Below are 104244 nucleotides of genomic sequence, written 5' to 3'. Positions count from 1 at the left end.
CCCGAAGCATAGCAAATTGCCCCCCACAACCAGTTAAGCGCATTAAGGGCCTTTCTGACCCCCCCCCAAAAAAAGTTTTTTGAAAAACTTTTTGTTATAAAACGGTTGGGTTTCTGGGAATATCCGGAGCCCCAAACCTGTGAGCGCGCGCGGGGGGGGGGGTGTAGGCACCGTACAAGGCCCACAAGTTACATGTTGCCCTTCAGTGGCTTAAGGGAAACCTACGGGCAGCTACTCGCCGCGGGGAAGCCCAGCGCGCGCTCCACAAAAAGAGCCGGAGTCATTTGCACGCGCACAGGCCTCGGTGCATGTACGCATCCAAGGGCAGGTGCCTGGCATGGGTTGATTGGCTTCTCTCTTTGGTCCGGGGGGGGGGGCTCTATGGCAAGAGACGGAGAAAATGAGGAAGTGGAGGAGGGAGGTGGAGCGGCCGTGAGGAGCGGCGTATCTGGCTGGAGCAGGTGCGAGGCCAGTTTTGCCGGGGGGGGTGGCCTTGCCAGCGCACTACAGGTTGGGGCGAGGCGAGGCGCGGCGGGCGTTCCCGCTTGTCTGAGGAAGCAAGAGAGCCGTCCGTGCCACAGCCAGGCTGCACGGCGGCGGGCGCCGTACTCAGCGCGCCACAAACACCCTCGCTGCCGGCCCCGAAAGCCGCTTTCTCCCGCCGCCGCCGCCGCCTTGGGACCTCGGCGATGTTCTGACTCTCCCGGGTGGCTCAGGAGGCAGGAGCACATGGAGCAGCCCGAGCTGTTGTGGGTGAACCGCAGCTGCGTCGACGGTGAGTGGACACGCGTGTCGCTTCGCCCCGAGCCCCGGCTCGGAGAGGCAGAGGAGGGGAGGGGACCGGGTCCTGGCGGGGGGGTTGGGGGAGGAGAGACTTTTCCGAGCTGCCCTTCCCCGGTTTGGCCCCTAAAGCACAGGTGGGGCGGCACCTCTAAGTCCGACGGTTGAACGTCAGTATTTCCTCTTTCGTGGGGTCCATGTGCGGGAGATCGCGCGCGGCCCCAGGAAGGGAAACCGCACGCGTCCTTTTTTGCTTTGGGAGGCTTGGACAGGGAGGCGGGCGTGACTTCGGAGGACCGATCGGAAAAGTGGGGGGGCTTCCTTTCACAAGCAGTGACAAGAGGCGCGTTATCAATAACGACGAGCAGGGAAAGCCTCCGGCTCGGAACGAAATTATAACGAACCCCTCCTGGAACTAACTGAACAAGTCCGCCGAGAACTTTAGGACAAGCTGCGCTCAAAGCCCCTCGCGGCGTCTCTCGCCGCTCTTCCCCTGCGCCCTTTGGCCTGTATAATAATGTATAGATCCAATACATCCGCGTGGAGGAAGGGCGGCTGAGATGTGGGCGCAGATCGGAACCTGGAAGGCGTCGCATTCTCTCCCCCAACGCGCAGTTGTGCGAGGCGAGCGCGAAGAGAGAAGCGAGGGGAAGGTCGAGATTTTGTAGGCGGGCTGGGTCGTGTCTTGACGGGGCTCTAGAAAGCTCCCGACTGTATGACGAGTCGGTTTTGATGGCAGGGTGGAGCGCGTTGGTTTAAACTGATAAGGTGATGACTATGGTGTGCAAGGAGCAGGCAGGGTGTTTTCGTTTTGGATTTCCACTCCCAGAATCCTCAGATCATGATGTCTGGGGATTTGGGAAGCCCTTAAAGAAAGTGATACAGTGGGGTCTTGACTTAAGAACGGCTTGAGTTAAGAACATTTTGACTTAAGAACCGCTCTCATAGGAAAATATTGACTTGACTTAAGTATTTAGATTTGAGTTAAGAACCCCACTGTACTGTACCTCTGGGCTCCGGGAAGCAAGGTCTATGAGCCCGCCATCACCTCAGCGGGCTGAAGTTTCCCAGGCCTTCCGACAGCAGTGTCCTCCTTCTCTCTTCCTAATTCTTGCTTGGGTCCCCCCCCCCCTCCCGGCCCGTCTTCTAAGTTTATGCGGCAGAAAGCTCTTCAAGGAGGAAAACGGTGGGTTAGCCCCACAGGGCCTTTCCCTAGCTCATTTGAAGAGCTCTGTCCGGGAACGCGCCTCTTTGTGGTAAGGGTAAGGAGGGTTTCTTCCTGCCTGCAGGGTAGAGTTGGCGAAATAAGAGGGTTTTTTGGTGTTTTTTGGTGTCCCTTTGTGAGCTTTCTCCTCCCCCCCCCCGTTTTTCCCCCAGGCAAACCAGTACATCCAAGCAACACAAACAGGAATGTGGGAGGAATGTGGTGTGGGGTCTGTTGATGCCATTGCATGACATAAACAAAGAGGGTAATGTGAGAACTGAGGAACACAGCATGTCAGGAACAGCTTATAATCCCTTTATCAAAAGTCAACAAACAGAAATGTAAAGAAAATTTAAAAAGAGAAAGAAATATATATTTTTTATTTATTTTATTTATTTATTTATTTTATTTATATCCCGCCTATCTGGTCGGTTAAGACCACTCTAGGCAGCAAACAGCATAAAATAGTATAAAATTTTTTAAACAGAAGAAACCTTAGGAGAGGGAGGAAACAATAGGAGAGGGAGAGGAGAGGGCATCAGGAATTGTCTGGAGGGAAGGCCTGCCGAAACATCCATGTTTTTAGTTGATTTTTAAAGATACCCAGCGAGGGTGTCACGCGAATCTCAGGAGGCAGGTTGTTCCAAAGGCGAGGAGCCACCGCCGAGAAGGCCCGATTTCTTGTCTTTACCTTCCGGGCCTCCCTCGGCGTTAGGCTCCTCAGCCTCACCTCCTGGCTCGCGCAAGTGACACGGGTAGAACTTGGTGGGAATAGGCGTTCCGCCAAGTATCGAGGCCCTAAACCGTTTAGGGCTTTGTACGTAAGCATCAGCACTTTGAAGTCGATGCGGAACCGGATGGGCAGCCAATGCAGTGCGGCCAGAGTGGGTGAGATATGTTGGTAATGTACATATATACACGTGTGTGTGTGTGTATGATTATCTGTTTCATTTATCTCTTTCCTCTAAGGAGCTCAAGGCAGTGTATATTGTCCTCATTGTTTCCGTTCTTGTGAGTTAGGTTAGGCAGAGAGAGAGCGGCTGGCCTAAAGCATCTGTGAGCTTCATGGCTGTCTGGAAATCTGAATCTGGGCCTTCTCAACCTAGTCAGGTATTGCAGAAATCAGTCTTCTGAAAACTCATAGATGGAAACTGTTCTTTGTCATGACTTTCCACATGCTGGCAATGAGAAGGCAGAAAAGGAGAGGTTCTCTTTTTCAGGTACACTCTGCATGTGAGCCAAGGATTTTAACTCTGAACCTGATCTTCCAGCGTTCTTGCATGCATGGAGAGCCTATACACAGGCAGGGTCCTCTCCTCACATGTTGAAGACAGCAGTAGAAGGCAGTGTGTCTAGCTGCTTGTCTCTGAGGATATTTAAAACATCCTGTGAAACCTGAATGGTGCTCTAGTCTTAACACTCTAGACACTGACTGTCCACTTGGGTTGGGCAACTGGACCCCCAGTGCTTATGGACTACCATACCCTTAACCTCCTCCCCCCCCCATCAATGTTGGCTAGAGTTGATAGAATTGTAAGCATCCTCAGCTGGTGGTTTCTTTCTTGTGAATAAAAATAAAGGGCTCATGTGTAAAGAGAGATGATTACAAGAGTAAGAAAAGGGTAGATCATCATACCACTCTGAATACACCATCAGAGAGTGAAGTCTTCTGGGCAGAGTTTGTAAGTCTGTGACTGCTCACCTTCTCTGCATGCAGAAAGCCCCAGGTTTGATCTGTGACATCTCCAGGGAAGGCTAGGAAAGGAGACTGCCTGAAGCCATCTCGTGATCTGTCTCGCTAAAGAGAGGTTGGGGAGTGGGGCATTCCTGAGAGAGAGGAGACAAGGGGACTTTGCAGAGGAGAGGCAGGTGAGTGACCAAAAACGGCAGCACCCATCCATTTGTGCTGCTGTGAGGGAAAATTCTGACATGCAAGTGAGAGGGCAAGGTAGCTGCTTCGCCCATGACCAGCCCTGAATCCTTCACCACTTCTTTATCTAGGCAGGGGCACTCGCTCAATCCACTCTCTTGAGAGTGCCCAGAAAGGGACTGATTGAAGGGAAGAGCACTTGCTTGTATATTTCTTGTCAGCCTGCCGTGAAATGTGTCCTGCAAGTGGGAAGGCTCTGTGAGCCAGAGAAATATACTGGCATCTCCTTGTAGGAACCCAGTTCAGCTTTTCCTTCCCTCAGAGGGAAGGGTCGAGTTTTCAACTGTTGGCCAGCCCTCTGCCTGCATATCCTGTACCTTTGGGCAAAGCAGAATGGAAGAATAGCAAGGACTGAGACTAAGCCTGCAAAAAGGAGCTGCTCATTAGAGGAGGAGCCATAATTTCTGCCTGCTTCTGTGCCCACTTCTCACTAAATGGTGAGGTCCTTTCATCAGTTGAGTGAGCATGAGGGTAGGAAGGCCGCTCCTTCTATTAACGTAGTGTTTTACACTCACTGCAAAGAGGTGGCGGGTGAAAAAGCAGGCAATGGCACACGCTCGTGCTTGGCGGGCTTTGGTTTCTGTGTGCTTTGCCTTGGCTGAATCTGGATGGGAGCTTTTGCTGCTGTGCCTTAGGGAGCAAAACATCATAGGCAGCCCTGTTGGGACCTCTAGGAGGGGAATAAGGAGGCAGTTGAACTCTGAAAGGAAGGAGGAGGAAAGTCAGGTGAGTTTTACAGGTTGAGGTTTTCTGCTTGGAGTGTGAAGGCGGCCCAGTCCACTTTGAGAGTTATAGCAGGGGTTGAACCCTCTCACCAGCTAATGTGAAACAGACCTTAGTTCCCTCTCAACCTTTTGCCATTGAATTCCTTAAATCTTGTTCTTGTAGGATCATGAACAATATTTGCTTAGGGCAGAATCTGCTTGCTGCGGTAGACTGCTTTAGGAAAGGAGCTATAGACGTGAAATGATTTTGTTAGTCTTCAAGGTGCAATCGGACTTCTTGTTATTTTCATGTCTGCAGATGAGTATGATATGACTAGAGTTCCAGAAGTGTACTGCTCAGAAAAAGAGGACTGTGTAGCTTCTTTTCCCATACTGCGGGTTCCTCAAATAGAGAGGTTTATAAAAAATGTGTAGATAGGAAATAAGTTCTCTGCGTCAGTGGTCCCCAACCTTTTCTCAACCATGGACCAGTTGGGGGTGTGTGGCATGCCCGCGGGGGGGGGGCAGAGCTCACACGCGCAAATGCACATGTCACGCTTGGGGGGTGCGCATGTGTGCAATGGCACTCGCAGAGAGGTAGGAGATCTGTGTCTGTGGCCCGGTCCTGGATAGGCTGCGGACCGCTGCCAGGTCACAGACTGGGAGTTGGGCACCTCTGCTCTTGGTGAACAAGCTTACAGGTAAAAGTGACAGAAATATATTTTGAACAGTATGGAAGGTGGGAGATGAATCTAGTGACCTTTCCCTGGAATCCCTCTAAAGCCCAAGGCTAGGAGTCTGTGACTGGGGTAACTACCATCCCACGTGACAGCAGAGAAACCAGTAAAATTTCTGAGTTGACCTTAACATAGCCTCAGGCATAAACTCAAAGCAGGTTGCCTGAAGTAGATTTCAACATGCACCAGCCCATTGGAAGGTAATTCCAAGATACTAACTGGGACAGATAGAAAAGGGAGAGGGAGTGTGTGTATGGTGAAGGGAAGACTAGAAGGAAGTTGCAATGGGTTTTCTTTCTGTTATCTATGTGGGAGAAACCATAGCAGGTGGAATGACCGTGGGAGAGTTGGAGCCTCTATTCCAATTAGCTTCCGGGATGAGGAGAGGCAAGGGTGTTGTGTTTCATTAAGACCACCACCCTGACAACATTGTCATTGAGTAGTTTGGCCGACCTGCACACATGGCTATCTGAGACGTTAGTGGGTTTAGGGATCGTTTGCCAATGGTTGCTTTCTGTGGGGAGCTCTCTGTGGATATAGAACTACAAATCTGTCTGTGGTCATGCTGGTTGGGGAATTCAAGAAGTTGTAATCCACACACATTGTCAAAAAAACTCCCACTTTTTCTAAGCTCTGCTGCTAACCTATAGGGAGTATAGCTGATTGAAAATAGGATTTACTAACCTGTAAACATGCCTTGGACTATTCTGTAAATCATGTTATGTGCTGTCAAATTGTTGTTGATTTATGGTGACCCTAATAGGGATTTTGAGGTATGTGAGATGTTCAAGGAGTGGTTTATCATTGCTACAAATATGCCCAGTGAGTTTCTGTGGGTGGGGGTTTGAAACCAAGATTCCTGAGGCCTAGTCTGGCACTCTATCCACTACACCATACTGGTTCTCACGTTGTAAACCATACTTTCTAACTGAATTCCATGTTTACCTGGTTCACTTTTATCTTTAATAATTTTTATGTACACTAACTTGGTAGTTCTAAGGGCTGAGCCTAACATTTATTTATTATTTATTATTTATTTTATTTACAGTATTTTTACCCTGCCTGTCTCCTTGAAAATGACACAAGGCAGCTTACAACAACGAAAGATAATATTAAAGTAGAACTGAAGAGCATAGAACATTGAACTGAACATAGAACTGAATTTTAGAACATAGAACTGAAACGATAGTGGACTGGTGTAGTGAAGTGGTCCAACTTCATACTCTGAGTGGAGAGAGGGAAAGGATATCTCCTGTGTATTGAGATTCATGTAAATAAAAAGAGACAAATGCTGAGGAGAAAAAATGTAAATAAAAAGAGACAAATGCTGAGGAGAAAAAAAAACGTATCCTAGGTCTCCAATTACAGAGGATTTGGGGAGGGGGGATTACATGGTGAGCTATCAAGAAATAGTTCAATGCCATTGCTTCAGGACTCTTCTGTATCTCTTCCCCCATCTTTTTCTGCTGTAAAGGCCTCTGCCCTGTGCCCCCTGTCCTTTCAGGGGGGGTTGAATTTGGAGTGTTCTGCACACAGAAACTGAGCCGACGGGTTGGACTTGACTAGCCTCCATCCTTACTCTTCTCTTTCCTCATTAAGAGATCTTTGCTTTCAAGGATATTGGTATGACTGTCCGCCATTCAGGAAGGAAAAGGCTAGCTTCTGCCTGACATTGGGCCATTGTGCCCGTGATGGAGATAAGAATTCACTTTTTGTTTTCCGGCTGACAAAGACTAGCCTGTATCAGGCAAAGTGCCAGGGCCTCAGCACCACCACACATTTGCATTCCTCCTCTTTGCTCCTTTTCCCCCCAATAGGTGGACTTGTTCTTCTTGTTTTCTTAGGACATCTGGCACGTCCTTCTCATTCTGCATTCAGACTGCTTTGTTTCATGGAATTTGTGCCATTTTCTTCAGATGCAGTGTGGCAAAATTTTGTTTCTTCCTCCCGGGGCTTTTAAATGGTTGTTTTCTTGTGTTGGTTTAATTAAGTTTACACGGCTCCAAAGCAAAGCTTCTTGAGTGATTCACCATAAAATATCAGGCAAAGAAAGAAAGAGAGAGAGAGAGAAGACAAAAACGTTGTGGCACCTAAAACACTTAACTGCTGTATTTCAATGTGAGCTTTCATGGACAAGTCCACTTCCTCAGACATAAGAGTGGGACTACATGGCAAATTTTTATACATCTATAAGTGGCCTCAAAACAAAGTGACTCTTTGTTTCCTGGGCAGAAGTTAAAATAAATTATCACTAAGAAAAAGAAGAAATGAAAAGAAATGAACAAGCAGAGTAAAGAATGAAAGACAAAGGAACTTTAAAAAAAACCACAACTTTGAATGCTTTTTGAAATAGAAAGCTTGAATCTGTGGCATGGGCTTTCTTGCACAAGCTGAAACTCACTTCTTTCCATGCAGGGGACCTCTGCCAGTTTCTCCACCACACTGCATCTCTATGTGGGGTAATTGAATGCATTTCCAGAGGGCCTGCCAACTCCCAGGAATGGCTTGCAGCCCCCCCCCTCTGCTTTCTGGGAGAGTCAAGTGGAATTGTAGTTGGAGGAACAAGCCAGGAAAAAACCCAGAGAAATAACTCCTACCTACACCATGACAGCCACTCAAAACAAACAAACAAAAACTACCAAATGAACTTTTCACATTAATTTCATAGTGAGGGTGCAGTCATAATGAATCTTGCAGACACCTGCTGCACTTCAGAGGGTTGGGGAAGTCCTCGATCATAGTGTATATCTCAGGGCCATTGGAGGCATTGGCAGTTCATTTCTGCAATCATGCCGGTGTTAAAGGCACACACTATTTTCTTCCTGATCAGCCTGCAGATCTATAAAAACAGTTTGCCTCTCAGTTTGTCATCATTTGAGCATCAGTCCTCCACAAAATGGCTCAGTTCTTAGGGTTCTTCAGTTCAGTGTCATTTACGTTGCAGTCTAGATAAAAGCACAGCTTCTCCTTTTTACTGTTTCAGCAAACATCCTGGCTGTAACCTACCTTTGCACTATGTAGGAAGACAAGACATGGAAGGGTCTTGCAGAGTGTAGATGGCATACAAGTCAAATAAATAAATAAATAAATAAATAAATAAATAAATAAATAAATAAATAAATAAATAATAAGGAATGTGGGCTGCTTTGACTCTTAGAAATGTTCACCAAGGCCCCACCTTATTCATATAGGTTTTGTCATTTCTCATATGTTGGATTGTTCTTGGATTAAAGACCAGATATTGAACTTCTGACTGAAAGCATTTGTGGGAGTCAGGAGCTTCTTAAGGAGCCTGCAGTAATCCCCATCTTTCATGTGATGTAACTGGGCTAGTGTGTTCTCTGTACCTAAAGTGTGAGAACCCTGGAGAACCTTCAACTTCTCCACCCACACTAGCTGACATGCCTTTTTAATGGGTGTTATCTAGTTTGATTTGTATCTTTTTTTCCTCATTAAAAATAAATGGCATAAGTCATTGTGTAAGAGGTGAGTGTATATGAACATATCCTTCAATGTTATTACAACATTTTTAATTGCTTTGATGTTGTCTTTTCCTGGTGATCTATCTCGTTTCTTAACCAGTCTGAATTTTATTATCCTGCATTAAAATAATCCCTTTCCTTCAGTGTGAACTGTAGCCTTTAGCTTAAGTAACTCTGCTGTTTTACATTTTCAGTGGTAAAACAGATTTTGGGATAGTCTGTGGGGTTTGAGGAATTAATTTGTCATGTATAATTCCATATCAGTCTGTGGAACATGGTCTGTTTGCAGCTGCAGAAAACAAGGAAGTCGGTTTAATTAGTATTATAATCTCTGATCAGAGATAAAGTTTTTGTGGGTTGACTGAATGACTTATTACGGAAGAAATATTACTAATTCTATCTATGCAAATGAGATGGTTTAAAAACTACTCTCCCTCCACTTTCCAAGGTAGAGAGGATGGCACTAGGGTGGAGGGTAGCCCCCTTTCGCCCCCTTTCTCGCAACATAACTTTTGGAAGCAAATTGCCATAAGTTAAGAAGTCTCTTTACACATTATCTTTCACATATGAGTTGCGCAACATGGTGTGCAACAAATAATGTCTATGAAGATTTCTTAATTTACAGCAATTTGCCTTTAAAGGTTATGCCATTTGCCTAACTGTGCAACAGGATTTCAGCCATAACCTTGTTATTGTAGACGTACCTCTCCAGGATTAAAACAGGAACAAAATTAGGCAAGGGGACAAATTAAAAAAAAAAACGAATTGCGATAGTCATTAAAAACCTGATTCATTAAATATGCATCCCTTCATATTTGTGAGTTCCAGAGACCCCGGCGAATATGAACAGATGAATATTGCCCCATTTTTCTCACCTTGTCTATGAGGGTCCATAGGCAGCCAGCCACCCCCACAGCCTTTCCCCTACCCCCTTTCCCCTCCTTACCTTAGTTGGTGCCGTCATCCAGCACCGCTGCCATCCATCGCTGCCTGCTGCCATGTCCTCTGCAACCAATGGCCTGCTGTAAGGGACACTGGCTGCCCTTTGCAAAGATGGTGGCTACAGCTTTTCTTAGGCAGGGAAGCTGCGGCTGCCATCTTTGCAAAGCGCAGCCTGGATTCCCTTAAGGCAGGCCATAGCGACAAAGACCATTGCAGCAAGCGGTGGTGAGTGGTGGCTGCAAAGGTTGCCATGGCACAGCCCCCCGCAGAAGATGGCGGTGGCATGGACTGCAGCAGCCAAGGTAGGGAGGCAACAGGTAGTGGAGAAAGGGGCAGGCTGTGGGGGTGGGGGATCAGCTTAAAAAGAAACAGTGCCAGACTGATTCATAGTTCATCGGTTCATGGGGAGGAGATTCGTGGTTCATCACGAACCAGGACAAACCACCATTTTGGCAGTTCTTCCCCATCTCTAAACAGAATGTTTTTATCCCCTTAAATCTCTGTGAATAACTTCCAACAGTTTATTCTGGGGCATACTAAATTGTTACTTTGAATAAATAAACATTCGGTGAATAATTCTACTATTACACCATGGATTGAAATGGAAATAAATAGAAAATTAGTTAGGCCTCCTATATATTGATTGACAATAGCATGGAACATATTCCAGACATTTCAAATTTTTAAGAGGGCAAGTGCAGTTGAAGACACATCCTGTATTTTTATGGATTCCAAAAAGACTCCTGTGGTACTGTAATAATGCTTTGGAAAAGGTGGGCTCAAGTGCATGGAAGCATATCCCAGATAAAACTTGTTTTCAGTGTTTAAAAGTCACATGAGACTCTTTGTTTTAGTGAAGATCTGGAATGAGGAACAGAATTGAAATTGTTATGTGTTAAAATATGATAGTGAGATTCTGACTAGTTGGAATATTAGTTAGAATAGAACATTCATTTTAAATAAAATGGTGTTTAACTTTTACTTTTGTAATTGGTTTTAATGGGCTCCTTTTGAGCTTGCTATGTTCTCTAATAGGTCTCTGCCTTTTAACATTTTCATGAGAGAGACAAACCCAGTAGGCTAATCTTTGCCAATTAACTCTCCTCAACGTGTGAAGCTTTTCCCAACAAAGACGAAAGAATCCTACTGAATTTAAGGCACAGGATTGTTTCTGCCAAAAGATGTCAGCCTTAACTGGTTGGTCCTTTCAGGTGCATAAAAAATAAAAGGTGCTTGAAGTGTTGTTGCCTCCTTAGAGCAAAATCAACTAATGTCGTCTACAGGTACCAATTCATTATGAAATAAAAGGCAAGAGTGACAATTGCTAGAATGATTTCTTGTTTCATCATTTAAAACATACTGTCTCTTGGTCTCATGGCTCTGAAGAATTTATTGAATGTTCTCAGAGGATGTAGAAATCAAAATGAAGGGATAAAAAAATTAGAACAAAATAATTAAGTATTTGAAAAGGTGGTTGGTGGGACAGAGGCAAGCCAGTGCTTATAGACTGAATCTTTATTTCCAGTTCTCATCCCTTCCCTTAATTTTTTTTGTCCTTCCAGGTTCATTGTTCACTCTGACTTGCCTGTCTCGTCAGGCTGTCTGCCAGGTTGTGGAGAACATTAGCTCAACCCTCTCACCTCATGAGAACTTCACCTTAAACAGTAACTGGACAGTGCAGATAGAAAACAAATATGGCTTCTATATTGGCTTGGCCTTGGCCATCATGTCCAGCTTCCTTATTGGCAGCAGTGTCATCCTCAAGAAGAAAGGACTGTGTCGGCTTGTGGAGAAAGGAGGCACCAGGGCAGGTATGAGATTATTCTTGCCTAGAGAGGTGGGATTAGAAGATGCTTTCTGAAAGAGCTGAATGTTATACTATGCCGGATAATATACTAAATTAGGCAATGGGGAAAAAATCTCTAATGTGGGAGATGAGGAGCCTGTCCTTTGGGTGTTCTTCCCAAGATTTCCACCATTAGAAAACAGAAGTGGGGGTAACCCATGTCCTTTCCTGCATCTTCTGCAATAATTTACTGCTCTCAAGTGCATTGTTAAAGTATGTATGTTAGGGTGTAATTAACAAGTGTCATTCATTTCAGTTGGCCTGATCTTAAACAAGACTAACGTTGAATTTAACTTTCAGGGCTGGGTCTCCAAGTTCATGTTTTGACTAAAGGTAGATTTCAGATCTGGAAGGGCTGACTAGCCACTGCCTACTTAGTCTTCAACCCTGTATTTCCTAACTGGGTGCTCTTTAACACCTTTAGACTACAACTCCCAACATCCTTAGACAGCATGGGTAATGGGTTTGTTGGCTGTAGATGACGTGGGATGTAGGCAGAGAGAAATATTTGTAGTTCAGGTCAAAATGAAAGAATCCTCCAAATTGAAACAGACTCAGATGTAGTTGCTTTTTCAGGGCTGCAGGGTTGGTCGTTCTGTTTCTTTGCTCTTGATCTGCCCATCTAATCTCTTCATCTAGGGCCTTCAGCCCACATTTGTGGTCCTTGTATCTTGATGCCTCCTTCTTACATTCTGATGAGTTGGGCATGTGTTGTTAGGCAGTGTTTAATATTGCACAACTGTGTATTGCTAATCTTAAATCTCTTCTCTGCTCCATTAAAACCCCTGGAATGGAATCAGAATGTTTAGGTATAGCAGCTGATAATATGTGGACGTGTTTTTTAATTAGTTGTTAAGCCTGTGTTCCTTTTTGCATTTCCAGGGGATGGAGGTCATGGCTACCTAAGAGACTGGCTGTGGTGGGCCGGTTTGCTCACTAGTAAGTATGGTGATTCACACTAGTTTGGATTTGTACCTTGATGAGTAATGTGTACCCTTATTTGTTTCTCTGTGCCCTGAGGGTTGCTCCATATGCTTACAACTACTAATGGAATGTCATTTTCATATAACTGTGTCCTTAACGTAGGGTAGGCCAACCCTACTGTTAGGCAAGGTGAGTCAGCTGCCTCACACAGGGAAGTTTGGGTGTCATGAGGCAGATTAACTCGCTTCACTTTAGATAGTAAAGGCCTTATCTTGGGGAGATAAGGGGTGCCATTTGTTGCTGTGTCTCAGCCAGCAAATGATATGGACTGTAATATCTGAAAGGGTTTTTCCCTGATTACATTGGAAATTTCCTAACACTTAAACTGAAGTGTTTGGAACTTGTCTTTCAACATTGATGTTGTGTAGAGCAACAAGCACATGTTTTTGAAGCTTCCCCACGAGAGCTAGAATGTATGGATCATTCTTTGGAAATATCTTTCAGTATTAAATCATCATTTTCCAAACTGGTATCCTCCCAGTCAGGCTTGCCAGCAAAACCATAACCAGCAATTTTGGAACTAAGGGCTTCATGCGCTGTTGGTTCAGCTGGAGTGATGTGAGAGTGGCGTTTTTGATGACAGGACTGGAGAACGGGAGAAACAGACCTGGGTTTGAGTGCACAATGGCCATATGAATTCCATGCTGCACCCACCTGTTTTCTTTTTCCTTCTGCCTCAGAAGGAGCTGGTAGAGACAGTATGCAGGCTGGAGGTACATGGGTTTGCGCCCTTTCAGCAGCAAGTTTTTGCACTCGCCTCTGAATTTCAGCATCTTATGACACAGTCCTGGTTTCTTTGTCCTCTTGGCTGGTGCCCTTCTAGAGAGCACTGTTTTGTAGAAAACTGGTATAAATGATTTTAACTCTTAGTAATGGTACTTTGTGAGGGGGGGCGGGTAGGGGGGGCTCGTCAGCCATGGAAGGCAGCCCATCTAGGAGAAGGAAAACTCCGATTTCAAACCTCCACTGCCTTGTGGATATATCCACTCATGGAAAAGGCTTCAGGAGTTAACCTCAAGGCAAAATCTGGAGCTGGAGTCCCGAAGGCAGCTCGTGTCGTTCTGCCAACTCCTGCGACATTGCTGGAACCAGTTGTATTGGCTCTTGCCTTTCCATTGTACCATTTCAGCAATGTGGAGAGGGGGGATCTGCTGCTTGGGTAACAGCCTATCCTCCACTGTTACCCAATCAGCCTATCCTCCACACTCCTCGATTCAGAGCATGTTACCATAGTCTCTTGAGACTGAAGGATGCCTATGAGATTGTGAGGGGGATGCTATGGCTGTCCCCAGCAAGCCATGTACCTCAGGCCCATGCTCCTTGACAGACTTCACAGAGCCCCCCAGTGGCAGGGCAGCTGGAGGTTACAGAGGGTGAGTAGTGGTTCCTCAGGTGGGAGTGAGAAGGCAGATAGGCAGCACCTGGAGGGTGGTGTGGAGACTGAAAGGTTGGGAGGACCCAGACGTGGAGGAGGAGGGGAAGGTCTTGTCACCCTCAACTGATTTGGTGGGGGAGATGGGCAGAAGCCTTCAAGGAGCCTCCTCCCATCTTCTTCACCTTGGCAAGGACCAGCCACTGCTGCTGCAGGACCCTGAGTGGATGAATGGTTCCCTTTCTCTGGGCGTAAAGGACTCATGGAAAAAGTGCCAGTGATCATGCAGCCTAAGCCCCTATAACAATGGCACAGTTGCCTGTCCACTGGTCCCACCACAACTTAGAAGTAGTGCTAGCAGAGGAAGCACCACTACAATGAGAGTCTTGTGGCGCAGTGGTTAAACTGCTGTACTGCAGCCAAAACTGTGCTCACGACCTGGGGTTCAATCCCAGGTAGCCGGCTCAAGGTTGACTCAGCCTTCTATCCTTCCGAGGTCGGTAAAATGAGTACCCAGCTCGCTGGGGGGGGGGGGTGGCAATGTGTAGCCTGCATAATTAACTTGTAAACCACCCAGAGAGTGCTTGAAGCACTATGGGGCGGTATATTTCAGTATTACTCATCATTTTTTAAACTGGTATCCTCCTAGTCAGGCTGGCCAGCAACACTTTGTTTTTGCTTTTACAAGCACCTGCAGCAAATCCTCTGCGGGTGAGATGAACCACTGGCCCTTGGGTACCTGTCCAACATTACCAGCTCTCCCTAAGCAGCATTACCTGTTTGGAATCAGTATTGTGAACGAGACTCCATTCCCAGAGTGGAAATGCTGGAGGCCCTGTGACTGGAATGTGGTACATTTTGCAAAGTTGTACAAGACATCTGTCCATCTTGGGCTTGGATTTTTATCTTTAGATCTTTGATTCTCCTTGGTACTTTTCTGTGTGCCCTTATTGGGTCTTACATACACATCCCACTCCAAGATGCTTTTGCTTGTCAGAAGAACCAAGTACACAACACCTCCCTTCTCTGGGCTTTGCCACCCTGAATGGAGACAAGGCTGCCTAGAAATCTCCTAGCAAGAATAATATGTAGTAATTTGCTTGTGTGTTGTTTATCTTTGTCTGTTTGTGCAGTGGGTGGGGGAGAAGCCGCCAACTTTGCTGCTTATGTCTTTGCACCTGCCACAATCGTTACTCCGCTTGGAGCACTGAGTGTGCTAATAAGGTGAGCCTTCATTTTTACTCTGTCCTCCCATATTTATTCTAGATCTGGAAGTCTCCACGTAGTAGGAATGTGACTTGCCATGCAAACAGAAACACGGCTTGATAACATTGTCCTGGAAAACTGATAGCCGAGTATTTGCTTCAGCCTTGTTGTTTTTCAGAAAAGCAGAGCTTGTAATGCCATAATTGGAACCTGAAGCAACTTCTGTTCAGGGTTTTGTTAAAGGGTCTCCCAAGAGGATTTTGCAGCCTCAAGACGCCTCCCCCCCCCACCTTGTGCACCTCTTTCCCAAATGATGTTGGCCAGTAAGATTTGTTTCCACTCTTGGAAGCCTTCAGGAGCAGTGGTTTTCAGCTCAGAGGCCTTGAGCAGGTCCCTACAAAAAAGCCCAAATGTATTGTTTAATGGCTGTTTACAGCCATTTCTGTGCCCAGTCAGGCTTGTGGTGGGTATTAGGGCAAGAATGTTATGCCCACCCTTTATTTAAAGGCGCACCTTTGTTTCTTTTTTCTTTTCCTCCATTCGTACTGCCAGATATTGATAAAACTCTTTTCATTAGAATACATCATTAATAAAATGTGGCATACTGTATTATTGGCATTGATTTGGACCAAATAAGCCTCTCCCCACCCAGGAACACACAGGAATAGTTAAATGACTGGTTTCCTATTTTGACAAAACAGATGCTTTATTTGTATTTGAAACTCTCTCTCTCTGAAATAAAGTTTCTGAAATTCCATGAATCTGTTCCTAATCAGACCCCTTTTGCCCTTCTCTCTTGAGATTATTTTATTCTGAATTTGTAATCATTTATCTCCTACACATAGTGCCATTTTGTCGTCCTATCTGCTTGGAGAGCGGCTGAACCTCCTGGGCAAACTGGGTTGCATGCTAAGCATTCTGGGTAGCACTGTCCTCGTGATTCATGCTCCAGAGGAAGAGGAAGTCACCACTCTGAATGAAATGGCTTCTAAACTGAAAGAGCCAGGTAACCATGAGGCAGCACAGGATCGTTTGCTTGTCGGTTGGTTTGCATTCTCTCCATGGGGAGCCAAGCAGCTCACAATCATCAAAACAATAACAAGACTCACAGTTTTAAACTATCATTTAAAAATCTAAGTCAAAAAAAAGAAAGAAACTTTAGCCAATACCCTGTTTCCCCAAAAATAAGACAGGGTCTTATATTAATTTTTGCTCCAAAAAACACATTAGGGCTTATTTTCAGAGGATGTTTTATTTTTTTCATGTCCAACAATCTACATTTATTCGAATAGTCATATCTTCTGGTTGCTGCACAATGGTGGAGGGCAGGGTTTCACTTAAATGGGGCTTATTTTTGGGATAGGGATTATATTACGAGCATCCCGAAAATCCTACTAGGGCTTATTTTCAGGTTAGGTCTTATTTTCGGGGAAACAGATATTAAAACCAAGATTTTTTTTAAAAAAAATTAAAATCTCTTTCCTAAATACAGCATTCCTGAAACCCTCACTTCTTGCTTAAAAATCTACCTGAAAAGGAAAGTCTTTGCCTGATGACAGAAGGACAGGAAAGGGCACTAAGTGCATTCCAAAGCCTGGGAGCAGCCATTGGGAGGGCCCTCTCTCACATCCCCATCAAACCAGCTTGTGAATGTGGTGGAACTGAGAGAAGAGCCTCCCGAGAAAGTCTTTAAAGCTGGGAAGGCTTGTATGGAATGATATGATCCTTCAAATAGCCTGAACCCAAGCTGCACAGGGCTTTTTAGGTAATAAATAATAGGCAATATTATTAATATCATTGTTGTAATAATAATTGGAAAGATGAGCATTTCATCACTGGAACTTCAATGCGTCTGGGACTTAGTTGCAAATGTGATGGTGGTGGTGAGGTAGCTTTCAGGGTTTGCCATTCTGTTCACCCAACTGACTGCCTTAGTCAACAGGTGAGTCTGGGAGGTGAGGAGCAGCCCGAGCAGTGTATGCCATGCAACCTAATTTGTGTCCTATGTACACTATGCTGTTATAGAGCAGAGTTTTCCAACATTGTAACTCACATCCCCTAATCACTGTGTCAAAGAGAACTTGGATCGCACCATAGTAGAAACAAAAAGCAGATTTTTTTTCAAAGAGGACATTTGAATTTTCAGACTCTTAAAACTGTGCAACATTAGTTTGGTCAAAGGTCACTGATGAAGAATCTATGGCAGGGAGTATCAGTGGAAGATGAAATACCATGCTTGCAGGAGATAATTGAAGGAGAATGAATTTTTAACATTTGTGGAAAAGGCCTGTGCCCTTCTGGGAGGGCCCTCTGTGTCTGTCCAGTGGTATTTGTCTGTGTAGAGCACTGCCACCGGCGCTGAAGACAGAGTCAACTGCCAGTTTGATCAGATTTTGTATCTGGAACAAAAGAGATACCACAATTTCCTCTGCTTTAGGCAGCAATATATCTTGCACCACCTTTGATGGCTATCAGAATTTGCTTTCACAAGATGGGGGCTGTTGTGGTACTGTATTTGTACCCATGCTTCAGTGCTCTTAGATGGAAGGTCTGTACACTCGTGCTGCTCTTTTGTGGGAGACCGTGTTCCTCTGAAACCCTATCAAGCCCCATCTCCAAGTTTCTGTCTAAACCTAGAATTTAAATCAGATTTTTGGGATCTAGGCTGCACTTGATGTCAAGGGAAAATATTCCATTTATAGAAATCTTTTTGTAGTGCTTTTGTTGTAAATCTTTTGTTCTTGCCCTTTGTCCGTATGTTCCTGTTTTGTGTGCCGTAGTCTTCTTGGCAACCTAAAACCACCAAAGATTTTTTTAAAATAGTGTACTACTGCACTAGTGCCTTAACAAACTCATTCATTACTAACAGCATGCCAATAAAAAGTGTGTTCTGTTCTATACAGCTACCACCACACAGAAAACTGCCTTATACTAAGTCAGACTCTTAGTCAATCCCACAATTAAGTGTTGTCAGCACTGAATAACAGTGCCTCCCCAGAGTTTTAGCTAGGATTCCTTCCTGTCTAAAGATCCCAGGCATTGAACCTGGCATTTGCAGCCTAAAGAACAGATGTTTTGCCATAGAGACATGTTGTCTACTCCCCAATGTGAACTAACTCTCCCCTCTTGTTTTACATCTTCCAGGTTTCCTTGTCTATGCTAGCATTCTATTGGTGATCTGCCTGGTTCTGATCTTCTTTGTAGCACCACGTTACGGCCAGACGAATATCCTTGTCTACCTCACCATCTGCTCTCTGATTGGGGCTTTTTCCGTGTCTTCAGTCAAAGGGCTGGGCATTGCCATCAAGGGCTTTTTCACTCATCAGCCTGTTCTGCAGGACCCACTGACTTGGATCCTTGTTCTCACATTATTGGCCTCTCTCACTACACAAGTCAACTACCTCAATAAGGCTCTGGACATTTTCAGTACCTCCATGGTTTTCCCCATCTACTATGTGCTGTTCACCACCATTGTCATCACAACATCTGTCATCCTCTTTAAAGAGTGGGTCACCATGTCTGTAGTGGACATTATTGGGACAATATGTGGATTCCTTACCATTATTTTAGGAGTGTTTTTACTCAACGCCTTCAAAGATATGGACATCAGCTTGAGGACCCTGCCACAAACACTTCAGAACTGTGACGAGGCTCCAGTGGTTAAGGATGACAAGAACATCCTGATAGAGCTGGATGGTCCAGGTGCCAAGGATGATAGCAAGCCAAAAGTATTTATGATCTACAGTTGAAACTTAAAATAAACCCTGGAGCCACAGGGACTGGGACTAAAACATTAAGGGATCTATATCTGTGACCAAGACTATGCATGATATGAAATGTTTCCTTGTGCTTCAGAAAATGGAAACCAGCTTCAACACAATGAGCTGCCTTCCTTCCAGTTTCTATACAGTGATTCCTTCTTTCCATCCTTGGAACAACAAAGCACATTTTGTACTCTATATTAAATTGCCATGGCTGTCATGAGTACCCGTCTCAAACAGCTCTACCTTGATGATTTGAAGAAATTTGGTTCCAACTCGTTGGTTTTCCCGTTACTTCCAAATCTTAATTTAAGGTGGTCTTCTGCTAACGGCATGAAGAAAGACTATGTCTGAGTATTGTTAGCCCAAGAAGATTATGAACATGTGAAGTTCATGAAATCTGAAGCATCAAAGAATGCCAATGTGCATTTTTTCCAACCCAGAGTACATAATTATTAAATGAAAGTGCTGTGGAGAATATTTCTTTTTCTAAGGAACATTGAGGGTGTTGTTTTTCTACAAAATATACTGCTTTTATAGCGTAAGAGTTAAAAACTGTGGGCAGTAGAGAATTCAGCCATTTGATTGACTCACGTGTATTACTGAATGATAAGATCCAGAAAATGCTATGACACATGTGTATTCTGCATGTATATGTCAAGCTTTTGTATCTTTTGCGGCTTCCCATAAGGTAAAACAGCTACCCTAGCATTATTGATGATGCTACATTCTTTGATACAGTAGTAGTCATATTTCCATTTCAGTTAATATCAAGAGATGATGTGATCCAATTTTCTTGTTCCATAATGTGTATGGAATAGTCACAAAATGGTGAAAGACATTCCATGGCCATTCATAAATCTCATGAGACAAAGGGCTAGTTGTGATTGTGTTGGTCTTTTATAGGATTATCAATCTAATCCCAAGGCATTAGACAGCCATTCATTACTGATAGTCCCGGCTATGCTGGCTAGCAGATTCTAGCAGCTGTAGTCTTGAAAGAAAACTTTTCCAAGCATTGTAGGAAATTTGCCATATTCCCAGTTCTTGACATTCCTGAGAGATGGGGCATAATAGAACTGTCTTCAGTATTATATTTAAAAACAAAATGAAAGTAACAGACAAAAATGGAGTGGCACCTTAAAGACTAACTTTTGTATGTTTTAATGTGAGATTTTGTGGGCAATTCCATTTCATCAGACAAGTTTATTTTGTTTTTACTTCTTATAATGCTTGCACAAACTAACATGGCTACCGGTTGCTGTGGGTTTTTCGGGCTCTTTGGCCGTGTTCTGAAGGTTGTTCTTCCTGACGTTTCGCCAGTCTCTGTGGCCGGCATCTTCAGAGGACTGGAGTAGGAACCCTGTCCATGCTGTGTTGGTGTTTGTTGTTCCATAACCCTTGTTCCATCACCCTTGTTATGGAACAAGAAAATAGGATCACATGGCTACCCTTTCTTCTGCCTTCGTTATGTGTGTAGGTGCTGATGCCAGCTGCTTTTCAGCAGATTATAAACCTGTGTACGTGGGGTAAATACTTAGTTTATAAGCATAAGTGCTACCTGCTGAGAAGCCTTGGACTGCATACAAGTTGCCGCCATGCAGCTCCTTCCCCTGAAAGATAGCACCAACCCTTATGAAGCAGGAGCTGACACCAAAGTACAGGTGTCCCACAATGTGGAGGGGTTTTTTTTGGTTCCAATGGTACTGGAGGAATATCCCAGGCTTTCTGAACACCAGTGTGCCCCCCATCACTGTGTCCATTAAGTAACAGAACAACCATGCTATCCCATGATGGTTTCTTTGGAGACCATGTTATGCCACATTTTAAAGGTGAGGTTAAACCTAAAATATAAGACTTTATTTCTTATTGAGAAGATATGTAAGTTGGGACCATATGTGTTTGCATACACCTCCCGTAAGTCAAGGATGAGAAATAATGTTTCCTAATGTGTATGACCTGTTAATTCTACCAAGATGTATAGTCAAGTTGAATACCTTTCTGTACAGATTGGATTCCGGTTATGATCACAGCAGTGTAAACTGGGACCAAGAGTATCAAAATCTAGAATTTATGGTGTGATGACAATTGAATGCATCAGGATTTGCCTCCCAGGATTACCTCTAGATTCCCAAATGATTGTCACCCTTTCTCAGTCAGCTAAATACTTTTCTCTTAGCCTACACAACCAAGAAATCATAAAATGTCTGTACCATTATCTTATATAATAAAATTGATTGTGGGAATCCCCGACTCCTTCCAAACACAGAGACTGTTGAAATAAGCAGGAGGTGTTCCATTTCTGTGTCTTGTTTATATATGCCTCCTCGTTCAGAAGCCTATTTTTCACATTCACGCTCCCCACCTCCCATTGCCCGTTAAAATTTACAAAACCACTACATGTTCAGATCCTGTGTTCTACTACTCTGAACCAACAGAACATAGATTTCAGGTGCAGTCATGCAGGTTATTGGAAATTTATTTTTATTCTATTTGTTTGCTGTTGTAGGATTTACCCCAATGCATATTCTATAGTAGCTGCACATGGGTCTTTAAAAGGAAGTTTGACAGGGGCTGGCCCTGATAACCTTTGGTTAGCTGGAACAGGCACAAAGAAGTCATGCATGCGAAGAGGAAGCAAAACAAGTTTAGTTCTATTCCTGGCTTCCCATTGGCTTTTTAATTTTGCCACTAAGTGATACAAAGAGTTGTCCGTTTCTGAGAGTTTCTCTTCTTGTTTCAAGCTGTAGGTTTTAAAAAAAGAGAAAGAAGCCCATATTGTTAGGATACCGTGTTGAATATGTAGGTGACCCTCAAGTTTACTTTGTCTTATGTCATGTCACTGCAATGAACCACTTCCTCTTCCGTAATTGCAATTCTGTGCTAGCATTCTTCTGCTCTGCACTCACTCTTTTTGCTTCATTTCCATGACAAAAGTCACAACTCTGATGTTTCCTGGTATTTATGCTTCAGAGTTATTGTGACATGTGTTTTACGGTAGCATGAAAAAATGATGTGTTTCTAAACTGAAAGTCTTAGGGGATAAATACAGCATTTGACACTTGATATTTTAGTCTAATGGTCTAATAGTAAAAGCTTTTATTCTCTGCTGGCAAACCACTGAGGTACAACAGCGGCCTGCCATCTTGAGGAGCCATTTCTGTCAAGACTATGCACAGCATCTGCCTCGACACAAAGGAGCTACAGAGACTGGTGCAGCCAAATATAAAGCAGGGGGGGAACTTGGAGTGGTGATTGGGTCAGATGGAACCAGCCTGGCCCTGTTCTGACCTTAACAGTGAGTGCACTTCAACCCTAGCAATCACAAACATATCCTTTGCTCTGCTGCATGTTATTTGCAGGGAGATAAAATATTGGTGGGAAGGTTGACAAGGGGATCTTAGGGAGTTGTAAAGTAGTAAGTTGGAAGTGGTAGCATGGATGGTTTGTGGACTCAATGGGGGGGCACTCATTTCAGGATGAGCCTTCCCCATCTGGTCCAGGAGGTATCACTAGACAGTAGCAGTTAGAAAACATAGCTTTGATGTGCCTGCTGTCTTCTGTAGCTCATGGAGACTATTTCATTGGCTAAGACAGGAGAAGATGAATCTAAGATGTGACCAAATAGATCTTACAAAGCACGTTATGTTTCCAAGCTCAGTTGAGAGAGCAGTGACTACACATCTGTGGCATATGTCTGTGCCTCCTTGTTACCTGTTTTTAAAAACTCCTTTTAAAGGCTTTAAAAACTCCTAGGATCCTTGTTACTGTATCCAACAATGAAACAAGAACAGTGAAACTTTGTAAATAATGTTGATGGAGTGACAGGAATTTGTTGCTCTGGTTTGATTTGGCATTTTGATACTGTTCGTGTATACTTGGAGAAGGAGAATACAAATCTTTGTATAGAAACTCTTAAACGTGATTTGTTCTGTGTTCCTCTTTTGATTGCTGTGCATAACGTATACTATCAGTCTCTCACCTGCAACACCTTCCCCCCCCCAAAAAAGAGCAGTACTCTCTTCTAGCAGTGGGAAATAAATGATTGGGATTAGTTTGCTCCAGAGATTTTGGGGGAAGAAATTTGCAATGATCCCTTGTATTTCACTCATGAGGATTACCTGCTTAACAAATTGCTCAGCCTACAATTAGTAGGAACACCAACTCCCAACAAAGATTTGTTAAGTGAATACAGCAATAATAACCACAAATTTTATTAAATATAACTAGGCAAAAGGCACAACAAACAGCATTATTCAAGTATTTGCATAGATGCACAGAGATTGTACTGTAAACCTGTGAGACATAAAATGGTAGCACATGGTGCCTAGGCTCTCCCAAAATAATAAAAATCAAAATCAGTCAGTGCAATCCTATGCTTTTTTTTTCCTTTGAAGGGAAGTCCCAAGTTATTCAGTGGATTTCACTCCTAAGCAAATGTGCATAGATTTGCAGCCTAATTTAATGTTTTTCTCCCAATGCATTCTTTCTACATACACAGGAATAAACACACTTAATTTAAGGTTGTCAATTCTTAGTTGTCCCAGAAGATCTATATGGAGAGGAAATTCTACCAGTCTGAGTTCCCTCCAAGGTCCAGCAGTGCTGGGACAACCATCCTTCTCTTTCATCTCTTGCCATACACAAGGTCCCTTTAGTTCCACATCATACCAGATGGGGTAAAAGAATATTCAGCCATATTTCTGCTGCAGGGCAGAGGGGGAAGTAAATTATATATATATTTTTTTTTTCATTGTGGAATTTTTAAGAAAGTCCCTTTTGAGACTTGGCAATCCTGTAATCCAGCTCTAAATATTCTCTTTGGGACTGTACACCATTGTTCTTTGGTATATTCTGATATGGCCTAAACCTGGGTTTTCATGAAACCAGTGGAGGCAAGGCTCATCAATGACACATTAAAACAAAATCTGTTGCATCTTCCCCTGTCACAGTTCTGAGTCACTGATTACTGATCCCATTACCCTAACAGCACCTGAGTCTTCAGGACATAGATCATCTTCAGAGTTTACTGTGCATTCTTGTTTCAGACATTTTCTGTTTCAAAGTAAGTGGCAGCTAACGTGCACACACAACCTTTCCTTCCGAATATTTTCAATTAAAAAAGGATAGAAAACTCTTTGATAATCGTATCTCAAACGACTATTTGGCTTGGTTTTAAAACTAGCACTGAAATGTGGTAAGGAAGGAATGAGCACAACCTGAGAATCAGGATCAGGAGGGGAAATGGTCATAGATGCTCAAAAGAAATCATAAGAATCATACTGTAACACAGGTACAAAGTTAAGACACCCTTTCACAATTGCAAAGTTATTGAACCAAGAGCTCCTGATCTACAGGTTGGAACATATTTCTGAAACCATGGTCTTTGTTTCCCAGATGGTCTCTTTATACTACTGTTGGGTCCCCTCTTGAAATAAGATTACCAAGGCTGACATAAAAGCTTGTATAATTTTTAAAAAGTCTATATTGCCTCCAGCCAAACACACTGCCTTTCTATTAATAGCACCTAGATATATTTTTGCTTTTGATTCAAGTCTCCTGTCTGTTCAAGGTGGGAACCAAAATAGTTCCTGTTTTAGCAAAACAATCATGGATTCGGGGGGGGGGGGGGTTTGACAGGACAAACAAATCACTACAAAGTGACTTTAAACCTGAGAAAATACTTGTAAAGCCTCAAATCAGTAACAACCAGGGGCATCCTGTGGTCTGAGTGTGTATGACGGTGGGTGGCTGTGAAATGCTCCCCTTACTAGCTCAGACTTTAGGCTGCCAAAAGTGACAACATTACAGCTCTATGTTGGGAACACCAGACTGATTTAAGTGCAAAACACAGTCTGTGTGATGGTGCTTAGCTGCTTAGTTGCAAGGAAGTTAGAATTCGTTCAGCTGCCCCATGATTAAAGCACCATGAATTAAGGCAAACATTCTGTTGAGCTGACCGAAATTCATCTCCCCCTGATAAGGTAGATGAATTAAAACATGCACTCTAGAAAGTCAGCTCAAGCCCTATGCATTCCTGCTGGGTTTGAGCTGACTTTCTGTGTGCAAAAGAACACTAGTAAAAGGATAACAACATAGTGTTCCTCCTTATATTGGGATTATGGTGTTTGCTTCTAGTGCCTTGTCTGAGGTTTTATGCTGTCCAGTATCCTGTTGAATATTTATGCATGCAGAACTGCAACTGTGCAATACTGCAGAAGTCTAACCAAGTGCAGCTCCAGATTCAACCATATTAGCCACAATACTGATCACTGAAACTTAACCAGTTGGTATTAATTCTAGGTTATGGCTAAGGTACACCAGCTATCAACCATTGCCAAGTATAAAATTGCAACAATGAAGAGCAGGATGCAAAGGTGCAGTTACCCTGAGACAAATTATTGAGTAAACTTCCTGAATGACTGTGCCCAATCCAAATGAAAGACAAATACAAAAATACCTAACTTAAGTGTCTGGATTATATAAACAAAATAATGTGTGGCAGAACTTATAGTTAAATGCAATCAATTATGACTCCTTCATAGTGCCTTGCTAATATTTGGCTGATTGGTATGTTTTGTTTGGCAGTTCATTTTAAAGATCATTTAAACTGGCACAGATCGAAAACTAAAATGACAAGGAGCCCATATGATTCATCTGCTCTCCTGTTTCTTACATGAAAAATATTTGCATGTGGATATAATTTCCATGTATGGGGGAAAATGCATGTGCTTTAAGTATGTGGTCACAAAAATCTCATATGGATCAGGCTGGGTGCTCACACTGAATGTAATGGTGGTTTATGAACTACATCCTACACTGGGGGGGAGAAAATTTGGTCCTCCAGATGTTTTGGATGAAAACACTCATAATTCCTTACCACTGTCCACTCTAGCTGGATCATCTGACATGTGATGTCCAAAACATCTAGAGGCCCATATGTTCACCTGATTGGATATCAGAGCAGAAAAAAGTCAACATGTGTATAAGGAACACATGATGATCATATACATTTGTGACAGAGAGGTCTCCTTCATTCCATTGTTGCTGACCTCATCATTTGCCAGACAGGACATGGCAGAAGTCTAGTCTAAACAGAAGCAAACAGCAATGGCTGAAATGGCAGAGGAAGGGGCAGCTGGACACCAACACAGGGGGCTCAAGAAATGGCAGGTCCTTGGAGGTTAAGGCAAATTGCATGTCACCACACAAAATCTCTCCAGCCTTCAGTACAGCTGGACAAAAACCTGTTGTTAAGACAGCAAATGCTAGCAGAGCAGAGTAGATGTCATAGAAGTATGGGAAATGAATGAAGAGTTCTTTTACATCACTGATGCTTTCAGATCCCGAAAGCCACCATCAGGAACGTTTTGGGCGAAAGACGTTGATGTGACATGTAGAAGAACAAAAGGTTTCACAAGAGGTCAAAGACAAGTTGTAAGCACTGAACTCTGGATAATTCCTTAATAAAGGGTGAGGGAAACCTCTCTTCCAGTCATATGGCAAAATTCATCAAGATTGAAAAACCTTTTCTTATAGCGCAAAGTGGAGAAGATACCATGAGCCCTAAGGTAACAGCAGGGGCGCCACAATAGCAATCTTTTTACAACTCTGTGATTCTGGTAAAAGTACACAGGTGTTGTGGGAAATGAGAAGAATGTGCTGGCTCACAATGAAATGTTGGTTAAAATCAGTTTTGTTGTTTGTTGAGATAATACTGGGAGAGAACTGAGACCTCTCCCTCTCTCATTTCAGCACACTGTATTGCACTATAATATGTACAGTAATTGCCTTTTTAAAAGGGGGAAAAAAGGCAAACTAGGTCACTTTAACTCTGATGTGTACTGATTTCCAGCAAAACTGCAGCTACCTGTGCCACAAATGGTAGATACGCTTGCTAAAACCAGCCCTGGTATCAGCCTCAGTGAGCTATATGAGATGGGATACAGTAATTTGAGAATTGTACATGGCCCACATGTCATCTTACTGGAGACAAAACCCATGGGAAGTCCCAGGTCGAACAAGAAGGAAACTGGTGTGGATTTAAAAATTGTAAAATGAAGCTCATCTTCTAAATTTCAGGGTGTTCACTGCTCCAGCATTCTTGATGATTGCATTCTGGAATAAGAAAAAAGCAAAAGATGTATTGAACCTGGGTGGGACAATAGATCAGAATAATATCTTTTAAAAGCAGACACATTTATAAGCCAAGATCCTATTGTCCTTTTACACCAGCAAAACACAAATGCCATAAATCCCTTTGTTAAAATGCCACAAGTTAAGATGTCGATGCAGACATCTTCTTTTCAAGCCAAGACTCGGGAAATGCCTACACTGACTTTTCAAGTTGCACCAATTCCCTGCGGAGACTTAGACCAATTGCTTTGAGCTGATGGGCTTAACTAGCAGGATTTTGACCACAGGCTCTTGTAACTATTTTCAGTTTACGTAATAATTGAAAAACCTTTTCTTATGGCGCAAAGTGGAGAAGATCCCATGAGCCCTGAGGTAACAGCAGGGGCACCGGGCCTTCTCAGCAGTGGCCCCTCGCCTTTGGAACAGTCTGCCCCCAGAGATCTGTCTGGCTCCCTTGCTGGGTGTTTTCAAGAGCAAACTTAAGACCTGGCTCTTTAAGCAGGCTTTCCCTCCTGTCATCACTTGAATATTTTTTCCCATCTTGAGCAATATTACTACTGTCGTTTTGTATTTTATGATATTGTTTTATTTTATCTATTATTGTTAGCCGCCTAGAGTAGACTTTGGTCTAGATGGGCAGTGTATAAATTTAATAAATAAATAAATAAATAAGATATAACATGACCTCAAAGTGAGAGTGCCAAGGATCTCAGTATAACATACTTTATATTCTTTTGAAAGGTTCTGGGTAACTCATAAGCCATCTTCAGTCAACTATGGAGTTCATGAAAACAAGGTATACATACTATGTATTCGCGAAGGCTTTCACGGCCGGATTCTAAAGTGGTTGTATAGACCAGATGGACATGGTATAAATCAAATAAATAAATAAATAAATAAATAATTGATTGATTGATTGATTAAATGGTTGTTGTGGGTTTTTCGGGCTCTTTGGCCCTGTTCTGAAGGTTGTTCTTTCTAACGTTTCTCCAGAGACTGGTGAAACATTAGGAAGAACAACCTTCAGAACACGGCCAAAGAGCCCAAAAAACCCACAACAACTATACATACTATCTCTTGACTGTAATATTAAAAATACCAGGAAACAATAATTTCTAGCAGACTTATACTACAGTTGCAAAATGATATTTCATATTCCATTTATCTCTGAGCTATTCTAAGGTCTCTGTGAACTGTCCAAAGAGTTATATTATTGGATGCTCACAAATCAATGGCTGAATTTATTTATTTATTCTCAGCGCTTCCCTGGGCTGTGGAACTTCCTGCCACAGGAGCTCACCAGGTCTTCTCATCCTTGTGCATGCAGGAAAACTTTCTCTCTTTTTTTGGTAAAAGACAGACTTTTGGCAACTGACTGACTGAGGAAGAAAAACCCAATGCTGGGTCGTACTTTTTGGGCTGTGTTTTTTAAAGGATTTTATAATTGTTGATTCTGTGCTGATGTAATACAATAAGTAATTTAATAGTGTTTTTATACTGTGACTTTATGGCTGAATTCCTGTTGAGCCTCTTGGCATGCACAACAGAAATGATGTTATCAGCCATGGCAAATCACTGCTGGTTAAAAGCTTCCTTGCACTATTTCAGGGGACACATGCCCATCACATTGTCTACGAATAATGTTTTGCTTCATGCTTCTCTAACCCACATATCATCTTATACATCTATGTCTCACCTCAGTCAGGATCTGATGCCCTCTGACACTTCTTGCAGTACCTTGGGGTGCTGCTCCTGCTGTATCATTTATCTTGGGCAGTGCAGTCCTGGCGCTTGTAGGGATTGGATTAGCAGGAAGAGCTTTCTGAGGGGGTCGTGGCCTGGAGAAATCCTAAGGCAAGATTAACAGGGCTCTTCTTAGGTTCCAAACCCAAATATGTAAACATGACAGTGATCCAGTCACAGAAGAAGGCAGTGCCACACAGCCATTATAAAGTGAACAGCAGGAGATTCCAGAATGGAAATAAGTCTCTGTGATCCCTTAGGCCAGTGGTTCCCAACTTTGGGTAACCCAATAATTCTTGGATTGCAGTTCCCAGAAACCTCCCCTACTAGTTGTACTGGCCAGGGTTTCTGGGAATTGCACTCCAAGAATACCTGAGTTACCAAGGTTGAGAACCACCACTTTAGACAATTCTTTCCTCTTACCCCAGTGTCTGTCTCATATTAATTTACTAGGTTGATGCATTTGGAGGGAAGAGCAGCAAATGAAATCTATCCCAACCACAAAAACAAGGTACATTGTGCCCAAAGGTAAACAAGACATTTTAGCACCTATGGGGAAAAAGTTGCAAGGCAACTCTCTCCATGGGCAACAGGAGAAATGCAGCAACAACAAGCTCAACAATGAATTTGCCCTCCTTTCATGTTGCCCTAAATCTGCCACCTGAGGTGGCCGCCTCACTCCACCTGACAGTAGGGCTGGCCCTGCAGACTAAGTTGCTTCACATGCTGAGTGTGAGGACCAAAGGAGATGATCATTCTGGGTTATATTCTAGTTCAGAAACTTGGGAGTAAAGTCAGGGTTCAAAGGGGAATGCAGTGACACGTGGCACTTTAAACATGAGATTTTGGTCAGGGACTGTTTGGCAGGGCCTAGGAGCCTAGAGTGAGGCACAGAAGTAAGAAGATGGCTGGGAAGAGGAGAGTGGTCTTTGCAACTGTTTTATCAGAATCGGTGTGGATTCATCTCCTCTGTATACTGCAACAGGGCAGAAGCCACCCGTATTTAAGTATGAAAACTAACGCAAGGCCTCCCCCTGCAGGGAAAACAATGTCTGTACAGAGTGTCCTTGCACTAGGGCAGAGGGAGCAGTACACCAACACAGTCCGCTGAACAGTTCAGTACTCACGTAACTGACCGGCAGAGGACAAGAATGACCAGTGCTGCAGGTATTCTTTATATGCCAGTTTTAGCATTCAGGTAAAACAGGTATGGATATAGCTAAATGTTAAAACAGCCATATCCATACTGAAGTTACATCAGTGCCCACTGACTGTTTTACTAGCGGTGTTGCCCAGGTTTGAGGCACCTGGAAGTCATACAACCACTCAGTTCTCTACAAGTGACCAAAGCAATTGCAACTCTGACAAGGGTTTTCTGGTGAGGTACGCATTCTCACCTGTGGCACAATGCCTTTGGGAGCTGGAGGTGCTGGCCGGTTTGGTGGAGTCCGCTTTGGGATGCCCTTCACCTCGCTCTGATGCTGCAGGAGAGGTGGTTTCCTTGTATAGTTATTTGGGAGGGCGGGTGGGTGGACATGGAGTTTGATCTCCGGAGGTGGCTCGTAGTAATGCACTTCAGAAACAGGAGGGATCTGTGGTAATGCCAATAGCAGAGATGAAAACAGCATAAGGTTACTGGTGATTATTTCTCAGACTGCTGCTCTGTTTTCTACGGTTTAGAGAGCTCTTTCTTACAAACTTCAGGGGACCAAATACAAGGGCTGGCATGGGTTGGATATGGTTTTAAATAAGAACAAATGGCTCGTAGTTGTAGATATTTCCATACCCTCCTCCCCAGAGTAGCCAATGCAGTACTGGAGCCTTGGGGGGGGGAGGGCACGCTATCAGATATATATGCTATCTATGAGATGAATAAAGAAAACAGATCCTAGATCCAACCCAAAAGGCTAAATCCAGTTTTAAGTCCCAGCTAGAGCAAACCTGTGACCGATCAGTAGAGGCCAGGCCCTTCTGAGTATGGAGGACAGAGGGAATTGCAGTCTTGCTGCCCTTTAGGTTTTACAGAGGGCACCTCCCAAAGAACTATGACTCTCAGAAAGCACCACACTGGCTTTCTATTATAAACAAAATTAAGAACACAAAGCAAAAGCTGGAGAATCTGATGCAATGCCAGAGATAAGGCCCCCTCTTGGGAGGAGAAGCAAATTCTAGGGTTCTATAAGATTTGTGCTTATGGGCTGAAACTCTCAGAATTCTTCGTGGGGAAATTTTTGGAGAATTCTGGGAGGTTGGAGAAACATGGAGATACCTTCTCCTATCAAACAACTGCAGTGAGAGAAAGGACCTTCAAAAAAACAACAACAACAAACACACACCCAGATGTCTTCCAAACAATCTTTTATGTCCTATGTTTTAACAACATGAGAGGAGAAACCTCTATGTTCTATCTGTGGACCACATACTATAATGCCAAGGGATTATCAGTATGGATCAGAATCAGATAAGAGTTAAAGAGAAGGAAAAGATCAGGCATTATTCCATAGCACTGCAATTACAACCTGTCCTATGTACCTTTCTCTGGTCCTGAGGGGTTTTCAGTTTGAAGGCTGGATTGGCATGGCCATTTGCAGCATTCTGAATGGGAGGAGGAGCACTGTTTCAGAAGAAAAGAAAACTAGAATCTATTTCTATTTCATAAGTTATTTCTATGACTGTGACTGCTTATCCATATATCCATTTAACAGTTCCTATTACACTTAAGGGGTCCCATACAAACAAGCCTAAAGAGTGTAAACTAGACATGAACTAGAAAGGAATATGTCATGTGGGTGAGCAAGAGGGATACAAGAGATCAACACAGTGGCTACATGAGCTGCAATAATCCAGACTCTCATATAGGTATTGATTACTCCAGATACATCTAGATTAGAGATGGGCATGAATCAGAAAATTGGTGATTCATTTTGATTTGTGATTCATCAATATCAATAAATCACAAATTACAAATTTATGTTTTTTTCCTAATGGATTGATTCATCAATTCTTTTTCTCTCTCTTTAAAACCTTATAAAATGCTCCCCAAAGCACCTAGAGAAACCAAAATGACAACCTCTTCCAAAACCCAATCTTCACCAAGCCTGGAGGGCTTGTAGAGGAGAGTCAGGGGAAATGTCTTTTCAACTTTGGTGTCTCTAAGTGCTTGGTGGGCGGGAGAGAATTTTATATTCCCACAAATCAAAAATTGCTAAAATGCATTGATTCGTATTTGCTGGGGGCACCGATTCATACAAATATGAATCAACAGATTAGTGATTTTTGATTAATTTTGTTTTTTTCCTCCCAATATATAAATGCCCATAGTTATGGATGCAAGAAAGGAATTATCAGTGCTTCGGTACCATCCTGCCCTTTGTGTAAGAAATATGAGTAGCATGTAAGTGTGTGGAGGGGCAGCTACAGGCATCTAGTCTCATGACTGTGGAAAATGAAAATTTATGTGAGTGTTATGTGCCCTCAAATCAGAACCAGCTTACAGTGACCCTTATAGGACATTCAAGATACGTCAAATATTTAAAGAATGGTTTTATCACTTCCACCACCCAGTGAGTTTCCATGGTTGACCAAAGATCCAAACGCAGCTCCTAGCCCATCACTGTATCCACTACATCACACATAGGTTACCACTATATTATAAATATTCACCTGTACGGTTGGGTTTTATTTGATGTAATTATGGACTGCTTTAATGGAACAAGCCTGGCTCTCCATTTATAGCAGCAAAAAGCCACTACAGTTACGATCAATATCAAGATAGAAATCAAGACTCCTATGATGATTGGAACAGGACCTGACAAGAAAAACAAAAGAAAAAAAAAGCTCACATCTTCCTTTAATATCTTTCTTTTTCATCCAGGGTAAACAGATGCAAGAAACCAGAAAACAGGATTTCTGGATTTTTGACAGTAAGAGCCATTTGCCATGTCATCTGGGGTGAGAAAAATTCACCGGCCAAACGCTCTCTTCCATCTGGCTACCCTAATGCCCTGCCCCAGCTACCTCCCTCCATTCAGTTTTCATTTCCAGAAAGAAACATGAGTCACACCCACTTTCTGAAGGCATGGGGCCACTGTCCAGGCTTCCTCCATTCCCAGGTTTATTGCAAAATGGAGGTGCCCATCCACTGAAACAATGGCAGTTCTGGTTGTTGTTGCAAACCTATGAAGAGAACAATTCTGGACTTTAACATCAGTCTTTCCTAGTTGGTACAAACTCCATAACCATTCCTACCCCCCCCCATCCATTGCCAACCTCCCCCCCACCAAACACACAAACACCCAGAATAGCAAGCAGCACCCATGAGCATCTGTTGGGACACAAGACTTGTAAAAATCTAGATCTATTTGTAGAATGTCCCCATGGATAATCAGTGCAGTGTTTCGAAATTCTTCTCATTTCTGCCATTCATGTTCCAAAGGATACATTTCCACCCTTCAGAAGTCTCTTGGGGTGTGTGGACATTCCTGAAGTGGATCTGAGAGGATTCCCACTATTTTTAAACTCTCTGCCGATACTCTCTGCCATGTCGTCTAGCCATGACAGATGCGAATAGCATCTTTTCAAGAGAGCAGGACCATAGCTTAAGGAAACCCAGAGCATCTGACACTTGGCATTTGCCGTCTACATCACAAAATCCTCTTTTTCTATAACTAATTCATCTGTGAATGCTGCAATTCAAAATTCAGTTGAATCACAGACTACATAGGGAGTTATAGTAAACTTTAATTAAATCTTTCCCCAAAGCTACCTGCTCCAGTATTGCATGTTGTGACAAGATAGCTTGGCAACTGAATAGGTCTAACACATGTATTCAGAAAGACCAAATTTTTAAAATGAAAAACAGTTCCATATGAATAGCAAAGTAAACCCCAAATTAATCATGCTTCATGTTTTGTTTTCCCTTTAACCTGCTAAGACCTCATTGTTAAATATTAAAGATACAACATATCATCATACTGACATGGCCAATCTTTGGGCTAACATCAAGAACATTCCATATAAGATACAAAAAAAGGCCCGGCTAAATCTTTCATTTACTACATGCAAAAGTGTGCACCTCATTCATACAGGATCAAAAATAATAAAGGGAGCTTTTAGAATCTAATTCATGTATAAGTTTTACATTCACCCTAAAAGCAATTTAAGAAAAACAGTTTGTAATTCTTATTTGTGAAACACTCTCACTAAGAGTGGTTTTAACCGACCAGATAGGCGGGATATAAAATAAATAAATAAATAAATAAATAAATAAAACTTGATGCAATCGGACTGGAAGATATTTGTAGGCTGAGGAGATATTTGTAGGCTGCAGGAGAAAATCATTTTGGTTGGTTGAGGGGCAATTTTCTGCCCTCAGTATCTTAGGGAGGCACAGCAGACCATCAAAAATGCCACAAAAACTGAAATTGGAAATGACTTGATGTCCACTGTGAGCTTCAAATACTGACTAAATGTCCACTGTGAGCTTTAAATATATATACTTGCTTTTTTCTGCACTGTTGGTCAAATTGCCCCTCAACCAACCAAAATGATCTTCTCCTGCAGCTTACAAATATCTCCTCAGCCTACAAATATTTATATATTTATATAGATATAATAATATATATAGATATATGTATTCCTGTATACAGTAATTTTATATATATATTCAGGATTTAAAACAGTACAGGGGGCCCTGCAACCCATTCAAAAAAGCTACTCCTGAGGGTCCGCAGAAGCTGAAATTCACCTCTTCTTTTCCCAGAAAAAGAGGCCTCTGGGTGAGAGCTAAAGGTGCAGAAACAGACTTGGTGGGTTACATGTAGCCCCAGGGTGCATTTTGCCCGCTGCCCTGTTCTAAATAGACAGTCTTTCTCCTGAGCATTAACTTTTACAGGTGCAGTTTATTCATGTTTAATGAGTACAAGGAAGGAAGGAAGGAAGGAAGGAAGGAAGGAAGGAAGGAAGGAAGGAAGGAAGGAAGGAAGGAAGGAAGGAAGGAAGGAAAGGCAGGCAGGCAGGCAGGCAGGCAGGCAGGCAGGCTGTCAAACTGTCAAGGAATAAATATAAAAATTTAAATAATTATAAAAATATCAAGTGCTATCAATTTAATAGCATTTTAATCATCATGGCTCCGTTCTAGAGGATTCAGGGATGAATTGTCACCAGAGGCCCTGGATGGTTTTTTCTCCCCATTATTGTTCAGTGGAGTGTATTAGCACTGTCAGGCAAAGAACTCTTAAGTACATATCTCAGTATTTCATGGGATGGAGGCATGAGATACAGGGATATTATACTGTGTAGTGTACAAAGATACCTACTCCATGGTCATTGCACTTCTTCCCACAGTCTCCAGTATCAAAGAAAGAGGTGTTCTGACAGTGCCCCTCAAAGCAAACCTGTAGGAGGAATGGTATGTTCAGAATTAAGACTGAAGAAACAAGAAATGTTAAGAGTGCTTGGGGGTACCAAAAATGGCCTAAGTAGATAATCGGGTCTGCATGCCTCTTGAAGGGGTGTGACACGTGACCACATTGAAAACAAGCAAAGATAGCTCTCTTCATCATGTCCGTAGGCATAAGATGCATGATTGCAGTAAAAGGCCTGCACTTACATGATTGTCCCCACACTTTGTCCCTGCCATCACAAGTCCTGGGTCCAACATATCCCCTTCATTTTCCTCGTCACGATAGACGTGAGTTCCACGACAGTGGATCTGCCTTCCATTTAAGGTGATTGTTGTATCAATCGCAACAGCGTTGGACTCCAAAGGCTTAGAAGCAGAACTCTGGCACTGGATCTTGCCACACTTAGCATCCCTGGACACAGAAAAAAAGGCACATTCCTCTGAGCATCCTGGCTACAGGTTTGGCTTTTCTCAGACAAAAAAACAGACATTTACCTGCTATGAAATTAGAAGGTTTGTAACCAAGATTAAATCACTGCAGTGAGGTTGATGGGGCTGCCCTCATAGAAGATGCAAGTATGGCAAAATGTGGTGATCCACGTCCTGAGATGGATAAACCTGCTAGGAGCACATTGAACCCTTACCAGCCTTGGCCCCTGAGTATCTCAGAGATTGTAAATTAATTGCCAGGTGAACCTACTTAGGATTGCTGCCTGCATCAAAGTCAACCTGAACAAGATTACACTTTGGCCTCAAGTGATATTAGTGATGGGTTTCCATTAACTTTGTGTCCTGTTCCCATGCCATCATGAGATTATTTTAGATAAAGTCATTTTTTGTTGCTTTCAAGCAACAAAAAATCAATTTTCTCATTAGTAAGCACAGAAGCCTGCTTTGTGTCCTTCTCAGTGAGCAGACGTGCTGTCTGGGAGAAGGTTCTGGTCCAGGCTGCAGATATACCTGTGAGCAGGCAGCTCCTCTTGCCACTTCACAGAGCAGATGGGGTGCAGACTCCCAAATAATTCTGCCTTTCTCCTCAGATGTGAACCACACATCCAAAGGATTATTCTGAGAGGAGAGACCAGGAGAAGGAGCTGATTGTCTTTGCCCTAAGCAGGAATCCTATAGTGCAAATGTATCTGAAAACTGGTCTGAGAAACTGGTGGCCATCCAGATGTTGTTCATTTATGACTTCCACCATGCAGCATCGTTGGCTAAGCCTGCTAGGCCTGAGGGGAACTGGAGTACATCAAAAAGTGGGATGGCCACAGGCTCCCCAGACCTGTTCTGGAGGATTTAATATGAAGCATGTATTACACCATAGTTACCCATTCTATTTAAACAAGAGTTGAACAAAGAGCCCACATTAATTTGTAGGTTTAGGACCTCGATACTTCACGGAACGCCTGCTTCCACCTAGATCTACCCGTGTCACTCGCGCGAGCCAGGAGGTGAGGCTGAGGAGCCTAACGCCGAGGGAGGCCCGGAAGGAAAGGACACGAAACCGGGCCTTCTCGGCGGTGGCTTCTCACCTCTGGAACAACCTTCCTCTGGTGATTCTTGCGACCCCTATGCTGGGCACATTTAAGAGACAACTAAAGACATGGCTTATCTTTTGTTCTATTATTGCATGTGTCACAGTTTGTTTGTTAAATTTTTATGGTTTATTGTATATTCTTTATTGTAAGCCGCCCAGAGTGGTCGACCAGACCAGATGGACAGGATATAAATCAAATAAATAAATAAATAAATAAATCAAATAAATAAATAAAAGTAGTCAGTCACAAGACAAAGTTGCTTAATTTTTCATCCTTTTGTTTGTGAGGACACAAGAGGGATCCCCTCATTCAGACCACAGCTTGGCTCTTTATACCTGGCATTGCAGGTCTTGTATCTGCCGTTGGTATCCTTCCCACAGTTCCCATAGGAATCTCCAGCAGCATTTACTTTCTCAAAGCAGAGGTCGGGGGCTGGCCTAGCTCCTGTATGAAAGAAATGCTGTGTGATTTGTCTCCCCAAAACAAGGCAACTTCCCCAAACCTCCCCACTTAATTTCACACTTGATGCGAACACACAGCTATCCTTGTGTTGGTGAAAAGAACAAGGAGGGGGAAAGGTTCGCCCCTCTGAGATAGCATAGCTCTTCCTCTAACAGAGGCAAGCGTGGCTGCCTGTGACATGGGGTGAACAGCAGAGTAATATATGACACACCTGCAATTTGTGAGGAATTTTTTTTTAAATCATGTAATTTTTTGTAAGGCTTTTTGTTGCCATGGTAGTAAAAAAAGGGTTCACAAAAGCTTTCACAAAACTATAGGGAAGATTAAGAGAGAAGAAAGAAAACAACTCAGAGTTCACAATCTGCTAAAACTGTATGGAATTTAAACTGAATTTTATGCAGTTTAGAAATGTTAAGATACCATAATTGGTGTCTGGATGAAAATTCACAGGGGAAACCAGACTGGCTGAATGAGCAGAATGATATCTCCCACTCAATTCTATTGGCTTACAATTTACCAAAATGGAATTAAGAGCTACAGTTTAGAGTGGTCATATGCAAGAGTAGTGAGTAGCTGTAAAGGCCTTGGTGCCCATGGAATTTCAACATGCACTTCAACATGCCCATGGAATTTCAACATGCCTCTTAGGTGCTCCTCCCAAAATTCTGTCTTCTATCGAACTATTAAAAGTACAAAAACCAGTTACCTTTATTGCAGTGGTTCTCAACCTTGGCCTCCCAGATGTTCTCGGACTAAAACTCTGGCTGTGCTGGCCAGGATAACCTGGAGTTGTAATCCAAGAATGTCTGGGGACCCAAGGTTTGGAACTACTGCTCTATTGTATTTGGTCATAACAGCCATAATCCATGAAGACTGTTGTCCATGTCCTGGCCTATCCCATGCCCAGCTGAATATGAGACCCACAAAATGTGTGTGTGTGTGTTTTAATGGAGATTAAAACTTCCAGAATCCTTTTCCAGGCACTTCTAGACTGACTCCACAGCCTTTGAGAGGAACCCTTCTTACCAGATCCCCAGAGCTGGAGGCACTGCTGTTCATAAGTGAGACACATTCCACTGTAGCAATAGGCTCTCCCATCTGCACATGGAGTGCCGTCCATTTGGTAGAAGTTTGCAGGGCAGAAAGGGGATTTGCCTGTACAGTACTCCGGCAGGTCGCACGGTCTAGCTTGCTCTCGGCAAAGAGTTCCTGGTGAAATCAGCTAAAGAAAGAATTCAAACTATTATCTCAGGGTAGAAGTTAGGTATCTTAGGGGAAAGGGACCAGCTTTTGGCCTACTAATACTGTAGTTACTCCGCCTGCTTATGAATTTATAACAATTTAATTCCATCATGGAACAGTTTCAACATTGTACACTTCTTCTGAAAGACAGACTTTCACTCAAGACAAACAGCAATTTCCATTTCCTTGTTAGTTGTATACTGCTTTGCCCTCAAAATCCAAAGAATGGGAGACTAAGTGTACCTATATATCTCAGTTCAGGGTCAGGTTGTAGCTTTTGCTGCAGTCATGTGGGCAAAAGATAGGCTCCTGACCAGAAGTTTGACCCTTACCTTTTATAATTGCTGTAGTTTATAAAAACTACAAAAAATCCTTAGCTTACAAGTGGGGAAACCATGGACCCACCAATGCTTTGGAACTCCTCCTCCTTCATTATTGGGAATTTCCCTGAAAAAGGATCATTATTATGTAAAAAAAAGGTCTGAAACATATTGCAGCAATAAAGACACTTCTTTTTTGTGATGGTAGATTGTACTTTAGATGGCCTATTCTGAGGTCCCCAGTTTTGCTGGACCCTGCTAACAACCTCCCCCTGATACACTGATGAGTAGACATCACTGGGCTCAATAAATACAGCAGCATGAGCTGATTTCTATACAGTATTTTGTACAGTCTCTGGAATATAGTGCATTGCACAGAATATATCCCAAACAACCCAAAAACTGGGTGGGCAAAAGGTTGAACCACTTGGCCACATACAAGTCTCCACTCATAGTTCTGGGCCCAGGGCTTCAGAATCTGCCTAGCGCCAGGCCACTCCTATTTGATCAAGGAGATCTGAGGTTCCCAAACATGGGTAACACAAGTGTTCTTGGACTGCAACTCACAGAAAACCTGGCTAGCACAGCTGGTGATGAAGGCTTCTGGGAATCGCAATACAAGAACACCCGGGTTGCCCAAGGTTGGGATCCACCGAAGTGAATGAAATGCTGTATACTAAAGCCATTTTCCTCCCAAAATGCCACACAGGAAGGAAAATAATTTGGGTTCAGAAAAATCACAGGGAATCCTCTATTATTCAAATGGAGATAATTCCTCAACGACCATTATTCCATTAGTGATATGGCACACTGCAGGAAATGCTGTGTATGTAGGCTGGTGCACAGCTAACTGTATGCAGATCCTGCCATGTAGAGGAGTAAGAGTTGCATGCCATCCCAAACAACTCAAAAGTTGGGTGTGCAAAAAAGTTGAACCAGTTGGCCACAAGCACAGAGTCACTGAGAGCAGCCATTTTAAGCAACCACCAGACCCCTGGAACTAGTCCTCAGTGAGGGGTTAGAAGAAGTTGACATACCAAGACAATTTTAACTGTATTTTCCTAGGAAAGCTGAGATGTAAACTGAGACACGGACATCTGTATGCAGATATATATATATATATGACCAGCAGATAGATATATATAAACTCTATCCAAGAGCTGAAGCTTGATCAGCCTGCTGGTCATTAAAAGAATTCAGCTGTGCCATATAGAACAGAATACATAACTGTGAGCCCAAATGCAAGGCAGCTTAATCCTCCCACAAGAACTCTTCCTGTGTTCCCAAGCACATGTTTTGTCTTTCTGATGGCTGAGGCACAGCACACAAATGAGAGGACACCAGTCAACTGGCAACACAATCTCACTGGGTGGCTCCAGTCCCAGCCGGGCCAGCTGCCTGCTTTGAAAGATGAGCTTTCCACTTGCAGTTGTTAAGTCCCACAATCCCAGTATAAACCAAAACAGCTGGTGGCAGGGAAGGCGAGAGTGGCTCCCTGGAGTAACAGAAGAGGATAGATGGCTCATGATCAGGGCAGGAAGGTTCCCCCCGCTGTCTGGACCACAAGCAGGCCCTGGTTAGTGGCTCTTTCCTGGTGCTGTTCTGCCACACAGATGTCTGCAGAGTTCACTGCCCAGATTGTCATAAAACATTTCAGCATCAGAAGGATTTTCAAACCGGGCTAAATATGGGCAAAATATAAATATGAAAATGTTCAATGCAAATGGTGCATAGATGTTTCAACAGGCAGGTCTCCTTAGAATAAACACAGAAGTCACTGGCGTGCAATCATTTTCTGACTGTTGCTTCTACATTCTGCAGGCAGAATTTCAAATACAGTGGTGCCTCGCATAACGACAATAATCAGTGCAGCAAAAATCGCTGCAAAGCGATTTTGTTGCTATGCGATATTAAAAAGCCCATAGGAACTCATTGAAACCCCTTCAATGCATTCCTATGGGCTTCAGACTCACCTTTAAGCGAAAATCCTCCATACGGCGACTATTTTCGCTGCCCGGTAAGTGAGGAATCCGTCCCAGAAAACAGTGGGCGGCCATTTTTTTTTACCCAGCGGCCATTTTGGAACCGCCAATCAGCTGTTGGAAAATCATCGCTATGCGATAATTGGTAAGCGAAACAGCAAACCGATCATCGCAAAGCGATTTTTCCCATTTAAAACATCGCAATGCGATCACAAAAGCAATCGCAAAATCTTCGAAATCTATGCAATTTTGTCGTTAAATGGGGTGCCTGTTAAGCAAGGCACCACTGTATTTTAAATAATGTGAGCCAGCATGATATGGAGGGGAGAGTGCGACCTTGTGATATTAGAAATCCCAATCCTAGACCTCACTGAGCCATAAAGTGAGTGAGCTTAGAGAAAAAAGCCATGTGTCCCACTTTCAGCTTGCCAGAGGAAAGCCAGGATAGACACGTAACAATCAGACGTCCTCTGTTTGCAACCAACTGTGCTACACCTGTTTTCTTCACTTCAGCATCACCACCTGTTAACTCCTGGGTTTCTAAAGTGAGGAGTGAATGTGGTTCACAGCACCTATCTTGCATTCAGGTTTCAGACAGAAGAAAAGGATATGCCTGCCCTCCTCTTTAAATTTCAGTTTTTGAGCTACAATATAGAGACAAGCAAGCCTTTCCTTTAATGTGTCAGACCCAGAGCTACGCAAAGCGCTCACCTTGCACAGATGACAGCAGGCTCCATGCGCACACTCAGCACCAGCCTTCAGAGAGCAATTAGCAGCATTACAACAGGGATTATTGCATTCCTGAGAGAGAGAGAGAGAGAGAGAGAGATGGGAGAAAGAAGACAGGCAATGTGTTTACATGGCAGATGTTCTGCACCTGAAAATGCTGAAGACATTTGGCTGTGTTTTTTTCAGGGTGGATTGGAAACCTGTTGTAGCTGCACATGCTCTCAATCTTCATCTCACGTATAACAAAACATCTGAAGTAAGAGCCTACTATACTTTTGAATCTTATCCTAGCCACAACAATGTGCTTGTGTGCTGCCAATTTATCCAGCTGCAGCCTTTCTCCCACTAATTTGACTCAAAATAAGGACAGAGTAATTTGTACAGAGGCATTGGAACGATCTGTTAGAATTGCAAACTACACAACCACTCTGGATCAGTTCTGGCCACTTCATTTCTTGTTCTGTCTGCATTGCGACAGTCTGTGACTACAAGCAATCATAAAAGTGAAGAAAAGGATGAAGGCAAGTCTCAGGAAGGCCAGAGAGCCTGAAGCGCTCTAACGCTATCACTGCTCTATAAGAATCCGAGACACTGGATAGTAGTAAATTGAAGGTCAGGAAAGTTTGGGGTGAAATCCAGCAAAATCATTTAATTAATGAAAGTTACATAAGTATTGACTATCGATTGATTGATTGATTGATTGATTGATTGACTGATTGACTGATTGACTGACTGACTGACTGACTGATTGATTGACTGATTGATTGATTTAAACCTGTATACTATTCAATTAGTGCTAGGCTCTACTCTGGGTAGTTGGCACCCAAGGTAAAATGAACATAAAATAAATCTCAAATAATATACTAAGAAATAAGTGCCACATGTAAACAAGTAAACAACGATTGGCTAATAAATCAAAGAAAACCCAAATAATGGCAAACAGGGAGGATAAAGATGAACAGTCGATGGAACGTTAAGAGAGGATGCTTTCAAAGGCTTTGGTAAACAGCCTTGGTTTTGAGCATCAAAGGCTGCAAGGGAGTGGGCCAGCTGCAGCTCCCCCAGGAACCCATTCCAAAGGGATGAGGCCATGACTGACAAGGCCCTGTTTCAAACAGAAGACTTCCTGGCCTTCCTCAGAGTGGTAACCCAAAGGAGCATGGCCTGAGAGGATCGGGTGATGTGGATAGATGTTTGTAGGGAAAGATGCTCCGACAAGTAGTGAGGTCCCAAACCATAGAGGGCTTTATAGGTAAGAACCCTCGCCTTGAATCTGGCCTAGTGCAACACAGGGCAGCCAGTGCAGGCAGGCCGGCCAGGACCAGGGAAATGTGATCTAACTTATTCACAGTTGTCACCAGCCTGGCTGCTACATTAGGCACCTGTCAAAATGTCTGGGACAGTTTCAAGGAAAAGCCCCACATACAGAGTGTTGTAGTAGTTGACTCTTGAGATCACCAGCACATGCACCAACATCCTCAGCACCCCCTATCCAGGTAGGGTGCAACTGGACAATCATCTTCAGCTAGTTAAAGGCTGACCTGGTCACTGCGACAATATTTTATTTATTCAATTTATATGCCGCCCACACTACCCGGAGGTCTCTGGGCGGCTTACAATATGGGATTCCCATGAATGGTCCGGATCCAGGAATACACCCAGAATACACACTCCGTACCAAAGAGGGAAGGTTACACTATGCAGTCTGGGGAGACAACCCTCTAATCTCTCCAGAGGGTTGTTTCCCCATCCTCTCCTCTCCAGAGGATGGATCTCCTTCATATCCAGGTTGAGCCATTCATTTAGTGAGTCCCACATTACTGGGATTAGAGATTGGATTTAGTCCTCTCACTCAAAACCACACTGGCACTTTCTGAAGTGACAGGCGACACTGAAGAAAAATAAAATAATGTTGCCACTTTCATCCATTTTGGGAGTTTCCCTGGAGAAGTGCCATACCTTGGCTACAGCAGAGCACAGAAGATTCCAGGTGCAGTCCTTGGTAGAGGAAAGGACTGCAACACCAGATGGGCAGGTCCTCTACCTCACATTAGTTAGAAAAGACTAGCTCTCACTACCCCTGTCCCTCCCCCAGCACCTGACAGATGTACTGAACAGCTTGGCCATCTTGACTACAGATGATGGCCATTAAAATCAGACACAACTCGAAATTGCTGAGCTACGTAGGTGGGGCGAGTGGCTAGACAATACTAGACAATACTGGCTAGACAGACATTTTGTCTGACATATTTTATTTATTTAATTTGTATCCTGCTCCCATTAGTGCCAAGGCACTACTCTGGGTCATTGCAACACACACAACATTGTAGAATACAACTTTCTATGTTCCAGGTCTTAGTCTTTCATAACATATATTATACTTGACTCCGTTCCAGATGATACTGGAACAAATCACATCCCATTCTGCAAACTTGGTAGTTTTACTGGCAAGTATATTGAAAAGTCAGCAACTTCTAATGGTCTGGGAGCCACACTTGCCTGTCCTTGGACTTTAGAGGGCAGCACATACTCACATGGCCCTGTGCCCATGTATTTTACTTAGATATATGAGTTATTAAACCAACAAATCCTCCCTGCACCCTTTAGTGGGCAATTGTTGTGGTGTTTTTTTAACTGGGGTGGGGTGGGTGGACCCAGAGGTGCTCAGCAACTCTCAAAAATTTCAAGCCACAGGGGTGCTTTAAAAAAAACAATTTTGGGGTGTGTGGGATGCTGTGAGAGCAAGGATGCCGGAGGGGTGTACACGGCCCATGCCTACTTTAGGAAGCTCCCAGATGGAGCCCGAGGCAAAAAGCAGTTTGGACCTATTTCCATCTGTTCTTCCTTAAGATTTTTTCCCCATATAGGAAAACACAGGCAGGCTACTACTAAAAAAAAATATCCAAACTTTCCACAAAATTCCACCAATTGCACGATAAGAACCTTGTCTGTTCTGTTCTATTCTGGAAAGGAATACCTGCTCTGCCTCCTTGTCTGAGTGGGCAGCTGCTGGAGGAGGTGGAGAAGGGAAGTATGTGCTCCAGCTGCCACTGGACGGTCGCACAAAGTGCAGGAGATGAGCAGCACATGCTGCCAACTGGTGAGCGGGAGTAGGGAATGTGCAGCACCATAGGTGCCACGCCAATGACTTACGATGACCCAGCCTGAAGTGAGTCACGCCCATCTCTACTAGCAACCTCTTTGGCCATAAAATCTATGAAATAACACTTTCCCCCCACCACCACCAGAGATTACCTCCACTTCTCCACAATCACATTCTTCTCCTTCTTCCAGATAACCATTTCCACATCGCTGTCCTCCATATAAGGTCTTGGTATCAGGCATATTATACAGACACATCCCTCCACCAGACTGCAAGTATCGGTCCAGCTCCTTCTTATTGCACCTGTTAAAAACCCGGGGAAATGGATCCCTGCAAAGAAGCAGAACCCCCACTTTATTTGAACAGATTGCCCAGTGGCAAATTGACAATGACCGATGGTGCCCTCAGCTTCCCCTCAGTCTGGTCCAACTTTCATGGCAAACTGATGTCGTCTAAACCTTTCAGACCAGAGATTAAGAGGGTTACTTTCTAGGATTCTGCTCTCAGAATGTTCAAGCCAGCATGGCCAGTGGCTCCGCTTGTTTCAGGGTTCGAGGGGCAATCATTCCAAAAATTTTCCAAACTTTGTCCTGGACAAGTGTGTGGACTGGCACCTATTAAGCTTTTATTCTTATGCCAGGCTGAAAGAAGAGCCAACGGCACTGCAAATTTTTGTTGTTGTTAAAGTGAGATTCCATCCTGTATCCTTGCTCTGCTTGATTTTTTTTTAAAAAAAGTTTAAATTTAAATTTTGTTTTATTTGGTCTTGAGTATTACTTATGTGAGCACTCCTAACCTGTGAGGAAGCCAAAAACAGGTAGATAGAAAAATATACAGGACCTAGAACAAGCTATAATTCGTCCCTCCGAAATTAATGAAAGCGCAACAGTGCAGCTGAGTTTTTAACACCTCTTAGTGAGCACAGTGGGTAGCCAACTCACCCTGTGGCAGCAGCCATGATGCACCCTCCATCTCTTGCACTGGCTGTGCAGCAGCCGGCTGAATCGTGGCTCATGCCGAAGTTATGCCCCATCTCGTGAGCCATCGTGGCTGCAACACCAATGGCATTTTCAGAGTGGTCCTGTGCCAGCACAAAACCACAGGTAAGAGTCTGCATCTTGTGGAGCAACTTGCAAATCGAAATGTATCTTGTTCAGCTCAGAAGGGGGTGGCCAACGTGATGGTGCCTGACATGAAGGTGTGGTTGAGATGCCTGTAAGAATTGTGTGCCTTGCAGTCTGAAGACACCAGAACTTGCTCTGGACGTCTTCTCCTTCCCACTCATCCAGAGACAGCGCTCACAGCACTCCCTGTCCCAAGCTTACAATCAGTCCTATACCTACTTACAGAAGTAAACTCCTTGCATCTTGAGGAGATTACACCCTTGCAAGTACATGTAAGTTTGCCGCTTTAGTGTATCAGTCTTAGAAACCCAGAGTGATCATAGGAATTGGTCAGATGTCATCTGAATTGTGCTTTCAAAAATATTTCAGCCCCAAGGGAGCTAACACATGCTCTAACATCTATAGTGTTGCCTTAGCTTTCCTTAATAATAATTCATATTATCAACAGCACTGGAAAGCTAGGGGGCTCATCTCTCTTGAATGGGCACGCACCTCAGTTCAGAGGTTTGTGGCAGTTCATACACAGGACACTACAGGTGCCGCACATTCCCCTCCCCTGTCTCCCTGGCCAATAACCCCCTCACCAGTCAGAGCACACTCCTCTTCTCCTCTTCAGCTGCTCAAGCAGTCCCCAGCAGGAACATGGGTTTGCCTGTCCTGGTCTGAATGGGCAATCAGCCGAGGAAGCAGGTCACGGAAGTCTGTGCTCCTGCCGGAGCTGGTTGAACAGCTGAAGAGGAGGAAGAGAGGAGCATGCGCTGGCTGGTGAGGGGTGGATTCAGGTGAGGAGGCAGAGGAAGGGAACATGCAGCACCTGTGGTGTCGTGTATATGAACAGGAACAAAATTCCAAACTGAGGTTCTTGCACATCTCTACTCCTGGCAACCCCCGTTTTGATTATTTCTTCGCTGATTAGCTCACAGTTCATTGACCTTGCCTCTAATATAGGTGTGGGAAACTGGGCCCCTTCTGCACCACCTCTCAATGGTTCAGACAACATCAGAGGATATGGCCACACCCCATGGGAACCTCACTCCGATGGTACTTTGGCAGCTGCCTGAGTCCTTAGCTTTTGATTCAGATGGCTCCTGAAGGACCCACTCACAGGTTGAATCAAGTAATATGAAATTAGACTTGTTGAATCCAGGACCTGATCCATCCTTGGCAATGTTGTTGCAGGCTTACAAACAATTTGAAATACTGCTTCCACCTTCATATGGAAATGTTAAATGTATGCATATTATACCTCTGTTTGCATTTGTATTTATTTATTCAGGTCTAGCCCATTCTACATTAACCAATGTCAGGGCAGAGAATAGTCAATATGGCTGCTGCAACATTTTTCCCCTCATCAAAATAGTGTCATTAGCATTATACAATTGGAAAAAAATCACAAAAGACATGTAGTTCCATGTTTATGAAAACTAATCAAACATTCAGTAAAGAACATTCAGGCATTGAATAAGAGGAAACCTCTCTTTATGTATTTAGGCTTGCTACATGACTGGAAACTGAAAAATCAGGCTTCCCAGTCATGCATGAATGTACATTCTTAAAATGTTGTCCTCTTCAGACTGCAGCTCTCCACAGAGAAGAAGGATGGAAGGGGGCAAGATTAAAACATTCTCTGTTACATTTGGTTTAAACATTTTATTCAATGCCATTCAATGTCATAATCACTTCTAGCACCTAATTTTGTTTATTAATTCTGTGTTACACATAGTGCTTTCTTTGCAGTGTTCTAAATCTACTGCAGTAGGACAACTACTGGACAACCTAGAGTTTGGCTGGTTCTGGATGCAACATGAAAAACCAAACAGAACATAACCCAGCAGATGGCACTGAATCCTTTAACTAGAACCCATATTGCAGACTCAGCAATGTCCTGGTGAGTGAGGCACTCTTAATATTTTATTAAGAATTATCTTACCATGTTCACTCCTCCAGACTGATAGATAGAACACATGGCCATCAAAGGTGCTAAACCAATAGTTGTACCATGGAAGGACATTCCACTGAAATATATGAGGAAAAATAATTATACTGCAGGTACAAGTTGTATTAAATAAGGCTGAACATTAAGAGATGAGCACGGACTAGACCTTGTGTGTCCAGCTATGGATACAATAACATTTGAAAAGCAAATCTACAAATAAGGTCTCAGAAGACTGTTTTTTCCAAGCTTCATCTTCCAATGAAAAGAGGCTGGCAGGGCAGGAAAGTTGATAAAACTCCTTTAATTCAAGATATCTTGCTCTTTATTTTAAGTTACAGAAATTGTGGCTCCACAAGGCCCTTGTGTCAGAAACGTCACCTTGTGTGCTGCTCTTCAAAATAGTTACTTTGACACCTATACAAAAGTACCTGTAGGAATGGTGTGGTTTTCCCAGAAAAAAATTCTGGAAATTTTTTCCAGTGGCGTAAATAGTGTGATCTGAATACGCATGTTTATTTGACCTAATATTTACTAAACAAAATATTTTAAAACAAAATGTCTCAACAGCCCATAAATATGTGGGCTGCAATACTTGATTAGAAAAAAATAAAACACACTTAAAAGGAAATCAAAAGCTTTGTGTAGATTTTTAAAAATACAATTAGAATGTTTGTCCTTTCACATTTAATATGTTCGTCTCTAAAATCAATTGTTTAAATTTTAGAGGAAAAGGCACTGAAAAGGGCTATGGTTGTCTAAGTCTAGGTCCCACAGATTTTAACTCTCATTCACTAAAGCCATTGGGTTTCACTGTCACAATAAGCACTTGCACTATTTTGTTTAAGATGAAATTGAGGTAAGTCTGGTTCATTGCGTGAGCCACATTATTTTGGTTTAAGGATTCTTCTTCTGTAGCCAAAAGAAACTTATCACAGTACAGTAGGACAGGATCATATGCATGGGATAAGTAGCGATTTCATATATCCACTATCTCCAAATATTAAATTTTTTAAAACCTAGAAATATCCCTTTGCAAAGTATATTACCAGAATGGTCACTAGAGGGAACCAGAAATGATGTTATATATTGAGTTTCTACATCTGTGCTTTCCGGCATCCACAGGGAGGAGTGGAGCTTAGAATTAATCTCCTGCAGATAGTAACAGTTCTCCTGTGCAAGAAATTCTGAAGAACATTTTATTGTAACAGCCACATGTTGTATCTGTCTTGTTAGTCATGAATTTTATGAAACTGAACTTTTTAAAATGCTTGTTTCCGGGGGAGGGGGGGCAAAATAAGCACTGGAAACCTTTTCTGCAGAAAACGTTTTCTTACACATTATATTGTTCAGTAAAAGAAAGCTCCTGGGGGACAGTTTCATGGCAATGAATCTGAATCTTTAATGGATTGCCTAAATCCATAACAAACTCACATAAATAGGGTAAAATAACAGCTTCTTGTCAGACATTTCCTGCATTGGACTTTCGCTCTGTTAAATTATTAAGAGATGTACATGATGACCAATCCTTTAAGTACTAGACATTCCAGAAAATATGTACAGATGCTTCTGGGAAATATAAATATCTTGGCCAATGGAATACATCACCACTCTGCTCATGGGCTGTGAAAGAAATGTTCAGCGGAACCATGGTAAATAAATATATAACCCGTTCAAACTAAATAATGCAGTGCAACATTCAGATTCATGTCGATATTCATTTTCTTTAAAAATAAGCTGATAGGTTCTGATTTATTACTTCAGCCTCCTCTGCTGAGTCCTCTGAAGCCCAGTGAGTTGCTGTCACACTCAACGAGACCCAAGACTGGCTAAGAGGATAGCTCTAGAAACCTGAGGAAGCCATGTTGCTCTCACTGCAGGGACTTACGTGACCAGCTGGGCATTGTCGTGCTTTTTATGCATTAGGATTCTGCGCCTCCAAGAAAGAAATGACCACAGGGTTGAATGGGGGTTCTCAGAGATGTCACATTTATTGAAGTCATTCCAGACTTCAAGGCCAACCAGAGCAACCCGTATGTTCAGGGATTTGTAAAACTGTGGGGTTGAAAAGAGAGAGAGGGAGGGAGTGAATCAGGTGTCTCTGTTTCCCCACCGGACTGCAGCTCTAATCTGAGTGACCCACCTAGAAAGAATGGGTTGTGCTTGAATATCTTCCTTAAGAAGCCTATGGAACTTTAACTTTCAAGTCACAGAAACTTACCCTTATGTAAAAACAAGAGGAGATGTGTGTACCAAGCACCCATCGGATGTTCTAACAGACACATTTACAATTAAGTCTTTCACATGTCCCCCTACATAGCTGGGACTCACCTTATCTACATAATTAGCCGCCTCCAGTAATTTATTCTTCGTTGCTTGAAGATCGTTATCATGCTTCTGAAACTGAAAGCGGGGGAGGGGGAGAAGCAATTCAGAAGCATTCTGCACAAAATCATTATCATACCTGACATTTTTGAGATGTATTCCTGAAGATTTCTGGTCCAGTTTCCTTCTATGCTGGCCTGAGGGAACTGTCCTTTGTTTGCTAGCCATCTACCATAATATGTGCCTCTGTATTTATCCCTTGAACATTAACTATTTAAGGGTTTCGTTTAATAATGATATCAAACAAATGTTTACTTGTAATTTCTACCTCTCCCTGATCATGCTTAAATGAAACACTGAATTATTCAGATGGCAGACCATAAAGCAGAATAAATTGATCCGAATAATCATATGCCACATTTTCCTTCACCTACTGATTTGAGTATTTCACGATCCCTGTATCTTAAAAGGTAAGAAGTCTGGGCTAGTGTTTAAATTAAGGTGGGCAACTTTCAGAAGCTAGGGGAGTGCACATGATCTCCCTCAGGCCTTGCAGAGTTGTACTTGCTCCTTCACACCTATCTTTTAAAAAAAAGAAAGAAAGAAAAGAAAAAGGTACCCTGTACCATCTAGTGGTGAATTAAAAAAAAATTAAAGCATAGGCAAGGGTTGCTGAGGTCCCAAAACAGGACAAAATTGTCCTTATGCCAAATAGATGGCACAAGGGGTCATTTTAAGTAATTTTTAAAAGTTTGAAAAAAACACAAACAGAAAACAACACCACAAATATTGGGGCGGGAGAGGTCTGAGGTGTCCCAGGTAGCCCCAGAGGCTGCATTTCGGCCCCTGTGTTTCCATGGTAGCCATGGACAACATTTCATACAACCCTGTTGTATGTGACTTAGAGCGTGACCAGAAAAACATGTGTCCTGCTGTTTGTCAGTAGCCCTCGCAGATAATTTTGGTATTTTGTTTAACCATCAGATGATGTTATTGCTACTCGTGGGTCCATTTTGTTCCAATGGTACTTCCTCAAATCCCTCTTCCTTCCTGTGTTTCTTCACAATCTTCGGGCTTGTATTTTTGCACCAGTGAGGTGTTACTACATTTGTTTTGCAGAGATACACCCTCGAGTTTCAAAAGGCAAAAGTTTGTCATAGTTGGACATTCTTCTTACATTTAACATGCTTTGTTTTGTGACTGGTCAATGGGAGAGAAACACAGGTTTAATTTGCAGGCCTAGTAGCTAAGGCAAACGTCTCTGAAGAAATCTCATTTAATGTCTACGTTTTACCCTTAGATTCCATTCAAAGGTTGAGCTGAGGAATCTTTTGCCCTGAATTATTCCCTGAAATCAAATATATACGTGGTTCTTTAAAGAGTACCATCCTTCCATTCTGCATAACATAAAATGGTTCTAACATTATCCTCAACATAGAATGGGAAGATCTTGGCAAATATTTTTGGATTCTCTCTGTGCACACAGCATGTGTTACAGACAATAGTGTTTTCAATTCTTTTATGCTCAGCTGGTTGCATCACCCCACACTCGCCTCGGGGCAATGCATCATGTCCAGATGTTCGCACAGCAACCTCTGTAATGTGCTATTTGGAACATAAACTATATTTATAACAAACAACACATAACTTCTGCTTTGCAGACTCTGCAGTGGTAACATTGCAAATAAATATGGGTCCATGTATTCTCCTTTAATTACATCTTCTACTGCATGTTAATATACTCTTTCCTAACTAAACACACATTGCTTGTTACTGACACCCATGTGTTAATGCAGGTGAGGATGTCACTGGTCATGCTGGTTGAGGCTGATGGGATTTGGGATACTCCAACAGGATGGCCATAGTCCCATACCTTTCTGTTAATTGGGTTTATGTGATTTTTTTTTTTAGTAGACGCTTTTCACTGACATTCTTAAATAAGTTTGTATATTTAATTCATCCAGTAAAACAATAGGTGCAAAAAATCTCAAACTCCTAATAAATATATATATATATTAAATCAGATGCATTTTTTCACATGTGTGCATCTTTTCATTGGCTTAGCCATATGGATATGTACAAGCCTACAGAGGGTACCGATGGTAGGAAAACAGTGATCTCTGAAGCAGAAATACTGGATGTTTGAACATGTCTTCACCCCTCCCATCCCCCCCATGATTTCAGAAGCCAAAAAGCAGTGCTGATCACCTGAGCTGCAGAGCAAAGCAAGTGAGGGTTCTGTCAATTTCAGGGACCACATAATGAGCAGCAGACACCAACTTAGACTAAATTATATAGCCAGTGGACTTGCAGGAATTGCACAGTTTGGCTGTAAAATATCTCTGGCACTTAAGTAGCTAATTCACTGCTTGGCAATAAAGGGATTAGAAATTGTTGGGATGATACCAAACATCTTATGCACATAAAATTCAGACACAAATTTTGTGTGTGTGCGTTGATGGTGATGGGAGTATGCCCTTTACATCAACTGATAATTTACAAGTGAAAAAACAAGTCACATAATGATTCGGAGAGAGGATCAAGTTACCACAAAGAAACTGTATGAGCAGCAGATACATCTTCAGAGAAGAGTGTGCCAGAGGAAAAAAGCCATTAAAATAAAAGATGGATGAATGATCTAATGCTCCTGGGAACTGTTAAATAGACAAGGAACCAACTAGCTCCAGGTCACTGATTAGAACCAAATGCCATGCATATTCCAACAGGATGTTTTGACATCTTTGCTAGTTGCTTACAAGGTCTACGTGAAATAAATAAATGGTCTCGACACAGTTTGCTCTTTTACTGAATGTCTCAGTAGAAGGGGTTGTAGAAAAAAGGAGCTGAAGCTGAACATGACAACTTGGAGAGCCAGGCTGAACATCATTTCTATGATGAATGTTGAAAATGCATAGAAGCACATCCGGTATTATTACTTTCCACAACAATCTACACCTAAACAACATGTTAATTGTTGTAAGCTACCCAGAGACCTTTGGATAGTGTGGGCGGCATATAAGTTAAATAAATAAATAAATAAATAACTGTTACACAAGAAATTCATGAGCAGATCACCTTGAGTTTGATTTTTAGATAAATGCAGCCACAGGCAACTCCAAATTTAATTGGAGTGCAAGAAGTATTAATCCTTTTCCCCCACACTAATCAAAAATCCATTCTTACCTTGATTCTCTTGACTACTCCTCATGGAGAAACTACAGATAGATACATGTACAGGATTCCTTCCTTTTTATATATTATCTCCAGTGGTCTACCAGGCAATAATATATATTAAAAACACCACCACTGATGCTGCCTTTAAGTAAAAACAAATCAAAGAGATGTCCAGTTTTTTACTTCCTGTGTAATTTGTAGCTTGGCTCTGAATTATATGTCTACCTTGCATTTGACTCTGGCCTGGTCTAAAGACATGATTCTCTTACCTCTGCATAATCAGCCACTAATAGAAGTTCCACATATTTTGTAGATTGCTGATCATCCCTCTTTACCTGTGGTAGAAGCACAGAAATGTATGTGCCCAAGTGTTTGAAAAAGCTTTTTAAAAGACAAAATATATTTTATTCCAACCCCCCCCCCGACTTTGTAAAATACAAATAGGCATTGTATAAACAGCTATTTTCAGGGTGTGTTTCCAGTGTTCATCACTGATTATGAATGTTACCAAAGACAGGTGGATGCTAAACCAAATCAAGACTGAACTCTCACTAAAAGCTAAGACAACAACACTGAGGCTGTTATGCTTCTCATGGGAAAGCAAGACTCACTGGGAAATGTGGAAAACAGTAGGAAAAAATGGTTGTTGTGGGTTTTTCAGGCTCTTTGGCCGTGTTCTGAAGGTTATTTTTCCTAACGTTTCGCCAGTCTCTGCAGCCGGCATCTTCAGAGGACATCACTCTGTGTTCTGAGACTGGCGAAACGTTAGGAAAAACAACCTTCAGAACACAGCCAAAGAGCCTGAAAAACCCACAACAACCATTAGATCCCGGCCGTGAAAGCCTTCGTGAATACAGTAGGAAAAAAACCTTATGAGACCCATTAATTAATCTTTCAGTTTGCAAGACCTGAGCAGGACTATTAAGGATGGCAGCTTTTGGAGATCATTAATTAAGCGCGCTGCCCTAAATCAAGGACCATTTGATGGCACAAAATAACAGCAAAAAGAAAGAACGAGACATGAATGTGGCATACCTAATTGATCATTTAAGAGCTCCTGTTTGCACATAGCATTAGCCTACAAATAATCTTTTAATCTTAGAATTTCAGGTCTGTACGTGACCCTATGGATCATCGAGTCCAGCCCCTGTCAGTGAGGCACAATGGAGAACACAACTCCCAGGTGCCAACACCACTGTGCTATCCAGCATTTCGGTCTGTAGTCAAGATGGCTACACATCACCTTCAGCATCAGCATGCCTCTGTAGATCAATTGCTGGGGATCGCAAGAGTGAGGTTCATATTGCCCTAATGTCCTGCCTGTGGGTTTCTCATATACATTTGATGGGTCAGAAAACTGGTGACCAGGAAACGTGGTGATTAATTTGTAGCAAAGGCCACACATTAGCCACAGCAGACCAGCTTTGCTCACTATGGCACCTTCTGGATGTACTAAATAAACCATAACTTCCATCATCATTAATCAACACTGCTTGGCTGTGCTAGCTGGGAATGATGGCAACTGCAGTCAAACACAACTGAAAGGTGTTGAGTTTGGTGGGACTAACACTTGTCTTGTGTAGAATTCAAAACCCCATTTTACCTTCCTGTCAGTCTGACTGTGAGAGCAAATGGTCCTCACATCTGGCCCAATGTTTGGACTTCCTACTTGAATCCAAATTTTATACTTTTGTCTGATGAACATTTCCCATGGAACTCAAAAGCTTGCCTTATTTGCAAACTTTTAGTGATCCTGTAAAGATGTTTACTAACCTAGAATTTTGCTTACAGAAATGAGTAACAGGAAAACATGCTCTAGAAAAGAGATAATGTGGCAGACCTAGAAAACTACAGTCCAAACCATTATGCAATCTGTTGTTTCCCATCCTCAGTCACCCATCCGTAATATAATAAACCAGTGTCCTTTATAGAGCCATTGTATGAATAACGTATGTGGAGCACATGGCATGTTTATGAAAAGGCCCATGTGAACTTCTATTGTTTGGAAGCCTCTCAGAAGAGACTTTTTTTCCAGGATATAATGGCAAAGTAAGAAAGGATTCTGTGTCACCTTGAAAACTCACTCATAATACTTACCCGATGAAAACCTGGCTCAGCTTGCCCTGTCAACTCTGTAAACCAATTCATGACTGTTGACCCTGAATGCTGATTTCCACAGCTACCCCAGGGAAGCTTGAAATGTTCAGACCTGTAGATCAAGTGCTGTCCTTCCCTGTGAGAAAGTGGCTCCAAGATGTAACTGAGATTCTTGCTCAGTATTATAAGGCCTCTGAAAAACAGTATCAGTAAAAGAGAAGTAGTAGAAAGCAACTATTTGTTCTTGAGTATTCCAAAGTTAAAGTTAGTTATCTTCCTATTAATCAATATACAATTCACTTTGCATTCAGTTTGCATGTTATCCTGATTCGGTTCCAACTTTACTTCATGTTCATCAGAGTTTGGAATGTTTTATATTTATATTTGTACTGTAATTGCAGTTATTTTCTACAGCTACCAAAATCCCCCCAGCTGGCATGCTAGGAGTTTGTGGGAATTGTACTTTTAAAAAAAGTTTCCGAGCTGTGTAATGCAGAACAACAGAAGAATTGTCTTTCTCTTGTCAGTCAGACTATGCTGGTGAAATATTGGCCAAAATCATATTAACAATCTACATTTGTGTAAGGGAAACTGAATAAGTCCTGGTGGCAAACTGCTGCTGATTAAAAAGGTACTGGGATTCCCAGTGTGGTGTAGAGCAGTGGTTCTTAACCTTTGTTACTTGGATGCTTTTGAACTGCAACTCCCAGAAACCCCAGTCAGGACAGCTGGTGGTGAAGGCTTCTGGGAGTTGCAGTCCAAAACTCCTGAGTAACCCAAGGTTAAGAACCAGTCGTGTAGAGGATACAGTGGAGGACTAAAACTCTGCTGAACAGAGTTTGAATCCCTGCTCAGCCATTGAAACTGACTGGGGGATTGGAACCAGTAAAACCACTCATTAAATGGCTCACTTGCTTTGAAATCCCTATTAAGGTTGCTATAAATTGACTTCATGGCACAAAACACACGCAATAAGGTACTGGTTGCATTCCTGGGCATGCACCCAATTAAACCACTGGTCTCATGCCCAGGAACACAACCAGTACTTTGTTAATAGTAGCAATTTGCTGCTAAAACCAACAAGATTTCCCACACATCAATATAACTCAGAGAAAGGACTCTGGTCATTGAGTCAGAATCTAAATTATCCCTTAAACCAGTCATTGCCACCTGATGGTCTCAGATGTATTTAGACTACAAGTCCTATCATCCATAGATGGCATGCTAGTTGGGGATTATGGTGAGTATTTTGGAACACACCCCAAGAGTACCAGGTTAAGGAAAGCTGTCAGAACTCCCTAGATTTAAAGTAGCACCTCCTGATTATTCTGCTTGTTGTCATTGTGGGATTTAATCCTCAGACCAGAAAAAGCCCTTGAAAAGGGAAACATTATTTTCTCAGGGTTTTTCTCCACTGAAAGTAGAAAGGCAGCTGTATTTATCTGTGGACCAGCAAAAGCTGTGCACTCAGTTACACACAACAAAGCCCCAAATGCTATGGGCTTAGTCCAATTGTTATATGTTTGTTTGTTTATTTGTTTATTATTTCAGTTTGTTTACTACCCCATAGTGCAGATACTCTCTGGACAGTTCACAACATGTTAAAAGTACATATAAATTACAACAAATACCCACCAATAAATACATAAAATAGATAAGTGTTAGTGCCCACTAAAGCAGACTTATTGAATCAATCACACCTATATAAGTATTAACAAATGTTATTCATTTAAAAGGCTTCCTGTAGTTGATAATAAAAATGGATTTAGCTCTATGTATTTCTGGACCTTGTCTATTATATAGTCATACCTTTGTCTCATTTTTTAAAAAGCTATCCTTCTGCCCTATTGGCACTGAACAAGCGTTTGTTATTTCTGTCCTGCAGGTGCTATGGAAACCGTAGCCATAATTACAGTCAGTTTCTCTTTTCTGTTCTGTTCTTTCTTTTTCTTTCTTTCTTTTGGTGTGGCTTACACACAAGGCTTTCTGCTTGTAGTGATAAAAAAATTAGTACCATGAGACAGCTTAAAATTTAGCAAATCCTTTTAACAGAAAATTTTAGCGCGCTGGGCTAAAGTCTGGATTCTAGGGAAGGAGTACAGTTAGCAGAAAATGGGAAGCAGTAAATGGACTATAATGAATTTGGGCCTTACAGCTGTAAAACTTAGATATATATAAAAATACAAAAGCAATGGAACAGTCAAGAGAAAGAGATGCCAACTGGTGACACACATCTGGCTTTGATTCTCCTCGTAGCTAGCCAACAAGACTATCTGGCTTTGTAGAACAGTTCTTAGGGGACTGAATTTAAGTATAGTATGTTATGCATAGAAACTAAAGGAAAAGGAATGAGCTATGGACGGAACATCATGCTGATCCTTGGAGTGCTTTACAAAGGTAGAAGTCAGGCAAGCTACCCATCTGCTGTGGAAAATGAGTGTGCTATTTCAGTTTAGTCTCTTTTTTGGGCGGCAGTGGGGGGTGGGGAAGACTTTCTAAGCTTCCAGTGTAACACAACTTCAAGCCAACTGAGAGCCATTCTGAAGCTGTGCATTTTTGTTTGGACAGCTGCCCCTCTTTAATCAGGCACTTCTCTGCATTTTCAGTAATAAATAGCAATTCTTATGGGCCTTCAGTTACATGAGAGAGCTCTTTGTAAGATTCCCATCACATTGTTTCCATGTGTGCGCGTATCTACTATCTATTGTGCATATATGTGTGGGGTGCACACACACGCATGCACACATACCACATATATATACACCATGGATACCAGATATGAAATACATAGATACCAAAAATACGATTTCCTCAAAACCAAGGACATATTTGGGCATTCTGAATTTTGACACCACTACATTATTCACATTGCTCTACCTCATAAGGCTTTCAGAGTTTTGACTTGAAAGCAATGCCAGTTACATATTGAAGTTAGAACAAAGGAGGAATTGGGTAAGAAGAGAAGGTTGTTAAAATGGCACAATGTTCAAGGCACAGCAAGTTTGTATCTCACTGCTACAGGAAATGAAGAAACAAAGATTGCAGCTATAAGAGAATGACTTTAGAATCAAATAGTTATATTCACAGGAAGTGCAAAACATAAGCAGAGCCTCGCATATTAGCTTGCCTAACAGGTGTTCAAAAATAATATTCGGTGTTTGAAGACTATTTACTTACTAAACAAACAGAATCTCAACTGAAATCAGGGGTTGTGTGCTCTTATTTGGAGCCTGATACAATCCAATTCTTTTGGTTGTGACTTTGCTTAAATATAAACTGCAGACAGTTTAGGTTGTAAGATTACTAGTTCACACTGGGGTGAGTGACAATGGAGGCTGTCAATTAATTAATAATAGCTGAATTTAACCAAGCGGAAAACTGGTTGTAGTTTATCTGGTTTTTCATCATATCTTCCTGTCACTTTTCAGTCATGAGGGAGTGGTGCATAGCAAAGAGTATGCACACAGAGAGGGGACATATTTACAGTAGAAAGTGAAGCAACACAAGTCCAAGTGAGACGACAGAACTCTTGGAAAAGCTCATATCTCACAGAGAATAGAATAGTTATATGTGAATTGGTATATATAGTATCGTTTGACTGAGTTACATTTTTTTCAAAGTTGGGGAACATTTTCTCTGATGTGTTTGTTATGAGCACATGGTAGACAGCAAAGAGGGATCTCTAGGTGTAGACCCTTTTTCACCTGCTCCTCCTTTCAGGAAGTAGAAATATGTGCAAGGGCTTACCATTTGAATACTTCCAGTTATCCAAAAATACTTAAGATATTACAGCAATGTCAGGGGTATTGGCCAAAGCAGAGAATAACTCTACTATAAATGAAAATTGAGCTTGAGATGGTAACTTTGCATCTAAGGATAAACAACCGGAAAAAGGGGACTTATAAGCAGGTCAGGTTGCACCTGCGATGCTTCCTATTTTGTTTGGGCCACACATATTACATCAGCCATAAATGGCCAGCTTTTACTTTGTTTATATTACTGCACTGTTTCGTGTCTGTTTTTTTTTAAGCAACCGGAGTTCATTGAAGGATTAAGGGAAAAAAGTTTGGCAAAACTGTTTCCTTACTGGACAGAAGCCCAGCTTTCAAATGGCTTTGAATAAAGGTGACCAAAAGGGAAAAAAACGTCCTGTTTATAAAAACACTGTCTTAAATTTATTAGTTTTGGAGGTCAAATTGTCCTCATAGCAAGCAAATGTGTACACGTCTACACAACGGATTCATATCTAACCAGGAATACAGTATTGTAGAATTTCCATCACTGCAGGGGCTAAATAGCTGACAGAAAAGAAAAGAAAAGAAAAATTGTTAAAATAGGTATAAGTGTTAGCGCCAAAAATATGGAAGGAAAATATAGAAACTGTTCTTAGGAAGCAGAAAAGCAAGAATGAATTAAAACTAATTATCCTGAAGCAAGTGAAGATTTCAGTGGTTCAGTGACAGAGAGTCATTGTTTTTCATGCAGAATAGCGCTGAGAAAGACTGCCGTCTGAAATCCCGGAACACCTCTGCCAGTCCATGTAGACAATAGGGGAGGAGTAGATTTTTCTTAGGTTTGTGTTTTGAGTAGAAATTGCCAATTTTACACTCCACCAATCGATATTTGAACAGGAACAAGCTTTCACATTTGCACCGGTCAAGATTTTGTAATACAGTTCAGTGAAGACAAATATATGGGAAAATGTTTATGTTAGAGCAGGGATCAGGGAACTTTTTTACCTTTTACCCCCCCCCCCCCAAAATTTATATATGCCGACATTACCCACTTGATTTGAAAGTAAAGAAATCATACATTATTTGAATTCAAAATCTTATTGAATCTATTCAAAATTACTTTGAAAGCTTCAACTGACTTGAAAACTTCAGGTTTTAGAGAAATGATGTTGCTTCATATTGGATATGAGAGCATCAATATTGGGGCTCTGCTCATCCTCATTACCCCCAGGATTTTCATTTTTACCCCATTTGGGGTAATTTACCCCTGTTCTCTGACCACTGTGTTAGAGGGAAAATATATATGTTATAATATATATATTTTTAAAAAGAGCAGTATAGAATGGAATCTTTGTTATTTTATTGCATGTTATTTCTCCATTACTTTTAAATATTTTGTAAGGTAGCATTATTGAACACATTCATATACTGTATATGTGTTTATGTCACAAATATTCCATTCTATACTGCTCTTTTTAAAAATATATTATGTATATGTATGTATGTATGTATGTATGTATGTATGTATGTATGTATGTATGTATGTATGTATGTATGTATGTATGTATGTATGTATGTATGTATTTATTTATTTATTTATTTATTTATTTATTTATTTATTTATTTATATGCGTGTATATACACATATACATATGTATTTACATATATACATACATACACACACACACACACACACACAAAACTGAAAACTGTATCAAATTAGTATATATGTGCATACCAAAGTGTGTATATAAGGAAAAATATACCCATAATACATATACATTTTCACACCAATTTTTTAAAAATCACTAATGTGTGGAAACAAGATAGCAAAAAACATGAAATAGCAAAAAAAAAAAAGGAAATATGGTAATAAAAAAAATGAAGACTGGAAAAACAAAGAGACAAAAGCAGAACTGAGTTAGACAAATTCCCTCCCTATTAAGTAATACTAAACTACATAGGCCAGTCTTCTAACTCCGTAAAGGCCCGTTCCTATGTTCCTGATTTCTAGGTCTATTGCCAGTGAGCTTATTATGTATGGAACAACACAAATTAATTAGAAAACAAAGAACATAGAATCCTACAATCATGGGGTTGGAAATGGGCCTATAAGGCCATTGAGTCTAAAATCCTGTTCAGTGCTTGGAATCCAAGTCAAAGTATACCTAATAGATGGTTGTCTAAATAACATTAGACATTAATAAGAAAAAGAAAAAGAAGCGCAAAAACGCAATGACCAAACAAACAAACAAATTCACAACATATGACTAACTCGTTTGGGATGTAAAAGTCTAGGTTTCTTTACTGATGCCTCTCACTATGCCCAAGTAGATGGCACATAAGAACTAGCCTGTCATAGTTGCTGAAGGATATAATTAAACTACTAGCCATAATTCTTTCTAGTAATACTGTATTGAACAACAAAGCCGTAAGGATGTTCATGAAAATTCAGATTGATTTCTTTTAAATATATATATATACCCCACCTTCCTCCTCAAGAGGAGGGGGAAAAGTTTGAAATTACGTAAGGAGGAGTTTGCACCTTACCGTAGACCATTGCATGTGCTGAGGGCCACACTTGAGTCTTCCATCCCTCTTACTACACCATGATAAAAGCAGTGATCCTGAGGACAACAAAGCATAGATAATCAAGGGAAGATATTCTGCAGATTCATTAATCCTCTTCCCCTTTGTTTCCTCCCATTATGTTGGAATCAAATCCAATACTATTCAAGAACAACCCAACAAAGCCACTGATCCTACCGTGGCCTTCCTAAGCCTTCAGGAATATGGAATTCTTTCAATAACCTACATTCATCTTAGATTACCAGAGTTTAGAAATAAATAGTTACATATACGTGCTTTCCTGAAAAACCTGGGAGACCTTAATTGAAGCCCCCATTCAGCCATATGTTTTCTAACCAGGGATGGGGAAGAAGTGTTGCTCGGATTTTCTGCCTCAGATTTGTGCACTAAGTACCTGGATGGGTGGGGAGCAAAATTTGCTGCCCAGGCTTGGCAGCAAAATTTCCTGGGACGAGACTACCATGTTCACAATACTAGTGAAAATGACTGTTTCAAAGTTTGAAGCACAAGGACAAAATTCATTGCACAATGAGGTAAGTAAAAACCTTGCTGTTGAGCCCACATGGCTCTGAGTACAAAACTGCCTTCCACATCTTTGACAAAAACACAGCAAGACAGTGGCTGTAATAAGAGAAACATCAATAATCTGTGACTGTAACTGTGTTTTTAGATACAGTAGGTCATTATATACGTTAGTGATCCCCCTGAGCTCTGTCAAAGAAAGATGCAATGCAACTTGACTGAATGAGTAGATGAGTGAATGAATAATGTACTGCAGTCATCTTTCTAGAGAAGCCTTATGCTGAAAGGAGGAGAAGCAGAAGCAGCATGAAGAGAGATGATCTCAGCCTTCACAATCTTTCATTTTCGAAAATCAATATAACTAGCTATGTGCATTTTTATGCCATTTCAGTGAAGTGCCAACCAGTCAAGACATTTCCAGTCAGTTAGCTCATCAAGAACATCCTGCTGAACACAAGCCAACTGGCACACTCCAACTTGGTACGCCACTGAGAGTTTAACAACCATTCAGATCTCTCTTAGTAGAGGGCAAGAGTAGAGCAGGCCATTCAAGGGTATCTCATTTTATAATCTCAGGCATTTGCACAGTAGATCTCTGCCCTTCCCTAGCGAAGCAAAATCCATTCTATTTTGTGCACACATGGACACATGCTTTTAGAGCCTGGGATTTGTTGTGGAAAAACAAAAGCAATGGGTGTGATATGTCATAAGATTGCAGTGGATTTCAAAATTATTCGTGAACATGTGCCATAGTTCCTTATTATATACATAAAAAAAGCAATGTCCAATCACGTTAAACAAAACATCTGTACAATTTGGCTAGGTGAGAACTTCTGAGTGTCTCTTTATATCTTTCAAGGTTAAGAAATGAATTTAATTTTATTTATTCTGTCATTGATTGAGAAACTAAAATAATTTTCAGACAAAAGTCAAATTTTGTTCCTAAGAAGCAATTTCTGGTAGAACCAATTCAGTATCATGGCACTTATCCAGGTTCATGAAGTCTGAAAGCCTATGCCAACATTAAATTTTAGAGGAAAAAGAAATATTAGATTTTTAAGATGTAGCTAATGTCAACAGAGTCATTAGAATCAGCCAACATCTGGAGGCTGCAAGCTGGTGGTCTGATGGGTGTTAGAGTCAACTAAGATCTGTACATAGAGTGTTAAAGTAATTAAGTGGGGTGTAAAAAAAGCCCTGAAAATGTACACTGTATTTTCAAAATGAAGTTTGAGCAGCAGTTTACTTAAAGTTATTGCAAAACAATTAACTAGCTCATCTGAGCCAGGAAGCAAGGTCACTGTACAATAATATTCCTTTGTGAAGGAATTTATTTCATGGCTGACAATTGAGCTGTTCTGATGGAGAGGTTTTGCATTGTTATCATCAGATGCCAATTAAATACCCTGACACAATCATACTTTATTGTGTCTTAAAAATCCATCTTCTCACTAGGCAAGACACTTCCCAAAATGTTTCATTTAAAGAAAACACAGATATACTTGGAGGTCTGTCTGTCTGATTACACATTGAAAAAGAAAAACAAGGGCTGGATATATCCCTGAAGATTCCTTCTGATACGTCACTATCTTAACTTACCCTATTGATCAATTCATTTCAGATCAATTCATTTCAGAAAAATTGTCATCTAAAGCAGGGATGAGCCAGTGCCTCTCCTGATGTTGCTAGACCATAATCACCAAAATCCTATCACAGCCTAGTGCCAGTGTACATGTAATTGTGTAACTCACAGCAGCAAATAGCTGCTAATTAATGAGCCATGGCTTGCAGAACTCAAACAACTTGGCCTACAACTAGGAATGCAAGTGATGATTTGCTAATTAGCTGCAGTTTACCACTATGATTTGCGCAATTACACTTACATACACTGACATAAATCTCCAACAGGATTCTGGCTAACATTCCTGGCCCTGCTATTTGGTGCCGAATGTCAATATAGCCAGGCACTATTTGTGATGTATTCTATAGAATGAATATATCACAAAACTTTTCTTACTTACTTTCTCCAAACCTTTATTGGCATAAATACAGCTGGGATTACTAACAATGAACACAACGGGTTATAACTTTTCTGCTTGAGATTCTTAAATTAACAAAACTTTTCCATATGAGGGACTTCTAACCACAGCCTCTAAAGGGAAAAACAGAGATAATGGTGACCACGGGCAAAGTGCTTGTCCATCAGTGTTCTGCACTGTGGAAGGATTCAGACTTGCAGTCCAGCAAGAATAATACGATGTACCTTTCCCACTTAGAGGTGATTCACATGCTCACTTCATTTTGTGTTATAATAGTCGAAAGAAAGACTGCTTCCTTTATGAAAAGTGTATCAGTCACATACTTTCTGCATGGAGAGGCTGGTTCATGCAGCTGCCACTTCTACATGACCCCCACTAGGTCATGCACTTAGAAACTGCCTCACTGTGGGGTCATAGGTGCCCCTCCCCCCAGAATACTTTCTGGTACCGACTTCCTCCACAGCTTCAGTCACAATGGCCACAATCTGAGTGGTCACTTATACCCATGTATATGCAGTAGGGTGAACTGCAGAGGTAAATTGCCACTGGTTAATGAGTTGCTTTTTGTTATCTGTTGTTGGGCACCAACTCATGTAACTGGGTCATGGCAAGGTTATAAGTGGTGCCTTGTTAACTAATAGCTATGATTTATGGCACTGCACTTATGTATAAGTATCCAGTATAAGTAACCAAGAGGATTCTGCTTGGAAAAGCTACTTTCTCATCTACAACTCACAGAATCCCCCAGTGTCCCTGGCTGGCTTCCTTTGGCCCTCATATTAGATTTTCATTTTTTTCAGTCATCCCAAGGCCTCAAACATTCATTCATACTGGGTCTTATGTGGTACCAGAAGGATTATGTCGGCCGGGGAACAAAAGAGAAACCCCGTGGTACTTACTGTGTTGTTCAAAGTGAAAGTCTGGGGAGTTCCACTTTGGCTATAATGGGTTTCGGTGTAGCTTGGTGCAAAAAGGTGCCTGCCAGCAGCAAGAGGAAACCGGGATGAGAGAAAACGAGAGAGAGAGGATTATATTTTGAACCTTATTTTCTAAAATATCAGGCAAAAAGCAAAAGAAAAAGATCAAAGAAAAAACATTGTGACAACTTAAAAACTAACTGCTATATTTTAATGTGAGTTTTCGTGGACAAGTTCACTTCCTCAGACTGATATGGTAGAACAGACTAACACAACGTTTTCTTCTAAAATTAATATCTAAATTACTATTTGCATGAGAACATCTGGCAATCATATCTCAACTTGCCCTGATACCTTTGAAATAAAATGTTTCTTTTTCTGGAAGTAAAACAGCTAGTTAATTTGTGCAGAATATAGGTTGTGCTCATCTAAGGCTGTACCGACAAAAGTATACCTTTTAGCAGCTTGAAGAAGATTTTACTGAAGGGAGGTATAGTCCTGCCATTAAGCTCTATAGAGGTAATCTCTCAAAGAACTATACCTCCCAGAGAACCCTAGGGCTCCCAGTTAATACTTTTTTATTGAATAAGAAGCTAGATCAGAGCTAGATCATGGAGCCTTTGAGCTCGTAGGCCTTTCTCCTGGTGAATGAAAGGTAGGTGTGTACATACTGTAGGTTTCTGTTGGTGCAGGTCTGTGGACTAGATCTCCCAGAAATCTGTCTGGAGGATTCTTGGGAAATTCTGGGAATTGGAATCTAATAAATTCATAAAAGCCAGCATTGGACATACATATGTGGGTCCTTGTAGGAAGCAGCAGCAGGGCCCTGAACATCACACTTGCTGCAGGCCCCACAATGGCCCTGCAAAGTTGACCGTGTGGTAAAATGAAGGAAGGCACTCTTTCTGCTAGCCTTGGCTCAATATGACTCAGGAGACATTCTAAGGCTAACAGTGTCTCCCCTCTTCGCTCCCTTCATACTTTGTATTGGGGACACCTTAAGTACTTGCTTGCAGCCACAAGTACTCCATCGACAGGCAAAGGAGTCCTACTAAGTTTCAGGGGAAAATCCAAAGGCAGAAGCACTGAATTATTCAAGGTCCTGCTTTCCAAAAGAGAAGGAAAAACACTCTCATTCCTTTTCCTCTTTTCATTTTTCCCATTACTAGTGATCTCCTTCTCACTGGTTTTAATCAGAGCTTGCAGAAATTATTATTTTTTTTTACTGCAAAGCCCAGAATCCCTGAGACAACAATGGATGCAGGAGAATAGGATGAGGCTGAACCCGAACAAGACAGAAGTTCTGAGGGTGGGTGGCCCCGTGGCTGGTGGCTTGGGTGACTCTCTCACGTTTGGGGGGGTGACCCTGGCCGCGAAGAGTGGGGTCCGCAGCCTGGCCATATATTTGGACCCAACGCTCACCATGGAAATGCAGGTGGCGTCGGTAGTCCACACCGCCTTTTTCCACCTCTGGCGGATTGCCCGGCTGCGACCCTACCTTGACACGGGGGTGCTCACTACCTTGGTACATGCGCTCGTAATCTCAAGATTAGACCACTGTAACACGCTTTACGTGGGGCTGCCTTTGAAGCTGATGCGGAAACTTCAGGTGGTGCAGAATGCGGCGGCCAGACTCCTTACTGGAGTGAGAAAATACCAACATCTCTCTCCTACTCTGGCCATGCTGCACTGGCTGCCCATCCGTTTCCGCATTGAATTCAAAGTTCTAATGCTTACTTATAAGGCCCTAAATGGTTTAGGACCTCAATACTTGGCGGAACACCTGCTCCCACCAAGATCTACTTGGATCACCCGCATGAGTCAGGAGGTGAGGCTGAGGAGCCTGACGCCGAGGGAGACCCAGAGGGAAAAGACTCAAAGCTGGGCCTTCTCCACGGTGGCTCCTCTCCTCTGGAACAACCTCCCTCTGGAGATTCGCGAGGCCCCTATGCTGGGCACTTTCAAATCCCAACTGAAAACACAGATGTACATCCAGGCCTTCTCTCCTGTCAACATCTGATTTCTCTTTGCTTTGCTATTTATTATTTATTATATTCTGCACAGTATCTGTTATTGTTGAATGGTAATGTTTCTGTGTTTCCTTAATGTATTTATAATACGCTGTAAGCCGCCCAGAGTGGTAAAATATACCAGATGGGTGGGATATAAATCAAACAAACACACAAACAAACAAACGGTCATACTGTTGTCATCCAAAACACTGTGTTTTTTTTCAAGCATCGGTTTTAAGGAAAGGGAAATTATGCCTCAGTTTTCCCATGCCCAGAAGTAAGTAAAACCAATGGAAGGACAACCATACTCTCTCCCCAATCTGTCCCTGACAAAACACCCTCTATTTATCAATGCCATGAGAGAGGGAAGAGACATACTGTTGATGTTTCCACCACAGAGAGGAGACCGTTGACCAGTTGATATCTCCCTATCAACATAGCACATTTTTCTCTATCCTCGAGGTAAGATCCAAAACATGCTATGACCATTAGGACACTTTTTCAGGGTCCATAGGACTGCAGTCTTATTGGCATTAAAGTGGAAATGTGTTTGGTACATTAAATATGTTGACAAGATTGTTAATGTTAACTTTTGTCCTCATGAAAGCTTTTACCCTCACTGTTCTGCACCCTAGCAAAACTAATTGGGCTTCTCCCTTGTTCACCACTGCTGATACAGGTCATATCTTAAGCTGTAGGCTAAAAATGACAGCAACAAGGAATGGAAGACAAATATCTGTCTCATCTCTTGTTCTGTCATGGTCTAGACAGCATGAATCTTCAACAGCAATTTCAGACCATTTTCACTTTGGTTAACCTCCAGGGAAACGTCACAAGCAATGGACACAGAACAAGTGATCAGCTGTGCTAAGGTGAATGTAAATACAGTTAAACAAACAAACAACAACTAGTATATAATATCTGGAGGAGCACTGTGATTGAAATAGATTAACTCTTCCAGTATGGGTGTTCAGGTGCATAAGTGCAAATATGATTCACAATATGAATGTTGCACAGATGGTTGTTAAGTTGAGTAGTACCTTTGTTTGTAAATTAAGTGACTCCAAGTTCTATTATAATGAGAATTTTCTTTTAACTCCTCTTTCCCTGCTGTTCTTAGTTCTACAATTGCCACCACATTTCTTTTGGACATTTATAAACAAAGCTGAACTAAAGTCTGGTTCTTAAGCCCAGGTTAACAGGAAGAAAACGGAAGTATATTTAAGACATATACTGTATCTGTAGAACAGAGTATAAGAGAATGAATAATCTTTATCTTTGCCAAGAGAATCTGGGAAATGAACCTGTGGGAATGAGAGTTAGGTTTCCATAATGGAATGTTCAGCATCTTCAGTAAACTAGTCTCCAGAATTCTTTGGGGAAACCTATAATGCTTAAACTAGTATTACATGGACATATTTGTAATATAGATAACTCCCAAATGAAAGAGGGAGAAAAAAAGTACTAATCCACACACCCAGGCTAGCTGACATAAGCTAAGTGCTTGAGCATAATGCGAAATCTTTGGCCTTTGTAGACAAGGATTTGTCAAGGGAGAAGTAGAACAAGGTCATTCCAGTGCTGACCATAAAATCATTTTTCTCCCATGTGGTACAGGGATTAATTCCAAGAAATCATCCTTCCTCCACATAATAGATCATCTCTCATACAAACCACCCTTACCTTATCCAAATTCCCTATGTTTTTCTCTCTGTAACACTGAGGTTTTCTATCAGCTCCCTTGAACTTCGTTTTTACTCAAGCATTCTCTGATATTCCTCAATTCTTTGATATCCCTCAATGAATGAGTAGCCACTGAGTTACAGTTTGTGCCTCAGTAAATGCACAATGCCACTGAGGGCAATATATGCTTAATAAATATTGTTTATATATTCCCTTCATTGTTATCTTTCCCTCCATTTCCCTGTATTGTTTCCCACCCTACAATGTCATGCTTCAGACTACAAAGGAAGCAGGATGTAATGGGATTATTTACAGCAAACAAACAAAACTTTTCAATCAACATTTGACTCCATTAACACAAACGTAATACTATGGTAAACTAGAAGAAGTAACAAGTTTTGCAATGGTTAGAAGAAACCTATTAGTTTCCTTTTCCTTATCTTCTTTCTTTCTATGTCTCTCTGCACTACTCTTCTCTCCCCTTGTCTCTGGTCCTTTTTTGAAAGTCCCTCCTGGTCTGTCTTCTCTGTCCCTCTCAATGCTTTTTCAGCATTTCAGTTTACTTACTCTCCCCACCTCCCCTTTATCTAGAAGCAGGAATTTTCTCTCTGTTGTTCTCTCTCCTTGCTAAGTTTGAAGAACTGGGGAGCTGCAAATGGAAGCATTACATGGGGGTACATCGAGGCCCTCCAATGATAACCATATACCAGGCCTCCCTTTGCTTCTAAGGAAGGTTATGGGCATCTGTCACTTAGTGACTAAACATAGTGTTGCAGGCTGCAAGCACATCTAATTAATAAACGAGTATTAAACCTTTTAAACACAAAATGGTGTAGAAAGGGTCTGTTTAGATTCTGTGCCAAGTTTCACATGTTTAAATTTTACCATTTGGAGCTACAGAAGATACAGCAACACAGACACATGTTGTCTGTTATTGTAAACAAGACTGGCTTCAGAAGATGACAAGACTGGTCCCAATAGCTAGAAGAAAGCATATCACTCTCACCATGCTATCATCTCTACTTCGTACAGAGCATCCAAAGACATCAAATGCATCTTGAAAGAATTCTCAGTTTACTCGTATATGCCTTGCCTTGACCTACTGAGTCCACCATTCTCCAGGGCCTGCAATATCCTGACACTTGAACTGAATGCAACAAACAGATATCAACAGGTCTAACCCTTCTTGTATGTGTGCATTGTATTCAATTAATGACATTACTGTTATGGCTGAATTATACACACTTTCATACTATAAATCAGCCACTCTCAACTAGAGATGAGCAAGAATCTTGGTTCAGAGGTCCATGCTGATTCATACGCATGGCACCATATGTGGCGCATGTTCCCTTCCCCTGCCTCCCCAGCTAGATTCTCTACTCACAAGCCCACGGGCTCCTCTTCTCCAGCTGTTTGATCAGTTAAAAGCAGGAGCATGGGCTCCACTGCCCTGCTTCCTTGGTTGTTCGCCCACTCAGACAAGGAGGAAGGACAGGCAAATCCATCCTCCTGCCAGGAATTGGCCAAACAGCTGAGGAGGAGGAGGAGGAGGAGGAGAGAAGCATGTGCTGGCTGGTGAGTGGGTAATTGTCAAGGGAGGTGGAGGAAGAGAACCCACAGTACCTATGATGCCGTGTGTACGAACCAGCATGAACCTACGAACCAAGGTTTGTGCCCATCTCTGTTCTCAACCATTTTTTGGGCTCGGCCATAAACACAAAAAACTGTAAAAGAAATATAGGCTGAATCAGGATTGTATAAGTCTCATGGCGGTATGTGAAAAATTGTTTTCAGTCTGTTGCCCTTTTCAATCAGGCCAGGGGCCCCCAGGGGGGCATATGCCTCTCCATTGAGAATAGCTGATTGTAAACCAACAGCAAACTTTCTAGACTACAAAAGCAAAAAAAGACATGTAGTTGCAATGCATTCCATCAGGTGATGTGTCATTTACAAAAGCAAGAAAAAAGTATGAACATAAAATAAAAAACCCAATGACCTTATTTCACAAATTCCCTTAATTGTTAGGGCACCACATTTACCATTAATACAGTAAATGTTTCTGAATGTGGTTAATGAGTGTGGGCAAGGTGATGATGGCTTTGACTAATTATGGATGCAATCAATGTGTATGATCAGATAAACAACCACCTGAGACAGGGTGAGTCACATATTGTAGTATTTCCCTGGTAACAGAACATGTTCTAATTTCAGCTGGGACTAGAGGCCTGTACTGTATTAGCCTCTAGAATGGCTGTTATTGTGTCAGGAAGTCTCATGATACAGCCCAAAGCTGCATATATTCCTCCGATCCTTAGTTATCGTACTGCATGGAATACTGTTGTTTTTAAATTACCTGGTCTTCCCTTTTGCTGTCTTCTCTGTTTGTCTCTCTGTTTCTTTGCTTTAAGTAGCCCTCTCTAGTCCAGGACTAATTTGTTCAAAATTTATTGCCAAGGCTATGGCATTAAAACAAGGAAGAAAAAATACCTTAATAGCTACAAAACCACTAAAATAAAAACAAAGTAAAAAGAATACTAAAGAAATCCTTGTGGAAGACCTAACATTTTAAATAATGCAAAGTAGAAGTATTTAATGAAATGGAAATCTAACACCACATGACTACCAATACATTTCTGGTGGAAACTGACTAATGGAAGCACAATAGATTTTTTTATATACAAATTTGATAAATTTGAACTTGATAAATGAGAAGGACATGGAGAGCCTCTTTTCTCAGGACAGTGGCTGCTGTTGCCCTATGGCGCTACGGTGGTAGACGGCAGAGCAGCTAGTGCTAAGTGGCACCAAGCTATCAGAAAAGCCAGAGCTAAGAGACATTTGGTGGAAATAAGAGGTCATACATTAGCTATGGTCCCATCTATCTCTAGAGCAGGCATCCTTGCCCTTTTGTTGGCCACAGCCCTTCTAGGAGCTCTTTTCACGTTCCAGTGTCCCCTGTCAAATGAGGATACAACGTGAACATCTTTCAGTCTGTGACCCCCCTTCAAATGTGCCAAGGGCCCCCGGGGGTCCACGTGGCTCCTGTTGAGAATGGCTGCTCTAGAGAACGGGACTAAACTAATACGTTAGATGTGTTAATTAGCTTCTTGAGTGCCAGGATGTTTGGCACTCGAGAAGCTAATTAATAAGCATAATTAACAATGGCTATTCACTTGATGAATGGCCGTTTTTAATTATGGAATCATCACCATTAGGGGTTTTGTTTTGTTTTGTTGGCATTTGATTTCTTTTTGACTTCAGCAAACAATCTCACCTGTCCCCAAACTTTGTGCACTGAGTATATCCCTGAAATTTTGGAGAGGACTGTGTGCATCTGATGGAATGGGCTGCAATTTAGGAAAACTTCTGTCATCATCAATTTGTTAGTCTTTGAAGTGACACTGGTCTGTTTGTTTCAGGGTCAGCAAGACTGCATAGCAAAGGGCTTGCGAGGGAGAAAACATCACATCAACTCCAAAGCACTCCTTTCGAACCTGTTACGTTACCAACTTTCCAAGTGCTAGAGGTAGCCTTTACAGACAAAGGAACCCTTATCACTGTACCTGGAGCTACCTGCTACAATTTCACTAGGGTCTTAAAGACCTGGGTAGTTTCCAGTTAGTCCTTCTCTCTCTCAAGCACACCCAAGCACACTCTCTCAAGCACACCCAGAGTTCACAAAGGAGGTTTTCTCTCCAGTGTTACAGCTCACTTTTGTTTTCAGTATTGTTTACTGCTCAGAATACCTCAGTTGCTAACAAGGAGATAAAACTTCCAGGAAGTTTTAAGAAAGAGAGTTAGTTGAAGCCATCTGTGCATACTGCTGTTTCCCACCCACAGAACTCAGGTCACATTGGTTCTGGTTCACATCCCACATTCTGAGCCAGCAGGGAGTGAGATGTTTATATAACAAGACTAGATGGTCAGTGGCTGTGGACACTCAAGGACTGAGTGGGCTCTAGGAAATGTCCAGGGCCACATTTAGCTATCAGCCAGATTTATCCAGTGCCAATGGGAAGAGTCTCACTCGTAGACAAGTTGCCACTTATATTCCAAGATAAGCTACTTTGTCAGCCACATGTGTTGCTGACAGTGAAGAGACATATACTTAAAGTGATTGTGACACATGGGAGGCATGAACTATTGGGGGCTTTAGTAGACCTCTGTCTTGCCAGGAATAGCCCACACACCCCTCGGGCCAAAGTTGCTCACAGTTATTGTTTGTATACTCTTCACGAATGATTGTAAATCCTCACATTATAAAGGTGTGCTTGTACGCTTTGTTGATTTTCTATTACACCAGAACTTACAGGTTAAACAAAACAACAATTTCTTTTGTTTTTCGATAGCTAAACTGCTGCATTTATGATGTCACATGAAGATTATTAAAACAGATATTGCAAGGAAACCTGCACATTTGGGACCCTCCAGCTCTTGATTATGCACTCGCAATATTACCCATCACTAGCCCTACTTCTCTGAATTTCTCTTCAATGAACCAGATTTACTCTGTGATAAAGAGCAACTCCTTCAAATCCCTCCTAGGGCTGTCTTTTTATCTCTCCCTTCATTAACACAAGAAAATTAGTAAATGATCCTGTTTGTTATCTTGCAGATTTTTTCCCTAACATTACAAATAATTTTATTCCACAGAAGAATGAAATTAAACCATGACTGTTGAATTAGTAAAAGAGTAGTAAAAATCACAATATTTAGCATCAAAGCCATGTTGATAAAGCACCCCTTATTCTCGTCTGAGTACATCAAAATGTCTCTATGCCTGTTGGACCACACCTGAAATGCAAAGATGTTTCAATGTACCGTCATATAACACTCCTAAACCAATAATTTTGGAAAGTCTGTTTCTGCAGCCACAGCCATTTAAAGTGCTGATTGGAGCATTTTGCTGGCTTTTATGTTTTGTTTCTAATCTAATGTTTTATCTGCACTGCTTTGGAAAGGAAACTGTTCCTGTCGATAAGGTAAACTACACATTCGAAGCCATTTTTCAAACTGCTGTGATCACAAAAACCATCTGCCTTTAGCTGGTTCTCCTAAAAGTCTTTCCACCTGATCATGCACCTAAGTATACACCGGAGAAAGAAAACAAGCTCTGTCTATATATGAGAACTGGTTCCAAAGCACAGATATATAGGAAGAACAATTTGGGATGCATACAGTTTGAGCCTCAGCAGGTTTACTCACAGGAAAGTTTACACGGATTAAATGGAATTTATTTTTAAGTACATTAGATGATTTTAGATGATTTTCTTCCACAAAACTGCTTAAAAAAGAAGGAAGAGAGATTTGAATAATAAGTGCAGTAGCTGCAAATAATTTTTTCAATATAAATATTTCCTTTAAGCATTTGAAATGTTCTTAGGTCACCAATAGAAAAACCACAACACAGTCAAAACTGTCTGTATTTCTGGACTAGCGTTTTTGTTGGCACCCAGACAACAAAGGATCCCAAAGTATTAATTCCTAGGGATCTCTCATTAAACTTTGATGAACTGCTCTCAAATCTTTGGCTTTCCAGACATGAGACCATTTAAACCTCATGCTGAAGAGTAAACGTAACACACCGAAAATGAATGTTATACTCTGGATAATGTGTGTTCTTAGAGGTCTTATTTTCTATATTCCATACACATATTTTAAAACAATGAATACATTCAGAAATTTATGTGAGATTCATCATCACCATATGTTTCCTTGAAGAGGAGATAACTTTCGTTTAACAAAAAAGGAGTGGCTTTCCTAGCTTTAGATTATGCCACCAGGCTCTCTTGTTGATATCCATTAACTGAGGAGGTGTCTTGTTGCTGAATACACTGTACTAAATATATTGTTTTGGAATCTTACAATTTGTCACCTCTTTATTAGCGGACAGTGTCAAAGCTAGTTTTACTCCTTCTGCAGTCAGAAATATCTGTTGCATAATAGCATGAGAATTACAATTTGATCCATTTTCTAATACTAAGTTAACCTTATGGCACAACTCAGAATTAAAAATTGGGAAGACATTTTTGTGGAAGGTAATGGAGAGATAGGGAAGAATCGATTACTTTGGATGACTCAAGGCAAACAAATTAACCTATTTCTTCAGATGATTATTAGATACAATTTGCCAAATGCTGCTAAATGGCATTATTTACTATGACAGCAGTTCATGACCTCCAATTTTGAATATACTTACTGAACCAGTGCAAAAAAAAAAAAAAATCCTTAACATTTGTTTACAGCCAGAAGTGCCTACACAATGGAAATGATGTCATTGTCCATGGCAGACTGCCACTTCTCTGGAATGAAGTCATATACACTCCCAAATCACAGAAAGAAGCCTTTAATCAGTAGACATGTGCTGCTGTTATAATTGTGCAGACGGACCCTGCCCAGCAGGATTCCGACCATTATCAATAAATACTAGTTAATACCTATCATATACCAGGTTAGAGGCAAGTATGGAATGAATGATTAGTCTTATTAGGTCTAGTGGAAGATAGCTTTTGCTTCTGTGCCCACTATATCTAATATCTGGCATCCTATTCAACAGAAAATTATATTCTGTGTATACTGCACACCACCAACATATTGAAGTAAATCTGCTACTTGTTAGGATTGCACCTGATGTATCTCAAACATATACTCTGATTGTGTCCACTCACTTTTTTTTCTGCGTGCTTCAGACTTTGCTTTTAGGATTAGAGGAAAACATTTTTTAAAAAAATACATATATTTTTAAAAACTAGTTTGGTGAGAGTTACCTCCAAAGAACCACATAGCTTGAGTTTGTGCATATTTACGAGGAAGTAAATCTCATCACGATCAATGTGGTTTCATTCTTGGGTAAATGTGCAGGATGATAACCTTGAAGAAGGAAATTCCCTTGGCCCAGCAGTGACTCATGACTGAGGCAAGTGACTGTTGATCTTTCTGTATTCCATATAAACATTCATCAGCTCATCCTATCAGCTCCTATCATCCCTATCCCCTCCTATCAAACTATTCTGGATACGGATGCTGGGGATTGTGGTCTATCACCTCCAGAAAGTGCCGAATTGGGAAAGGCCACACCAAACCTTTGCTTTGAATGGATAACATGTGGAGATGGAGCTTGCCTGCTGCCAACAACAATGAGCGTCCTTCCATTGAAGCACAGTTGCTGGCTGAAAGCAGTCTGCTTTTGGCAGTCTTCATTCATCTGCTAGGCTCAGGAGCAGTGTCAGCTCCAAGAAGTGAGCAAGAGCCTGGCTCACAGCCATAATGTACAGATGTCCTAAAGGCTGTGTTTTCCTTCCAGCTCCATTCAGAGGTCTCTTGGCCCTGCTCCACACTCTCAATGATACCATTGTTCCGGACAAAGCCTCCATCTTAATACCATGGGGCTGGATCAGTGAAAGCGCTTGCAGTGAAGGGGGCTTCTATTTCATGGTGTTAAGCTGCATTTAGAGTGGGGAGTGTCAAATAGCTCATGAATGAGGCAGAATAAACCTTAAGTTAAAAAAAGAACACCATTGTGACATAAAATGGCAACATGAGACCAGACAGAAAGGCACACAAACACATATACCATAGATCTGTTGCCGTGTGGCTGTTCTAGAGATTTCATCAGTTCCTGTACCACTGAAAACCCCATGAGAATGGAAAATATATTCAAGTTTTATATCATGTCTACATGACCAGTCTTATCTATTTTAGGGAACTTTGCCATTCTAAGGCACATTAATTCCATTCCTTAAAATTGTAAATATAATGCATTCATTAGGCTCCAATACTTTGGCCATCTCATGAGAAGAGAAGCCTCCCTAGAAAAGACCCTGATGTTGGGAAAATGTGAAGGCAAGAGGAGAAGGGGACGAGAGAGGATGAGATGGTTGGACAAGTGTCATCGAAGCTACCAACATGAATTTGACCCAACTCTGGGAGGCAGTGGAAGACAAGAGGGCCTGGCGTGCTCTGGTCCAGGGGGTCACAAAGAGTTGGACACGACTTAATGACTAAACAACAACAAATAATGCAAGTATAATTGCAGTATAATTAGGGGAACAAAGAGTTGGGCAACACCAGATTAAAGAAACTGATGACTACTACTGGATTTTAGGCATGCCGATACAAACTTCTGTACACTTGAGTCACCTTCCCTCCCTCCAGCACAGTCACCCAATTACACAAGTATCATCAGAGGACCTGTCAGAGCCTCCGAACCTGGAGAATGATCAACTGCAATCTCCTCAGTGAGCCCATGCTTCACAGAAATGGCTCAAGCCCCCAGGACTCTCCACATGCAGGCAAGTCTTACATGGAGTGAAACTAGTATGTCTGGACAGAGATGCATCTTTGGCAGGGTCTGGGACCAGTTTTCTGCCCCTGTGACCCTCCAGCAGATGTATTGAACATGAACACATGTAGAAAAAATCTGAAGAAAAAACCCAAAGTCGTTACCTGTTTCAAAAAAAATGTTGGTTCTCTATTAGTTTAATTTTTAATTTTTGTGTGTGTTAAACATTGACGGAGGTACTGCAGCCAATGTAAATCACTATTCTACTATTATTCCTGAAATCCTCCTGTAATGACAACTCACTTTCATTTTTCTTGAGGAAAACTAGTTTTTTTGTTTTGGGTGGAGGGTCAGGGAAACCTGAAGGTGTCACTGGCAGGGGAAACGGCATTAGAGAGCACATACAGCCCCTGGAGCTACACTTTCATAGAATCATAGAAGTTGGAAGGGGCCTATAAGGCTATTGAGACCAACCCCCTGCTCAGTGTAGGAATACAAATCAAAGACTATCTGCCAGGTGGTTGTCTAAATTTCTCTTGAATGCCTCCAGTGTTGGAGTGCTCACCACCTCTCGAGGTAATTGATTCCATTGTTGTATTGCTCTAACAGTCAGGAAGTTTTTCCTAATATTTAATTGAAATCAGGTTTCCTGTAATTTGAGCCCACTGTTCCAAGGGACTTTTCTCAACCTTGCATTGAAGAGTGCACATATTTGCTTGAATTAACCCATTTATCTTCTAACAATGGGTTTTTCTCAGAGACGAAACAAATCACACTGCAAGTAAGATACGGAGGTGAGGAAAATCACTTGCTATGCAAAATATCTGTGTTTCACCCCTCAAGGGACCATCTCTCGTAAATATGTTCCCAGCATATTGTCCAGTTATTAGAATGACTGGAAATTTAAGTACCTGGGAAAGGAGTGGGGTATGAAGCCAACAAAGATCTCAGAAAATCCAGAGACACAAGCCTGCTTAATTAAAACCTACTCTTAGGGAATGGTATTTAAAGGTCTGTGAAAAACCTGTGTGAGAGCTATAGGGGCCGAGGAACAGATGCTATCTGTTTCCCCAATACCAGACCTAAATATTTTTGATCCCCAAGGTAGAAATCAAATCGCAGCTGCCTTCCTCATCTCCTGTTACCATTCAGACACCAATTCCTGATGTCACCTTTCTCCACCCCATGCCATGGTGTCACCAAAAGTAGGTTTCTTTATGTGGCTGAGTGGCAAACACAAGCTTTTGTTTAAGGGGATTTCTCTCTCTCTCTCTCTCTCTCTCTCTGAAGTGGATTACCTATTTACTTTAATAGACAGCTTTCAATTTGAAACATTAAAAAATAAGAGACACCCGATCTTTGTAGAGATTTGTCAAAAGGAGGTCAATTGCACACTATCAGCAAATTCTTCATTTGAAACCATCAATGTATCCCAAGGTCTTGCCAGGAAATTTTGGGAGGAGAGGAGGAATGTCTTTCCCTATGATGCATGACTGGCTTAGGACTCAAATCCCTCTCCTTCTGCCACTCCCATTTCTTCTGAGCACTGTGCAAATGCCTTCAAATGAGGGATAAATCAAATTTCTTGACCAAATCACCCCAGTAACATGACATTACCCGTTTGTTATGACAGAGAAACAAAACTGTCCCACCCATGTGAGATTGGAAATGTTCCACTCCTGCAAAATAATTAAAGCTTGGTGATGTTTAGCTGGCCTATGAATTTTGGAGGCTGTACATCACACATTCTCCATAATCTCCCTTAGGATAGATAGATGTATGTTTACCCATGTAATCAGAAATAAGATGCTCGCTGGTAGTTCTTGTATGAATAGTATAGGAATAGTTTTTTCCATCTACTTAATCGTATTTGCAAACAATTGTCTTTCCCCACCAAGACAGCTATGTTTCAAGAAAGTTCTGTACTGCTGTCAGAAGTACAAAGCACATTTAGAAAGGGTGAGCCATAAGTACTCTCCTGAAGTGTGCAGGACGTAAGTGATCAAGAGGGGACAATATAACAATACACAACCAATTCTTTTCACATATGGGATGCAAGCAGAGATAGACAGTCTCTTTTAAGTCGAACGAGAGTTCTTGATTTACGTATATAATTTATATCAAGCAATTTCCATCATTTTTAGTCACTGCACTTCTGAACTTTCTCAGGACCATGAGTCTGACCATGAAGTACAGCATCTTTTACACACAGCTAAGTAACTAAGTAACTAAGCTCCACGAACATGTCTCGGTGATCTGGGATTATGGTTTTAGTGTGGTGTCTGCAGAGACATCTCCCTGTAAACCGTCTCACTTTTCACTTAATCTGGGGTGCTTCAGAGGTACTACTTGCAGTTTATTTTGTTACATCTGAACTGCAGCAGTGCCCCACAGTGTGAATGGAGCATATCTGGAAGGTGATATTGGTCTGAAAATACTGTGTCACAATGACTGGAAGCATCCATTTGTACACCCAAGTCCTCAAACTAAAGAGAAAAACTCCAACTTAGGTAATTCATCTTAGATTGTTCTTTTATCACTTGTTCAGTCCTGCTGATTCCAGACATTTTGGTTCTCTTGGGATAGCTCTGAGCTGGAGCACCTGGTTGCAAAGCCAAGCCTGGGGAGTTTGATTCCCCACTGCATCTTCCTGGGAGAACAGCCAACCTGTTTACTTATTACCCTGTTTAAAAGCTGAACATTTCTGAAACATCTTCATGATCTGAAGAAGGGACTGGTAAACCTCCTTCTGAGTACTTTCTATCTAGGAAACTTTTGCAAGGGGTACTGTAAAGCTAGAATTAACTTGTGTGTGTTCTGTGCCATCATGTCAGAAGCAACATACAGCAATCCTAATAGAGCTTTCAAGGTAAGTGAGATATTTAAGGAGCAGTTGTACCAGTTCCCTTCCCCCACTGAGTTTCCATGGCTGAGTGGGGATTCGAACCCTATTCTCCAGAGTCCTAGTCCATCACGTTAACTTGACAGCACACTGTTTACCTCACAACCCTTCTATCTATAGAAAAAAAGGGCACTCTTTAAAATGTTTTCCTGTCAACTGCTTAGAACTGTGCGGTGAGGCAATACAGTCCAGAAAACAGCATATCCTCCTGCAAGGTAAATAAAGAAAAGGCTGGAAGGAAACATCCTTTCTGCATAGGAAATTCTGCAATGTTTAGAGCCAAGGAAGAGATAAATGAGAATCACTAGCTTCCTGGTCTTGCCCTCTGACAATGAAATAGCGATTAAGGAAGATGAGCTAAAATTTCCCAGGAACCAAATCTGTTTTTTCTGATTGTCTGTGTGACCTAGATAGAGGAAAAGTTTGGCTCCTCTTCTGTCATTTGCCTCCGCTAAGCACCTCTGCATGCAGGCAATTAACCAGAGAGTAACCACCCACTGAGAGGAAAACCTTAGCTATCCTCCATAGCTAGAGTTAAAATGGATCCTCACCTCTCTTCCTCCCAAGCATTAGACAAGCGGTGAAAAGGAAACCAGATAAGGCAGCCAATGAGAAACAGGAAGTGACCCAGTACTGTATCTCACTGCTCAGAACCCTGGGGCAGGAGGGATGCAAGGAAACCGTACAGTGCATTTGGCAGCAACACCATTGTGTCTTCCAAGATACAGTCGTTCTAGAATTAGGTCTTTGAACTGGGCTGAGAGCCAGGACATCATCAATTCACTAATTGACTATTGCATGTCTCAGCTGCCATCACAAACCAGTTTCACCCTGGCTGAAATATAAACACTTTTTTTCCATGGACAAAATTGTGGAGAGATACTGCATCCATGTGATGTAAAGCTGTTAGTTCAAATGCTCTGTTTGGCATATACATTTAAGGACAAACAACTGGTTAAATGGGAGAAACATGACTGGATTTCCTCAGATGGGACAGACTGCTTGCTCGCTTGCTTGTTTGTTGGAATTAGGAATAGATAACCATGGAACACTCCTACCACAAACTTTCTTGACTGAAACTAAAAGCAGCAAGAGGCTTTCTGCCACAGGAAAGGGAAAAGCTGGTCAACTTTCATGGATACTCCTTTGTTCCAATTGCTAGCGTCCAATCCTGATGCCAGTTGAGCTGAACAAAAATGTGCAGTGATCCCATAACAGACTGCATGCTATATGTAGTTTGACCCATACTGAATCCATTCAGGGGGTGAGGGATTAGTTGTGTACAATGTATTTTACACCCGACAATACAAGATACCATGGCCTAATGGAGAGGGTAGAGTTAGGACTCGGATCATTTCCTCTCCTTTATGACCAGCAAGGTCACTCCACTATTTGGATCTGAAATTAAGTGAGGGAGGTCCTTGAAAAAGGTGTGAGATGGGGGGGAGGGAGGTTACTAGATAGTTTTTAGACTACCAAAGTAACTCTCCTTTACAAAATGACAGAGCAGCAGAATATCCTTCCCCTCTGTGCAGACCTCCAATATTTCCCCCCTCAAAAGACCTGCTTGCTAAATACAGCCTTGTTTACACTTTAATCACAGCTTTTAAAACTTGCCATTTACAATCAAAGGCGACTTCTGTTTTACGCTCTTTCAAATAAATAAATAAATAAATAAATAAATAAATAAATAAATAAATAAATAAATAAATAAATAAATGCCTAGCTCAGTGGTTTAGGCATCCGGCTGCTAAGCCAGAGGTTGGGAGTTCAATTCCTCTCTGTGCCTCTGGTGTGGCCTTGGGCAAGCTGCAAAATCCCAGGTTGCCCCCAGAAGCAAACTGAGATATATACATATATTTTAAAGGCCAGAATAAAATGAAGGTTGTAAAAAGTATTCTTCTGAGTGTTCTTTACCTGAAAAGCCCTGAAAAGGGTTCCCATAAGTCAGAACTGACTGGATGGCTCATGATGATTATTCTTAGACATCACAGGCTATTCCTGCACTCTGGCCAAGGCTATTCCTTGAGCCTCTGCCCCTATCTTTTGTGATCCATCTGCCTTAGCTTTTCCGTTCTGCAGCTGCAAGGCTTCAGCATCTCAACAACTCATTTCACAAAAATAAGTGGAACTACACCTGGTGTTTGCAAATCTCTTGAGAGATTATATCTAACGGAGCGACCTTTTGTGGAACTGAATGTTGCTTGCACCTTTTTCAATGTGGGCAACCACTACTAGCCAAACAGAACTGAGAGTCAGTTTTAACAAGCTCAACATATCCATAGGCCTGTGTAACTCAAGTAGATTTTGAAATTATGGCAAAATGCAAACAGTGAACTCAACGGAGCTTATTTCAAATGAGATACGGGTAGAACTGTATTAAATGACTATAATCTTATAATCACTTATACAGGGAAAAGTTAAACCTTAAAGATCAAAATGTTCTCAGAAAACTAAGAAATGTTTTTTTCAGCTAATCTCAGGGTGTGCTCACGAGAGGAAATATATTGCAATTTAGACCTCTTGTTGAGCAATCACATGATGCAAACTGAAATGTACTCTAGCCTGGCTTTGATTCATGACCAAGGTGGACATATTTGGTCCAGCAATAAGACTTTTACTTTTCTTGTCTGGGCTGGAGTGATTCCCTGGGAGAGGGAAGGGTCACTTCGAGGGAGATTGCTACTGTTAAAACAACCCTTTCCAGTGCAATCAGGCATGGGCTTTTGCGCCCTAATTTAAACTTTGGTCCTAGTTGTACTCTGAAGCAAGTCTAGGCTATTACTTACTGTGCCTAGGCTAAACTGAAAGAAACCAAAATGTACAGATCTGTCGATTTTGCTTTATTTCAGCATTATAGTCAGAACTCTGCTCACAGTTTGTGTTTGATCCCAGCAGATTCTAGCAGCTAGCTCAAGGTTCACTCAGCCTTCCAACCTTAGGAGGTCAGTAAAATGAGTACCCAGCTGACTGGGGGGAGCCAATGTGTAGTCTATATAACTAAATTGTAAACTGCCCAGGTAGCGCTTTAAGCACTATGGGCGGTATATAAGCAGCACACTTTGCTTGCCCCCCCAACCCTAAAGTTATTCTAGTGGTTTAAGATCACTTTATTAAGGCCACCAAAATTGTTATGCACTTTTTACCTATTTCATCTATTTTTATATACAGCTTCCCTTTATGAATACTTTTTAAACAAGCATGTTTCTCCAATACTATGCATTTTGTACATTATTTTTTTATAAATACATGGCTATGAGTGCTAATTTCCCCTCCATTTTAAACACATTTTTGATGGAACTGCATCACAGCATTTGGAGATGTGTAAATTCTGAAGAATAACTGCATTTTGGAGCACTATTGGTTTGAAAATGAAAGCTACTTATGTTTGAATTTTTTTTAATGCAAACAAATTAATTGCTTCCCCATTACCTGAAGCTCTTCTAACAGCTTAAAGATACCACTCAAAGTTGCTAATATATTGAAAGGAATGCTTTGCCAATGATACGTTTATGACAGTGCTAGGCAAACCTATCTCATGAGTTGTAACCAACCTTAGGTGCTCCTGTCGCCTGACCTTTGTTGATATTGATGCAATTTAAATCACAATATGCTTTGAATTAATCACATTTTCATATAACTGTTAGCCTTTTTCTGCTAACAGACACCAATGTCATTGTGGAGTCTAATCTACTATGAAGAAATCCATATGGTATGCATTTCTAGCTCCCAAATCAATGTTCTTTTAGATCAGTGTTTCCCAACCTGGGGGCCGTGACCCTCAAGGGAGTCACAGTTTTCTGGGGGTAGGGGAGTCACGTTTTGCCATATATAGCCCTTGTTAAATAATTTATTCCTTGACCTTTTAGAGTAGGATATTAAAGGTAGTGTGCATGTGTATGTATGAGTAACAAGCCTTTCGGGGGAGAAAGAAGCCTCTGATTTCTCAGAATTGATGACTTTGTCCAATTAAAAATGCCATTTTATGCAAACATGGTTGTGGTGGATCACAGGTTAATCGGCTATTATAAAATGGGGTCACAACTCAAATAAGGTTAGGAACCACTGTTATAGATTAAATGGGATGCCTCTAAAAGCATAGAAATTTGTGTCCTTACCCTATAGGGCATAATTATAATCATAGAATCATAGAAAAGTGAAGTTGGAAGGGGCCTACAAGGCCATCAAGTCCAACCCCCTGCTCAATGCAGAAATACACAATCAAAGCATATCTGCCAGTTGATTATGTAAGTTTTTCTTGAATGCCTCCAGTGTTGGAGCATTCACCAACTCCCGAGGTAACTGGTTCCACTGTCGTACTGCTCTAACAGTTAGGAAGTTTTTCCTGATATTCAGCCTAAATCTGGCTTCCTTTAACTTGAGCCCGTTGTTGTGTGCCCTGCCCTCTGGGACAATCGAGAACAAATTCTGTGGTTCTCTTCTTTTGTTTACAAACATGTTGAAATCAAGCACTTCCTATGCTTGTTCCAGCAAACCCTGAAACTTTCTGTGCAATACTGTACTTCCTCCTAGGAAATGTGTGTCCCTCTAGCTACTGTTACAGAGGCATAGGTAGATTGCTACAATAACTGTGAATTTAACAAAAGTAAGTACAAGGGTGAAGGCAACTTTCTTATGTATCTCACACAATTACCAGTCCTGTTCATTTTCTCTTGCTTTCTGATAGAAAAGTAGAACGGCTGTGAAAGCTGGCTTGGATGAATACGGGCCTCTCTCAGGAAGTCAACACAATATACGTGTTCTGCTTTGTTCAGAGCAGGGCTTGGATGAAAATAGCACAGCCCCGTTCCCAGGAGGCACCTGGATGTGATGTCATCATGCTCAGAGTTAATCTAGGGCTAATGTTTTGCTCCGAGAATCGGGCTTCTGCCAATTGATAACATCATTAATAGGCTTACCTTCCACTGCAGTTCTGGACCATTAAAAAGGCTGCTGGAAATTTAAGAGCAAATGGGCAGAGGTCATGTTTACAGTGGGATACAGAACCAACGTAACACTGGGGAGCAGATTCAAGACTTTTCTGAGTAAAAGGCTTTGTTTTGTCAGTGACATCTGACCTGACTTTATAACAGGGGTATTCTGAATGCATTTAACATTACTTCACCACTTCCAAAATATGATGATGCATAAATGTCTTTTACTAAAGCAGGGACAACAGTTGGATTCCCTTCAGCTCTCTCTCGGTATTTCTCTTATATTTAGTTCTAGATGCAAAAACTAATTGTAGTCAATTTTTCACTTTGCATCTGTCTTCACAAAATATCTTTCAACCTCCCAAAAAATGTTACCATATTTCTTAGAATGTTGCACAATTAAAAAAAAAACTGGTAGAAAGCACCATTTGCATTATTTAACAGGTTTTCCTACATTCCTAAGAGGCTCTGCAGGAGATTGATTCAGGTGTTATTGTGCAGACATCTTTTCAATCAAGCCAAACAAACAGATCATCTTTGCTGGTACAAAAGAATAAACAAGCTTGTGGCACATGTCTTAATCAGAAACTCCTTGTTTGGAAGACAGGTCCCAAAATACTCTGGTCAGCAGGATCAGGGCCGTGCTGGCTGGGGAATTCTGTGAACTATTGTAGGCCACATGGAGACCACAGGCCACATGTTTCTTACCCATGTATTAAATATAATTATGCACCATCAATTTGATTCCTAGTTACGGCAAACCTTCCCAGGGTATTCTAGGTATATACTCAGAAGTGGTTTACCAATCCCTCCTTCCACTGGAACTCTGCAGATTGCCCAAGGCTACGTAGGTGACAGGGCATGTAACCCATCAATACTCTGGTTGACCTCAGTTGGACCCTCTCCTGGTAGGCACAGTTTGAACTTCTGGTCTCTGGCTCTTTAGCCAGATGTTCTCTGGCACTGACAGAAACAGGAAAAGAGTTTCTCTTACAGTTACGTAAGTACAGAGCAAATGACAGCATTAGCCTTAAGATATGGCTTCTGTTAAACCAATTCATAGTTACACAGTAGTGGATAGAGTGATGGGCTAGGATTTAGGAGACCTGTATTTGACTTCCTGTTTAGCCATGGAAAATTATGCGAGGGGTGGCATTAGGAAAATCACTCAAATATCTTTCCATGAAAGCCCTACTAGGGTCACTAGACATCAGATGCAACTTGATGGTACATAACACATACTTACAGTATTAGCTCATTTGCCATAGGTAACCCAGCAGGACAACATTTGTAGTCCGTCCTCCTTGCCTTCTACAATAATGCTGTAAATGGGAATTTCAATGTCTTGCTCATTAGAGCAGAGAGACATTGTTGCAAGGAACAGCAGAATGCAACTCAAAACATTGCTGTCTTTCCTTTAACTTCTTGGAAGCAAGATATACATCACACCATAGCTTGACGCAATAAAGCTGGATAGCACCTCATACTTTCACCTACACGGGGAAGAACTTTGAAAGAAAGGAAAAAAGGAATGCTGAACCCTTCCAATGTTGCTTGAATCCCCTCCTTCCAGCTTTTTTTACCTCTGCTGGCAAGCACAGAAGCACAGTAGAGAAATAAGATTTAGGAGGAAAAGAAGCTGCTAGTGGCTCAAATGTTATATACAGAGCAGGTTGGAGTCTGTTCCATAGTAACAAGCAGGTGCATGTACGTAGTACGAGAGGTGGACAATGTGTAGCCTTCAAGATATTGTCAGCCTGCAGATCCCACCGTTCTTTGATAGCTAGTGCTGAAGGGAACTGCAGCTCATCAATATCCAGAGGACTGCATCGTTGCTCAATGAGATTCTCTAATCACATACTTTATACATATTCATCTGAACATTCATTCCTCCATGATCATGGAAGGAATCTGGAGCAACCATCTGTGATATGTACTACAGTGGTCTGCAATGCAAACAATAGAAACTGTCATATAACTCTTTGCCAAACAGATTAACAGAATTATGTATTTAAATATCTGTATACCCTTTCTTATCATACAAGATTTCAGAATGAATTACTTACTCATTTTTCGTAATATCCAAGATAAAGTTTCTTCCTTCAGCTGATATACCAACTTCAGCTCTGGGTGGATGCTGCGTGTAATATAAAATTTACCGGTTACACACACAAACATTGGACACACTTGGATGGTCATGCCATAGTTTAATAAACTGAAATATGAATGAGCCTTGTTGGCATGAGTACCTCACTTTGACTTATTCCTTTCCAGGGTGGATTTGATTTAAATAATGATTTAGATTGGATTTAAATCACAAATTAAAATTTGAAAAATCATTTTTAATTATTTAAATTAAAAATGATTTATTAAAATTGTGATTTAAATCAATCTGATTTTAAACCATCATTGATTGTTATCCACCCTGTTCCTTTCCAGCAGCAGGGAGCAGACCAAAAGGCTTCCACTAACCAAAAAAACTGGTTAAGAATCAAGTTCAAAATAAGTCAGCTGCAAACCATGGATTCATATTCTGTCTCATTCCAAACATGTTCATGATGGTTTCTGAGTTCAGATGCAGCAAGAAGCTATAGTTAGTAGACGACTTCCTTGGAAGGCCAGCCCCATGGCATTTTGGTGCCTCAGAAAGAAGAACAAATGGCAACCAGCCCAAGTCAAGAATGAATTTTGTCCAAAGCTCCTCAAATTGCTTTCGTCTAAGAGACAGAAAATCTCCCAAACACTTCTCCTCACCTCTAGATGTAAAAATACAAGAATACATTGACCAACTAACAACTTCTCCCCGGGAATGACATCTAAAATCTGATGGCTGGGGTGCTGCCTCAACTCATCTAACATAACAAATAAATCAGCCACATTTCCTGGTTTGTTTGTTCCTGCCACAAAGGGTAAAGGGAAGTAGTTGTGAGTATGCTAACAAGGTTTGTTCATGGCAGAGTTTATTAGACAGATATATGAACATCTAAACTTGTTTCCTAAGTGGTGGTCTTACCAGCACAAGGCAATAAACATAACATTTTGTAGATTGCACTGGTTTGTAATCTTTTGTCTGCACAGAACCTTCTGCCCTATGCTACGCATGTTTCCTTAGACACTACTCCAGTATAGCTCAGTTCCCTCTTGCAAAAATATACATTGTTTTGCAGGTTTACTGGTTCACAGCACGCTTCCAGATAATGTATAGCTCTGGTTTTCAAATGGCATTGCATGTATCACTGCTGGGATCCAGAAGTAACCTAGATGAGACACATAAGTCTTACTACAAGTTCATGCTTCCTCAGTCTCCTGTGTGCTGTGCCATGCCATCTTAACAATTTAAAACTACCAATGGAATGATTAGCTGGCTGGATAGCTCAGTGAGTTAAGTTTCTGGCTGTAGTGCTAGAGGTTGTGAGTTCAATTCCCCACTGGGCATCCTAGAAGATCCAGCTTGTGTGGCCTTGGGCAAGCTGCACTGCACCAGAATGCCCCCAGAACAGTAAACTACTTCTGAGTGCTCTCTACCTAGAGAACTCTGAAAAGGTTCACTGTAAGTCAGATTTGACTTGGTGGCACATCATCATCATTGGGGTTTTTTTTACTTCTTTATCTTTACTTGTAAGTATACTGCCACGAAAAATGAGTAAGTATACAGTGTTTGTATCCATAAAGGTAAAGGTAAAGGTTCCCCTTGACAATTTTTGTCCAGTCGTGTTCGACTCTAGGGGGCGGTGCTCATCCCCGTTTCCAAGCCATAGAGCCAGTGTTTGTCTGAAGACAATCTTCCGTGGTCACATGGCCAGTGCGACTTAGACACGGAACGCTGTTACCTTCCCACCGAGGTGGTCCCTATTGATCTACTTGCATTTGCATGCTTTCGAACCGCTAGGTTGGCGGGAGCTGGGACAAGCGACGGGAGCTCACTCCGTCACGTGGATTCGATCTTACGACTGCTTGGTCTTCTGACCCTGCAGCACAGGCTTCTGTGGTTTAGCCCGCAGCGCCACCACGTCCATAAAACACAGCATAAATGATAAATATAATACTCAGAATATCTGTAAACACCTAAACATTGTCCTTGAATTACTGTGCTTTTCTTCCTAGCACGGAGTGATCCATACACAGGACCTCAATATAAACTGAAAGAAGCAATAGGAAACACAAAGCAGAATAAAATAAAGCATCCAGAATGATACCCCTTTGAGAAGCCATGGAGGACACTAGAATCCCACACTTTGTACGTGGATGACTTATCTGGTCAATAACTTGTCTTACAATATGCAAATATATGGACACATTGTGGTTACCTAAAACATGTTCTGAACAAGAATAAGAGTTGTCTCACTACAGCAACGGACATTGCCTCAGAAAGGGAAGTTGGCAAATCAATTTTTTAATAGTGTTCCAATTAGTCATCAGCTTATTACTGGCAACAGTTAGCTAATGGACTCATTTAGTGGAAGTCAACATATATAGGCAAGTAACAAGTCATCTTCTCCTTCCTTTGCATATCCTTATTGTTGCAAATATATATTAGACATACAATTTACTATTAATGAAAAAAATTAAATGATTAATTTTAGTTCCTGCTGATTTTTTAAAAGGAAAAATAGTGAAATCTTAGTTCCTAGGAAGCTAAAAATTGCACCAAGATTACACATGAGGTCCCATCCTTAATGTGGTGAACAAACATGTCCCATCTTATAGAGCAGTAGGTCTCCAGATGTTCTAGGACAAATTCCCAGAAGCCTTCACAACTAGCTATGCCAGCCAGGATTTCTGGTAGTTGTAGTCCAAGAATACCCAAGGACCACTATTCTAGAGGATCTCCTAATGTCTGGCTACACTACTTCATTGATGTCCTTGTCTTTTAGATGGCTGTGGTAATATATATGTGGAATATCACTCTCAGATCTACAGCACTTCTTTTCTTCTCTGCTGTAATATTGAGACTTCCTCTCACAGTTTTGATCATTCATTGCTTTTCTGAGAAATTGGGGTTCACAAGAATACAATGATTGAGTCAGCTGGAGCCCAGCCACCAAAGAAGCAGTTTTCCCTTCAGTGCAGACTTGAAAAATGAACCCTCATCTCACTCACCCACCCATTATGGCCAAAACATAAAATACCATGAATCATGAAGGAAAAAATTCTATTTGAATTCTGAGGTTATATTTTCTTCATTTCTGAAACTGTACCATGGTCCACTCTGTGGTTTTCCTGCTCTTCCCTAACTCCCAACGCTTTTTACTATTTTTGTTTAATATCAATATTCAGCCTGAAAAAAGAAAGCATTTGGTTGGCTTGTCATGTGTTACCTGAAACAAAAATATCAAAGGCCTTGTTGGTTTCAAAATACTTGAAGTTTCACTGGTTTCCTTCAGCTGCTATTGCTTCTCTCTGTTTATTCTTCTTACCCTTCTGGCTGCTGGATTTGAATTTATAACCAGACATGACAGGACAGTATTTTTGTTTGTACTGTATAACATTTACACACATATTCTGGACTTGTAACTCTGTCGTTCAAGCTCCACAGTCCAGCAGATCAATGTTCCTGATTATTATGGCGCTTTACCTCTCCTATCAGCTGTTTCTCCTCATTGTATAGGCAACAAGGAATTCAGGAACTGACAGTTCTTGAAAAAGCTTTTTTTATCCAAGAACGCCTGACTCTGTCACTCTCAAATCACAAGTGGTTTTATGCATGCATTCTGCTTGTTCTAGAGAAGCTCAGGCAAGCCTTCCACATGACTCCATAAAATATCACAGGACTATATAACTTCATGCATGTTCTACAATTTAACTTCATTAACACACACACCTGGGCTGAAGGTTCTGATATACCTCGTGAGCCCAGGCAGCAGGTCTGGATGAGCAGCACCCACTCAATAAAGGAAACCACACATGAATGTCAATTGAGATGGATAGAAAAAGGGCCACAACTTTATCAGTTACAGCAGCATAGCTGCATAAGGAAATAGTATCCAGTCATTGGATGACTTGCCTGACAGCCAATGCTGGGAAGCCAAGGATTGCAAACCAAGTTGGACATTTCCCTGGAACAAGAGAGCTAAGAGGACCATCTGCAATCTTTTATGAAGCGGGGGAGTCTGACCTCCCTGAGCTGGGCATGCCACCACTGCTCTTCATGTTGTGATTCTGCCAAGAAGGAACCTCTGTCCTGGGACAGGGGGCCATCTGCCCCCTCCCTCATGCCTCGGATCAATCCCTCCTACATGCAGAGTCTCAAAGATACAGATATAAACCCAGCAAAGTTTGACGGAAAAAGGAGAAATGAGATGCAATAGTAAGTGTATGAACAGTACCCTTCCTCCAAGATGACCATGTAAGCTGGGTGCCTCCCTGCTTGCTCTCCTGTCAAGATGATAATGATTAACATGGAATTTTAAAGCTCCTCGTGTCCCTTGGAGTTGAGCTGGACTCACTTTTAATTGAGAAGACTTCCCAGCAGAGAACTGATATCCTGCAAAGTTGGACATTTAGCTACCCAAGCTTCACACCCATCTGGTGCTTCTGCCACAGAAACACAGACTAACAACTGAATTACCTCCTCTGACTATGCTGCTGAACACTTGTGGCATTTCTTTTCCTGCAGGAAATAACTGTGTAGGGGATTGAGAAACTCTCTGTATTGGCCTCAGGCCTGTAGCAGATGGAAGGCTAACAGTGCTATTGCCTACATCTAACATCTAGTCAGACAATCAGATTCCTGTGAATACACAAACAGCCACTGTACCACAACCAGGTGGGGAGGCCTTACTAAAAGCTGGGTTTCATGCCAAGACAGCTGGCAAACACTTCTGGAAGCGCAGCTGCAGTTATTCCAGCTGTTGCAACCTCAAAATTGAGTTCATGGCAACATTTCTTGATGGATAAGCGGCCAAGAAGAGGGTGTGGATCCTCAAGTAGAGGAAATGGTGTGAAGTGCTCCTAGTTCTGGCTAAACGGCTTACTCCAGAAGTGGGGAATCTTTTGCACTCCAGATATTTCAGACTGCAGCTCCGACAGTCCTTTAACATTGACCACAGTAGCAAGGGATTCTGGGAACTGAAGTCCAAAACATCTGGAATACCAAAAAAAAAAAAAAACCCTACTTCTGGCTACACAATGATTTCAATCCCATTTCAGCTAGGGATAAACTAGATGGTTTGATGAAAATCAAACATGCTCAAACTGAGATTTAATGAGAAATGAGAGATGAGAGCAGCTAAGTGAAGCCCTATTGCATTATGAATACTGTATAAGGATACCACCATCTCCTTCCCATAGGCTCTATATATTTTTTCCTTTTAACTTATTTTCCAAAAACAAGCATAAATAACATCTCCCCTCTCAAACTCTGCCATAGCCAGTCTGAAGAAGAGTCTTGCTGAACATGAAATCTACCTACTCAAAAAAATTTGATGGTCTAATAGAAAAGTTTCTGCATCTTGAACAAGGCCATAAAGCTCTTTTTCTTTTTAGGTTGACTTAATTTCCATAGGCTCCACATATATATAAAGTGGTCCCACCCACCCACCCACCCATCCATCCATCCATCCAATTCGAGAGTGACAATCCCTTCCACACTGAAGACAAATCCAATCTGTCCCCTGTCCAGCTCCCTGGCTTTGCTGCTTTTGTGATTTCCTCTTTGCCTCGGCTTGCTGGGCAAGGGTCGCTTCAAATTGGGAGAGGCCGCGATGCAGTGCCTACCTCCAGGCTGAACGCTCAGATGTCAGGGTTTCTCATCTGTTGAGGTCTATTCCTAAGGCCTTGTATGTATGTATGTATGTATGTATGTATGTATGTATGTATGTATGTATGTATGTATGTATGTATGTATGTATGTATGTATGTATGTATGTATGTATGTATGTATGTATGTATGTATGTATGTATTACACCTGGGAGCTATCATTGTGTTGTTTTCTCATAGGACTGCAGGTAAATTTTAGAGGTACCAAAAAGTAAGTCACATAAGGGATGCTTACAGTCTAATATACAAAATAGCAATTCTTTTTTTAAAAAGTACTTTTGCATATGCAGAATAAATATGTAAGTTTGGGCCCACCTGTGTCACAGCGTAAATATGACAATTCGCTTAAAGTAGCAGGAGAGATATTTGAACAAATATGAGAAACAATTCTTAATGGCTTTAAATCTCCTGAAAGATGCCCACTTTGAAGAGCCACAGAAAATTTTCACACATTATTTTGATTCAGCTTGCATCAGCAAACCAGCAACTAATTATTCCTGCCAATGATCAGATCAAGAGGATAACAGTTCTCTCAAAGGCATTTTGTGTAGGCATCCTTCAGTCTCGAGAGATTATGGTAACGTGCTCTGAATAGAGGTCTTGGAACAGTGTCTAGTGCGGCTGAGAAGGCCAATTTGAGAGTGACAATCCTTTCCACACTGAAGACAAATACAATATGTCCCCTGTCCAGCTCCCTGATTTTGCTGGTGTTGGGTCTGGCTCTTTGCCTTGGCCTGCTGTACAAGTATCTCTAAAAATTGGGAGAGGCCATACTGCACCGCCTGCCTCCAGGCTGAAAGCTCAGATGTCAACATTTCCCATCTGTTGAGGTCTATTTCTAAGGCCTTCAGATCCTGCTTGCAGATATCCTTGTATTGCAGCTGTGGTCTCCCTCTGGGGCGATTTCCCTGCACTAATTCTCCATACGGGGGATCTTTTGGAACCCAGCCATCAGCCATTCTCATGACATGCCCAAGCCAATGTAGACGTTGCTGTTTCAGTAGTGCATACATGCTAAAAATTCCAGCTCATTCTAGGTCTACTCTATTTTGAACTTTGTTGTGCCAGGTGATACAAAAAATGCATTGGAGACAACGCATATGGAAGGTGTTCAGCTTCCTCTCCTGCCATGCAGAAAGGGTCCATGACTCACTACACTACAAGAGTGTACTCAGGATACAGGCTCTATATACCTGAATCTTGGTATGTGTCATCAGCTTCTTAGTAAACCATACTCTCTTTGTGAGTCTAGAGTGAATGAGTAGCTGCTTTGCCAATGTGTTTATCCAGCTTGACATCTAGAGAGAGAATGTCAGAGGTTGTTGAGCCAAGGTACACGAAATCATGAACAACCTCCAGTTCTTGTGTAGAGATGGTAATAGAGGGAAGTGAGTCCATACCCTGGCCCATGACTTGTTTTTTCTTCAGGCTGATTGTTAATCCAAAATCTTGGCAGGCCTTATTAAAACTTCATAAGTTGTTGGAGCTCTTCAGCAGAATGGGCAACAGCAGCTGCATCTTCAGTGAAGAGGAAGTCTCACATGTATTTCAGCTAGACTTTGGTCTTCACTCTCAGTCTAGACAGATTAAAGAGTTTTCCATCTGATCTAGTCCACAGATAGATACCTCCAGGAAGCATATACCTTTTCCCATCACTAAGGTGAAGCCACCTACCTTATTATTGCCAGAACTTCCATCTGCTTTCCATTGAGGTATTATGATTTCATGGTGTATCTGGGAGTGGCTTCCCTCCTTGATCCCTGGGAAAACATAAGCAAACTATTCAAAGTCCCAATACAAACTCAGGAAAGGTCATCAGAGAACCTCTGACCCTTTTAAGTCATCCATCTCTTTCGGTTCCCTGGAGATGTCTCATTGCCAATCAGTAGCATCCTTCACATCAGCTGTCCCCAAACAGGCAGTCTTTCAGATGTTTTCTGTTAAAATTCTCAGTGGTCTCAACCGTTGGTCATGTTGGCAGGGACTGAGCAGGTCTGGCATTGCACAGAAATCCTGACAGGAGCTGGCGATGGAACATGCAATCAACATGCACATTGCAGGCTCCCTGGGTGTAACACCTGGAGCACTTCCACAGGTGTACTTCGAACAGGATTTCTGCCAATGCATAATTCCAAAAGCACACACCTGTGCCATTCAAAATTAAAAGCGACCCAGGAGTTCTGTCATGTTTGCTGGTGAAAATGTGTGATAACATGAAAGGTATAATGACAGTGCAGATTCCTCTGAAAGAAACCCAAAACCTGAGTCAGGAACTCTTGTTTCCCACAAACAAACCACCAAGGCCGCTCCCTGCAGACTCTGCTGCTATTCTTAACCAGGGTATTCACCAGGATTTTGAAGACAGAAGGAATACTTTTAGAACTTGGGGACTGCTTTCCCAAAGCTATGCAAATTGTTCAATCTTATGGTAAGTGTGGCAATGCCCTACAAAAATCCAATGTGGCATTCTTAATAGGGACAGCTGTTTCTTTGTTTGTTTCCCTTGTTCAAAGATTTATTTCTGTCCCACCATCCCGAAGCAATTTGTATGTCAAGATTTGAACATTTGTGTATATAGGGTGTTGAAATAATTAAGGCAGAGTGTAGAGAAAAGTAGCCCTGAAATGAAAAGTTATTTTGAATTCAAAGTTTGAACAAGAGTTTACTAAAATCATTGCAAAACAATTAGCCAACACTTCATTTAAGCAAGGTAACATTCCTGACAGTTAAACAAGTTGTATAAATGATAACAAGGCATAATCTAAAGATGCAGGAGTTGCACTTTCTATAGTTACAATACTCTGGTTTTCCAGGACTTTAGCTTTCTAGTATTCTACTGCTCCGATGCTCTATGTTATAAGGCGTTTATTCCTTCAGGCTTTGCAAGATAAGAATGTTTATCATCAGAATGGCAGCTTGCCAGATTTTGAGTTACAAATTTTTAGAATTACAGAAAGTGCAGAGACAATAGAATCTACGAGTAGTAATTGTTTTTTCTTTGTTGCATCATACCCCCTATAATGTACAGGTCCTAGATAAGAGATTGTTTACTGTTTGAAGGGAAAGATAAGCAACTGAAATAATTATAAATATAGGGAGGCAGGACACACATATACATTCAACACAGGACAACAACACAACTTTTCTGATTTTTCCCTAGAGGTCTATAAAGTTTTGTAGAAGATGTTCAGGGGTCTGACACCCTGACCTGGCATGTGAAAGTTCAATGGTGTCTCTAGCATGAAGAATGTAATGATGTTGTGGTTGATTTACATTACACCTATTAAATTCCCAGTGGTGACAATTTACTCCAACTCTGTGCAGCCTTCTAAATGTCATGAAATAGAATCTTAACAATGAAACATGCATCTGCGCACACACACACATATACATGAGGGAAGTGTACCCTCTGTTGTATGTGCACTGCATGCATTTCAATACATGTACAGAAAGATCTGCCTCACCAAAATCTTTGCATCCTACTATGACAATTTTTCTAGATATAGCCCTAGTGCCAGCTATAATAAATTTAGGATTACAGTAGAGGGTAAGTGTTGCAGGATCATTGTCACAGAGCAGAGGTCAAAGCAGAAGTGCCCGAGAGCAGATTCTTCCAGATGAACAACGTAACATCCAAAAAACCAAACCAACTAACAAACTCTCCCAAAAAAGAAAAAAGGGGGGAAAGAGAGGGGGGACCTTTAATACTGGCTTTGAGGACGCACATTGTACAGCACTGTATATTCTGAGTTCTACAGTATGCCAAGAAATTTGAATCATGGACTTCAACACAGGCAACTACAACAAAGGCAGCAGCATTTGAAATACAGATTTGTTGCAGAATCAAGTTTCTTGCAGTGAGAGGGTGGTACTTGAAGAAGAACAAAAAGGAATGAAGAAAGACCAGGGCATGATAAAAACATGTGAAGTATAGAAAGCTGGAATATATAATGAGAATCAAAAAGTATAGACTGTTACAGCTGCCCTTTCAATGTAAAATTCATGGGAAAGAAAATAAAGGAAAATGAAGAGTTGATTGGCTGAAGAACAGGGGAGACTAGATTGGATCCCTACTAGATATTTATAATAGTAACATTCCACCCTTCCTCCAAGACAGCATTCAGTTATGCTTCCTCCTCATTATATTATCACAACACCTTTGTAAGGTAGGTCTAACTAAGAGGTCAAAGGTGATCAAACTAGTTTAACAGGTGAATGGGAATTCGACCTCAGTCCCCCACACTTTAATCTCTACCACCTTCCTGATTCCCCACCACCACCACCACCTTCTGTCTCTCATACTCTGTCACTATGACAGATAAAAGGCTGGGGCCCTATGATTAACCTACAATGGTAGGCTTCTTCATTCAGCCCAACTGCGAAGCTTCACCTCTAATTACAGATCTCTCAAATATCCCTGTTGCTTCTGCTGACACAGGATTTGGTGTGTTTTAAGAGGAGAGCAAAAATCTCCATTTCTGTCTTTGTAACACCCTCCCAACTACTTGTTGAACATCCTTTCATAAACAACTGTGTTGTTCTCAATGAAAGCTTCTTGGCTAGCAGAATAAACATCAACAAAGAAAAGAGACAAGCAACTTTCATACCCCTCCCATTACACACTTGCCATTGTTGTGCACAATCTGACGTATATGCAAAAACAAAAAGCAATCCTATAACTATTTTTTTTACCATAGGCTTCCAATTAAATCATTTATTTCACGCAAGCTCTCTTTTAACGACAGAGAAACACTCTGTTCAAATGCTCACAATATTATAGGTCCATTATAGCCTTGATGACGGCTCATGCATTATTCCTACTCATTATTCCTGCTTCCTCATGGGGAAAAAAATGTACGCCCCTTGTTTACTGCTGCTCTGCCTAAGAAGACAAGGATTACCTGTCCATCCTGACTCCTCAGCTGGAACCTGCCTCAGCCAAAGCAAGACAATGGATGCAGAAAGAGCCAAGCATCTGGCGCCGGGCAGGATGCTTCCCATATTCTGCTGGAGAAAAGAGATGCTTGAGAGAGATGCAGCTTTCATCCTTTCTCATGACCCAGAGGATTGCTGCTGCAGAAGCGTCTGCATTTAGCCTGATGGCAGGAAAAAAAACACCTGGGCTTCTGCAAGGATGTGTGTGTGTGGCTTTTTTAAAAGCTACTTTCATTCATGAGTCTCCCTAGACAAGCCTTCAAGACCCGCCTATTACGGAAGTCATCCTTCCAAGACAGATGTGCACTGGTGACGTAGCAGCAGGAGCAAAGGCAGGATCGCTCCGACCATCCTCTGGCCAGGTCCCTTTAAGAAAAGACAGCAGCGGGGCATCCCGCGGGTCTCCATTAAAGCCCATCTTCAACCGTAGAAAAGCTCCTTTTTTTATTCTCCAAACAAACCGTCGTGCGGGTCGCGCTGCAGCTCCTATAATTTCCATCCTCTCTGACCCCCTTCGGATCCTGAACCCCGATGGTGCGCCCCCCTAACTTTTCGAGGGCTTGGGTGGTTGGTTTGGAAAGATGCAAACATCAGCGAAGGGGATCTGCCCCTTAACAGAGGTTACGCCCGGTCTGCCGCTTTCCTCGGCCCCGAACGCGCCTCCAGCCGCTCAGCCGGATCCCGTTTCTCATTTGCCGGAGCGCCTCAGGAAGCATGACAGGAGACGCCGGCGGTTGATCCGGCTCCCTCGGCGGCGGGTCTCCGGTGGTTTAGACTCCGTCGGAAAGCATTTCCGACTCCCAAACAAGTGAACGGAACAACACCCAGAACCCCTCCCCCTGCCACTGAAAAAAAGGGATGAAAGCTGGTGGGTGGGTGGCCAATGTATGTGGATTTGGGCTTTTTTTTTTTTTTTTTTTTTGAAAGACCGGTAGTACTTAGACTTAACCGCGCTCCCGGGCTCTTTGATTCCAGCGGTTTCTCCTCTTCTCTGCCTGGCTCCAGATGTTAGATCTCGTGCTTGTCGCAAAAAGCCAGGCAGGTCCCGCAAGACTGCGCTCTCCCTCTTCCTGCCAGCATCCATAAAATGCTTCTGTGTCACCCCAGATGCCACTGATACGAGACTTTAGGTTTCGCTGGTCTTAAAAACGTAACGGTAAAGGTTCCCCTTGACATTTAGTCCAGTCGTGTGCGACTCTAGGGGGCGGTGCTCATCCTCGTTTCCAAGCCTTAGAGTCAGCGCTTGTCCAAAGACAGTTTCCGTGGTCACATGGCCAGCTCGACTAGACAGGGAAAACTGTTACCTTCCCTCCGTGGTGGTCCCTATTTATCTACTTGTATTTGCATGCTTTCGAACCGCTAGGTTGGCGGGAGCTGGGACAAGCCACGGGAGCTCACTCCATCGCGTGGATTCGATCTTATGACTACTTGGTCTTCTGACCCTGCAGCACACAAAGGCTTCTGCGGTCTAACTTGCAGCGCCACCACGTGCCCTTCGCTGGTCTTAGGGCGCCCCCTTTAGACGGCCATGTGCATGGCTTCATCTGGGAAGCGCAGGATATGATTAGACTGAACAGTTAGGAGCCTTTGATGCCACCTTTAATTGTCATGGCTCCATCCTAAGGAATCCTGGGATTTGTGGTTTCATTGACTTTAAAATGCTCAGTGGGGTGCATTAGAGAGCTCCAGCAGACAATTCAGAGCCCCTCTGCCAAATTACACATTCCAGGATTCTTTAGGATGGGGGCCCTGCACAGCTGTAATTAGCTGTTTCAGGTCCTAGAACAAGGGGTACTGTCTCCCATCCACTCCAGATTCAGGCACAGGTGTGAGCCCCTGCAGAAGTTCATTATGGCTAAGGCTTCTGGGATTTCATGTCCACAATATCTGGTGGGACAGTTTTCCCATCTCTGTTTTACTGGCTACTGTGCAACCTCATGTTGTGAAATCATAGGCATCCTTCAGTCTCGAGAGTGACTGTTGTGAAATAGCTGCTGGAAAACTGTCTTGACTCAGATCTTAATTTTACTGTTTTCAGTGGCATTTATTCCTTGCAGGCTTTGACAATTAACAGTGAGCATAGTGCTACAAACAACATAGGAACCTGAGCAATAGAAAAGTGAGGGTTCTGGAATAGTTATGAAGTTACCCTCTATGAAGGTTACCCGGTGTGGCTCCTCCAGTGGTAATTCTACCTCCCTACACCTTGTTGCCTTGAGATGGCTACAAGGGGAAAGATCCCATCAAGCTCAACCAGATAACACTTTCTCTTTTCCCCTCCCAAGCAGTCCAGCTCCTTTGCTTAATGCTTTACAGGGAGTTTACTAAAAAGAGAAAAGACGTTGCACTTCTATCCAAATGAATTGCCACAATTCCCAGGAGTTTGGCGTGGCAAGACACTGAAAATAGTACATGGATTTCCTCTGTGCTCAAAATCCAACCAACACCTGGATGGGATTTTATGTATTTTATAGGAAAGAAGGAAGGAGCCAAAAGATAAAATATTAAACAAAAGACAAAGGACAAAGTTATCAAAATGGTTTTCTTAGCTTAAAATAGCAAACAGGCTTTGCACAATTGCAAAGGAAAGTACTGTACACACTTAGGAAATAAGAAAAGTCTCACTAATCTAGCTGTTTTACATGTCCCTAAACAATCCCATTACCTTTAACCTAGTCTCCTCGGGAGTAAGAAACCAGTGTGAGGAGGTTAAGTTTTTCCCTCTTCTCAGGATACTAAGCTTCCTCTAATACCTTTTTTTTAAAGAGTGGGAGAAAAGGTATGGGTCACTAAGGACGAAAGCCATTGCCATTTGCCAGTCTGAATCTATGGATGATCTCCATATCTCTTTTGTGTTGCTGGCTTCTGGTAATGAAGCCTGCTGCTGTGTTGTGGCCTTCTGTCCTTTGATGCCTGGTGCCCATGTTGCTGTATCTCACTTCCCTATATTTCTGTTTCTCTCTTTTGTTTACCACTGTTAACTGGAGTAGTTCCCATATGCTAGCAATTCAGTATTGGGGCAGTTTCCTTCAGTAGGAAAACATTTACTTATATTTTCTAATTTGGATTGCTTTTGCTTCCCCTACAAATTCCTAAGGAAGCAACTCATTATTTATGTTTTGGCTTTTTCCCATGTACACCTGCTGGTATATCAGACTGCACCCATAGTACTCTTTCTATGACTTTTCTCTATCTTTAAACAGTTACTTAAGCAGAATGTTTGTGAAGGAATCCAGGAGAAACCAATCTGTGATAACTGTTTCACAGTTCTTTAGTAATCCAATGATCTAGGACTTTTGATTTGCCTTCTTATCAATGTTTATATGCCCAGGCTGAAGTGTTAGCTTGCTAGGAAAGAGGTCCTCTAGTACAGTGGTTCCCATCCTTGGGTTATGCAGGTATTATTAGACGGTAACTCTGAGACATCCCAAGCAGCACAGCTAGTGGTGAAGGCTTCCTAGAAGTTGTAGTCCAAGAACACCTTAGTTACTCAAGATTGGGAGCTGTTGTTTTAGACCCTTAAATTGCCCTTAAAATCTTAGAACTGCAGAGGTGGAAGGGATCTTACGAAATAATCAAATCTCATTTTCTTAAGCACAACATACATTCTCAGGATTGCATTTTTTTTACACTCCTCTTAATTATTTTAGTTCTCTATACATGCAAATTTTCAAACCTTGACTCATGGAATTGCAGTCTAACAGCTTGAGGGTCTGCACTTTGCCCAGCACTAGCCTAAGGGCTATGAAGCTGGCAGCTTGACTCACTCTCTCAGTGAAACCACCTCCCTTCCCGCAGAAGAGTGTAGTGGTAGGAGGCACAAATGTGGCCGTGAATGATCCGTGGGTTTATCTTTATATGTTCAAGCTTTACATAGGAATATCATTGTTTCATGGTGGTTTAGCCTCTATGCTTGCATCTATTTTGTTTTTATTAATATGTGTAGGACAAGTTTGATTTAAAAAAGCATGCCAAAAAAACTTTTCTAAATTCTGCAAGCATTTTGACAGAATAATCCTTGGACCATAAAAGCTTGTCTTCCCCCTTCCCCATTAGATGTCTTTAGGTGCCTCTGGACTCTTTGCTGATTTGGTGAAGGATGTTGTTCTTGCCAACTGTGAGTTTAAATGGACAATATCTGGAGGTTAGTGATTTAGGTTTTGTGCCTTCAGGCATTTTCTTGTGACTCATAATGAATCAGGACTCTCTGTTCTGTGGTTTGCATACTTCTTGTTTTATACAATAATGGGGTACCCTTCTCTGGGCTTTTTCAGAGGTTGGAACTTTACAGTATACAATGTGGTCCCAGTTTTATGTCCTTAGTGACCAACAGCTGCTACTAACCACTGGAATGTGCACAATACTCAAGTTGTTAAGGATGGGAAATGTCTGTGGAAAGCCATTTTTGCAGTTTGATTGTAGTTAGAAGGGGGAAAAAAGTAATGGTTTATAAGTTTTAGATAAGCAGAGTCCATGTAGCACTTGTTGCTTTAAGACTAGTCTGTTTCCCATTTTTTAAATCTGCCCATTTGTAAATAATGATGTTATGTGCCTTGTATATGCTTGTGGAGAACATTGTAACCCTCCTCCCTCAGTAATGCTTTGGGTGTGACTATGAACTTTTCCATTTTTCATTTGCACTTGATGGCTGCAGTGAGAACTTTCATTTAGTTCTCATTTAGCACTCAGTAGTACCGTATTTTTCCATGTATAAGATGCCCCCATGTATAAGATGCCCCGAACTTTTCTAACTCAAAATTAAGAAATCTAAGTGGGGCTTAGCAAGTGTAGGGGGAATCTCATGGGATCACTTTGATCCCTGCTTTCTCCCTTTGTGCTAAGCCCTGCAGGGCTTAGCAAAAGGAGGGGGGAAAGGATCTGTTAAGGTATATAATTTTTATATAGCCTGAACATAATATGTGTGTGTGCAGAACAAGATTGAGATGACGTCATTCCTTCATCCCTGGCTGATGCAATTTTTCTGCAATATGAAGATTGCCACACCTGTGTGCATGAAGTCACCTTAGACGGGATTGGACCAGACTGATGCCAGAATTGTATTTAAGAAATGAACTCTGTACAGTCATTCTCTTCTCCTGTGTACTGATGTCTGCATGTCATGCTGCCGGTTTGAATACTGAATACTGAAGTGCTGTATGTATGTATATCCTGTATATATTTTGTAAATACACTGCTGAAAAGAAGAAGCTGTTGTGTGCGTTTATCTGCTCTTTACTCTGCGAGAGACAAGATAAAGTCACAGACGCACACTCCCTTAACAGGATCAAAGCAATTCCATGACTGCATGATTGTTTTGATCCCTTTCCCCCTTATAGAGCCATGGGATTGCTTTGATCCTTTCCCTCTACACTTGCTAAACCCCATGGGACTTAGTAAGCAGAGGGGAAAGCAAGGATCAAAGCCATCCTGCAGGATCACTTTGATCCTTGCTTTCCCCTCCACTTGTTTTTTCTCTCCTTAGCTTACTTCCATGTATAAGATGACCCTCAATTTTTAGTCTAAAGATTTTAGACAAAAGTATAGCCTTATACATAGAAAAATATGGTATATCCATAAAGGAAAATTCTCAGAGATCAGAAAACTAGGTTTTTAAAGAGAAATGTGGATACACACTTTGACACAACTACGGGAAGCAGTGGAAGATAGGAGGGCCTGGCGTGCTCTGGTCCATGGGGTCATGAAGAGTCGGACACGACTAAACGACTAAACGACAATGACGACGTGGATGCAAATCATGGTAAACCCTGAACAATTTTGGCACCAAGCAACAAAGTGAGCAAATGATCCATCTAAAAGTGCATTTAAAGAAGTAAGGAGTCTAAAATTTTGCAAGAAAGCCATCACTACAAAAATGCAATAACTTTGACTTGTTGAATTATAAAGATGCATCAGGAGAATTGGCCTTTTCTCCAATCCTTACATTCTTAACTCTTTATGATGATGTATACATTATCCCTGACAAGTGAGGATCACACTTTATGAATCTGATGAAATCGATTTTAGTCCGCAAAAACGTATGGTAAAATAAAATGAGTTAGTTCTTAAGATGCCACAAGATGCTTTGTTTTGCTGGAATAGACTAACATGTGATGGTTATTAAAATAGAAAGATTATGCTTTTATTTCTGTGCTCTATCCCTATTTTTTCATCTGTTCTTTCCCCTGTTTTGTGCAAAAAGGATGGCATAGATGCATCATGCTTACGTCATTTTATGGACCAGTGTTTACTTGTGGTAGCACAACACCATAACAAACTGCATTGTGTGCTGACAGGAGGCTTAAGCACAACCATATCCTGCTGATGTGGCAGTCAGTACGATATGGTTGTGCTGAAAAACTAAAATTTTAGCCACAGTAAAGACAGGTTGAAATACACAAACAAAAGATGTTAAAGTAATCATTTGCTTCACAGAACAACTGGGATGGACTTCAAACTTGAATTGTCAGGGTTTGTTAGCAATGAGGAGTTAGGGAGGAGACAGTACACTAAATCATCCTTCCAGTAAATCCTACCGCTGTGGAAAACATATTGATCCCTTTAGGAATTGGAAAAATAGACAAGGAGAGATTTAAATAATAAATCATAGGTCTGACAAAAGCTTGAGCTCATGTACTTTCTTATCTTCCATATATCTCCTTCCTTCATGCATAGCGATTG

General features: G+C 41.7%; 2 protein-coding genes across 2 annotated transcripts; one reads left to right on the top strand and one right to left on the bottom strand.

Moving 5' to 3' along the window:
* Positions 1-251: 251 nt before the first annotated feature.
* Positions 252-19428, top strand: NIPAL4 (NIPA like domain containing 4). The gene is made up of 6 exons (XM_020778056.3): positions 252-775; positions 11342-11590; positions 12508-12564; positions 15115-15205; positions 16033-16193; positions 18332-19428. The coding sequence occupies exons 1-6, from the start codon at positions 382-384 to the stop codon at positions 18934-18936; spliced, it is 1557 nt and encodes a 518-aa protein (XP_020633715.3). The 5' UTR covers positions 252-381; the 3' UTR covers positions 18937-19428.
* Positions 19429-23138: 3710 nt separating this feature from the next.
* On the bottom strand, positions 23139-98256 carry ADAM19 (ADAM metallopeptidase domain 19). Its single transcript, XM_072989985.2, has 23 exons — positions 97533-98256; positions 94306-94391; positions 86939-87009; positions 65043-65121; positions 61544-61620; positions 55260-55452; positions 53432-53497; positions 49995-50066; positions 49552-49718; positions 47661-47745; positions 45548-45687; positions 44759-44936; positions 41486-41575; positions 38257-38452; positions 37104-37212; positions 35438-35642; positions 35145-35222; positions 32895-33003; positions 32491-32635; positions 31360-31441; positions 30225-30419; positions 28781-28933; positions 23139-27066 (listed from the first exon to the last, which is right to left on the bottom strand). Exons 1-23 carry the CDS (start codon positions 97675-97677, stop codon positions 27013-27015), a joined length of 2775 nt encoding a protein of 924 aa, XP_072846086.2. The 5' UTR covers positions 97678-98256; the 3' UTR covers positions 23139-27012.
* Positions 98257-104244: the final 5988 nt, after the last annotated feature.

Source organism: Pogona vitticeps, chromosome 2 (assembly GCF_051106095.1).
Source record: "Pogona vitticeps strain Pit_001003342236 chromosome 2, PviZW2.1, whole genome shotgun sequence".
In the NCBI taxonomy this organism is placed as follows: domain Eukaryota; kingdom Metazoa; phylum Chordata; class Lepidosauria; order Squamata; family Agamidae; genus Pogona; species Pogona vitticeps.
The sequence above is the reverse complement of the archived record's forward strand: the minus strand, read 5'-3'. Positions and strand labels throughout refer to the sequence as shown.

Excerpts from the sequence above, each read along its gene's own strand:
- NIPAL4 (XM_020778056.3), top strand. The coding sequence starts at position 382 with ATGGCAAGAGACGGAGAAAATGAGGAAGTGGAGGAGGGAGGTGGAGCG. Across the intron at positions 11,591-12,507 it reads GAAAGGAGGCACCAGGGCAG|GGGATGGAGGTCATGGCTAC; the intron begins GTATGAGATTAT and ends TTGCATTTCCAG. Across the intron at positions 16,194-18,331 it reads TTCTAAACTGAAAGAGCCAG|GTTTCCTTGTCTATGCTAGC; the intron begins GTAACCATGAGG and ends TACATCTTCCAG.
- ADAM19 (XM_072989985.2), bottom strand. The coding sequence starts at position 97,677 with ATGAAAGCTGCATCTCTCTCAAGCATCTCTTTTCTCCAGCAGAATATG. Across the intron at positions 44,937-45,547 it reads ATCATGGCTGCTGCCACAGG|GGATCCATTTCCCCGGGTTT; the intron begins GTGAGTTGGCTA and ends GCTTCTTTGCAG. Across the intron at positions 31,442-32,490 it reads AATAAAACCCAACCGTACAG|TGCTCCTCCTCCCATTCAGA; the intron begins GTGAATATTTAT and ends CTTCTGAAACAG.